General features: G+C 46.5%; 3 protein-coding genes across 13 annotated transcripts; all 3 read left to right on the top strand.

Annotated features, from left to right (window-relative positions):
- Nucleotides 1–18478: 18478 nt before the first annotated feature.
- ATG101 (autophagy related 101) lies at nt 18479–26054 on the top strand. Of its 3 annotated transcripts, none has more exons than XM_081181568.1 (3): nt 18479–18542; nt 23578–23834; nt 24814–26054. In XM_081181568.1, exons 2-3 carry the CDS (start codon nt 23583–23585, stop codon nt 25216–25218), a joined length of 657 nt encoding a protein of 218 aa, XP_081037694.1. In that variant the 5' UTR covers nt 18479–18542; nt 23578–23582; the 3' UTR covers nt 25219–26054. The 3 variants fall into 3 exon arrangements, with proteins under 3 accessions (XP_081037694.1, XP_081037692.1, XP_081037693.1); XM_081181566.1 differs by lacking the exon at nt 18479–18542 and adding an exon at nt 20310–20453; XM_081181567.1 differs by lacking the exon at nt 18479–18542 and adding an exon at nt 20314–20453 and having other exon boundaries at nt 23582–23834.
- Nucleotides 26055–27280: 1226 nt separating this feature from the next.
- Nucleotides 27281–34247, top strand: ATP5F1B (ATP synthase F1 subunit beta). The gene is made up of 10 exons (XM_081181414.1): nt 27281–27443; nt 29040–29222; nt 29863–30037; nt 30781–30902; nt 31187–31371; nt 31751–31909; nt 32578–32700; nt 32902–33114; nt 33299–33500; nt 34012–34247. The coding sequence occupies exons 1-10, from the start codon at nt 27308–27310 to the stop codon at nt 34107–34109; spliced, it is 1596 nt and encodes a 531-aa protein (XP_081037540.1). The 5' UTR covers nt 27281–27307; the 3' UTR covers nt 34110–34247.
- Nucleotides 34248–56146: 21899 nt separating this feature from the next.
- On the top strand, nt 56147–120764 carry BAZ2A (bromodomain adjacent to zinc finger domain 2A). Of its 9 annotated transcripts, XR_014004692.1 has the most exons (30): nt 76550–76746; nt 84364–84501; nt 87453–87998; nt 89632–89796; nt 92251–92472; nt 93692–93889; nt 93993–94053; nt 94177–94285; nt 95774–95875; nt 96354–96564; nt 98042–98103; nt 99431–99511; nt 99603–99836; nt 101421–101675; nt 103048–103262; nt 103954–104028; nt 105098–105260; nt 105936–105995; nt 106191–106335; nt 107979–108559; nt 109361–109589; nt 110420–110575; nt 110671–110834; nt 111505–111788; nt 112679–112811; nt 113183–113329; nt 113651–113889; nt 114434–114577; nt 116470–118300; nt 118371–120764. XR_014004692.1 is itself a non-coding variant. In XM_081181224.1 (29 exons), the coding sequence occupies exons 2-29, from the start codon at nt 84366–84368 to the stop codon at nt 116636–116638; spliced, it is 5286 nt and encodes a 1761-aa protein (XP_081037350.1). In that variant the 5' UTR covers nt 56147–56283; nt 84364–84365; the 3' UTR covers nt 116639–120764. The 9 variants fall into 9 exon arrangements, 8 of the variants coding, with proteins under 8 accessions (XP_081037350.1, XP_081037354.1, XP_081037348.1 ...); XM_081181224.1 differs by lacking the exon at nt 76550–76746 and adding an exon at nt 56147–56283 and having other exon boundaries at nt 116470–120764; XM_081181222.1 differs by having other exon boundaries at nt 116470–120764.
- Nucleotides 120765–123762: the final 2998 nt, after the last annotated feature.

Genomic DNA, 123762 nt, shown 5'->3' on the forward strand with positions numbered 1-123762 from the left:
TTGGGTTACAACCTGTTTTGGTTTACAAACGGACCTCCGGAATGGATTATGGTTGTAAACCAAGGTACCACTTTACAGTGGTACCTCGGGTTAAGTACTTAATTCGTTCCGTAGGTCCGTTCTTAACCTGAAACTGTTCTTAACCTGAGGTACCACTTTAGCTAATGGGGCCTCCCGCTACCGCCGCGCGATTTCTGTTCTCATCCTGAAGCAAAGTACTTAACCCGAGGTACTATTTCTGGGTTAGCGGAGTCTGTAACCTGAAGCGTCTGTAACCTGAGGTACCACTGTACTGGGAAATGATTGACGCAACATCCCTATTTGAAACGTAGAAAAACCACCACCTTTCCAACTGGTTTGTTTCGATCCTCATCGAATTACTGCCTTTCAACCATTCTTCCTGAAGAGATTAAGGAACCACCATTTCCCTCCATGTTTTTAAAACAATAGATGTTGGTCCTTCAGAAAAAGGAGGAGGGTTATTGCTGTCTCCAATTCCTGCTTCTGAGATATGGGGTGAAATCTCTCTATAGATCCCAAGACACACTTGCTCCCCGCCCGGGATTGAAGGTGACCTACTAAAGGTGGCATGAAAAACACCTCATGTTCAGAAGTGATGCAATCAGCAGGTTATTATTTTGGGCCCGACACGCTAATCAATCATGGTGTAGCTTTCCCTGCCAGGCAGGGTGCCGAGCTATGCGCAGAGGTGGTAACAGCTGTAATCCCATGCAAACTATACTGTCAGATGCAAAGCCAATCCCACCTGAGTCAGCAGAAGCCAGAGGGAAGCATCCCTGGAAAGATGCCGTAACAGGATTCCGTCGATGGCGCCCTGTGAAGAGAGCACTTTTGTGCCCCGTGGCGAAAATGGCAAAATGTCTAGCATGCACACGTGAACTGCACACGGCGATTCCTATGCAAGTGCCATAGAACTCTGGAAGTGGCAGTGTTCCCTCTTTCCTCCGCCTTCCCCTGCTCCACTGCCCACTGACTGTACTGTACATGCAGCAAGGGGCACTGCCCATATCATGCCAAAGGGAGAGAAAGTCTGCCCTCAGCTGGTTGGAATAGTGTGCTTTCCCTGTGGCTCTAGGACATGCACCCCCCCCCCCAATGATGCTTATTGGAAGCACTGGATTATTACAAGAGTTCAAGTTTGATGCAAATTTTGAAATGCATTTCCTAGAACGGCTTTTAAAATTATTTAAAACTATTAAAATTATTCAAAATTATTAAAATTATTAAAAAATATTTAAAAATATTTAAAACTATTTAAAACTATTTAAAACTATTTAAAACTATTTAAAACTATTTAAAACTATTTAAAACTATTTAAAAATATTTAAATTATTGGAGAGAAGCAAGAAGACATGGATGTGTTGTGAAGCGGAACACCAGCTTTGCCTCAGACCTGTATCTCCTGTATCACTAAAACCAGCAGCCACCTCTTTCTTGTCAGCCACCATGTGACCAGAGCTGTCACCTTGTTCTCAGAGAACTAGGGCAGTATTAGGAAAGCCTCTGGGTTGGATGGAGAGGCCAATGAATGAAGCTAAAATGTTATTAGTGATTCCTCCATTTAAGAGGTTGAAAATGCTGGCCCCATCCCTCTGATGAGTCCAGGCGCCAGCCCTGGCCACATTTTTCTCACTCATTGATTCTCTGGCAGAGAGCAAGTGAAACCCATCCTCTGGCACATGTCTGAAATCTGGATTCCCAATCTCGCCATGGCTATTTATAATCCGGAATGCCCACAGGGTGTATCAAACTAGCCGCTTCCACATTCATCCTGGCTGTCTTTCTGAACTTTCTGCCCACATATCAAAGAAGGCATATATAATTTTGAGACAAACAACAGCTTCATCTTAGGGCGTGTATTTGGAATGGGCAGTGATACTGGGCAAGTGAGGTTGCACCTTCCTTCTTAAGGTGTACGTGAATCTGAAATACATTGGCCCTAGAGCAGTGCTGCCCTGCCACCCGCTCACTGACCCCTTGAAAATTGCTGAAGATCCTAGTGGCCCACAGGATGATTTTTCTGCCTGTAGTAGCAACAGTAATATGCCATGCTAGATTTTTTTTATTGCTTCTTTTATTTCTTATATTGCATTTTAGTGTGATAGTTTAAGATTCCATAGACTACAGTGCAAAAGACAACAACAATAACATACAATATAAGAAATAAAAGAAGCAATACAATTAAACATCAATACAAATATTTAATGCACTATGCTGCTGCACAGACACACCATGGACCACTTGAATGAAGACTGTGGACCACTAAGGGTCTGTGGAGCAGTTTGGGAGCCCCTGCCATTGAGCACAGGTGAGAAACCTCTATCCTATATGTAAATAGTAATTATATCACAACCATGGGACTATTTAATACATGCAATTATTAAAATGCATACACCGGGGGAAGTCCATTTCGACACCGGGGTGGAATTCAGTGTTGCGCTGAAATCATTGTATTTTCTACCTGAGAACATATGCCAGAACTGCAAAAAACAAGCAGGCATTTTTCCAGGTTTCCAGGGGGAGACGGTGTGAATCTAACATTGTAATGAAAGTGCCTCCACTGTTGACAAAAGAGGAATAATTCTCTGGTCATAAAAACACAAAGGAGCATCCGGTGGTGAAGACTGGATTTGTCTACAGTGATACCTCTGGTTACGTACTTAATTTCTTCCAGAGGTCTGTCCTTAACCTGAAACAGTTCTTAACCTGAAGCACTACTTTAGTTAATGGGGCCTCCTGCTGCTGCCGTGCCGCTGGTGTGCGATTTCTGTTCTCATCCTGGAGCAAAGTTCTTAACCCGAGGCACTACTTCTGGGTTAGCAGAGTCTGTAACCCGAAGTGTTTGTAACCCAAGGTACCACTGTATTATTATACAAATGCTTACTGTTTGATTAGGGACGTGGGTGGCGCTGTGGTCTAAACCACAGAGCCTCTTGGGCTTGCTGGTCAGAAGGTTGGAGGTTCGAATCCCTGCGACGGGGTGAGCTCCCGTTGCTCGGTCCCTGCTCCTGCCAACCTAGCAGTTCAAAAACACATCAAAGTGAAAGTAGATAAATAGGTACTACTCTGGTTCGAAGGTAAACGGCATTTCCGTGCACTGCTCTGGTTTGCCAGAAGCAGCTTAGTCTGTGGACAAAAGCCGGCTCCCTTGGCCAGTAAAGCGAGATGAGCGCCGCAACCCCAGAGTCGTCAGCGACTGGACTTAACTGCCAGGGGTTCCTTTACCTTTACCTTACTGTTTGATTATGTTTTTACATATATTGGCAGCCGCCTAGAGTGGCTGGGCAACTCAGTCAGATTGGTGGGTTACAAATAATAAATAATTATTATTATCTGCACAAGGATTTCTGCTTGCCAGGCGGAACAATCTCCCCTCTCCTCTCGCTGTTCTAGGAGGTTCTCCCAGAGACAATTGGGGGGGGGCACAGAGGGAGAGAAGATGAAAAGCCCAAGTTTCACTAGCGGGATTTGTGGTGCTGGTTCCCGCAAGTGCAACCGTGTGGTTGAATCCAGCCCCAAAGTCTTTTTCGAGTTCGTATAAAAATAAACTTCTGATTTCTCAGGAGAAAAAGTATCGCTGTCGGATTCCAGCTGGAGTTGTGGATACCGACCGCAGGCTCGTAACAAATGATCTGAATCTGACTGGGCAAAGGCCATGTGGGTGGGAGGCCTGGCAGGCAAAGCAGAACACCCCCTTCTGGCATGACAAAACAGGAGAGCCTGGAGAAGCTAATCAGATGCCATCGGCCAACTCAGATGTGTTTTTCTCCCCTTGCTTGCCAACTGCAGAGAAGAGGCTGCCTTTCAAAAGTGCTGGCTCCCCCTGATGGACGAATGCTGGCCACAAACATTCCCTCCCTCTTCGTTGTCAGAACGGAAGCACAGGAAGGTCGAGGCAGAGGAGCATGGGGTGGACAGGAGGTCGGTCTGGATTTGCCGCTAGGTCTCTTGGATGATTTGCAAGGGTGCTGACCCCCACATTGTTCAACAGCAGTCAAGATAACAAAGGAACTTCCCCTCTAAATTGGGCTGGCATGCTCATTAGAGGACACAAATGCTCCCCTTTGTAACACTCTCATTGGTTTCAACTTACACTGCGTAAAATGTGATTCTGGATGAGCCCTTAGATTGCATTTCACCTGAACATGGTGCTTAACGCTTAGCTGCGTATTGTAGCGGTCTGAAGCTGAATAGTGAATTTCATAGATCAACATAGGGATCATATGGGACGCGGGTGGCGCTGTGGGTTAAACCACAGAGCCTAGGACTTGCCGATCAGAAGGTCGGCGGTTCGAATCCCCGCGACGGGGTGAGCTCCCGTTGCTCAGTCCCTGCTCCTGCCAACCTAGCAATTCATAAAGCACGTCAAAGTGCAAGTAGATAAATAGGTACCACTCCGACGGGAAGGTAAACAGCTTTTCCGTGTGCTGCTCTGGTTTACCAGAAGCGGTTTAGTCCTGCTGGCCACATGACCCGGAAGCTGTACGCCGGCTCCCTTGGCCAATAAAGTGAGATGAGCACTGCAACCACAGAGTCGGTCACGACTGGACCTAATGGTTAGGGGTCCCTTTACCTTTACCTTACATAGGGATCATAGAATTGTAGAGTTGGAAGGGATCCTGAGGATCATCTATTCCAACTTCCGCAATGCAATCCCTTACAAGCATCAAACCTGCAACCTTGGTGTTATCAGCACCATGATCTACCCAACTGAGCAATTTAACCGCCTGATCCTAAGCATGTCTGCTTAAGTCCCATTGAACTGAGTTAGACTTCCTTTCTGGGAAACATGCTTAGAATAGAACATGTTTACTTGGAGATAAGCCCCCTTGAATTCAATGGGGTTTACTCCCAAATCAGCAGGGAGATGAACCTTGCAATTTATTATAGGTGCACAAACAAATCCATAAGGATTATCTCAGTATCATATACACAACTATCGTTTCAATTATATCCAGCACCCATGCAGTATATCAATTCATTACAAAGACTACTTGAATACCAGATACTGTACAGTATGTACTCAACAGTATTGTTACATACACAGATAAATTTAAACTCTGTAGACAAAGTTGTCATTTTAGCCACATTAGAACTGAATAGGGCAGGGGTGTGTGAATAGGGGTCTCCTTATTTGTACTGTTGTAAACAAAAATTGGCCTTTTCCCTTATGGGGTATCCAAGAGCCCATATAGAGTCCTTACATAGGTTCCCTATTGGTAGGAGAAAATAACAGAGGCCAACCAGAGAATATTGAGAAGCAAAGCAGCTAGTAAGCCTGATCTTTATTGATCTGTTGCAACAGGGTGCTCCCTCCACACACAGGAGAGAGGAGGAACCCAGAAAAATGGTATGCAAGGCCTTATAAAGACTTTTGAAATTGCCACCCTGTAGATCAAGACCACCCCCAGAAACATCACACCTACATCACAGAAAAAGCGGTCTAAAACAGAAATTTGAATATTGTTTTTCTCCTGTTGTTGTTTATCTCCTGTCTGACAGGTTACTTGATTGGATTTCCTGGGTAGCCTGGCCAGTCTTTTGTAGTGATAAATACTTAGTTCCTGGGCCAGGTCACAGGCTCACACCCTATTCATATCTTAAATGTGTCCTTAAGACAGGATTTGAGGAAAGAGACAATGGGGAGGTTTCCCACTTGACCTTGCAGAGATAACATTTGGTCAGTTTAGGAATCAAAATGGTTCCAGGTTGGTCTTCCTGTGCTGATCTATGTATGTGCTTGGTTGGTACACTTATGAACATTTAACATATATCTAAGACCTCAAAATTCCTATCACAATATCTTATACAGGGGGGTCGGGGTGGGCAGAATAATGGTGTCCTCCATTTCTCCCAGATCAAAAGGGAATAATAATTCCCCATAAGGATTATTATGGTACCCAAATTTAACTGCTGAGCCCAATGTCTGATCCTGGGAGAGCGCAGTGCTCTTTAAAGAGTGATGGACTTTCATCCTGAAAGTTTGGCTAATTATTTATCAGAACAAGAAAAGGAAAAATACAAAAGTTTGGCGATCTGGCTACTCTCCATGTCTTCTTGCCACTCAGCATCTAGATCAGGCATAGGAAAAACTCGTCCCTCCAGCTGTTTTGGGACTACAACTCCCATCATCCCTGACCACTGGTCCTGTTAGCCAGGGATGATGGGAGTTGTAGTGCTAAAACAGCTGGGGGGACGAGTTTGCCTATGCCTGATCTAGATGTCAAAATTTGCTTGGCTTTCAGTACACTTAAATATAATAACAAAGCTTTAGCTAGTCAGTAAGCAGACTTGGTTTTGGAGGCACCTGCCTCCCAGGAATTAAAACCCACTTCTATAGTAGGTTTAAACAAATAGTTTTCCCCTGCACATTACACAGTCATGGAATCCAGCTCCCTTAAGGAAAAAGGGGGGGGGGAGAGAAAAGCCCTCTAGGGCACAGCAGAATGCATCCCAAAGCAGCCCAGGAGGTATCTAAGCAACACAGCCGTCTCCTAGGTGAGAAAAGAAACGAGGCTGTGATTGAGCTAATTTATGTCACAACAGTGGCAGAGCCCTTTTCATAGGGATGAGTAGTAACCAATGAGGATTTCGCAGCTGTCACTAGACTGCCTGCAGAGCAGTCTTGCAGGAACATGGCTGTTGGTTGCTGGCCTTGAAGGATGCTTCTGTGTCTATAGTACTTGCATGGCAGGGTGCTTAGCTGATGTGGCTTTTCTGACTGCACAACTCTGGGGTAACAGAAAGCCCCACCTCTACTTCCATCATTCTGCCCAGACACTGAGGTCCAGCGCCGAGGGCCTTCTGGCGGTTCCCTCGCTGCGAAAGCCAAGTTACAGGGAACCAGGCAGAGGGCCTTCTCAGTAGTGGCACCCGCCCTGTGGAACACCCTCCCACCAGATGTCAAAGAGAAAAACAACTACCAGACTTTTAGAAGACATCTGAAGGCAGCCCTGTTTAGGGAAGATTTTCATGTTTAATAGGTTATTGTATTTTAGTGTTTTGTTGGAAGCCGCCCAGAGTGGCTGGGGAAACCCAGCCAGATGGGTGGGGTATAAATAATAAATGATGATGATGAAAGTGGACAGACATTTTCCTACCTCTCCATATTATTAGAAACAGAGGTCATCCAAGAAGCTGAATGTTGGAAGGTTCAGGACTGGCGGGAGGAGGAACTTTTGTTCTAGGAATTCACTCCCACAAGTTATAGTGATGGGTGTCAACTTGGGCTGCTCCAAAAGGAAATTAGGCAGATACAGGGAGGTGCAAGCTGTCAAGGACTTCTAGACAGCTGGGGTAGCTCAGTCAGTAGAGCATGAGGATCTTAATCACAGGGTTGTGGGTTCGAGCCCCAGATGATTCCTGAATTGCAGGGGGTTGGACTAGATGACCCTCGTGGTCCCTTTCAACTGTACAATTCTATAATACAGTGGTACCTCGGGTTAAGTACTTAATTCATTCCGGAGGTCAGTTCTTAACCTGAAACTGTTCTTAACCTGAAGCACCACTTTAGCTAATGGGGCCTCCTGCTGCCACCGCGCCGGAGGAGCACGATTACTGTTCTCATCCTGAAGCAAAGTTCTTAACCTGAGGTAATATTTCTGGGTTAGCGGAGTCTGTAACCTGAAGCGTATGTAACCTGAAGCGTATGTAACCCGAGGTACCACTGTAGTTGTAATGGCTTTCTACTACCTACAGCAGGCATGTCCCAAGTCTTGTCCGGGGGCCTAATCTGGCCCGATAGGAAGTTTCATCCAGCCCCACAGGCAAGTCTGTTTATGGTTGTTCCGTCCACACACTGCAGATAGCCTAACCGCGTGCCGGCATCCACTGTCCGGCTCTAGGACCCGTCAGCGGTGGACTGTTGCTGCCGTCCGGCTACTGCTCCGCTCACGCAGGCACCCATCTCTGTATCCATCATGCTGATCGGCTCGTGCATTGTGCTCTCCCTTCTGCCTGACATTATACTTACCGTATTTTTCGCTCTATAGGATGCACCAGACCATAGGACGCACTTTGTTTTAGAGGGGGAGAACAAGGGAAAAAATTCTCCCCCTGGGAGAACAGGGGGTGCTGCAAGACCAATAGTACCTGCAACCCCCTACTTGCACCACTGAGTAAGCAAACACCCATTATTTATGACCTGCTAGGGTCAGGTCCTGTTGAGTTCTTGTAATCATGCTCAGCAGCCATCTGCTTCAGCTAGTTTATTTATTCTCTTCCTTTCCGGGCTTCTTTCTGCCATGCGCCAACAATGCTCCTCCATCCCTGTAATCGGGAATCGGGAGCCGCTCCAAAATCCACCGCATGGGTGCCCCCCCTCCAGCTCATCCTTGCCCAACCAGCCTTTCCCTCTTGACCTCCGCCTGACCTTAGGGGAAAGGGATTGTTTTGCAATTTGCCCACAAAACAGGCCGATCTCAGGAGCTCAAACAGCAACCCATCCTGGCTGCCACATGTAGGCCTGGCATTCACATCCTGCTCAAGAGACATTCGCACACCCTATTCCTTGGCAACGCACCGATATTTATCCGTAATTACATGTTACCTGAGCTGGGGAGCCCGAGGCAACTTTGGTGCACGTGAGACAGGGGGACGTTCCTTCGGCACTGTTCTGGCGCACAGCCCAGACGCATGGAAACATCAGAACAGACACGTCTCTGCTGTCACAGCTCACTGGCACGGCATCCTGGTATCAGGACGGGGCAGCAGTTTGAACCAAAGGGGTTTTGAAAAGGGAGTTGCCACCTTTTTTTAACTGCCCTTCGCTACTGCTCCTTCAAGATAAGTCTGGCAAACTAAAGATGTTCAGCATGCAAGAGTGGTGGCTACTCTACGGAAAGACCACGGGCTCCTGCTGTAACCTTTGGAATACAAAAGCAAATAGCTTGGTTGCTGCAGACTGCAAGGGAGGCCATAGTTCAGTACTGGGGGGTTTTTTTTGTTTGTTTCGGTTCTCTTAATTTGTCCTGAACATGTGGTGTTTCTCCCCCACTACCGAATAAACCCAAAGTTACAATGCCGTCAGGTGTATGTTTCTTCAGGACTCTGTCCCACTGTCTTCCTTAGGGCTTATGCCCCAAGTAAGCAGGTGTAAGATTGCAGTCATGGTCACACAGATCTGGAGTTGTATAGTACAGTGGTACCTTGGGTTACAGATGCTTCAGGTTACAGACTCCGCTAACCCAGAAATAGTATCTCAGGTTAAGAACTTTGCTTCAGGATGAGAACAGAAATCGTGTTCCAGCGGCACAGCGGCAAGCCCTATTAGCTAAAGTGGTACCTCAGGTTAAGAACAGTTTCAGGTTAAGAACGGACCTCCAGAACAAATTAAGTTCTTAACCCAAGGTACCACTGTATAAGGAAACCCTCAGCACCTCTCGCTTTTATTTCTCTAAAGTTTGCACCTTCCTAAGCTGCCTACACGCCAACTGTTTAAAGCACGTGACTTCCACCAAACAATCTGGAAACTGTACTTTACCCCCTCACAGAGCTACAATTCCCAGCACCCTCAACAACAAATGGTTCCCAGATTCTTTGGGGGAAATAAGGTGCTTTAAATGTCAGTTGAGTGTGCAGCCAAATGCACTATACATTGAAGGCAGTACAGTGGTGCCCCGCAAGACGAATGCCTCGCAAGACGGAAAACTCGGTAGACAAAAGAGTTTTCCGTTTTGGAGGTGCTTCGCAAAACGAATCTCCTATCGGCTTGCTTCGCAAGACGAAAATGTCTTGCGAGTTCCTGCGGGGTTTTTTTACTCCCCCCCCCCTTTTCTAAGCCACTAAGCCGCTTATCAGCTGATCCGATAAACTGATAAGCCGATAAGCCACTAATAGCGCTAATCCGCTAATCCGTCAATGGGCTTGCTTCGCAAGACGAAAAAACCGCTAGACGAAGAGAATCACAGAACGGATTCTTTCCGTCTTGCGAGGCACCACTGTATTGTGCTACTTTAAATAGCCATGGCTTCCCTCAAATAATATTGGAAACGGTGGTTTGTTAAGAGTGCTGAGAATTCCCTCACAGAGCTGCAATTCCCAGGAAGGACTGATTGTTAAACCACTCTGGGAATTGTAGTTCTGTGAAGCGCTCATTTGGATCCCTGCCTTTCCCGTGCAAAAACTGCATCGGTTTTCTGTTTTAAATCCCCAACCTTAGAAGCCTCCCATGTGCTAAGTCACCTGCTTAGGAGAGGAAAAACAGCTCCATGGAAAAGCCCCATCTAGAAAGAGCCGGGCGTAATGGGAAAGGCATTCAGGGTGAGAAGACACTTCTCCACGCTGTGGGTTTCTTGGGGAAGGACTTGGCAGGCAGGCCAGGCCAATGAAATAGTAACAAGATCCGCATTTAGCAGTGCCCTTGACTGTAAAAAGAACAGGCGAGTAACCCATACCATAAATGTCCAGACACAAAGTCATTTTGGACCACAGACAAGACACATGAGATGCAGTTAGCTCGCTCACACTTAAACGCACCCCTCTCTGAACCCTGGTCAGGTTCAGGCTGTGATCAACAGGGCGCTTGCCTAAACACCTGTGCCTAGGAGGTGGAGGGCACTTGTTAACTTGTGACCCATCATTCCACCTTTGACATCAGCTGAAAAGCAGCTACTCTTCTTCCAAAGGTGACATAATGGATCGTGAGTTAATTAATCCCCCCTCCACCTCTCCACTTCCTAGTTTCTCAGCTGATGTCACTGGGACACCATGAATTATCTCTGAAAATGCGTTGTCTGTGTGTAGGGGAGATCTCCATGGCCGATGGAGTGTGTTCTTGCCTAGCTTATGTAATGAGACAAAAGCAGAGAGCCTCATAGGTTATTTTTAAGAGAGGGGCAGCAGGGAGGGGGACCTCTTTGTTCCCAAACAAGCCAGCCAAGCACATAAAAAACCTTTAAAAAGGGTGGAAGGGCAGAAAAGATGCTTGATGGGCTGGAAGAATAAAACTGCAGGAACAGAAAAAAAAAAGGTTGCACTACAGACCTTTAACGGTGACTCACGTGGCCTTAGGAACCCTGGAAATTGCAGTTCCTAGACTGGGGGTGGGAATATCTGGACGTAGGATTTTCTGCACCCTCACCACATATCCTAGGATTCTTTGGGCAAAGTTGTTTTTTATAAAGAGCAGAACACTTGGGACAGACACTTGGGCCAGATTTGGGTCAGAAAATGTTTACTGCCTCCACTGTTCCTGATTGCTGGGGGTACAAGAGAGACAGTTTGCAGAGACGTGTGTGTTCGGTTTTGTGCACATAAAAGTAAAGTGAAAGGTAAAGGGGCCCCTGACCATTAGATCCAGCCGTGACCGACTCTGGGGTTGCGGCGCTCATCTCGCTTTACTGGCCAAGGGAGCCGGCGTATAGCTTCTGGGTCATGTGGCCAGCATGACTAAGCCGCTTCTGGCGAACCAGAGCAGCACACGGAAACGCCATTTACCTTCCTGCCAGAGTGGTACCTATTTATCTACCGGTACTTGTATTTTGACGTGCTTTCAAACTGCTAAGTTGGCAGGAGCAGGGACCGAGCAACGGGAGCTCACTCCGTTGCGGGGATTCGAACCGGCGACCTTCTGATCAGCAAGTCCTAGGCTCTGTGGTTTAACCCACAGCGCCACACATAAAGAGAGGCAAATATTAGACCAGACAGAAAGCATGCCTTATGATCTCTTAATATGCGGGAACATATTTCCCAGGAGGAGGATCATGTTAAGTGAAGTCATTAGTGAGTAACACAGACTTTGCTCTGTTTTCTAAAAGAAGTAAGTTGTCTATCCATGAGGACCTCTTGCAAGATGTCTAAATGGCCAAACAATTAAAATCTTTGTATATTTGCTCAGAAGCAAGTCCCGAGTTCAATGAGCTTTGTTCTTATGTAAGTTTACACAGCTCTCATGCGAAAACAAGGCAACTCTACTTAAGGGCTGGGGTTTCCTTTCTAAATAATAAAAAGGGTCCCTTGGGTTCTTGGGAATGCTAAATTCAAAGACCAGCACCAGCTCTGCTGCTTGTAATAATGCAACTGAAGAATGCATAAAGGCCTGAGCATCCAAACCTCTGTGTTAAGTAAGTTGTGGGTGAACATATCAGACGACACAGTGCTTCTTCAAACAGCTCTTGTTTATTCACAGGCCAGAACAGAACTGAACTGAAGGGTTCAGCCAGCCTGCTTATATAGAGCTCCACTACAACGCAACAGTAACCACTTTCTGTAACTATCCAATCACTGAACGTCACTTTCAATCCCTTATTTCCATATGTGGACCTGAGTGAAAACTATCTACAGTATCCCCCTGCTGGCCCAGGGTGAGAACTTCAGTACATAACACTCTGGGTGTTTCATGCTTAGGCCGCTCACAGCAGAAAACACTTTTCTGGCTTCAGTTGCTGGGTGCCCCTGTCTACACAAGTGCCTTTGTCTGAGTATGCTTTTTACCTTACCATCACCACCTCTAATTTATGGTCATAACTAGTTCTAAATTGGAAATCCCAGCTTATTTTGCTCTGCTTATCACAGCAGCAGATCACAGTGGTTTAATAAAGAGGGAACATTTTGCACCTTGTGTTTTTCTCTAGCCATTGCTGATCTTTCTGTTCACTCTTGGACCAGAGGCAGATTAACCAGAGAGTGTAGCACTCCATTACGCAAGGGACTATCTTCTAAGCCTGGTGTGGAGCCTAGTCGCTGGGCCTGGCTTTTGGGCAGGTGCAATGGGGAAGTTCTGTTTTAAAGGATTCCTATCACAAGCACACTTTCAAAAAGCTTGCACGGTCCATGTCAGCAACATTGATCCTGCAAGGTAATCAGACAGCTGCTGAAAGCAATTGGGAGACAGTAAGGGCCATACACATCAGGCTAGACACACTAAATTGGTTCTTCACTTTATGCACATGGATGTCTACGAATAAAAGCATCGAGTTGTAAATGGCCTTATTATCACAGAGGCCATTACAAATCAACTTGGGTCAGGCTGAGGTGAACTTGTGTGGCACTGTTGAATTAATGTATGCAATAGTAATTTAAAACCCTCTAATCTCCAAGATTGCTAATAATTTCCCCATTTTCCTAGGATGCTTTGCTAGACCCAAACAATAATACATAGTATTTGGTTCACCCTGTGCTTGGGGATGTCAACAAGTGCAGATCCAGACCAGAAATGAGTTAAAATCCTCAGAATTTATTTCAAACGTTGGGGTAATACCCCATTTTTTTAATGGAAGAAGCATTCAGAGTAACACCATATGGCCTAGGAAAACTTCTCCTGAAGCACAGGGGGACACAAGGCTGGCTGAAGCTGATCCATAATGAGTGAAAGGCTGTCACTCTGCACAAGCTCAGAGTCATTCTTGTTCTATACGCTCCAGAGCGGAGGCCCCAGAGTTAAAATCAAATTCCTTGATTTGTATCAAAGCCTATTTTGGGCTAATTCACATTCCTTTTTGATGCTGGGCTTACAAATTCAAGGTGAGTAGGCTAACTAGCCCTCACCATTAATTATTGTTCTTCTGTCTATAGCCCTGTTTTGAGGAGTTTGTATGTATGCAACAGAGGTCACCTGTCTTGTAATGCCTCCGTACTGAGCACAGCATAGAAGTAGCTGCACTCAAAATGCAAGCCATGATATTTCCCCCCCTGCTGCATAAGTAAAATGTCTCTACTACTTTACAGCAGGCATGTCCAAAGTCCGTTTTGGGGGCCTAATCTGGCCCGCCGGTTGGTTTAATCCGGCCCCTGTGGCAGTTTATTTCCTGGGGTAAAATCCTAAAAAAAACCTCCACAACTTCAATCCTAAAAGGTCAACAACTTTGGTTGGCTCTTTGGTCGGCACTCACAGCCCCTCTGGAAGGACAGATCGTGAAGCTGAAGCTCCAATACTTTGGCCACCTCATGAGAAGAGAAGACTCCCTGGAAAAGACCCTGATGTTGGGAAAGATGGAGGGCACAAGGAGAAGGGGACGACAGAGGACGAGATGGTTGGATACTGTTCTCGAAGCTACCAGCATGAGTTTGACCAAACTGCGGGAGGCAGTGGAAGACAGGAGTGCCTGGCGTGCTCTGGTCCAGGGGGTCACAAAGAGTCGGACACGACTAAACGACTAAACAACAACAACACCACCACGGCCCCTCACTTCATCAAATCTGGCCCTCTTTGAAAAAAGTTTGGACACCACTGCTTTACAGTCATGGTTAACAGTTCACAAGTTTGGCTGTCAGTGACTAGAGACATAGGAGAATTCAAAACGAAACAGGAGAGGAAATTGCCAGTTCAACCCATGTCTGGAACAGAAATTAATCCAGCAAACAGAATCTGTATTCATTGTTGTTTATAGTCTGCAAATGATATGTAACCGATTTCTCTTCCCCCACCCGCCACTTGCATTGGAGTTTCCCTTTGCTTTTAAATGAATGCTGTGTGGCATTATACAATTAATTACATAAAGTGGACAGCTAAACAAATAACGTTGGGGTTTTTCGGTTGGAAACTGAACTGCAGCAGAAAGTAAACAGCCGCTGCATGCAACTAACACAGGTCAGAACAGATGCCTTTTTACATCCTTACCAGTGAACTTCTTTTCACACTAAAAATCATTCCTTCTCTGATCTTCATGCTGCACTTCAGAAGTCCTCAGACCCTCCAAATCAGAAAATGAAGTTAGAGAGAATACTCTACTCCTCCCCAGAAGCTAGAGGTCAGAGGATGCATGGGCGTAGCCAGGATTTATGTTGGCGGGGGAACACCCTCTTGTCATCAACCTCTGTCTGGCTCTGTCTAGCAGATTCGGAATGAAATGTCTCAACAACAGTTGTTCTAAATTACTTGCTTTTGACCCCAAGTGCTCAGAAAAATCTGTCAAAATTGTCAGTCGTTTGAAAACCAGGAAGTTATATAAAAAATTAACATCAGAGAGAACCTTCCGTGTGGTTAATGAGTATATTTTGCAAAATTACAAAGAGCACGCCTTTTTCCATCTTATTTAAAACAAGTGTAAACTGAAATAATTTTTATCAGATTTCCTGAAAACCTTTTCTCTCAAATTCCTTTTTTCCAATGCAGTTTTTTTGTGTACACTCAAAAAGCATAACCCATTAAGATGCTCCCCTGTCATTGTTGACCTTAGCCAGGTCTTTACTCTCTGCAAGGTACTGAACGACAGCAAGAGAGATGAGCAGCGCCTTTTTTTGTTGTAGAGTAAAAGATTTCCGCCTCTTTTCCTAGGTCTGCTATGTTCAGCTCTTTTAATTGCTCTTTGCTGAGTTTCTTCTCCTGTCACACGGAGTACCATAGTTCAGCTTTGGAGTCAAAGTCTTGCAACTTATAAAAACTTGAGAACTGATTGGCTTTCATCTTGAACGCTCATATCCAACATAAGGCGGTGTAGAGCCAAAATTGAAAAGGCAGGTGAATGCTCTTCTGAGAAATGTTGCTCTAACGAAGACACTAAAGAGTTCAAGTAAGGAATTACTAGAAATCTCTTCCAGTACTCTAAAGGGCTGGACGCTGGAGCCATGCTGCTGTCTTCCAACAAATCTTGACACCACCAATTCCACTCCAACTTCCTCAGCAATCTTGTAGACATCCTCTATGAGCTCTGCAGCAACTTGCTCTGCATCACTGCAGCGAGTTGTTATTGGTCTAAGGATCAGTTTGATGTCCTCTGAATAATGGAGCAGGTGCAGGATTTTAGAACTGCAGAGCATTTGCCACAGGTCCCAAGGCAGAATACTTGGCTATCAGAGCAATGATGAATTGAGCTTTGGTGGCAGCACAATGTAGCTGGAAGGCCTGTTTCCTTATGTTGCTATTTCCTTTGAACAATAATCTCTCCAACCCATCAACAGTGCTCACAAAATGCTCTTGGAAAACTACAATACTTTTGTACTTTTGGGACCATCACGTCTCACAGAGGAGTGGAATGTTTAGAGCGTAGTGTCCGGGCTGAACGATGGGGGTGGAGATGCTCCTTCAGGTATACTGGGCCGAGGCTGTTTGGGGCTTTAAGGGTCAGCACCAACACTTTGAATTGTTGGGGTCCCTCCAGGGCTTTTTTTTCCTGGCAGAAATCACCAGAACTCAGTTCTGGCACCACCACTCAGGTGTGTTCAGGGTGAATTCCGGCACCTCGTTTATTGGAAAAAATAGCACTGGTCTCTTCCAACCATGGGTGGACTGCCTCCCATCAAGTAAATTTAACAAAAATCGAAATACTTAACTGAAAGCAGAAATTATCAGAATATTTGAAACTGAAATGCTCCCTGAGGTCACTTGGATGATGTTGTGGTACATTCTAGCAACTGCATGCAACTAACACAGATCAGAACAGAAAATGGTGCTTTTTTATATCCTTACCAGTGACTGTCTCTCCACCCTAAAGTAGGGTTACCAGACGTCCCCGTTTCCCAGGGACAGTCCCCGGATTTGCAAATTTGTCCCCGGACAAATTCCATCCCCAGAATGTCCCTAGATTTCATCTAATGTCCCCAGGAAACATGGCAGTCTCAGCAGCCTGGTAGCGCAGTTGGCTCTGGCTAGCTTCAGGAGCTGCCTGCTACCGTGATGCCCGCCATTTTGCCTCGCTGGAAGTCCCCATATGATGTGTTGCACACAAGACACATCATATAGGGACTCGGAGTAGGGGCTGAAGACATGGTGTTGGACGCTGCTGCTGGGCGAAAGCTGCGCAGGGTCGTTGAGTTTGGTGCACCACTGCAACTTGGGCTCAGCTCACTGTCAGCACCGCTTCCCAAGGCCATCGGCTCAGCCTCTGGGTGGTGCTTGGGCAGCTGCAGCTGCGCCATTGTGCTCCTGAACTTGCAAGCGGCGGCTCAGCTTGTTGGCCAGCTCGTCGTTGGCCATTGTGGACTATCTGGCCCAAGCGTGCCTCCTCCCGCTTGCTCGCCGCCAGCTCTGACCCGGACCCACTGACTGGGCATGCTACAGTGCAGATAGATAGATAAACTTTATTTGTGTTAGCCAACGGCCATAGCAACATAAAACAAGCAATATATACTTGAAGGAGCGTCTCCACCCCCATCATTCAGCCCGGACACTGAGATCCAGTGCCGAGGGCCTTCTGGCGGTTCCCTCATTGTGAGAAGTGAGGTTACAGGGAAACAGACAGAGGGCCTGCTCGGTAGTGGCGCCCGCCCTGTGGAATGCCCTCCCTTCAGATGTGAAGGAAATAAGCAGCTATCTTGTCTTTAAAAGACATCTGAAAGCAGCCCTGTTTAGGCAAGTTTTTAATATTTAATGCTGTATTGTTTTTAACACTTGATTGGAAGCTGCCCAGAGTGGCTGGGGAAACTCAGCCAGATGGGTGGGGTATAAATAATACATTTATTAATTAATTAATATTATTATTATTATTATTATTATTATTATTATTATTATTATTATTATTATAAGACAACAATGGGTAAAAAGGGCAATCAAATGACTAAGATTATCGTTCAGATAAAAGGTAAAGGTAAAGGTACCCCTGCCCGTACGGGCCAGTCTTGACAGACTCTAGGGTTGTGCGCTCATCTCACTCTATAGGCCGGGAGCCAGCGCTGTCCGCAGACACTTCCGGGTCACGTGGCCAGCGTGACAAGCTGTGTCTGGCGAGCCAGCGCAGCACACGGAACGCCGTTTACCTTCCCGCCAGTAAGCGGTCCCTATTTATCTACTTGCACCCGGGGGTGCTTTCGAACTGCTAGGTTGGCAATCGTTCAGATAGTGGCCCTTAATCTCACTGCACCCTCGATAAACCTAGCAACCTTTGCTGTTGTCTGATCATTTTGATCTGACAAAAGAAAGGATAATGTGGCCGCAGATGGGCGGCCTGGGATGGTAAGTACGGTGGGGATGGGCGGCCACGGGACGATCTCTGCGCAGGAGACGCCCAGACAGACGGGCAGGGCAGCAGGAGGAGGGGTGGGCGTTCTGTTAACGCTTACTCCCGAGTAAGACTATAGGGGATCGCAGTGCAAGGGGGGGAGCACGGCTAGCGCTCCAAGAAAGGCCGGGACCCAGAGGAAGGCCACGCAACAGAAGTGACCACAGAAGAGAAGATATTACTTCTTTATTTTTTAATAACATTTTTCCTTTTTAAAAAAAATAAAAATTGATTGATTGATAGTGTCCCGGGATTCATTGAAATAAATCTGGCAACCTTACCCTAAAGACCATTCCTTCCCCGATCCAGACTTCATGCTGCACTTTGAAAGCCCTCAGACCCTCCCAAGTCAGAGAATGAAGTCAGAAATAATACTCCACTTCCGCCCAGAACCTACAGCTCCGAGGAAGCAGTTCAGAATTCCCGCTCAAACTCCTCTCTCTCCCCCTCTCCTCTTTCTTTTCCTCTCTCTGCCCCGCCTCTTCCGGTGACGCCGCGCGCCCTTTTCTGAGCCTGCGCATTCTTCGGAGGGGGAAGCGCGCGCGCGCTTGCGCTTTAAGCTTTCGCCTCCGTTCCAGTGACCGGAAGTGTCCGGCTGAGCAGGCGAGGGACAGGTGGCAACGTACCGCCGCCGCCAAGTTTGAATACGTAAGATGGACTTGTACTGTTCTTGTGGCGCTAGGCCTGCCTTTTTCGCGCCCCCTCCCCACAGGTTCTTAGCAGGGTGGTGGGCTTCCCTCCGCCCTGCCCGATTCCCAGCTGTTTCTGGAGGACCCTGCAGAAAACTTGTACTTGGGAGAGTGAAGACTGTTGTTGCTGTTTAGTCGTGTCCGACTCTTCGTGACCCCCTGGACCAGAGCACGCCAGGCACTCCTGTCTTCCACTGCCTCCCGCAGTTTGATCAAACTCATGCTGGCAGCTTCGAGAACACTGTCCAACCATCTCGTCCTCTGTCGTCCCCTTCTCCTTGTGCCCTCCATCTTTCCCAACATCAGGGTCTTTTCCAGGGAGTCTTCTCTTCTCATGAGGTGGCTGGAGCCTCAGCTTCAGGATCTGTCCTTCCAGCGAGCACTCAGGGCTGATGTCCTTAAAAATTGATAGGTTTGATCTTCTTGCAGTCCATGGGACTCTCAAGAGTCTGCTCCAGCACCATAATTCAAAAGAATTATGAGAGGTCTAGTACTAGAGAGGTCTAGAATTATGAGAGGTCTAGTAGCCACTAACTGGCGACTGAAGGTGGAGAAAGGGAAGGGGATTTATATTGCCAGAAACAACGCGGGTTGTGTGTGTTGTGGCAGGGTGTCACCCTCTCCAGCAAGGATGATAAGATGTGTATAAGAGTCTCTTCCCTCCCCATAGCCATTTCTTCGGATTCAGCCTCTTCCCCCCTTCTCCTGTGCATGTTAGTGGAGAGAGAATTCTGCCTGTTAACTTGCATGACTTGTGTGTGGACGTGGGCACGCAAGTGGTTTCGGTTTTTTGCATGCAAGATTCACTTCTCACACACTGCGTCATAAAGACAGTGCAGCGAACTAAGAACTTCCCATTTTTTATTCCGCTTTACAATTGCACGTGGCACGGAACGGCATTATAAACAAGGTATCATACATCGTGACAATGGCGTTTGAGAAAAGTACCAGCACAGTGATGCCTCATAAGCAAAAGCGGTTTCCAGTGTGGACTGCACCCCAAGGTGTGGTTCATCACTGGAAACCTCCCACCCCCAATGTCCTGATCCTCAAAAGCATAAATCTACTGGAATGTAAGCCTGCGGGCAACGACGGTGGTATGTCTTTGTACTGAACTTTGTACAGAAGCCCGCCCTCCTTTGGATTGTTGCCATCTAGCTTGATGGATTCTGGAAAACTTGAAAGCTTGCACGCTCTTTTGTTTGCATTTTTATTTAATAGTTGGCCTAATGAAGGCATTGCCCTTATATGGATTTTGGGAAGAAAAAAAACCTTTAGGTATTTTTAATGTATACATAAGTGGGTATTTTTTTAAGCTCCAAAGCTTTCAGTTTACAGCACGATCCCATCACCGGAACTATAGGTGGCAGCACAGAACTCGGTCCTTATACGGATTTTTTTTTTTTAAAAAAAAAAAACTTTAGGTATTTTTAATGTATACATAAGTGGGTATTTTTTTAAGCCCCAAAGCTTTCAAATGACAGCACGATCCCATCGCCAGAACTATAGATGGCAGCAGAGAGGTTGGTCCGTTCCGCAGGACCAGGAAGTGGCGCCCTTGTGACGTCCCATTTTCGCTGCGCGTCGTTTTGTTTTGTTGGAACATACCACGAGCGACGGGGGGGGAGGAGGGGGCTTGCATTCCCAAAGCCCTAGAAGAGAGAAAGGAGTGAAGCCACGCCTAAAACGAGCTGCATCGGTTAGGTAACAGCCCCTCTATCGTTACATACATCCCAGAGGATGCGGCAGGAAGAATAGTATCGGCTTGCGTTAAGAGGCTATAGGTCTTCCCCCCCTTCCCATTCACCTTTAGTTGGGCTGGTCCGAGGGTTAAGTTGTTCGGCCTGGGAAGCATCAGCGGTTGAGGCAGGTGAGTCTCCAGTTCATATTCTCAAAGGGGGGGGGTTGGGGGACAGCTCGCCTCCCCTCGGCCTGCTGGTTGCCTTGGTAACCAACCGTCGCCACCCGCTCGCGCCGGTGGCTTCGTGGCCTTTGATGGCGCCTTGATAAGCCACAAAACTGGTAAGGGGCGAGCGGTGCCATATTTACGTATAAGCTAAACAAGCTATAGCTTAGGGCCTCGCTCTCTTAGGGGGAAGAACTGGCTGTACATTGCCAAAATATCACTGTTTTGCTAATTACTATATATAGGGTGCCTACATTCTGCTATTTATTAGCAGTTTGCATCATATATTTACACCTATTATAGCAAGTTTCTAAGAGACTAGACTATGTGTCTTTGTAAATTGCGTTTCTAAAGGAACTTTTGTTATTGCCAAATGCCAATGTGTTTGCATTATTAAGTTTGCTATGAATAAAAAATTATTTTAAGTTAGAGCTTAATAATTGTTTCACTATTAATAAAAAAAGGTAAAGGGACCCCTGACCGTTAGGTCCAATCGTGGCCGACTCTGGGGTTGCGGCACTCATCTCGCTTTACTAGCCGAGGGAGCCGGCGTACAGCTTCCAGGTCATGTGGCCAGCATGACTAAGCCGCTTCTGGCGAACCAGAGCAGCGCACGGAAACGCCGTTTAGCTTCCCACCGCAGCGGTACCTATTTATCTACTTACACTTTGACGTGCTTTCGAACTGCTAGGTTGGCAGGAGCAGGGACCAAGCAATGGGAGCTCACCCCATCGCGGGGATTCGAACGGCCGACCTTCAGATGTCTTCTAAAGATTGTATCTCCTTTGCATCGGGGTCACATAACTCCATACCCTCCAAAATGCCTCTGATGAAAATAGGGACGTCCAAAATTTCTCTGATGAAAATAGGGACATTCTAAGGAAAAGCAAGCTATTCCAAGATCAAATCAGAAACTGGGACTGTCGCTGGAAAATAGGGGAACTAAGTGGGTCTGAATGTCAGGGGGCAGGATCTGCTCTTGCCATATGTGATTCGAAGCAAAAAATATATATTACTAAGCTGTAAAATGAAATGTTGCTTTTCAAAATGACGCAGAACTTCTATGTGTGCTGCAACGTGCATGTGTGTATGGCATGTGCAACACATGAAAGTATCTAATTTTCTCGTATTTATTTAAATATATGTTAGTTAGGACGCCCCCTGTTTTAGATAAGTAATAAAAAGGGAACAGAAAAATGGGGGAAGAGTGTAATGGAGAGTAAGGAGGTCTAACAAAGCTCTGATTTCCCCCATGATGGCAGATTTAAGGGTTTAAAAAAATCATATTCTTTTAAAAATGCCTACGTGGGTTTTTTGGGTGGAGGGCTGTGTTGCTTATGCCCTAAGCACATGCCTATTGAGTAATCTGGCACTGTACTTAAATGGCACCTGTTAAGAACTTACAATTAATTACATTTATATCCCACCTTTCCTCTGAGTTTCTCAGGGTGTACGTGGTTCTCCTCTGCCACTTTATCTGTACAACAACTAGTGAGGTAAGTTAGACTGAGAGGTAGTGATTGTCCTAAAGTCACCCAGTGAGCTTAATGACTGAGCAGAGATTTGAATGCTGGTTTCCCACTTACTCTGGCAACCTTGCTTTAATCATGCACTATGTTATTTGTTTTTACAACAATCTTGCCAAGTAGCTCAGTATAGCTTCTCAAGTTGTCAGATCACAACCTAGAGAGTGTACTTTACTTGACCTGCGAAAGATAAGCACGTTAATTTTTTTCTGGCATGCAGATGAAATGATAGGTAGAGCTTCTGCTTGATTTCTTTGCATGCTTGACTGCTTCTAAAGGGGCTCAGGCAGCGACCTGGCATGAAATATTTTCCATAATGGAACATTTGCTGCCCCTGTATTTTCTATGGAAAAATGGTCATTCCTAAAATGCATTGTTACATAAATTAGTTACATAGGATTGTATACAACGTTGCACAGGCAGTGCTGTGAAGGTAAGAACTGCTGAACCTTCCAAAATTCCCTCTTCTGCACATCTCTAAACAGTACAAAAGTTCTGTTTTCTGTTCATCCTAGGGAGCACCTTCCTACAAGACTCCCTGGGCAACTGTTCACATGACTGTTCAGGCTAGTTCAGGGAGGATGGTATCCACAAGCTAGTTTCACAGGATTAATCTGTGCTTCTTTTAATTCTACTTAGGTTTTTGTATGAACTTAGAAGTGTTGAGCAAAAGTCCAGGGTATTTCTCCCACCCCTTCTGGGGACTCAAGCAATGGTTTCTTATTTAGCCACACTCAATTTTAATATTAAATCAGGAACAGATAGGAAGCCTACAGTCTGGCTATATCTGTGTCTTTCCTGATATTTTAAAATTCAGATTAAAATATATGAAGCAGGGATTAAAGGGATGAAGGAAAATAAGCTATTTTTCAGTGCTGTTTCTCATTATAATAAAACCTCTGAATTGTTAACAAAAATAATCTAAGCTTACTAGCAGAAGTATCGCTAAATGATCACCGAGGAATCTCCACAATGTAATTCAGCATATTCAGGTGCAGTTCCAAACTGAAGCCACACATGAAACCACCAGAGGGCAATCTGGACACTTGCTTGAAGTCAGCTGCTATTTGACATTAAGGTCTACATTTAAGTCACACTTGAAGCACGTTTCCCCCCTCAAAAGAATTCTGGGCATTGTAATTCGGTCAAGGATTTCTGGGGATTGTAACATTGTGAGGGGTAAACTACAGTGTCCATAATTCTCTGAGGGAAAGAGAGTTTGGAGTTGGAATTCCATTGCTAATGTGGAAGAAAGACGACAAAACAAATCTGTGTTGCCATTTTGTTCTTTGTGTTATACTGATAATTTGATTTCCTTGCAGAGGAAGAAAATGAATCAAGTGTTTTTATTCTCCTTCACCACCAAAATCCCCCTCTTCTCCCATTTGCACAATTGTTTTATCCCAGGCTTGTTATTTTCATTTAAAACCATCTCAGTTCACTTTCATAGCTTGACACTTTGCTGTGGGGTATTCCTACCCTCCATAAATATTGCCATTCTCTGTTTTGGTTGCACTGCTTTTTTAATGGGAGGGCAGCTTATCTATTTTCCTTTGCAAAAGCCAGGATGAACTGCCGTTCAGAGGTACTGGAGATATCAGTGGAGGGGCGCCAGATTGAAGAAGCGATGCTCGCCGTTTTGCACACCATATTGCTCCATCGCAGCACAGGAAAGTTCCACTACAAGAAAGAAGGGACCTACTCCATTGGGACAGTCGGCACACAAGATGTTGACTGTGACTTCATTGATTTTACCTATGTTAGAGTTACTTCCGATGAGCTTGACCGGGCATTGAGAAAAGCTGTTGGGGAATTCAAGGTAATGCTTGCTATTACTCACTGTTTATTTTTTTAAGTACATGAGACTGCCCATGAAGACGGTTCAAAAACTTCAATTTTTCCAAAATGCAATTGAGCCACCAAGGTTTGGGCAGTGACCAAGAGAATGGAACATGTGACGCTGGTCTTTTGCCACCTTCACTGGTGACCAAGTTCTTTCCAGGCTCATTTCCCTAAATAGCCTGCTACTGGATAGTTTGCAGAATCACCACATCCCATATAAACCTGCTCAAGAACTCCATTCCTTTTCTGTGTCCAGCAAGTCTTTATTGCAGTTGTCCCCATGTCTGCATGGAATGCTTCTCCACATATCTTAACAAGTGTTTTGTACAGCATGGCTGGGTGATAGTTGTTACCTTTTTAAATAAAGGGATTTAGGACACCAAGGAGTTCTGTCTCCAGTTTTATAAGCACATTGTTTTGCTCAACTGTTCAGTGGAACAGTTGGGTTAGATTTCTATCATACAACTCCCACATACTATCAATTAATGTACATAATTTGGAAGACATATTTTTTAATCTGCATTCTGGTAACTTAGCAGTAGGATGTTTAAATTTGAAATTTGGTAATGTATGAGAAAGTAAAATGGATGCCAGGCACAGTGAATGACAATGCCCATGTAGGGCTGAAGGGAAAGAACTGGAATGAATGTAGAAAGAGAGGGTCTTGTATAGTGTAAAACCATCCAGCCGATTGATGACTGGAACCAGAGTTAACTCCTTTTAGCAAATATTGCCTTGAGCAATCCTCAGTCTTGGGAGTCAAGAAAACGTGCTTGATCTTCAGAGTTCTGAAAAGCTTTTGGATCGTATGAAATTTTGGCCATACAACTGTCTATCCACCTTGAATGTGGATGCACAGCACGATTCTCAATACAGGGAGCAGTGATTTCTATATGTTGTGAAGGTCTTTGGGAATCAGCATTGTAAAATGTCCATTGGTGGTTCTGTATTCCCAGGATGCACTGCGGAACTCGGGCAATGATGGGATGGGCCAGATCTCGCTGGAGTTCTACCAGAAGAAGAAATCACGGTGGCCATTCTCTGACGAGTGTATCCCATGGGAAGTGTGGACGGTCAAAGTGAACGTGGTGAGCCTGGCTAATGAGCAGGAGCGGCAGATCTGTCGTGAGAAGGTTGGTGAGAAGCTCTGTGAGAAGATCATCAACATTGTAGAAGTGATGAACCGACATGAGTACCTGCCCAAGATGCCCACCCAGTCCGAGGTGGACAATGTCTTTGATACGGGGCTGCGGGACGTCCAGCCCTACCTGTACAAGATTGCTTACCAGATCACTGACTCACTTGGAACCTCTGTCACTACAACCATGCGGCGCCTCATCAAGGATACCCTGGCACTCTGATCTCCATGAGACTGTAGACCTGACATTGTTGAGAGGCAACATGAGCAACTGGCTTTCTGTCCAAAAGCACCAAATACATATTTTCTCCCAGAAAATCTGGGAGTCTTGATATCCAGCTGCCCTGTTCTAATTTATTAATTTCCAAGTATCTCCAGGGCAAAGACAGAACCAGCCCTGACTCCTGGGTTCAGTACACCAGTTTACGTGGAACCCAGACTCTCACAGCAGAAAAGGAAACCAGGATTCTTCCCTCAGCCCCCTTTTCTGTTAGACTTAGCTCTACAAGCTTAGAAGGTGTGCCTCTTCATGGGAGAAAATAGTGTGTATTTTTTCGTGAGCATTTCCCTAATATAGGACAGATGATAACTCCAAGCTTGGTTCTCTCCATGACCAGATGCCTTTATTTATTAACTGTAGAGTCTTTCGTTAATGGAAATCTGCCAGAGCTGGGGTTACTTATCTTGGCAAAATGGGTGCCTTTCATCCTGATAAACCACTCCTTCTCCTTGACCCTCCTCTGACTTTAGGATAATTGAATAAGATTATAAGTCTCCCTGTCTTGTTCATGACGGTTAGGGCAGTAGAGGGCCGCAGACTCATTTTTTTCCTTGTGAGTCCTGGTTGCAAAGAAGAGCTAAGTCCAAAAGACCTGTTCAAAGGGCTGTCTTTAACTTGCCAATCTAGTCCTCATCAACCCCACAGTTGCAATTTCTCAGTAGAGTTTGGAAGTCAGGCACTTGCATTTCTAAAAATAAGGATCTTCAATTACTTGTATTTGTTTTTCCAGTGTAACGTAAATGTATAATAGTCTGAGAATTAAAATTAGAAAACCCAAATCTCTGTCTCTGTATATGCTATACAATAATAGTTTTCAGATGCCATACACTGAAAAGGTTGGGAAAGTGTCTACCAGTATGGAGTTGGGCAGAAGAAACCTAGATTAAAAGTCCAACATTCAGCTAGAAAGTTCACCATTGAGTCTTAACCAATCATCATCTCAGCCTAGTTTGCCTTTAGGGGCTTGCTGTGCAAATAAAAAGAAAGAAAGGAAATTGATCTGTGGCAGCCTAACACCCTTGGAGGAAGGATGCAGTACAAATGTAACAGACATTCTTAGGCAAATCAACCTGGAAATACACATGTGCAGCCTTAAAAAGGTAAAGGTACCCCTGACCATTAGGTCCAGTCGTGGACAACTCTGGGGTTGCGGCGCTCATCTTGCTTTACTGAGGGAGCCGGCATTTGTCCACAGACAGCTTCCGGGTCATGTGGCGAAACCAAAGCAGCGCACGGAAACGCCGTTTACCTTCCCGCCAGAGTGGTACCTATTTATCTACTTGCACTTTGACGTGCTTTCGAACTGTTAGGTGGGCAGGAGCTGGGACCGAACAACGGGAGCTCACCCCATTGTGGGAATTTGAACCGCCGACCTTCCCGATCGGCAAGCCCTAGGCTCTCTGGTTTAGACCACAGTGCCACCCGCATCCCTTACATGCATACAAATCAGTGTGCTCAAATAGGATCACAGCCTTTCTTGCAGATACACGTGCATTTATATCAAACTTAATTGGAATCTGAAATTACTGGTTCACTTTTACTGGTGGCCCTTCGACCTAATAAAATGTTGAAAACTTCCAGTTTAAAGCAAGGGCAAATCTGGGACACGTGCTCAATCCAGTCTCTTTGGTATACGCTTAAAAGTTAAACCCGCCTTCCCTTACTTTGACTAATCAATCATATCTGTAAGGGCGGGAACTTCCACAATTCCGAACAATGATCAAGCCGGGTTTCCTTGAAAGGCGTCGGCTCTAGCCTGTAGCAGAGAGCTATAGTGATAAAGAGCAGATCCCTGGCCCAATAGGCTACTTACTAACTGGGCACATCCCCCATGGCACCTCCCCTCTCGCTTAGCCCTTCCCACCCAGCGATTGCTCCAGCGGGTGAGTGACAAGGCAGCTGACCCAATAAGCTTCAGGGAGCCGAACACTCCCCGGCCAATAGCCGACTCGGACGGCGCCATCCCACCCTTCAGCCGGAGCTGACTGAGGCTGTCGGCGGCGGTTGCTCTTTCAGTCAGCCGGTGGCCGCCATGTTGGGCTTTGCGGGTCGCTGCTGCGCCTCTTCGGCCGCCTCCCTGCTGCGGCGGGGCGTGCGGAGCGCGCCGAGCCCGCTCCAGGACCTCCTGAAGCTCCGCGGCGGGGTCGCCTCAGCTGCCACCGAGGCCCGTGAGTGAGCGGAGGGCGAGGGAATGCGCCCGAGGGCGGGGTCACCTTGGGGCCTAGTGGCGGGTGTGAAGCGCTGCGAGGACGGCGTGGGCCTGCGGGGCTCGCACCCAGCAAATCTGCTCCTCTGCGGCGGGAGGAGCTGCCTTTCAGGCTGCAGGGCCTTTTCTGCTGGCTTAAGTCAAATCTCTGCAGTCAGGCTTTTTATTATGTTCTTATCTATCTATCTATCTATCTATATATAATATATGCGCGCTGTAAGCCATCCAAAGTGGCTGGGGAAACCCAGCTAGATGGTCGGGGTCTAAATATAAAATTATTATTATTATTATTATTATTATTATTATTATTATTATTATTATTAGGGAGGGAAAACATAAGAGGCCCCTCTGGATGAGCCCCACTTAGCCCACGGTCGCGTTCCTTTTTTGACGTAAATTTTAATTGATTTTCATACAATTTAACAAATTCCATTTGCAATATTCCCGCAGCATTTTGACTTCCCGGTCTTAACATCCACGGTGCTTCTGTTCAAATCCTTTTTACCTGCTACCTTAAATGTTATACTTCTCTATTACGGGTTTGGGAGGGACGACACGCATCTGTGCCCCCCCCCATGCAGGACACGGGGCCCCCTCCCAGCAACCGTCGTTCGGAGGCATTTCTAACGTAGGAATCCTAGCGCTTCGGTTGGGGAAGTGTGCACGCGAAAGCCCCGTGGACGTGGGAGCGCGAAGCTGCCCTTTCACGCGACGCGTGGCCCCTGGCAAGGATCGGGTTTTTTTGGAACTGGGAAGCGAAGGTGGCCTGTTTTAACAGCGGAGGTTGTTGCAGGGGAGCCGACGAAGAAGATGGCGATGGGAAAAGGCTTTGGCAGTGTGTTGGTGGTAAAGGGCTGGTCATTGGTGTGCAAGCGTTTCAAAAGCACGCGAGACTAGTGCCTCTGTTTTCACCTTCGACAAGGTGGCCAGTATTAAGGGGCCTGGCCTTTAAGGCAGCCTTTCTCAACCTGTGGGTCACCAGAGGATGTTGAACTACAACTCCCATCACCCCTAGCTAGCAAGGCCAGAGCTCAGGGATGATGGGAGTTGTAGTCCAACAACATCTGGGGACCCACGGGTTGAGAACCGCTGCTTTAAGGGAAGGTTATGCCAGAAAGTGGGGGTGGGGGGGTTGCTCCTGGAGTAGTGAGGGAGGTGGGTCTGGGTTGCCAGTGCTGGACTCAACTAAGCCAACATAGAGAGATTCCTTGCAGAGTGTCTGCAGTGTACAGGGAGACAAGTAGAAAAGGCATATATTGCTGGAGTGGAGGATCTCTGTAGCTGGAAACTGGCTTATGGGTGTATAAAGGGATCCATGTTTTGTGCTTGGGAGCAGTTTGTTCTCGACTTAGTCTCACACTGGTAACCTCAAGGATTTGGGAATGAGGGTTACAAGGTCACAGCCTGAAGTTCTCCCTGATTCAGCGGGTTCTCCAGGCCAAAAGGGTGGGAGTCTTGAGCTAACTCCTGTCACATTTGCTTCCTTTGTAGCCTTGGGGGTGGGGAAATACTCTGTGATAACTGCTTAATCGTCATGTCTGCCATGGTTGTCCTTTAGGCAGGAACTATGCTGCACAGGCGGCTCCTGCAGCTAAAGCTGGAGTGGCCACTGGGCGCATTGTGGCAGTCATTGGTGCTGTGGTGGATGTCCAGTTTGATGATGCCCTGCCACCGATCCTCAATGCACTTGAGGTGCAAGGCAGAGATACACGGCTGGTGCTGGAGGTAGCACAGCATTTAGGTAAGCACCATTTGTATTCCTTGGCTTTTCTCTCGTCATGTTTTAACTCTTCCTTCCTTGATGATCAGTAAAATGACTTTCGTTCTTCTGAGCTTGCTGAAGCCATATTTATGATCTGAGAAGGAATTTTAAATCCACTGCTAACCAGAAGGTAACTGGACACAGGGCCGTGTTGACTGGTGGTATTGGTTAGTGTTGTGGCCCAATTTTACTTATCAGTCTCCAACCCAGGAGAATGTAGGAGTTTTTGAGGGCACTGGCATTTTATGGCCCAACACAATAAGGAGCAGATTACCTATTTGATATTCTCAAACACAGATCCCTTGCCTTTCCTTCTTGACCTTGGTATCTGATTGTAATGAGCTTAATGTTTTAATCTTGAAATAAATCTTTACTGAAGTGCTTTTTCAGTCATAAATCTGTTAACACGATGTACTGAATTTTAGCTCTATTCTCTGTGTATGTTAAATGGAAAGTACATTGTTTCCATGCCCAATGTTTATGTCATTCTCAAACAGAAGTAAAGCTTCCTTTAGCAATTTACCACAGGGGATTAACATGGAGTATTTCCCCCCTCTAAATATTGAACTCATTGGGTTTAGTGAGAAATGCAACTTACAAAGTTTGTTCTCCATTGTAGGTGAGAATACGGTTCGTACCATTGCTATGGATGGTACTGAAGGCTTGGTGAGAGGCCAAAAGGTTTTGGACTCTGGTGCACCCATCAGAATTCCTGTAGGACCTGAGACCCTTGGCAGAATCATGAATGTGATTGGAGAGCCAATTGATGAAAGAGGCCCAATAACAACCAAACAGTAAGTGTGAATCTGAGGGTTAAATGATAGGCAACCATTCATAGGCTGGTAGCAAAAGCATGTTAATTAGCGTATTTTCAGTTTTATAGAACTCTTGCTGTCTTCATGTTCAACTGTTGTTGAGCTTAGATAGCAGAGCACCCCTACAGTTTATGAGGGTCTGGAGAATTTTAAGGCAGAAGCCATGCCAGCAGTTATTTATTTCATGATCATTCTTTAATCTCGCTGTTCTTAGAAGTTCTGGACAAGCATTTTCTGGCCATTAAGAGCTAGCCTAAGCAATGCAGTGCTAAATTATAAACCAAATTAATAGCAGCATGCTAGCTGTGGAGCAGTTCCTGTATAACGTATCACTATTGCTGAACATTAGTTTTAGCACCCCATGCTAGAAAATGAAAATAAACATAATCTAAAATAAAAAAGGTTTTGTTCAAAATACATATTTTAGATATTGCATTTTTCTTATGCAACCTTGTATATAGATTTCAAATCCTGCTTTTTCTGCTCCAACTCTTACTGAACTAAAACTAGACAGTTTTTCTATGATTAAAACACAAATGAAACTATGGTGTTTCAGACTTCTTGGCCTAAAGCAGGCACAGTGTGTAAATACCAAACTGGAGCCTGGGTATAAGAATTATTGGTGAACACTTTGTGAATACCCAATATAAGAGCACAATTCTTCATAATGTGTGGCCAACTCTCTCTCTCTCTTTTTTTTTCTTCCTTCCTTCCTTTTTCAGACTTGCTGCTATTCATGCTGAAGCACCAGAGTTTGTTGAGATGAGTGTTGAGCAAGAAATCCTTGTGACTGGCATTAAAGTTGTAGATCTCCTTGCACCATATGCCAAAGGTGGTAAAATTGGTAAGTTACCCGAGGACCCATGTGGGATAGCTTCTATCTGGGGTAGGGTGGTCAGTGTCTTGAATGCCCGAGTTTCCTGCCCCAACAATTTGTGTTCCTCTTCCATTAGGCAGTGAGAACCTAAAATCCTGACAACAGCTTTGTTTCCTTCACTGATGAGTAAATTTATGACTTTCGTTCTTCTGAGATTGCTGAAGCCACTCTTATTTCTGAGAAGGAAAAGGAGGAGAATGATAGAGGGTGGATAATCAAAGGCTGAATACTAAACTGGCTTTCTTTCCCAGGGCTGTTCGGTGGTGCTGGTGTAGGAAAGACAGTACTGATCATGGAGCTTATCAACAATGTTGCCAAAGCCCATGGTGGCTACTCAGTGTTTGCTGGTGTTGGGGAAAGAACTCGTGAAGGAAATGACTTGTACCATGAAATGATTGAATCTGGAGTCATCAATTTGAAGGATACCACATCCAAGGTGAGCAAGCTATTCAGGCTACGCAGGTGGGAAGGGACCAATCTAGGCCCCAAGAATTCAGTATTGGTTGACTTTATCTGCCATCTCAAAAGGGAATTTTGTAGCTTTCACCAGAAATTGGTTGCTGTGTTTGAGACTAGCCTATAGAATTCTGAATATCTAGTCTGGACCTTGCACCAAATGCTCATAGGAAGCTAACAGAATTACTGAAGTACACAGGCTGAAGAGGCTTTCTTGTTAACATTTGTAGTAGCAAGAGCCTGCCTGTGGAGGAAATACGTTTATATGTCATTTGAAGCTACCTTGGTGTGACCTGGGAGGGGCTGATGAGGGGCATAGAGACTTTCTAGCCCATAATGAATTTCCTCTAATCCTTCAGGTCGCACTTGTTTACGGACAGATGAATGAGCCACCTGGTGCTCGTGCCAGGGTTGCTCTAACTGGATTGACCGTGGCTGAATATTTCAGGGACCAGGAAGGTCAAGATGTACTGCTCTTCATTGACAACATTTTCCGTTTCACACAAGCTGGATCTGAGGTAAGGCTGGATGTCCTAGGTCACCCTCCATCAGAAGCTTCAATTAAGCTTGCTAGTGAGAAGGCCTCAGTCTTTAAAAAAATGTGAGTTTCTGTCCTGAGTGTTGGATGTCTCCAGGTGTATTTAGGACCCCCTATCCCTTGAAGGCAGAAATTTCTAGTTCTCGGTGCCTTCTTCCTGTTAGGACCTCTGTTTTTTGCCATACTCGTTTCCTGCCTGCTTGAAAAACTAATTACAGCTCTTGCCAGTCGTGTGTAACTATCAGGTGTGTAAATAGTCCACAGAGCCTAGGACTTGCCGATCAGAAGGTCAGCAGTTCGAATCCCCGCGACGGGGTGAGCTCCTGTTGCTCTGTCCGTGCTCCTGCCAACCTAGCAGTTCAAGAGCACCTCAAAGTGCAAGTAGATAAATAAGTACCGCTCCGGCGGGAAGGTAAACGGTGTTTCCGTGCGCTGCTCTGGTTCGCCAGAAGCTGCTTAGTCATGCTGGCCACATGACCCAGAAGCTGTACACCGGCTCCCTCGGCCAATAAAGCGAGATGAGCGCCGCAACCCCAGAGTCGGTCACAGCTGGACCTAATGGTCAGGGGTCCCTTTACCTTTACCTAGAAGATCTTATATTTGTCAGCCACACTGCTGTTCAATTACTGCACATTTCTTCTCTTCCAGGTGTCTGCCTTGCTGGGCAGAATTCCCTCAGCTGTGGGGTACCAGCCTACTCTAGCAACTGATATGGGTACCATGCAAGAGAGAATCACAACAACTCGCAAGGGATCTATCACATCTGTGCAGGTAACAACTGTTAAAACAAGTCCCTCTCTAAGGATGGCAAAACTGCCCACAAAGTTCACTCTCTGCTTTGGTTAATAACAAACTTCATCCAATTACTCTCCCCCTTGATCCAACACAGCTGTTTTTCTTCCTTCAGATGGTTAACATTTAAAGTGCTTGCATAAGCAGTATGGCACTATAGTAAGTCTTCTCTCTTCACAGGCGATTTACGTACCAGCTGATGACTTAACTGATCCAGCCCCTGCGACTACATTTGCCCACTTGGATGCCACCACCGTGTTGTCTCGCGCCATTGCTGAATTGGGCATTTACCCAGCTGTGGACCCTCTTGATTCCACCTCTCGTATCATGGATCCCAATATCGTGGGGCAGGAGCATTATGATGTGGCCCGTGGGGTGCAAAAGATTTTGCAGGTGAGGAGGATGGATTAGGCACACAATTACTTAATATCTCGTGCAAAAAACTATCTCTGCGCAAGTTTATGCCAGTAAACTTTATCCTCGCTGGTAATACCACTGGAATGTAGATTGGGTGCATGGCCTGTTCTCCTTCAGGGTTCTTTTGCTGCTTTTGGTCACATGCATATGTTCTTTCTAGGACTACAAGTCCCTCCAGGACATCATTGCTATTTTGGGTATGGATGAGTTGTCTGAAGAGGATAAGCTTACCGTGGCTCGTGCCCGTAAAATTCAGAGGTTTCTGTCCCAGCCCTTCCAGGTGGCTGAAGTTTTCACTGGCCATGCCGGCAAGCTGGTACCCCTAAAGGAAACCATCAAGGGCTTCCAAGCGATCCTGGCAGGTAAGAAGCTGTCCTGGTATTTTATTTATTAGTTTTTATACCGCTCTTTGTCTGAAGATCTCAGGGCAGCTTACAGAATAAACACAAAAGTACATCATAAAAGCAAGAACGAAACAATCCTTCCCTTTCTCACAAACACTTTTAAAAGGGTATAGGAGATCAATCAGCCTGGTTGAAGAGGAACATTTTTACCTGGTTCCTAAGGGTGTATAATGAAGGTATAATCCCTGGGGAGAGCATTCCACACCTTCAGCTATACAATGTCAGCAGTTTGCACTCGCACCCAATTTATGGTAATTGGGGTAATCATAAATGGCCCTCTACAATGGGCATGCAGGTGGCTCCGGCCAGTTCATAATGATTTACCACTTCTATCCTCCGTAGCATGGAAGGAAATCCTAAAAAGGGAACTGGGCAGATTTGCATGGCAGCACTTTAAACAAGTTTGCCAATCTGCTGCTTTTCCTGAACAGTTTGTTGTCTGACTTGCTGCATATCTTTTCCTTTGCAGGAGAGTATGACCACCTCCCTGAGCAGGCTTTCTACTTGGTGGGGCCCATTGAGGAAGCTGTGGCAAAGGCTGAGAAGCTGGCTGAAGAGCACCAATGAGTCTGTGGCTGAGGGGGAAATTGTTCTGCATCAAACTCTCCATTGGTTCATATTGTCCAGGTTCCCACCTGGGAAGTCGTGTAACATGTCTGCAAAGTATTTAAAGTTTTCAATAAAACTTCTGGTGAGATCGTAGAAGTGGCATGTCATGTTGCCAGTGGTGACGTGGGAGGTAATAGCACTTCTGTTGTAGCTTGCTGACTCTCTCTCCCCCTTAACTGCTGCTTGTCATTTCCCCAACAGTAGACCTGCTCATTCCTAAGATTAATGTGCTGGCATGCAGCCAGTTACTCATCTGCAAGCTCAAATTCCCTGGAGACTAGGCCTAAAATGCCTCTTCAATCTCAGCTGTTTTTTGAATGTCTTTATTACCAGATAAACATGATGGATATTTCTATCCCATTTATCCTGAGTGGTACAACTTTTATTGGATGTGCACTTGGGATCTTGGGATCAGTAGCAGCAGAAAAATCCAGATACCCTTAGTAGGCTTCTGCTTGCCTTGACATCTAGTAGGTGGTAGATGATCTGGCCAGGTGAAAGAGAAAGTGTAACTCCTCACAAACTTGATTAGATAGTTAGTAAGCCTAGTTGGTCAAAAAAGAATTACAGTACTGGCCTCACTACAAATAGAAGAGCTAGCATATTTTGCCTGTTGCAAGCAGCAGCAAGTCCAAGTATATATAAGAAATCTCAACGGGCTGAGAGTAGGTTGGGTGTGCGTTTAAGTGCTCCCTAAGGGTGGCGCTGTGGGTTAAACCACAGAGCCTAGGACTTGCCGATCTGAAGGTTGGTGGTTCGAATCCACGCGACACGGTGAGTTCCCGTTGCTCGGTCCCTGCTCCTGCCAACCTAGCAGTTCGAAAGCACGTCAAAGTGCAAGTAGAGAAATAGGTACCGCTCCAGCGGGAAGGTAAACGGTGTTTCCGTGCGCTGCTTGGTTTGCCAGAAGCAGCTTAGTCATGCTGGCCACATGACCCAGAAGCTGTATGCCGGCTCCCTCGGCCAATAAAGCGAGATGAGCACCGCAACCCCAGAGTCGGTCACGACTGGGGTCCCCTTTACCTTTTTTAACGTCCCTTGCAAGTTACAAACTTGTAGGACACATGGTGGTTTTGAGACACTTCTTTCAGACCTAAGATCAGTGGTAACTGAAGGAAACAAGCCGCCTACATTCTTAAGACAGAGTAAGTTGGACATAATTTTAGTAGGATCTCATGTTATCCTTAATGTTAATGGAAGGCTGTTCCTCTAAAAAACATGGTGCACTACAGCCCTGTACATAAGCTTGCAGTTTCTATGCTACAGTAGTATATGTGCACTGAGACTTTTCCATCTGGTCTTGCCCTCCTCCCCACTATAATATTTTTCATTCTTAAACCACAGCTAATGATACCGTATCGGAAAGGATCTGTATTTTGCAGAGCAGCTAGTACTCACTGTGTTCCAGAAAAATCAAGTGTTCAAGCATCAAAAGGTTCTTGCAACACTTCAGTAGCAAGAATGAAGAACCACATTGCCTAGCAATCTCCATATATATCTTCCAGCCCTTGCTCCACCCTTTTCCCTGGCTGCCTCTTTTAATAAAAACCTAAAACACTCAAGTTACATCAATGATCCAGCCAGTAAGTGGTTTACACAGCTTTTTAAAAGAGAAGGAAGGAGGCTAAAAAGATTTTTTTTATTATTCTAAAATATCAAACTATGGGGTTAGTGCTTGTTTCAAAGCAGCTTTTTAACCTCCTGTTGATGCCTTCATCTTGCCCCAACTGCAACAAATCATGTCTCTCCTGTATCAGCCCCTACAGTTACAGCAGGTGCTGCAGCCTTCCTGCAGCTTGGCTTCACACCCAAAGGTGCACTCTATTGTCTACTGAGACAAGGCAGATTCCAATTACAAAAGTGAGTGGTATTCATCTTGTCTTGAAGGCTGGTAACCCTACATCTTGGTAGTGCAGCTGTTGCCAGGAGCTCACTTTAAAGATGTTGAAATGTATTAATAAGCTTTGTTGCACTGGAAAGAATACAAGTCATGATTGCTGTGGTGTGTAAGTAATGTGTTATTAATTCAGATGAAGCCCTTGGGATATGTAATCGCTCTATTGGCAATTTCACCATCTTACTGCTCCATTTCAATCTGCTGGCAGGAGTGAGAGCGCAGGTTGCTGATTGCCTCTGGTCACCATTTTAAAAACAAAAAACCATTGCTTGTGTGGTTGAGGTTATCTTTATCATAACTTGCTCATGGGACGTGGGTGGCGCTGTGGGTTAAACCACAGAGCCTAGGACTTGCCGATCAGAAGGTCAGCGGTTCAAATCCCCGCGACGGGGTGAGCTCGGTCCCTGCTCCTGCCAACCTAGCAGTTCAAAAGCACATCATCGTGCAAGTAGATAAATAGGTACCACTCTGGCGGGAAGGTAAATGGCATTTCCGTGCGCTGCTCTGGTTCGCCAGAAGCGGCTTAGTCATGCTGGCCACATGACCCGGAAGCTGTACGCCAGCTCCTTCTGCCAATAAAGCAAGATGAGCGCCGCAACCCCAGTCGGCCATGACTGGACCTAATGGTCAGGGGTCCCTTTACCCTTTAACTTGCTCCTGAGCAGGTAGGGCCTACGGTACATTTGCAATGGGCCTGTTTCAGAGTGCCCCTTGTGGCTGCAATGAGACATCACTGCAATAACTGGGTCTTTGCTTAGGCCGGCATAGGGGCATGCATAGCTGGATTCTATCGGGGCTATTTCTAGACAGAATTATGAACACCCCTGGGCAGGTTTTCTCATTTGCAATTTACAGTCTGCTTTAAAGCATCAGCACTGAAACAAAAGTACTCTTGCTTCAAAGTAAATATGCGTAGGATTGGAGCTGCCTTCTAAGTATATTTTACACGGCGACTCTAAAGCCCTTAAGCCTGAAAAGACAGACCTGAACCCATGTGGCTAATATTTGTGGAAATCTCAAAGGAGAGGTTTAAGAGTATTTCCAGTACTCTGAGCTTCAGGGCCATGCTTTTCCTCTTTATTCCTCCCCATGAGCAGTAGAAGCAGAATACATTAAGCAAAACTAGCTAACGTAAGCACGTTGGGACCATTTATGCAAAGTGGTTTTGTTCATTTAAAGCAGCCTTCCCCAGTGTGGTGTCCTCCAGATGTTTCGTTTCTGTATATCTAAACTTTCCAAGCTGCACAGCACTGGCTGAGGCAGACAGGAGTAATGGTTTAAAACAGATGGAAAGCACCAGGTTGGGGAAGCCTGATTTAAAACATCTGTATCTCGTGTTTCCTCTAAAGTTCAATGCTACTAACAAGGAATATGCAAAGGCAATGTTGCAACTACCCAGTCAAACACTAAAAGCACCACTCTAAAAGAAGGAAGCACAAACAAACACCCCCGTAATAGGCTTGTGCAGAACTTAAGGATTTACTTCCTGGATCAGACCAGAAACCTCTGGAAAGACCAGGGGTTGGGGGCAACAGTCCTCTCCCATTGGATTGTTCTCAGGATTTGGTTCCAATATGGAAGTGAGAGCTGGACCATAAAGAAGGCTGGTCGCCGAAAAATTTATGCTTTTGAATTCTGGTGCTGGAGGAGACTCTTGAGAGTCCCATGGACTGCAAGAAGATCAAGCCTATCCATTCTGAAGGAAATCAGCCCTGAGCGCTCACTGGAAGGACAGATCATGAAGCTGAGGCTCCAATACTTTGGCCACTTCATGAGAAGAGAAGACTCCCTGGAAAAGACCCTGATGTTGGGAAAGATGAAGGGCACAAGGAGAAGGGGACGACAGAGGACGAGATGGCTGGACCGTGTTCTCGAAGCTACCAGCATGAGTTTGACCAAAGTGCGGGAGCTTTGCTTCAGGATGAGAACAGAAATCGTGCTCCGGTGGCGCAGCGGCAGCAGGAGGCCCCATTAGCTAAAGTGGTGCTTCAGGTTAAGAACAGTTTCAGGTTAAGAACGGACCTCCGGAACGAATTAAGTACCGTATTTTTCGCTCCATAAGACACACTTTCCCCCTCTTAAAACCTAAGGGGAAATGTCTGTGCATCTTATGGAGCGAATGTGTGATCCCTGGGGCTGGCGGGGGGAGGGGGACCCGGGCTTCCCTCGCTAGCCCCGATAAGCTCTGGGAGCAGCTGCTCCCCGACCTGCTCTTTGGGGCTGGCGGTGGCTTTCCCCAAAGAGCAGGTCGGGGAGCAGCAGAAAGGCTCTTTGGGTGAAGCAGCTCTGGGGTAGCCCGGGAAGCCTCAGCAGGGCACGGGGAGCCTTCATCCTGCTGCCCTGGGGAGGCTTCGCGCGGCTATCCCTGGCTTTTGCGGGAGGTGGGGGAAGGGACAGAGCAAGGCTCTCTCACTTCCCCCACCTCCCGCAAAAGCCCCCAAGAGCCGCTTTTTTTTTTCTTTAATCCCCCCCCCCCAAAAAAAAGTAGGTACGCCTTATGGAGCGAAAAATACGGTACTTAACCCGAGGTACCACTGTAGTATGCCATGGCAAGAGGCAGCTTCCTATGCATGCAATCAGACTTCCTAGCATGTTATTTACAGGACTGACACCACCCTTTAGCCAAAAAAGCTCACGAAAATCAGTGCTGAGACCGACCCTGTCCTCAGGCTTTATAATCTAAAAAGCCATGACGCAGGAGGAAAAGGGGAATAGGAGGGAGGGAAAGGCAAGCTCAGGCACAAGTTCCTAAAGTCATGGCTCATGCCAGTAGCAGTTCCAGCTGCCTCATCCTTTAGTTGCTCCCCCCGGAACCACTGCCACTATTGTCTGGTTGATGCAGATTTGGTTCTTGTTGTTGCAGAATGTTGAATTTGCCTTTTCCTTCACCCTATGTAGAACCTGCATGCAGCCAAACGCCCTGCTGCTGCTGTTCTTTGCCTCTGGCGTCATTGGTGTATATGCCTCCCCTGCCTCCCAAGAGCCAGCCACGGAGATGCAGAAGCTTGCATTGGTTCAAAGAGAGGTCTTATTTCTTCTCCCTGCTAAAAGGATTGGAAGCTTTGCGCAGATCTTAAAAAAGAAAAAACGACCTCTTCCTGCGTGGGAAGCCGCTCGCTTGGGAAGCTGCTAACCACCAGGGCAGGCAGCAAAAAAAAGAAGAAAAGCAACCTCCAGCCTTGGCTGCTTTGTCACTGGGAAATGCCTGGTCTATTACTGCAGGAGAGCCTTGCCACGTGGTGCTATCCTGCCTCCACTCCCCTTTAATTAGCCAGATGATGAGGCCTGTGTGAGGCCGATCAATGGGAAGAGGTCAGAGTGCTCCGTCTCCAGTGCAGCTGAACAGAAAAGAGGAAAAGCAACGTCTGGGCTTTTCCTTTTGAGCGCCGGCTTCCGAAGTCCTCATCTAGAGGGGGGGAGGTGGAATAGAAAGCTGTCCTCTGCTAATTACTCCTTTTCTTGTCATGCAGGAGATGGCATGGAAAATTGCATTTGGCTGCGAGCAACATGTTTCTGGCTGCTGGGGCTTGCACAAGCTACTTAATTGTTTGCGCTTTTCCCCCCACCCATTGACACCCGTATTTTTTGCTCTATAAGACTCGCTTTTTCCCTCCTAAAAAGTAAAGGGAAATGTGTGTGCATCTTATGGAGCGAATGCAGGCTGCACAGCTATCCCAGAAGCCAGAACAGCAAGAGGGATTGCTGCTTTCACTGCGCAGCGATCCCTCTTGCTCTTCTGGCTTCTGAGATTCAGAATATTTTTTTTCTTGTTTTCCTCCTCCAAAAACTAGGTGCGTCTTGTGGTCTGGTGCGTCTTATAGAGCGAAAAATACGGTATATGCACAGTGCACACCCTTGTGGGGAGAACAGGGGACATTTGTTCAGCAGGGTCTTTACTCTTTCCCGTTGGGGGCTTTTTAGTTGTGCATGGAAAGGGAATGCGAGAGAAGTGTCTAAGACAGCCTTTCTCAACCTTGGGGTCCCAGATATTGCTGGACTACCAATCCCATCATCCACGACTGTTGCCCCTGCCGCCTATGGATGATGGGAGTTGTAGTCCAGCAACAATCTAGGAACTCAAGGTTGAGAAAGGCTGGTCTAAGACTATGCGCTGGGTGTATAGAGCAGTGGATACAGAGAAACTTTGCTTTTTCATCATTCTAGGGCTCGGAGACATGTTCTGAAGGTGAATGTTGGGAGATTCAGGACAGGCAAAAGGAGGTGTTTTTTCACAAGCCAAGCACATAGTTAAATGACAGAATTTGGCCCCCAATACGGATGACTTTAACCATGGGTAGGCAAACTAAGACCCGGGGGCCGGATCCGTCCCAATCGCCTTCTAAATCCGGCCTGTGGACAGTCCGGGAATCAGTGTGTTTTTACATGAGTAGAATGTGCCCTTTTATTTAAAATGCATCTCTGGGTTATTTGTGGGGCATAGGAATTCATACTTTTTTTCCAAAGTATACCCGGGCCCTTCACTGTCTGAAAACGTTTGCTGACCCCTGACTTCAACTATACCTGGAGCTCTCAGGGCGGTTCACAGAAAAGATCACAATATATAAAATCAAAGTAAGAACAATAACCCAATAACACCCCCCCCAAAAAAAAAGAACCACATTTTAAAAGGGTATAGGATGTCAATCGGGTCAACCAAAGGCCTGGTTAAAAAGGAGCATTTTGCTTGGTGCCTAAAGGTGTATAATGAAGGCGCCAGGCGAACTTCCCTGGGGAGAGCATTCCACAGACAGGGAGCCACTGCAGAGAAGGCCTTGTTCTCGTGTTGCCCCCCCTCCGGCCCTCTCAAGGAGGAGGCACACAAAGAAGGGCCTCAGAAGATGAACTCAGGGTCTGGGGAGGTTATAGACCCCTGCCTGATGCCCTTGGTAGTTGTGGACAATACGGAACTGAATGGGACATTGGTCTAACTCGGCATAATGCAGGTCCCTCTGCTTTAAGTTAGTGTCAACAATATCGAAATTGGCGGTCCGACTTTATATAATGCCTCTTCCTATGTTCCTTTTGGGGAGTTTCCTGATTAAGCCAGAGGCCATGGTATGCTGCTATTGCAAGCAAAAGCTTTTGCCACCTTAGTTTAAGAGGGGAAAGCCCTAATTCCTTTCACCCCAAAGATGGCCAGCTTTCATCAGTTGCGAACTGGCCAGAGTTTTGCATATAATAATAATTATTATTATAATAATAGACTGGTACCTAGGATTAAGTACTTACCGGTAATTTGTTCCGGAGGTCCGTCCTTAACCTGAAACTGTTCTTAACCCGAAGCACCACTTTAGCTAATGGGGCCTCCTGCTGCTGTCACGCCGCTGGAGCACGATTTCAGTTCTCATCCTGAAGCAAAGTTCTTAACCCGAGGTACTATTTCTGGGTTAGCAGAGTCTGTAACCTGAAGCGTATGTAACCTGAAGCGTATGTAACCCAAGGTACCACTGTAATAATAATAATAATAATAATAATAATAATAATAATAATAATAATAATAATAATAATAATAATAATTTGCAGCTTCAAAATCTGAAGACTGATTTTGATTCTAGGACCTGGGATGGCTGGCTTCCTTCTGGTTGCTTTTGGGTTGCTTGTGTGGTAATCTCCCCATGCTAAATGTGGGATCCAGTCCCCGTCAAAACAATGCAAAAGGACAGTGTAACAGCGGCAGAGGTACTCACAGATGCACACAGTTCTTTCCTGTTTTCCTTTTAACTCCCAATGTATTTTGTGAAGAAGGCCAGTACTCAAGGCCACAACCAAATCTACAGCAGCTGGAAGAGAGGAAAATGTGGGGGGAGGCAGATGGATGGAGAGAGAGAGGGAAAAGCGGAGGTGTACCCATGCAGATGACACAACCTTGATGGCAGAAAGTGAGGAGGAATTAAAGAACCTTTTAGTGAGAGTGAAAGAGAAGAGCGCAAAATATGGTTTGAAGCTCAACATCAAAAAAACCAAGATAATGGCCACTGGTCCCATCACCTCCTGGCAAATAGAAGAAGAAGAAATGGAGGTAGTGAAAAAATTTACTTTCTTGGGCTCCATGATCACTGCAGATGGTGACAGCAGCCACGAAATTAAAAGACGCCTGCTTCTTGGGAGGAAAAGCAATGACAAACCTAGACAGCATCTTAAAAAGCAGAGACATCACCTTCCCAATAAAGGTCCGTATAGTAAAAGCCATGGTTTTCCCAGTAGTGATGTATGGAAGTGAGAGCTGGACCATAAAAAAGGCTGATCGTCGAAGAATTTATGCTTTTGAATTCTGGTGCTGGAGGAGACTCTTGAGAGTCCCATGGACTGCAAGAAGATCAAACCTCTCCATTCTGAAGGAAATCAGCCCTGAGTGTTCACTGGAAGGACAGATCCTGAAGCTGAGGCTCCAATACTTTGGCCTCTTCATGAGAAGAGAAGACTCCCTGGAAAAGACCCTGATGTTGGGAAAGATGAAGGGCACAAGGAGAAGGGGACGACAGAGGACAAGATGGCTGGACAGTGTTCGCGAAGCTACTAGCATGAGTTTGACCAAACTGTGGGAGGCAGTGGAAGACAGGAGTGCCTGGTGTGCTCTGGTCCATGGGGTCACGAAGAGTCGGACACGACTAAACGACTGAACAACAACAACAAAACCCAGAAGTTGGTGAAACCAGCCCCTCCCCAGGGCGCAGGCCTAAGGTGCTGGTGCAAAAATCACCTATCAGACTATGGAGTGTATGACTGCACGGAAGCCACTGTTGCAGCAAGATCAAACTCAGGAGAAGCTTCCTGTCCTCCTCACTCAACCTCCCAAAAGTGTGCAGTAAAGTGCTTTTTGTCTGGAGGGGAGCGGGCGCCGATGCAGCTCCTTGCACAAGGAACCCTAGGTTTCGCCTCTGTGGAAAAGATATAAAAGTGGGTGGGTCTCCAGAAGAATAAAAGGCGAGACTAATTAATATAACAAAGGAAAATGCATTGCGTAACTACCAGGATCTCATGATCCAACACAAAGTCCAAAGGTATCCAAACATACTGTACTCTTCCACAACAAGCCCTCTGAAAATAAGGCACTGCTGATTTGCAGTCTTATATCTGCTCAAAAATTAAAATAAATAAATCGATTGTTAACCCTTGCTTGACCATCTTTTCATGTCTTTTCCCTACCCCCACCCCACCCAGTTCAATGTCTTTGCCATCTTCCCCATACTAGAAAGACACTCCTTCCCCCCCCAAAAAAAAACATTTCACAAAGCACACTTTCAGAAGTGTAACCGAGGAGAACCAGTGTGGTGTAGTGGTTAAGAGCGGTAGTCACGTAATCTGGTGAACCGGGTTCGCTTCCCCGCTCCTCCACATGCAGCTGCTGGGTGACCTTGGGCCAGTCACACTTCTCTGAAGTCTCTCAGCCCCACTCACCTCACAGAGTGTTTGTTGTGGGGGAGGAAGGGAAAGGAGAATGTTAGCCGCTTTGACACTCCTGAAGGGGAGTGATAAAGCGGGATATCAAATCCAAACTCTTCTTCTTCTTTGTGATTGTTGTTTGGTGATCAGGTTAGGGCAGAAGGAGAAGAGGCAGACTTCAGCACTATTGGAAAATTAAGCAGCGGAAGCCAGTTTGGTTTGCAATCAGACTATAACCTGGATGGGTTACACCAGTGGTTTTCAACCAGTGTGGCATGGCACCCTGGGGCACCTTGAATGATGGTCAGGGGTGCCGCGGGCAACACTGGCCTCTGCCCCTCTTTCCTTCCCTCCCTCCTCTCATGCCCTCTCACATCTCTGCCTCTTGCACAGCTGTGTGTTGCGGCAGCCCTGGCTACAATCTTCCCAGTCGAATGGTGCCTCTGGGGCTGGCCAGGGGGTGCTTCCCAGGCCCCTGTGGGGCAGTGGGAGGGGCATCTCTTTGGGGGGGGCAGCTCAGAGACCAGGGGCGGCAGCTGCAGCTACCCAGAGGAGTCCCAAGGAGAGGGGAGAATAGAGGAGGCTGAAGGAACACTCCACAATGGAGGATGTTTGAAAAAGGGGTGAGGGGCTGCCGGCTCTGCAGGCAAGGGGCAGTGGCGTAGCGTGGGTTGTCAGCACCCGGGGCAAGGCAAGTAATTTGCGCCTCCTAACCCGTGGATTTGCGCCCCCTAACCTGTGGATTTGCGGCCCCTAACCCTAACCCCCAGATGTTGCGCCTGGTGCGGCCAGCCCCCCCTGCACCCCCACGCTACGCCACTGGCAAGGGGTGACATAACTGAGCTACTGAGCCCCACAGGGGTGCCGCAGAAAGAATGTAGTTGGTCAAGGGAGCCGTGGACCCCAAAAGGTTGAAAACCTCTGGGTTATGCGTTCAGAGATCAAGAAAATCCGACACCCAACCAGCACGATGGTGGCACCAGAGCGTACAACACCCACATCCCCACCCCAACACACCAACGATGTTGCTAATAACACTGGCAACATTGCTTATGAACCCTATACCCCACATTGGTGTCACAAAGATGCATTACACTGTCTCACTGACCACCCCCTATCGCAAACGACATGTTCCTGAACGTGGCCCTTCACACCAGCTGAGACCTAGGACCAACCGGCTAAATGCCAGATGGCCCCAAATACCCCAAACAAACACCTATATGACTACATATAGGAAACTCTCTACAAGCTACCTCCTACTCTTTAACCCAAATCTAAACATCGCCACCCGACCCCAATCCCACTCACCTTTCCCCCCTCCACCTCTTTCCCCACTTTTCTTCCCAGTGTCTCAACAAATGAAACTGATTTGAAAAAATGCTACTTGAAGGGGAAAGAGAGAGAGAGAGAGAGAGAGATTGTACATACAGTGTTTTGAAAATGTGCATCCAGTTGTTTTTCTTCCCTTTATTTTTTTGGGGGGCCCCCAAGCGAGTGGGGCCCTAAGCTATAGCTTGTTTAGCTTATAGCTTATATGTAAATCTGGCACTGGTTGGTGCCCGTCAAGACTGGTAGGGCAGGAGGCAGGCAGACGCACAGGTGTTTTAGCCAGAGCCAATGGCAGGCAGAGTTACACCACCCCGTGATTGGTTACAAGGAAAAAGGCAGGCAGGTGCAGACTGGCTTGAGGGCAGAGGCTGGTGGGGCAGCGCCCCTGCTTGTCCTAAGGGAGTCGCTTCCCTGGCAGCGACCCATTAAACATTAAATAGGGCTCCTGCCAGTTGACAATCCAAACTGGTTTATAATCCTGTCAAACAGCCATTCCAGGTCAATGGCATTTTATGCCCTGAGCTGCCAGTCCTGGTTGGGATTGTTACAGTGGCGTAGCGTGGGTTGTCAGCACCCGGGGCAAGGCAAGTAATTTGCGCCCCCTAACCCGTGGATTTGCGCCCCCTAACCCGTGGATTTGCGCCCCCTAACCCTAACCCCCAGATGTTGCGCCCGGTGCAGCCGGCCCCCCCTGCACCCCCCACACTACGCCACTGGATTGTTATACTGTAGGCCAATCATGTCGGAGGATGTTGGTAGGTGTGCTGCTCGCAGAATGATAGGCGGTCCTGGTTATCCATAGTTTGCATTGCAAATCTTTTCCTCTTTTTTTAAACCCATCTTAATTAAAGTTCAAAAAGTACATAATTATATGTGCACTAAACATGGTGAGACGTAAATAAAAAAGAGAAAGAGAAACAGAACCTGTGTAGAAGGGAAAATAAAGGGGGGAGGGGAAGAAACCCCAAAACTGCTTATTTTACAAGGTTGTTAGTGTACTTCACCAGATCTTAACCTATTACAGTATTTGCAAGAATGGATTCCAAATATCATTGAATTTGTCCATGGCAAGTCTGCGTTTATATGCAAGTTGTTCATACGTTGTGAGTTTATATAAATCTTCAATCCAATCATAGAAGGGAACTGCGTTTTTATTTTTCCAGTTCATCAGTATCAGTCTTGTTGCTGTGGTAGATATAAATGGAGAGTCCATTTATATTGTCCTTTCGTAAGGTTCCATGTGCTGGGTATATAATTCAAGAGGATATTTTGCTCTGTAACTGTAAGGTTGTTCCGTACAGTTCTGTCCAGGCCTGTCTTACCCATAGAGGCTAGTGGTGCGGGGTGCCAGGGCACCAGGTTCTGGAGGGCACCAGGTGAGAGACCAGGGAACACCGAACGAGCGCACTGAGTGCGCCGCTCCTGCCGAGCGTTGGCTTGGTTTTTTCCCTTTTAGCCTGCAGAGGCCGAATTCTGCGGGGCGTCAGAAGGCTAAAAGGGAAAAAACTGAGCCGATGCTCAGCGGGAGCAGCGTACATGCCCTTGCTCGCTCACAGCGCAGGCCCGCTCACTCAGTGTGCTGCCTGCCATGGCCACCGCAGCACGAAGTGGCCAGCTGAGCCGGGAGGGGCGCGTCCAGCCTCCGCCTCTTCCTTGACGGAGAAGTTGCCCTCCAGCCGCTGCCTGCCTCCTCCATCCCTAAAAAAAGGTTGACAACTCTGGGAAATGGGGGTGGCGCTGGAGGGATCTTTGCACCACGACACCAGAAGATATGCTTAAGATGGCCCTGGCTGTGTTGATAGTTTCAAAAAAAATCTCAATATAGGACAATGAAGAAACATATGTTTTAGAGAAGCATTATCCCTATTGCATCTCCAACAGTTAAATACCATAGATAGCCCTTTTTTAAACAAACGCAATAGGGTCCCGTATATTCTAAATATTATTTTTGGTTGTATGAGCCTCGGTTTAAGATCCAGGGACACCCTTGTTATAGCAGTTAAAACAGTTTCTGACTGTGTGGTATAAACTGAGATCTCTAATTCAGAATTACGGAATTAGAGAGTTGCAAAACTTTATGTAAGAAAACCCTGGTTGGAGACCTCCGCTCTTTGATACTGCCTCACTGCTTATAACAAAAGCATAACTTATGCAGAGTTGATATCCATCAGTGGGCGGCTTTCCTTGCAGCTTAGTAGGAGAGGCTGTGAATGAGTCGAACCAGTGCCTGGTCAATAGACTTGAAGCTGAATCCTGCAGAGACTCTCTGGGTAAGTGGATCCCAGGTTTGAGAACAAGGGTATTTGCACTGTCTCTAGACAGGGGTTACACTCTCTTTGAGGGAGGAGATATCCAGCTTAGAGGGGCTCTAAAGAGCACTGGATAGCTCAGTTGGTTGCAGCATGGTGACACCAAGGTCGCAGGTTCGATCCCCAAGATTGGACAGCTGCATATTCCTGCACTGCAGGGAGTCCGACTAGATGATTCTCAGGGTCCCTTCCAACTCTATGATCCTTGGTGGCAATCGTATTGCTAAGTAATGTACATGAAACCGATTCAAAATGAATTGGGTACATGCCAGAAAAGTAATATTTTTGCATTTTTGCATTTAAGTGAATTTAAATCAACAGATTTGGCACACCATGACGGAACTCAGCACTGGATTATGGGCTTGGTGTTTACAGTCCTAGAGGCAGATTTAGGGGCGCGTGACCAGTTCGGTTGCACTGGGCACAGAGCCTTAAGGGTGCTGCAGGTGATACCACAACTATTACTTAGAATGGAGTGAGAGAGCTGGGGTGTGTGTGTGTGTGTGTGTGTGTGTGTGTGTGTGTGTGTGTGCGCGCACCAAATTTTGGGATTGCATGGGGCGCTGCTGAAATTTGAGACTCCGAGGTCCGCCACTCACCGTCCCTTCCTACCATTTGAATGCAGGGGAGAAACTAAAGCGGCCTTCTGTAATTTTATGCCCTCCAGTTGTTGTGAACTACAACTCACATCCCAACCATGCTGGCTGGGGCTTGTGGGAGGCATAGTCCGAAACATGTGGTGGGTACCAGGCTGGAGAAGAGAGAGAGAGAGAGAGAGAGAGAGAGAGAGAGAGAGAGAGAGTGTCACTTTCTCTCAGCCTCAGCACTCCACATCTGTAGAACATAGCTGTCAACTTACAGATTTGAAAATAAGGGACCAGCAGCCAAAATAAGGGACCTGCAGCCTCACCTGTTCCAGGCACTCCAGTCTTCCTGTCCTCCTGCAGTCTGGTCAAACTCATGCTGGTAGCTTCGAGAACACTGTCCAACCAACTTTGTAACCAGAGGTTCAACTGAATAGAATCTGAATCACATGCACCACAAGGCCTATGCAGCCTCAACTTAAGATGGCTCCCCGGCCTGGCTTTGCACTGAAAAGTTTGCAGCAGCACGTGCAACAAAATGGCGTCCAGCATTCAAAAAACCCCTCAGCTTGCATTAACTAGCCACACACAGGGCATGCAAGCTCCACCCCTCAGTTGTTCTTAGACTCCTTACTGGGTGAGCAACACAGCGAAGCAACACAGTTGGAGCCTCCCTCCTCCCTGGCCGGCAGGGAGGGAGAGGAGCTGCTTCCTTTGAAATTTAAGGGACATCATTTAAGGGACATTTAAGGGACATCCATCAATAAGGGACAGCAGCGGGACATGGCGCTGAAATAAGGGACTATCCCTTCAAATAAGGGACACTTGACAGCTATGCTGTAGAATGGGTCAGATGCCGATGAGCAAGAAGTGGCTGAAGTTATGCTTATTAATTCTCTGCTGAAGCTTATGTCACAGCTTCAGCTGAAAGGCAGAATTTAGATAACTAAATAAATAAATGGATTCAAACAAATTTGAAGCTTGTGTTTTCCTTTTGAATTATACCGAAATCAAAAGCAATTGAATTTTGGTGCTTAATAGTGCGCTCTCATCTCCTGCGTCTCACTGGAAAGGAGGCTGCATATTATGCTGGACAACTGCTGTTGGCAACAGTGTCTGTCTTCCTTATAAAGGCTGAGTCAGTTCAGGCCAGTGATTTAATCCCGTTAAAGAGAGGTGCTGAACCTCAAACCTGTACTATCAAGCCCCGCGTCTCAGTTCCTGCTGTGTGGAGACAGGCTCTGAAGGCTCATTATGAAAGAAAAGGTTCGGTGACACCTGATCCATTTCCCTGAATTATTATTTCATAAATTCTGGTGCTCAGCTCTGGCACAGCAAACAATTATGGGACTAGAGTTAGGTTGACATGAAGTCTAAACCAGGCTGTCTAAAGTGCTTGGGGGTTAAAAACATCCCATTCCCTACATTTCCCTCCTATTTCCAAGGGAATCCAGACACTGTGCCAAAGGCTGCTCCTGGGGTGATATACAGCTCTCCAGGGCAGGACAATTAGTCGCTTGGTGAGCATGTAAAATTATATGCTAAGAATGATTGAAACTGCCGGTTTTTTAGCAGGAATGGCGAGTCCCAGAGGAAGCAAAAGAGGACAGCAGGGGCAATTGTTAAAATGCCAGGCAGATTTCTATAGGGCAGGCTCTAAACTGCAGGCTCTTGGGTGTGCTAGCTTGCAAAGCCATTTGGCAATCCATGGCAATTACCGTATTTTTTGCTCTATAAGACTCACTTTTTCCTTCCTAAAAAGTATGTGCGTCTCATGGAGCGAATGCAGGCTGCGCAGCTATCCCAGAAGCCAGAACAGCAAGAGGGCTCGCTGCTTTCGCTGCGCAGCAATCCCTCTTGCTGTTCTGGCTTCTGAGATTCAGAATTTTTTTTTTATTGTTTTCCTCCTCCAAAAACTAGGTGCATCTTGTGGTCTGGTGCATCTTATAGAGCGAAAAATACGGTATGTCGTATACTCAGGGGAAGCTGCATAGGGTCTGCCAAACTGCAAAAATAACAGATCCCTCCCTGAAGAATGTGAGAAGAGTCCTGCACAGATCAGGCCAAAAGCTCATCATCTAGGTCTGTATCCTGTTTCACCAGCGACCAACCAGATGCCTACAGGAAACTCACCATCAGGACCTGAATACAATGGCACCCTCTCTGTTTGTGCTCTGCAGCAACTGGGGGAAGGCTTTAGCTCATTGGTAGTGCATCTTGCTTGGAAAGAAGACGTTCAGACCCAGAACTGGGAGAGACTCCTGTCTGAAACCTGGCCAGTCAGTGAAGAAGAAGAAGAGTTTGGATTTTATATCCCGCTTTATCACTACCCTAAGGAGTCTCAAAGCGGCTAACATTCTCCTTTCCCTTCCTCCCCCACAACAAACACTCTGTGAGGTGAGTGGGGCTGAGAGATTTCAGATAAGTGTGACTGGCCCAAGGTCACCCAGCAGCTGCATGTGGAGGAGCGGAGACGCGAACCCAGTTCCCCAGATTACAAGTCTATCGCTCTGAACCACTACACCACGCTGGCTCTGTTTAGGGAAGTTTTTAATGTTTGATGTTTTGTCACTTTATTATTATTAACATTCTGTTGGGAGCCGGCCAGAGCGACTGGGGGAAACCCAGCTAGATGGGTGGGGTATAAATAATAAATTGTTATTGTTATTGTTATACTCAGATGAACCAATTGTCTGACAGCAGCTTCCTATGTTCCTAACTGGTATTGAAAGGCATATCACCTCTGACATTGGGAGTTAGGCACAACCTTAGGTAAAGGGACCCCTGACCATTAGGTCCAGTCGTGGCCGACTCTGGGGTTGCGGTGCTCATCTCGCTTTATTGGCCGAGGGAGCCGGCGTACAGCTTCCGGGTCCTGTGGCCAGCATGACTAAGCCACGTCTGGTGAACCAGAGCAGCACACGGAAACCCCGTTTACCTTTCTGCCGGAGCAGTACCTATTTATCTTCTTGCACTTTGACGTGCTTTCGAACTGCTAGGTTGGCAGGAGCAGGGACCGAGCAACAGGAACTCACCCCGTCACGGGGATTCGAACCGCCGACCTTCTGATCGGCAAGCCCTAGGCTCTGTGGTTTAACCCACAGTGCCACCCGCATCCCAGGCACAACCTTAAGTGCCACCTTATCGACCATGAATCTCAACCACTCTCTCTCTCTTTTTTTAAAATGTATTTTTATTAAAGATTTTATTGGTTTACAAAAGTACAGTGGTACCTCGGGTTACAGATGCTTCAGGTTACCGACTCTGCTAGCCCAGAAATAGTACCTCGGGTTAAGAACTTTGCTTCAGGATAAAAACTGAAATCGTGCTCCGGCGGCGCGGCGGCAGCAGGAGGCCCTAAGTGGTGCTTCAGGTTAAGAACAGTTTCAGGTTAAGAACGGACCTCCGGAACGAATTAAGTACTTAACCCGAGGTACCACTGTAAGCAGGTTGGCTGAACCCTTCTGTTCAGTTCTGTTCAGGCCTGTGAATGAGCAAGAACTGTCTGAAGAATCGCTGTGTCATCTGATACGTTCACCCACAACTTAACACTTAACCTGAGGTACCACTGTATAAGATAAAAAACAATTAAACCTGCATACAGCAACAGTGTTTTGTGTTGTGTAGGCTTCTATGATGTAAGTAATGGGCCCCGCCTGCTAGCCTGCTCCCTAAAATATCACTGGTTTGCTCCTTTCTATATATAGGGTGCCTACATTCTGCATGGCAACATGTGCAAATGGCTTTAGATACCTGTTAGGTCCATAAATTACCATATAGCATGTATTCAACACAAAAAACGGTGACAATTTGTTGCTGACAAAGGACAGCTGGACATATAAAGGACCCCATTACCTTTAGTTGCTTAGGGACTCATCGAACCTAAATCTGGCCCTGCTCAGGCTCCTACCTATCTTGTCTGTGATTGGTATCTTCTGTTGTTTTTTAAATCTGCTGTTTGTCAGCCTTCGTCTTGACCTCCATCGTGCCTGACCTCCATCTTTGACATCTTGATTCTCCTGCTTTGAGACTGTCAGGCCCAGCTGGCTTTAACCTCATTCTGCCTTTGGCTCCCTTCTTTGGCCTTGATGCAGCTGTATCGATCAGCTCTCTTGACTCTTTGCTTGGCAGCCTGACTTGCTGATGGTATTGATCCAGCGCAGATTGATCTCCTGGGCTCTGATCCTGCGAAGGCTGCTCACGATCCACCCTGGGTTTGATACCAAGATAGGACTCTCCTGATGGCAGTGGAACTAAGAAAGTCCGAAATAGTTGCTCAGGCAGGTGTTTAAAATTACCGTATTTTTGCTCTATAAGGCTCACTTTTTCCCTCCTAAAAAGTAAGGGGAAGTGTGTGCGCGTCTTACGGAGCGAATGCAGGCTGCGCAGCTATCCCAGAAGCCAGAACAGCAAGAGGGATTGCTGCTTTCACTGCGCAGCAATCCCTCTTGCTCTTCTGGCTTCTGAGATTCAGAATATTTTTTTCCTTGTTTTCCTCCACCAAAAACTAGGTGCGTCTTGCGGTCTGGTGCGTCTTATAGAGCGAAAAATACGGTAACTCATAGCTGAGGGGTGATAGCTGAGAACGGACTACTTTTCCTTAAATGCAAATAAAACATCTACCAAAGAACATGGTCCAAATGAGAATTTCCACAAATTATACAGTATTCCTGCAGGGTGCTTCATGAGCTTGCTTTCCTGTGATCAGTTACAGAACAATCCTTTACGTGTCCTGGAGGGTGCAGCGCCAAACACTAATAGCCTGATCCTCTATTCCCTTTTCCCTTTCCTTTTCTATGGGACCCTACATTTAAATTCTTCCCTGGTCTGCTTGCTGGCCCTAGTAGGACCAACTTGGCCAGTTAACCCTGGTGATCATTTGATGTCTACTGATTGAGTCCACCCCTTTTTTTCTCCCCCCCCCCAAATGACCCCTGAATTTTCAAATTTTATTGATATTGATGCAGCATTTTTATGTTGTATTTTATGCTGTTTTTAAGTTTTTTTTAATCAATGTTTTATATTTGCTGTTAGCAGCCCTGAGCCCGGTTTTTAAACTGGGAAGGGCGGGCTTAAATAAAAATTTATTATTATTTTATTTTATTTTTTATACATACATACATACATACATACATACATACATACATACATACCCTGCCGATCTTGCTTGGTTTTCCCAGCCATTCTGGGAAGCTCCCAACAGAATACTAAAAACACGATTGGTTCATTTCCAACCAGTGCATACTCCACAACTTCCTGCTGAGACCCAGTCTGAAACTTTTTATACCACAAACGTTCTGGGATTGTTGGGTTTTAGGGTTGTTTTTTTGTCCCTCTTTCATTATGCTATGGCACAAGAGTGCCCCTCCATTCAGCAAAAACGCAGTAACACTGGGGAAGTATCACAGAAGAACTAATGAAGCAGACTGATGTGCGGACAGCCTGGTATAAATCCAGCACAAATGCATTGTGAGTCAATGACATATTGCAGACAGAATGTATCTATATATCTGTACATACAGACACAGAGAGAGAGAGACAGTCTGGATTCAGTCTGGATTCATTGAATTCAGTGGGGCTTTCTCCCAGTTATGTGTGTACAGGGCAAGTATTTGAGGGCTCTTCCCGTTACTCCTCTGGAGGTTGGGGGGCGCACTGCCCGCGCAGATTTACGGCCCCACATTGCCACATGGGGCAGACCCTCCAAGTGTCTCTGTTTCCCAGGAAGAGCATTTACAGAAGCCATCCCGGTTTCTGACTTGATCCCAGAAAGTTCCGCTTTTCCTTAGGACGTCCCTATTTTTTCATTGGAGAAATGTTGGGAAGGTAGCGATCCCTAAGCCAGGGAGCTGAGTAACTATATAACTTTTAGAAAGCATCTGACAGCAGCCCTGTAGGGAACTTTCCTAATGCTTAATTATATTTTAATTTATGTTGGAAGCCGCCCCGAGTGGCTGGGGCCACACAGTCAGATAGGTGGGGTATAAATGGTAAAATAATAATACAGTGGTACCTCGGGTTAAGAACTTAATTCGTTCCGGAGGTCCGTTCTTAACCTGAAACTGTTCTTAACCTGAGGTACCACTTTAGCTAATGGGGCCTCCCGCTGCGACTGCACGATTTCTGTTCTCATCCTGAAGCAAAGTTCTTAACCCGAGGTACTATTTCTGGGTTAGCGGAGTCTGTAATCTGAAGCATAAGTAACCTGAAGCATCTGTAACCCAAGGTACCACTGTAATAATAATAATAATAATAATAATAATAATAATAATAATAGAATAGGACACCCCTGTTTTCATCAGAGAGGTGTTGGAGGGTATGATGGGGTGGTCTGCCTAGGTTACAACGTCTGAGAGGTTTCAAGGCTAGGTTTTCGCCTCACACTCCAGGTTGGTACAAAAACTATGCCACCCCTGAGGCCTGTTGACTTGTGAGCAGGCCCGGTTGTGTTTGGCAGGATTTACTTCCAGCCAAGAATGTGTGCAGTGAGGATTCTTGCCTTCGTTTCCCAGATGGTTTTTGTGTGTGAGAGAGAGTGAGAGTGTGTGTTGTTGTTGTTGTTTAGTTGTTTAGTCGTGTCCGACTTTTCGTGACCCCATGGACCAGAGCACGCCAGGCACTCCTGTCTTCCACTGCCTCCCGCAGTTTGGTCAAACTCATGCTGGTAGCTTCGAGAACACTGTCCAACCATCTCGTCCTCTGTCGTCCCCTTCTCCTTGTGCCCTCAATCTTTCCCAACATCAGGGTCTTTTCCAGGGAGTCTTCTCTTCTCATGAGGTGGCCAAAGTATTGGAGCCTCAGCTTCAGGATTTGTCCTTCCAGGGAGCACTCAGGGCTGATTTCCTTCAGAATGGAGAGGTTTGATCTTCTTGCAGTCCATGGGACTCTCAAGAGTCTCTCAAGAGAGTATGTGGGAAACCCTTATTTTGGCTAGGGGCCTAATAACAGGACCTGGTTGGACCCTCGCCCTCCATGCCTTGCCTTGAGGTGCCATGGCTGCCGCATGCCAGCTTGCAACAGACCATTAGATGAGGCATAGGAAGCTATTCCTAGGGACCGAGGACCCTTCCTCCCCCGCCCCCATAAAAGGGGGGCGCCCCCCAAATTGATGGGCATTTCCAATCAATAAAATGGCAGTGCACCATGTCATGTGATTGATTTCTGCAGCGTATGAGGTAAAACTGTTTGCAGGAGGACTGGACTAACACTTGTAGTTTGATGGTGAATTTTGGACATAACAGAGATGTAAAAGATTCGGATTATTATAAAAGGTGCAGGAGGAAATTATTAACAATAGGACTTACAGCAGGGCCGGATTTAGCTTTGATGAGGCCCTAAGCTGCTGAAAGTAATGGGGCCCTTTATAGGTCCAGCTGTCCTTTGTCAACAACAAATCGTCGGGGTTTTTTGTGTTGAATATATGCCATATGGTAATTTATGGACCCAATAGGTATCTAAAGCCATTTGCACCTAACAAAATATGTATTTTATCGAAGTAATTGTTGAACTGAAAGACAATTAAGAAGTATATTAATAGTGAATTTTGGGGGGTTACCCGAGAGAATGGGGCCCTAAGCTATAGCTTGTTTAGCTTATACAGTGGTACCTTGGGTTAAGTACTTAATTCGTTCCGGAGGTCCGTTCTTAACCTGAAACTGTTCTTAACCTGAAGCACCACTTAGGGCCTCCTGTTGCCGCCGCGCCGCCGGAGCACGATTTCAGTTCTCATCCTGAAGCAAAGTTCTTAACCCGAGGTACTATTTCTGGGTTAGCGGAGTCTGTAACTTGAAGCGTATGTAACCCGAGGTACCACTGTACGTAAATCCGGCACTGGCAAGGAGGGAAGCCCAGAAGATTCTTTGGAATCTTGTTTTTATGTTATATATTTGATATGTGATTGTAAAACTCTGGTTTGAAAAACCAAATAAACATATATAAATAATATATATAATTAATTTGTTTATTTGGTTTTCAAGTTGGGATGCCAACTTGAATATAATATAATATAAGGGGGTCCAAATAAGCTCCACCCTGCAGAATCTGTATAGAGAGAGAGAGAGAGAGAGAAGGAGAGATTCTGCAGGGTAGAGCTTATTTGCCCCCCCCCCTTTATATTATATTCAAGTTGGCACCCCTGAAAGGAGTGCTGGGGCGGGGGTGTCCCTTCTTGGTGGGTATCTCCCCCCTCCGTTCACTTGCAAGGATTCTCCTCGATGTACGTGTCCCGCATTTCGGAAGTAAGAGGCGGCGGCGCGGATTGCGCGGGCGCGCGCCTGTGCCTATTTCTTTATTTTTATTTTTATTTTGCAATCCCCCTCGCCGCTTTCCCTTTCGCCTGCAAATGGCTTCTGCACCTTTAAATAATTCATCGCCCTGTCTTTTGCCTCTGCCTCCTTGCATGGGGCTGGCTGGGGAGGAGACAGCAGAGGAGGCAGCAGCAGCAGCAGCAACAGCAGCCGCCCGAGCCTGGTGACATCAGCGCCAGGGCTTCAGCAGCCACCTGCTCCCAGCCAGAGAGAGGAAGAGAGAGGAAACTGCTGGGAACCCCCGAGGATCCTCCTCCTGCTGCTGCTGATCTCCCGGATCTCCCCTCCACCCATCCCCTCCCTTGGAGACCCCTCGCCCTCCAGGTAAGGGGCGCCGATTGCATGGGCCACCCGGGTTGGGAGGGCTGGCTTTCTGCGTGCAGGGAACCCCAGATGATCCCACCGAGCTCGATCCGAGCCAGGCGGAGCCTGGGAGATCTCTCTTCACCATCAGAAGGCTCTTTTTTATTTTTTGCCTCCTCCTCTTCTGCCTGCAGCAGCTGCCGATTGGAGCCTCCCGGGTCCCAAAGGCAGATGCGTTCTGTCTTCCTTGACTCTTTAAAAAAAGTCAGGAGAGAGTAAGCCGGGAGATCGGGCGGTGGGGTAAACCCTGCGCCGCCACCCCCACCCCCCGTGCAAGTTGCAGAAGGGAAATAAAAGTTGGCTGGCGCTGCTGCGTAAAGTCTTGGTTTGCTGGGAGCGGAACTTGCACTCTGCAACCCCAGCTGCAAGCATGCTGGCCTCCTGGAAATAAGTAAAATTAATCTTGGATCCCGAAAAGGGCTTTGGAAACAGAGTCGTACGTAGTAATAGGTTGGAGGAAGTTGTCTGGGAATTCGGGGTTCTGGGGTTTCTCAAGAGTTGGGGGAATACCTCTGCAGAGGACATGTGGCCTTGTGGGTAGAGCAAGGGCACCTTATCGTCCGTTGTTCAGGAAGTAGCAGTGGGGTGAGAAGGGGACAGCCCTGCAGAGCTGGAGCAGAACCCTGAATTTCAGGAGGGCATCATGGGTAAGAATGGGCGCAGCAATATAACCGCTGGCATGTTTGCGAAGCTAAGCAGGGTCCGGTATGGTTTCAGTTTGGATGGGCAACCTTGTATTGAGATTCCTGCATTGCAGGGGGTTGGACTAGATGACCATTGGGGGTCCCTTCCAACTCTAGAATTCTGTAATTCTTCCGTCACAAACTGAGTGTGATTGGATGCCTATTCCCCTTCAGCTGTGGGGGGGGAATGTATGTGTATTTATTTTGCATGCTGAGCATTGTCGCTATTCTCTCCCCCTACCCCTGAAAACTGGGGTGCCATTTCTGCACCCCATGCAGGAAATGAATGAGCTTGCAGAGCTTTTGACTGAATGAACATTCTGGCTTGGGTGGCCTTAGTTGCAAGATAAGTTCAGGTGACAACGCCCTCCCCCCCTCCATTTCTGGCCTGGAATATGTGGGGAATTCCAACTGAGAATTATCTCACATCTCCTTGTGGGTGCTCTGTTTATAGTGAAAATAGGGGGAGTGTTGTTGGGCAGCAAGCGGTTTGCATTTGGGCACCAGTAAACGCCTGACTTTGCCGTCCTCTGACGCTGGCAGTGCTGCAAAGCATACTCTTCTTTGAATGGCTTCCTGGCTCTGGCATCACGCCTGGCTTTCCTGAATTCGTGCAGTTGGCTTGTAGTTCACGATCAGGGGGCTATTCATTCAGTGTGGCTTGACTAAGGCAGGAAATCCCATAAGTGACTCATCCTCTGCCCCGGCAGCAAAAAATAAAAAATAAAAATCATGCTAATAAATTAAATAACGAAACCATCTGTGCCCTTTCAGGACACACCAAATCAATACCTGCCATCACGGGCATATAATAACCTTGCAATCTTGACCATAGCATTCTCTGAATTAAACTGGATTGTGGGTGCACACCCACCCACCGGGGCGCCACTTCTTGTCGTGACTAAGAGAGACAGGTTGGCAGTGATGGGGTCCCTGAATTTCCTATCTGCCCAAGGCTGTTGGCTCAGCAGTCAAATGATTGGTTAATAAAGGACCCTCGGGCAGGGTAGCCCTAGTCATTTTGCCACCTGAGGCGGAAAGACAAGAAGGCAAAGTCTTGTTCTGAAGCTGACCTGATTGACAGCTGTCTCTCACTTCAATACGAGCAAAAGGAGGGACAGCGTGTCCTTAGGGGGTGTAGGGCAGGGCAGGTGGCACAAGCAGCTCTGCTTCCCTACACCTCATTGTCACCCAGTAGCAACTGCTGCCTGAAGCAGCTGACTCACTCTGTCTAATGGTAGGGCCAGCCCTGACCTTGGGAACTTCATGAAGCCAGTTCCTTTGAATCTTGGATTTGTTTGCGTGCTTCTGGACTTGTATATATATTCTACTCAGCCTTGGTGTTAGGAAGAGTGAAATTACTTCAACTATAAACAAGGCTGTATATGATTTGGGCTTACCCCTCCCGCAAAGAAAACTGCAGCAGGAGAAGCCAGGTTCTGTATGCCTCTGTATTAAAAAAAACCCCAACACACATAATAAGAGAAATGTGCATATTTTTCATTTTAAAAAACCAACAATTCTGCATTTTTGTATTTTGCATGACTGCTTTTGGTTTTGCTAATCATCAGTAGGGGTAATGAACCAGCTGGGCATTAAAAGCCTCTCCTCTAACCCACTGGAAATCTTATTTAGCCACCTCTTTTGGCAAGCATTGCCTACACATTTTCCAACACATCTTTGCGTCATGCAGAGAGAAGGGGGGGGGGGTGAAATTAGCAAGAGGCTGTATTCTCTTCCGAATACCACAGTCTTGTGTTCTGGCAGAATCACAGCCCTTCTTATAAATGAGGGTCAGACCCCCATTTGAGCGAGACCTCTTTATTAAAATGGTAAAGGAAGTATTATTTGTATGGCATATTGTTAGTCTGTGTGCAAAACAGGGCTGTCTTTTGCAAGAGCGTGGATTTCACAATAGCTGATAACTGTTCATGGAGGTTTAAGGAACTAGGGAGATCCCAAGGTATGGAACAACATTTACCTGAATAATGTCGTTCAGGCATGATGATGATAATGATAATGATAATAATTTATTTCTTTGTACCCTGCCCATCTGGCTGGGTTTCCTCAGCCACTCTGGGTGGCTCCCAACAGAATATTAAAAACACAATCAAACATTAAGAACTTCCCTAAACAGGGCTGCCTTCCAATGTCTTCTTAAAGTCAGATAGTTGCTTATTTCCCTGACATCTGATGGGAGGGCATTCCACAGGGTGGGTGCCACTACCGAGAAGGCCCTCTGCCTGTTTCCCTGTAGCCTCACTTCTCGCAAGGAGGGAATCGCCAGAAGGCCCTCGGAGCTGGACCTCAGTGTCCAGGCTGAGTGATGGGGGTGGAGACAAATTGATTATTGGCAAATTGATAAGTAGTAGCTGTTGTTTTCCTTTCAGCTATGCACTGTGGATGCGGGTGGCGCTGTGGGTTAAACCACAGAGCCTAGGACTTGCCGATCAGAAGGTCGGTGGTTCGAATCCCCGCGACGGGGTGATATCCCGTTGCTCGGTCCCTGCTCCTGCCAACCTAGCAGTTCGAAAGCACGTCAGAGTGCAAGTAGATAAATAGGTACCGCTCCAGCGGGAAGGCAAACGGCGTTTCTGTGCGCTGCTCTGGTTTGCCAGAAGCGGCTTAGTCATGCTGGCCACATGACCCGGAAGCTGTACGCCGGCTCCCTCGGCCAGTAAAGTGAGATGAGCGCCACAACCCCAGAGTCAGCCACGACTGGACCTAATGGTCAGAGGTCCCTTTACCTTTACCTATGCACTGTGGAAGTGCAGTGGTGCCTCACAAGACGAAATTAATCCGTTCCGCGAGTCTCTTCGTCTAGCGGTTTTTTCGTCTTGCGAAGCAACCCTATTAGCGGCTTAGCGGATTAGCGCTATTAGCGGTTTAGCGGCTATTAAAGGCTTAGCGGCTATTAAAGGCTTAGCGGATTAGCGGCTAAAAGGCTATTAGCGGCTTAGCGGCTTAGAAAAAGGGGGGGGGAGCGGAAAAAAATCTGAACACTTGCAAAACGTTTTCGTCTTGCAAAGCAAGCCCATAGGGAAAATCGTCTTGCAAAGCAGCTCAAAAACGGAAAACCCTTTCATCTAGCGGGTTTTCCGTCTTGCAAGGCATTCGTCTTGCGGGGCACCACTGTGGTTTGGAAACCTGGTGCCCTGTGATGCTGTTGGACTACAACACCTGCTGGTCTCAGCTAGCATGGTCAGTGGTTGGGGTGATGGGAATTGAAATCCAGCAAATATCTGGAGGACCAGAGGATATGTACCACTGCCCTGTGCAACTGGACGTTCAGTCTTTGAGTACCTCAGCATATTCCTCGCCACATCCTTTGGTTCATTTTAGACATCCTGCCAAACAATAGTTAAGGAAGTAAAGTGTGGCTTAGCATGAAGTCTGAATTGACAAATCATGGTTTGCCATCAGCCAACAAATCAGAACTGGAAGCCATAGTTTTAAGTGGGTTTGGCATGATTGGTTTGCAATGGCCTGTCTTCACCTCCAGATTACTGCACTTAGATATGAGAGTGCTGAGCAGATGGGAAATAAAAATAGACAAGCAGGCCTATACAGTAGTACCTCGGGTTACATACGCTTCAGGTTACAGACGCTTCAGGTTACAGACTCCGCTAACCCAGAAATAGTGCTTCAGGTTAAGAACTTTGCTTCAGGATGAGAACAGAAATCGTGCAGTGGCGGTGCAGTGGCAGCAGGAGGCCCCATTAGCTAAAGTGGTGCTTCAGGTTAAGAAGAGTTTCAGGTTAAGAACAGACCTCCGGAACGAATTAAGTTCTTAACTCGAGGTACCACTGTACCATGATTTGCCTGTACATTGGGGTGCTCAAACCATAATTTGAGTTATGAACAGTGGAGTGGTTCAGCTATAGCAGGGGTTAGCAACCTTTTTCAGCCATGGGCCGGTCCACTGTCCCTCAGACCATGTGGTGGGCCGGACTATATTCTTTGGGGGGAAATGAACGAATTCCTATGGCCCACAAATAACCCAGAGATGCATTTTAAATAGAAGCACACATTCTACTCATGTAAAAACACCAGGCAGGCCACACAAATAACCCAGAGATGTATTTTAAAGAAAAGGACACATTCTACTCATGTAAAAACACGCTTATTCCCAGATTGAGAAGGTGATTGGGCCGCATCTGGCCCCTGGGCCTTAGGTTGCCTACCCCTGAGCTGTAGCTTAACATTTTAATTTGCCAATTCTTGGGTTTGGAAAACACGGGCATATGCAAGCCTGAAGCTTGGACTTGACAGCCAAACCTCAGTTAAAAGATGAAGTCCAAACCAGCAAAAAACATAATTTAGAATGATATCTGAATGGTAGATGGCATCAGGTCTTCAAAATGACCGTGAATGATGGGATGTTTCACATACCTACAGAGCAGCCATAGTCTGAAATATTTTTTGGTCTAAGAGTCTTATGACCTGATCCTATGCATGGATATTAGAAGTAAGTCCTGGTCAATGGAAAATACTCTGAAGTAAGCATGCAAAGTTTTGCAGTGGGGTTAATTGTACAGAACTGTGTTTGATCTTGGTGAACTCGTACCAGTATGCCTGAGTCAGGGGAGTGAGTGTTACAGAATCATGGAATTGTAGAGCTGGAAGGGTCCATGAGGGTCATCTAGTCCATCTAGCTCCTTAAAGAACAAATTTATGATGGCATAGTATTTTGCGGACACTGATGAAGTGTTATCCGAAGTTGACATTGGTTATGATGGATGTTTTAAGCTGCCTTAAAGGTGGAAAGGTGGGATATAAATGTTTTAAATTGTAATCAAGGGTGAGACCTCTGAGGCTTATATTTCTGGTCCCAGCAAAGGCACATCTATGTACACATGTTCCAGTCATGCCGGGTCCATAAACATTCAGTGTTTTCCAAAATGTAGGGTGATTCGCTGAAAGAATCCTCTAGGACCACTTAGCCACAGCCTGGAGGCAAAGTGATAAGGAGAGAAAAGGTGTGCAAGATTCTGGACTATAGTCGGGGGGGGGGGATAGGTGTATGTTTATCTGGGATGGAGAGCCTTTGGCCCTCTGGATATTGCTGGTAGTCCAACTCCCATCAGCCCCAGCCTGCATGGTCATTGGCAAATGATGATGGGAGCTGTTATCCATCAATATCTGGAAGGACACTGGTTCCCCAGCTCTGGCAGGTTTGGGAGGCGACGTGTTGATAGTTGCATGAGTGAAGTGCAGAAATACTTGATTGCATTTTTCTCTGTTGGGAGGCAGATAATAAACTTGGGCAATCTTGTTTCGGAGGACAGAGAGGGCGAGGAGAGATAATGCTTTCATGTATTTTGTTTGGGGGACGCTGCCTCCGGGCAGATCCCTGCTCCAAGGCCACTTTCCCACTGGAAAGTAGCTCAGTACAGCAAAACATCTGTGTGTGGGCAGCAGCCTGTGCCCACGTGGGAGATATGCCTTTCTGTGTCTCTGGTAGTGTAGGGAAGAGAATATCCCACAAAACCCTCTCCTCGCACACTTGAGATCACAAGCTGGGAGTGCTCCTTAGCCTGCTTTCCACTGCGACCCTGTGCATTTTTATGCAGAAGCAAATCTTCCGCAGGCAGCAGGGCTTACTCCCAGGGAAGCTTTTCTAGAATCGCAGCTTCTCAAACCAGCGCACGGTGCTGCTGACAACCAAGTCAGGGCCAGGGTGACCGCCACCCTTGTGCAAGCATCCTTGTGCATTGATAGCTCAGTCGGTTAGAGCACGGTGCTGATTATGCCAAGGTTGGAGGTTCGATCCCTGTATGGGACAGCTGCATATTGCTGCATTGCAGAGGGCTGGACTACATGATCCTCATTCAACTTTATAATTGTATGTGAGTAGGGGTGCTATATGAGCGCCGCAACCCCAGAGTCGGCCACGACTGGACCTAATGGTCAGGGGTCCCTTAACCTTTACCTAGGGGAGGTAGATGACACAACTTTGATGGCTAGATGGCACAACCTTGATGGCAGAAAGTGAGGAGGAATTAAAGAACCTTTTAATGAGGGTGAAAGAGGAGAGCGCAAAATATGGTCTGAAGCTCAACATCAAAAAAACCAATATCATGGCCACTGGGCCCATCACCTCCTGGCAAATAGAAGGGGAAGAAATGGAGGCAGTGAGAGATTTTACTTTCTTGGGCTCCATGATCACTGCAGATGGTGACAGCAGTCACGAAATTAAAAGACGCCTGCTTCTTGGGAGGAAAGCAGTGATAAACCTAGACAGCATCTTAAAAAGCAGACATCACCTTGCCAACAAAGGTCCGTATAGTTAAAGCCATGGTTTTCCCAGTAGTGATGTATGGAAGTGAGAGCTGGACCATCAAGAAGGCTGATCGCCGAAGAATGGATGCTTTTGAATTATGGTGCTGGAGGAGACTCTTGAGAGTCCCATGGACTGCAAGAAGAACAAACCGATCCATTCTGGAGGAAATCAGCCCTGAGTGCTCACTGGAAGGACAGATCGTGAAGCTGAGGCTCCAATACTTTGGCCACCTCATGAGAAGAGAAGACTTCCTGGGAAAGACCCTGATGTTGGGAAAGATGGAGGGCACAAGGAGAAGGGGACGACAGAGGACGAGATGGTTGGACAGTGTTCTCGAAACTACCATCATGAGTTTGATCAAACTTTGGGAGGCAGTGGAAGACAGGAGTGCCTGGCGTGCTCTGGTCCAGGGGGTCACCAAGAGTCGGACACGACTAAACAACAACAGGGGTGCTAACCCGATCCACTTATTTCGGATGCATTGCTGGTTTCTCTCTCTCTTTTTTTTAAGTGCCCTTGTGCGTAGGGCAACCTCTTTCTCAATCAGACGGTGTCGCTCGGGGCGGGGATGCTTGTCACGCTTGTCTCTCTCTCTCTCTCCCTGCGTGTGACTCACAAGCAGGCAAGAGGAGAGACGACTGCTCTGGCTGAAGGCCTGGAGGAGAAAAGTGTGTGTGCGCGCTCGCCCGCCCGCCCTCCTGCTTGCTTGCTGCTGCTGCTGCTGCTACTTCTTGGCTGCATGGAAAAGGAAGTGTTTGGCTCCAGCAGCTGGGGAAGAGGAGGGGCTCCCTTTACAAAAGCCCCAACCATCTGTCTCTCCTCGCCTGCACCTTGCAGCAGTGCCGCACCGTGCAGGGCGCGCAGCCTCCAATGGCCTCCGGGGGTTGTTTGTTTGTATGCGCGGGTGTGGGCGGCTGCTTTTTCACCAGATCCTGTGACACACAAAAGCGGAGAGGGAGAGAGGGAGAGGGAGGGATGGAGGAGTTTCCAAGCCGCCAGGGGGAGAACCAATCTAGATCTGTCCAGCCCACCTTCCTCCTTAGCCACCATCACCACCGACCACCCACCCAGGAGCAGCGCTGCGCGCATTTCGCAGGACATGGGAAGCGCAGGCCGGCGAAGCTCTTGATTCCCGCTGATCCCCAGCCATCTTCCCAAGCCTACCCCCCCCCCCCCTTATGCTTTGCTTTCTCTCCTCGGCCCCGCCTGTATCTCCCACTCTCTCGATCCTCCTAGGGAGCGAGGAAATAGATGGCAAGGCAGCGGCGTGCCCCGAGGAGGAGGGCGGTCGGCTTGTCTGCAGAGGCTGCGAAGCGGGTGGCTGAATGATGCGGCGTGGGCGGCTGGCGAAGAGAGCTCTCTCTCTCTCTGGGAGAGGAAGGGGGGGACACCCCAAGGGATCTCGCCAGGAAAGAGCCTCTATGAAAGATCCCCCCACTTGCAGGAGGAGTGCACCTCGAAACTGCTCGTCTGTGCTTCAGATTGCCTCATTCCTTTAATCCAGAGGTTCACTTCTCAACTTGGGTTCTGTTCTGCACTACATGCAGGGTCTTCCACACAGGCCCTCCAAGTGCCCCTATTTTCCAGGGACAGTCCCGGATTTTCAGAAGCCGCCCTGGTTTCTGATTGGATCCCGGAATGTCCCGCTTTTCCTTGGGGAAAGCCCCCATTTTTATTGGAGAAATGTTGGAGGGTATGATGTCACACTCCGGCTGACTTCCCCATCTGCTAAATGGGCATAATACTCTGCCCTAGGTTCCTAGAATTAGTGACACAAGAAACCTCCCTCTGCCCTCATCCCTAAACTTTTGGAGTTAGCCTGGTTATAAGCCTCTCTCGAAAGCTTTAACTTTTCGGGTGCATGGAGGTGATATACACACAATCCCAGTAATCCTTAGCAACAGCCCAGGAGGCTAGGTCATTATTATCACCCTTGCATTTCAAATGGAGGAAAGCTGAGGCTTTGGAGTACAGTGACTCCCATAAAGCCATCTGGCAAGGTCATAGCTGAGTTTGAACCAAGGACAAAGGATGCCTTTGGTCTCTGGAAGGACCAAGACGGAGCTCTAGCAGTTTTCTTCCACTTGGTGCCCTTGCGTACATTTTGGACTACAACTCCCACCAGTGCTGTTTGGGAGTGATGGGAGTTGTAGTCTAAAACGACTGGTGGGCACCTCGTGGGGAAAGGCTCAACAAGAGGGTCTCAGAACTGAATCCAGGTTTCTGCTTTAGATCAGCCTGACCCTAGAAGGGCGAGGAACCTCAGCTTGGGAGCCAAATACAGGCCTCTCTATATCTGACCTTTGGAAATCTTCCCAAGGACACAACCCTCACTGGCCCCAGTTTGCAAAACACACACACAAAACACAAAACCAGTGTTTTTGTGAGACTGTATTGTGTCCTTGAACTGTGACAATGCCTTCTGCTTGTAGAAGCAAGCCAACTGTCCAAAGTTTAAAATTTACATTTGTTTCTCCACCCCACTGGTCTTGCCCGCCACTAGCATGTGGGGAAGGTTGCCCAGAAGGGAGTACTGTCCGCAGGCTGGGGCGAAAAACTGATTCCCCTTCCATAGAAGATGCCTCCTTCTCACTGGGCAACCTGCAGTCAACAAGGTCACAGGTCAGAAGGGGACAGGCAAGGGTGGTCCTTGCAAAGAGTATAAAAATGCAGCAGTTCCCTCTGCTCTCTCAGCAGCCAGAGGAGGCCTGCTGTGTCTTGTCTAGGGTTGCCATATTTCAAGCAGTGAAAATTCAGACAGAAAAATTGTTGAGCTTTTTGCAAAATCGTTTTTAAAAAAAATGCAATTTTGAGCTATTTTTATGGGGAAACGGAACTGCCGACTTGGGCTGCCATACACCTGGATTTTCCCAATTTTTTTGTGTCACAGAGAGGAGGGGAGGAGATCTGAGCAGCTGTCAGATCCAATGTTCTGCGTGCATTTTGTAGCACGTTACTCTGAAGAGTGACCCCCTTTCTCCACCGTTACAAGAGATTGCGGTCTGCCCCAGCATATTATTGTGGGGAGGGAGGCTGGTTCACACATGCATGTAACGTTGCTTGATTTCTCATCGCTTGATGACTTAACATACTGACCTCCTTCAAGCATGGAAGCTGCAAAGCCATCCTGCCCTGCAAGGGCCTGCAGCCCCCACTCAGCCCCCACATATCAGCTACAGATGCCACGAAAAAGCACAGAAAGCAAAGCCTACACACATAGACACTTAGGTTTTCATGTGTTCTGGATTTCATGCTGGGTTCCAGAATGCATGGTAAGTCTGTATGTTTTACAGGTTTCTGCAAGTGGACTTTCCTTTGCAGGTGTCCACACTTAAAAGTGTGGACATTAGGGTCAGGAGTAACAACACCATGCAACATTGGGGGCAGGGCCTGTAGTGCAGCCCTGCAGCTCAGTCCTACATAGAATCATAGAACTGTAGAGTTGGAAGGGACCTTGAGGGTCATCTACTCCAAGCCCCTGCAGTGCAGGAATCTTTTGCCCAACGTGAGGTTTGAACACACAACTCTGAGATTAAGAGTCCCATGCTCTACCGACTGAGCTATGTGATGCCCCATCTTCTGACGTATGCCCAACAGAGGGCTTTGATGTCTCAAAGCTGAACGGAGCTCCCTTCAGAAGTATTTTGTTAGAGGCGCAGTGAGTTCCGCGATGGCTCGTTCAGTTTCACCCTCTCAACTCACTCCTTGAGGAACATGTGTACCAGTAGGGATTGTTTATGCCCGGAAGGTGGTTGATCTCCAGATGATCTTGGATTCCAGCTTCCATCAGCCCCAGTTGGAATGGCCAGTGGTTTGAGAAGATGGAAGTTGTTGTCCCACAGCAGCCGTAGGTTAGCCATCCTTGATCCATGCGATCCGAGTGTCTTTTTCAGCCAGGATGGCACTGAACACATAGGACCAACCACATGAGGACCAACCACAATTTGCCCTGTGGAAGAAGCTTTCCCAGTTTTTATCAAGCGGCATGCAAAATCTGCCTCCACAAGGACACAGACCAGAGCTCAGGCTTGCTTAGCTTCAGTGAAGTTGCTGCTTCCTTTGCCTTTTGAGTACCACGTCATGGCATAATGGGGATTATGAATTATTCAGGGGCCCGGTTTACAACGTACGCTGCGGACAGGAAAAGAAATGGCTGGCCCTGGTGAAAAGGGCTCTTGTCTTTCAATGCTTGGAAACAGGTGTGTAGCTCTGAAGGTGATAGAAAAGATGGAGTCACAAAAAGACCTGTTATGTTACCCATGTTAGAAACACTGAGCCTCTTGATGTCCAAAATCTGGAGCTTCCAGGAAGGACTCAGCAGTTAGGGGCTGGTTTGCACAAGTTTAATCCTTTCTTCTGGCATTAATTCCCTGCTTGGATTTTGATTCATTGTCTCAAAACCCCATGTTTTTCCTTATTCCTCCTCCATGCTTCTTCACGTCACCTTTGTTTCACTTCCTCTGTAGGTTGTGTCCACACCAGTGTTCATATAGAAGGATGGGTTGGTTTAATCTCGTCTGTGTATAATGTATAAGTTGACCCTTAGGAGGATCCGCACTGCAGCCCATCATAATCACTGGTACAGTGGCTGCTTTGGGGTCTGCACTTGCAATATTTGGCTATCCTACACTGTCTCTGCATTTCCAGGTAGAAAAAAACCCCCGAGCCCTTCCTTCCACGTCCTGCTCTTGAGCAAAGTAGACACGCAGCTTTTCGCTTGTGACCTTCTCTGTGCAAGGACCATGTCTCTGCCATATTCTGTACCACATGGAAAGGTATGTGGTGAACCAGTTGTTTTTCTTGTGATCAGGTATTCCAGAGAGAGATTGCAAATAAGTTTAGGATTCCTGGATACAGATCTGATGGAATCTAGAGTGGCAACTAAATAAAGCAAAGCGAGGAGATTAAGTCCTGTCTGCTTTACAACTCCAAGTATCCTTTCTGGAGAAGAAACGATGCGTCCTCTGTGTTATATATCAGCTTAAATTTATCTTATTTGCCTCCTGCCTTCCCTCTAAAATGCTGTGGTATTGTGCATGCCGGTAACCAATTTTATCGTCACAACAACCATGTAAAGTCAGTTTGATAGAAACTTAGCCCAAGTTTAGCCAATGAACTTGATGGCTAAGGACTTGAACCCAGGGTTCAGTATTCTTAAAGGTAAAGGGACCCCTGACCATTAGGTCCAGTCGTGGCCAACTCTGGGGTTGCGGCGCTCATCTCGCTTTATTGCCCGAGGGAGCCAGCGTACAGCTTCCGGGCCATGTGGCCAGCATGACTAAGCCGCTTCTGGCGAACCAGAGCAGTGCACGGAAACGCCGTTTACCTTCCCGCCGGAGTGGTACCTATTTATCTACTTGCACTTTGATGTGCTTTCGAACTGATAGTTGGCAGGAGCAAGGACCGAACAACGGTATCTCACCCCGTCACGGGGATTCGAACCGCCGACCTTCTGATCGGCAAGTCCTAGGCTCTGTGGTTTAACCCACAGTGCCACCCGCATCCCTTTCAGTGTTCTTACCTACTGCATATATTGCCTGGTTCTCGGCAATCCTTACAACAGTCCTGCATGGTAGGCCAGTGTTATTATCGCCATGGGGGCACTGGGAAAGATTGGCTTGCGAGTTCTGAAGCAATTATTCACTTGCTTAATTCTTTCTGGAACTGGCAACCTGCAGGGCGATCTCTTGAATCTAGCAGGAAAAGATAAGATAAACACCATTCTTGTGCAGATCTAAATATGTTATCACAGACAAGTGTTGGCAAACAGGCATCATGTCTCCATCCAAACATGTCACACTTTTGAGTCACAGCATGGACAGGCATATATTTGTGTATGGGGGGGGGGAGAAGTGATGGGGTTTTCTCCTGCATCTGTTTTGTGTTTCCCTCTGCCAGCCAGCCAGCCTCTCAGAGCTGTTCCATCCCCCACCCTAAGCTAGAGAACACAGGAAGATTTCTGCAACTCACTCAATAACCTACTTTTGCCTCCAGCAAAGGAGACAGGCAAATTTCTCTTGCTTCACTCATTGGGTTAAAAGGGATCTGAGTGCTGGCTGCTTTTGCTTTAATGGGCCTGTCTGGTTCATCCCAGCACCCCCTGCAGGGAGTCTGGTTCTGGAGGTGCTGGGCAGACTGGGATTATTAGTGGCAAGTGGTGAATGGCCCCAGGCTGGAAGATGAGCCACTGTGTTTTCATGGCTAGAACTACATTATCTGCATGGGAGAGGAAGTATTTGGATGGTGACATCATGTAGGCGTGTATTCCTAAAATGGCTGGATATCCCTTGTTTTCCCACCCACAAGGTCACTGGAACCCTGTGCAGCTAGGAACTCGGCGCTGGCTCGGTGTTCCTCCTACAAGGACAGTGCCCTTGTATTTGTGTGATGTCTGAATGACTGAGGGTACGTTGTGTTGTTTGCCGTTAGCACCAAGACTCCAGAATGTGCTACATCTCCAGAGAACATTGCTGTTAAAACAAAATAATGGCATGTCTGTCCAAAAGACTTGGGCTGTAAATTATCGTATTTTAAGCCTAAGAGCTGGGATTTTTGTGCTATTGACCTTTATTTTTCAACAGCACGGTTGTCCCAAAATATGAGATGAAATAAAGAGAGGCACGTTTGTGTGTGCATAGAGTGTCTGCTCCTCATAACTGAAGCCACAGTCTGCCACCACTTAGTCAGCATTAAGGGTGGGGGCTTGTAAGAACATTAGAAAAGCCTGATGGATCAAGCCAATGCATCCTGGTCCAGCATCCTGGTCTTACAGATCCCTTTGCAGAAACCCGGAAGCAGGATCCAGCAACTGGTATTCAAAAGCATTGCTTCCTCTTTGTGAGGCAGATGACCTGGCTTCCTGGCAAGTTAGGCCCCCCCCCATATTCTCTTTTAATGAAATTGCAACTGCAATCCTATACTTACTTACCTGGGAGGAAGAAGCATTGAACTCAATGGGGTTTACCTTTAATAGCTGAATGAGATTGCATTGCATTGTGTGTTTGGGGGCGGGAATGTTGGGTATCAAGTCAAAGTTTATTTGTTGTTGTGACCATCCTGGTCATTGCAACCAAAAAGGGGGGGGGGAGTATTATATGCATGCTGTGCATAGAATATGTATAGATACCCTTTAAAATACAGTGATAACCGAGTTATACATATTTGTGTAGGTCTGAATTTTAATGTATATAAGTTTCTATGTTACATTACCTATCAGTCTTTACAGTCCACCATATTGATGAACGTTCTCAGTTTTGGGGCTGCAACCGCGAATCTTGCAACTCATGAACTTACTGGATCCAGACAGCAAATATGTGATCTTCACTTGATCATCCACATCAGGCATCTTACACAATAGTTCACAAATGTATTTAGTTCACTTGCAACTCATGAACTTACTGGATCCAGACAGCAAATATGTGATCTTCACTTGATCATCCACATCAGGCATCTTACACAATAGTTCACAAATGTATTTAGTTCAGAATACATAGGGCAGTACATAATGGTACAGATGCAGGTATAATCCAGATTAATAAAAAGAAGTCAGTGTTGATTCCAATGGGACATTGACTGTTCTCCATTACGGTGCAATCCTATGCAAGTCCCACTGAGTTAAAAATGGGACTCCCAGGTAAATTGTATTTAGGGTTACATCCTAAACCACAAGCTTCTTTTTCTTTGTGGTAGCCTGATTCATAGTGGTGATGCTGTGGGCCTTATTGGCAGCTTTAATTTACTGCTAGAGGATTACGATTTCAAGAGCATGGATTCCTTATTGGAATATTGGAGTGGCAAATACGCTTTTAACACCTTCATGTTTTGTGGAAGCGGGGAACAGAATGATGGTGTGTTGTGGGTTTTTTAAAAATAAAATAAAATGAAGGGGCTCTTTTAATTCTCCAGCCCCAAGAAATATGATGTTTTGTGTTCTTCAGCAAATGTTTCATTTGACTATCCATTAGCACCAGGACCTATGTGGTAGGATTCCATTAAGCTATGATGGCTGGATTGATGTGAGTTGTCTTCCAAAACACCTGGAAGGCACAAGTTGGCAAAGGCTGTCTTAAAAGCCTCGTGGGATAGAAGTTGCTTGGTGGGTGGAGGAGGGGGCAGCACATTTGCAGGTAAAGGATCTCTCCATAAAGGCTTGTACCCAGCCTTGAGTGGACTGCAAATACTGACACTTTCAGCAAAGCCTGCAGAGCTACGGTGAGCATGTGATAAGAGGGAGCAGGCAGCGCTGTGACCCTGGAGTCTCCCTCCTTCTGCTGACTGCGTGAGACCTTGATGAGAGTGCTGGGCCGCACCGCAGCAATCTGTGCCTCAGTTTCTCCTTCGGCAGAGCACAGCCAAACCCCTAAACAATGATTAATTAATGACTGGCTTCCAACGCTTTGAGGTGGGAGGCTGAGCTGAGGCTAGATAACAATGATGAGTTGTTTTGCTGCGTCTGGCTGACTCAGCTGCCTGGATTCAGCACAGAATGGAGCTAATTGGGAACTGAGGAAGGTTTGTTCTGTCTCATTCCTCCCCCCCCCCTCCCCAAATATCTGTGCTCCCTGTAAATTCTGGATTTCCCTATTGCCCTTTCTGGGCAGGGCGAGAGCACAGGGATGTATATATTTTTCTACCAATCTCTTCTGTTGTTTGTGGGATTGTGTGTGTGTGTGTGTTCTTCCTGTGTCCTCCATCTGCCCTCTGGTGTCTTTTCCCCCTTGTCCTCTAGCTCAGCTTGTCCTGCAGCCACAAGAGATGTAATTTTTGGGCTCTGTTGCTGCTGGCCTCTGCATCTCAGGGAAGGAGGAGCTGGCAGGGCTCTGGCAGCTCCAGTCTCCTAATAACCACAAGTGCTGCAACGCCAGAGCTGGCAGGGAGTGGAGCGTATCTGCACAGGGAAGAGCACCGCAGCTTTGAAGGCCCAACATACGCGTCTTCCGTTGTGCGGGCTTGTCAGAAGCTGTTCAGAGTATACCAGCCCTGAAAGATTTGCTAGCACTTCAGCCTGTGAATTGTGTTAATCCTAGAACTATACAGATCAGAGTGCCATGAAGTGAAGCAACCGCCCACAAAATTGCGATTGGGGCTATCAAGTCTTCAGTAACTTGGAACTCAGTAGGGGAAGTTTAGCTCCATCATTTGCTTTAAAGCAGCACACACACACACACACACACACACACACACACACACACTTCAAAAGGTTGAAGCACTAAGGGGATATAAGCAGCCAAAAAATAAAAGAAAGGAAAACCAAAAACATATTGGAGGAAATTGCACATGGTTGAGAGACTTGACCTTTCGTAGCACGAAATTTAGACACTTTCCCCCATATGTCTTTCCCACAGCTAGTTTGATACATGTCACTTTTCACCAGTATAAAATGTTCGTCTAAAATAAAGTCACTTGCCTTTATTAGGACTAACTAAAATGTCACAGTGGGCACACAAAGCAGCAAAGGGACGTTAAAAAAAAAGAAAGCATGAGGAACATCATATACACCAGGGTAGTGAGAGGAGTGGAACAAATAATACCTCATTCACTTTTAGAAAAGTGTGCTGAGACAAATATATGCTGATGGAACTCCCAAGCCCATGGTGAGTGTACATTTTAGGGGAGATAGGCCCATAAACTTTATTTTTCTTGGTCACATCCAGAGATGGCACTTATAGGGCAGCAGAAGATAATGTTATAACTCCTGAGCTGAAGAGTCAGCCCAAAGAACTAATAATCTGTAGCGTGCTCCATCACCAGCCTACAGAAATTCTTCCTCATTGTATTGTTTTTTTTGGACTCAGGGTGCTGACCCCTGTAACTTGGTAACTACGCCTTCATCCTCCTGGTATCAAAAGGCCTATCTTGTGGAATTTCTTTCCTCCATCAGTTTTTTTATAGGAACATCTCTTACGTGCCTCTGCTGAACGACCTGTCACTACACTTCCATCTTGCAGATTGTCTGGCAAGTTTCTATATTTCCACAATGACCCCAGAAATAAGGTTCTCATCCTGCTTGGCAGGGGGTTGGACTCGATGGCCCTTGTGGTCTATTCCAACTCTATGATTCTATCCTGGCTTTCCTTCTACCCTCCCACACGAGAGCCTCCCATTTATTTGAGTGCAATGACATTGAAAAGCATGCCTTCCCTTGTGACACCCCCCCTTTGCTTTAAGGAGGCTCTTTCCCATGTGCCTTAAGAGGTGGAACCTTCTCCATGGTCTGTGGAATGCCCTCCTCACAAGTACAACAGGTGCTGACATTGCTATTGTGTCAATTCACAGCATTTGTTTGCTCAGGTATCTTAATTATCTTAACTCTTTAGTGGGTGATCATTTTAGCCTTCGCTGGGTTGTTGGTTTTTTAGCTGCACCTGTTTTGTATTTTGATGAATTTGCTTTTTAATTGACTTGGTTGTTGTAATTTATTTTGGAGTGTGACCTGCCCTGGTATTGGTATCAAGGAAGGGTGGGCTGTAAATTTAATTAATTAATCTATCTCGCTTTGTTGCCATCTGTGGGCAAAACAAGGAGCTGGGCCATTCCTCTAATTTTATAAGTATCAACCATCTTCCTTTTAGTCTTGTTGCTCCTTTGAATTAAGGAATCTTTCTTTAGTGTTGGTCGGCATTTGTTGTTGTTTAGTCGTGTCTGACTCTTCCTGACCCCATGGACCACAGCACGCCAGGCCCTCCTGTCTTCCACTGCCTCCCGCAGTTTGGTCAAACTCAGGCTGGTAGCTTCGAGAAGACTATCCAACCATCTTGTCCTCTGTCGTCCCCTTCTCCTTGTGCCCGCCATCTTTCCCAACATCAGGATCTTTTCCAGGGAGTCTTCTCTTCTCATGAGGTGGCCAAAGTATTGGAGCCTCAGCTTTCAGGATCTTCCCTTCCAGTGAGCACTCAGGGCTGATTTCCTTAAGAATGGAGAGGTTTGATCTTCTTGCAGTCCATGGGACTCTCAAGAGTCTTGCCACTAGGTGACCACAATTCTAGTAAATGCCATTCCAGCAGCAACAACACAGCAGCAATATGAGCCTTCTACACTGCAGCATCCTTACTCCCATCTTCCTAGCCACTGTCCATGCTGACACAAATCCCGCAGTCATACATCTAAAAAATGAGAAGCTACTATTGTCATGTAATCAGGCTCTCCCTCCCTCATTGCTTTAGCATTGTCCCCCTCCATCAACCATGCCTCACTCAAAAAAATTAAAAATCACTGCTCCTCCCTCTCAACTAGACCAGAAATGAGGAACCTGTGGGCTACAATTCTCACTAAACCTGACCATTGCGCATGCGTGCTAGGAGCTGGAGACCACCAATGTGGACTATGTGTTCCCCACCCCTGCTGTAGACTCTCCACATCAAACTAGGGTTTTGCCCTGAAACTTGTTTACAGAATGCCAGGATGCGGCCGTTGAACAGGTGAAGTTAACAACAGAGAGAAACAGAGAGCTGGAGCACATCATTTGCTTTCCCATCATTTGACAGTTTGATTTGCAACAGTATCTTTAGTGTTTACACGGCTTCTCCCTGTTTTTATCCCCATAAAGCACATTTGCATTAGGTTAATCCCAAGCTAGAGTTCAAGGCCAGGTTTGGGTTCTGAAAAAGCCAACCCTCTAGTCTAGCCTCTGCACCAAGATTGCTGTGTTTGAAGTATATATATGAGTAGCGTTTAACCAGTGATGGTTCACTCACACATGCAAATCATTGCAACAGCTGCTGTGTTGTTCACCAAGTAATGTGAATGCAGACGGCAAACCTGTGTAGGTAGACACTCAGAGCAGGTACAGTGTGCCTATCCTTAACCGCTCCCGTCCCACCCTAGCATGGAATGAGTGGACGCTAGCCCAGAAAGGTGGCATACAAATACTTCAATCAAGCTTGTGTACATATCATACATTTAAAGGACACTCACCCCAAGAATCCTGGGAACTGTGGTTTGTTAAGGGTGCTGGGAATTGTAGCTCTATGAGGGGTGAGCAACAGTACCTAGGATTCTTTAAACATATGGTGTGCATTCAGCTCAAGGGTGGCTCACTTGTTGCTCTCGAGATGTTGCTGGACTACAACTCCCATCACCCCATCCCATTTACTCCCTTGCCCTGGGGGGTCTAGTATTGCAGCTCAGCAACAGGGGTTAGCCACCCCTGACTTGAAGGATAAGACATTTTCAAAGGGCAGGAGGAAGCAACCATATACAGTAGTACCTTGGGTTAAGTACTTAATTCGTTCTGGAGGTCCATTCTTAACCTGAAACTGTTCTTAACCTGAAGCACCACTTTAGCTAATGGGGCCTCCTGCTGCCGCTGTGCTGCCGGAGCACAATTTCTGTTCTTATCCTGAAGCAAAGTTCTTCCTGAAGCACTATTTCTGGGTTAGCGGAGTCTGTAACCTGAAGCGTATGTAACCTGAAGCATATGTTACCCGAGGTACCACTGTACTGAGCCAGGCCTGGTTGGTTGGTTTTGCCTGCTCCTCCGAGTGGCAATGGCTCTCCGCAGGGTTTCATAGAACTGTAGATTTTGCAGACCCCGGAGGGTCATCTAGTCCAACCCACTGCAAAGCAGGAATCTCAGCTAAAGCATCCATGACTGCTGGCCACCCAACCTCTTGCTTAATAACCTCCAAGGAAGGAGAGCCCACAACCTCCCGTGGCAGACCATTCCGCTGTCCAACAGATCTTCCTGCCAGAAAGTTCTTCCTGGTATCTCTCCTTCCTTGCAACTTGGAGCCGCGGGTTCGAGTCCTCCTACCCTCGAGAAGAGCAGGAGACAGCAAGCTTGTTACCTTTCCCCACGTGGCCAGCCCTTGAGCTAGTCGAAGGCAGGAGGCTCTTCCTCTTTCCCAACCCTACTGGAGAGGCCGGGAATCGAACCCTGATCCTCCTCTTCCATACGAAACGTGGGCATCCCTTTCGCCCGGAGCTGAGTTGCACGGTGTCAGAAGAGGAAGAGGTCTTTTTCTCCAATTCCACCCACTCCTTTTGCAGGGCTTTCCCTCCGCTTCCGCAGCCAACTTTACCCGCTACGCCTTTGTGCATCTGGTTACGGGTTTGTTTATTTGGAGGGTCTCCCGCCGAGGAACCCCGCTCGCTCCCCCTCCCCTTCCTCTCCTCAGCGGCGGTGTTTGCCGGGTCAAGCCTTGGCGCGGTCACGGCGGCGCAGGCGGTGGGGCGCTAGGACCCGGCGGCGAGGCGCCTCAGCCGACGACGCTCGCCCCGGCGCTCGCTCCTTCGCTCGTTCGTTGGCTGAGCTCGGCTTCCTGGCCAGAGACGACGACGACGACGGCCTCGCCTGGTGCGGCTTCGGCCTGCGCCACCCTCCTCCCCTCGCACCAGCCTCAGCCGGTGGCCGCCGCCGCCGCCGCCCACCCTTTCCCGCAGGCCATGCTGCGGCGCGGGGTCCGACCTTTCCCTCAGCGCGGCGGGGCCATGTGAAGAGCCGGCTGACACCTCCCTCAGGTGAGGCGTCCGGAGTGTGAGGTGCGCGCGCGAGGGGTGGGGGTGGGGAGAGGAAAGAGAGAGTAATGCGTGGGGCTGAACCAAAATGCGGACGGCGGCGGGGGGGGGGGAGAAAGACGTATGAGAAAGACGTGGCCCCTGAGGGGGAGCCGAGAGAAGTTTGGCCCGAGTCGTTGTGAGTTGGGGGGGGGGGAGAGGGAGCGAAGCAAGTTTCATCGTAGGTGGGGGAGGGCGGCCGGCGGCGGTTGGTTTCCCTCATTCCGCTCTCCCGAAGTGAGGGGCGAAGGCCTAGTCAGGAGAGGAAGGCGAGGGAGTGTGAGGGAGGACACGACGCCCTCCCGCTTTGGGGTGAGACAGGGGGCCTCCTCCTCCTCTTCCCCTCCCCCCCACCCCAAAAGCCCTGAGGAGAAAAGAGGCTCCTTCGGTGGGGGAGGAGAAGCCCGTTGCCGAAGACATAACGCCTCCCGGGGGCTGCGCGTGTTCGAAGCGCCGCGCCAACTTCTCTCGGGAGTCGTGTGGGGACGACGACGACGACGACGGGCTGAAGTTGGGAGCAGGCCCCGCGGGGCACCGGCTCTCGCCCTCACGGCGATGCGGCGGTGCTCCCGTCTTCCCCAGCCCGGCATGGCGCGGTAGTCGAGGGGGAGGAGGAGGAGGAGGCTGGCGAGTCCCGGTAGCGGCAGCGTCGAGCGAGGGGAGCGTGGCCGCCGCTTCGCTCACCTCCGCAGGCGAACTGAAGAAGGGCAAGGCCTGGCCTTTGGGCTGGAAACGTTTGGGGTTTTGCTCCCGGAGAAGAATGGCGGCGGCGGCGTTGTGGCTTAGTGTATAGGAGGTGGGAATTGGATGTGTTTTAACTCCACTTGGAAGTTGGGGGAAAGGCGCCCTGAGTGTTTTGTCGGGTGCCCTTAGTTGGCCTGGAGAGAGTGGCGGTCGGTTTTGCGCGGCCGCTCCCTGGGCTCCAGCTCTTCTTCCATGGCGGCGAGGAGGGCTGCAGGTCCTTGAGTCTGGGGAGATAAGGCTGTGGGAAGATGGGATCTGTGGGCTTCGCTAAGGATCCCACTAGATCGACGAGAAAAGGTCGCTCCCTTCCTGGGAGTAGGGACGTGACCCGGGAATCCTGGCTTCCCTTTAGGGATCTCTAAATTTGGTGATGCCGCTTATGGAGAGAATGGTTTGTAAACAAGGATGCAGGTACCTGGGAATCTTATTAGCACATACACAAGTCATTAATATCCTGAACAGGGCTGGTGTTTGGAGACAGAAATGCCTTTTTGATAAGTCTGTGGAAGAAAACCCAGGAATTCTGCTTTGTGGATGGAGATTATAATCTGGGATTATGGCTCCGAAATTTGGGTTTGCCCTAGTTTTCATATTGGACACCGGAAGGATTTTCTAGTTACTGTGGGTCCCCTTCAAAGATTGTTTCTGATACTGGTGGTTTAGCATGTGTACAGGAAGTGTTATTTGTATGTAGGTGGTATGGGGCAATTTCTGATGGCAGTCTTCCATGTATTTCGGAAGTTGAGAGGCCAAGATCTTAGTACCATGAGGGAGGCTGCAAATGTGGTTTGGCTGGATGATGGTTAGGGCTGAGAGAGCCCTTTGTGTATGTGTGGAGGTGGGGTGTGGGCATAGGGAATCCCCGGTGACTGGCAGCTAGGTGAGTGGGAGACCAGAACTGTCTCTTCCCCTGCTTACAACATCTTGATGCAAACAGCCCTCTTTCCTCTGCTCCCTCCCCCAACCTTGCCGGAACTGGCCGGGAAATGGCAGCTGTGTTTGTTGCTTTCTGAAATGTCCTTTTTAATCAGATTTGGTTTCTGTTTCTGGCTTTCCCTAAACTCCTTGGCTAGATTAGCCCTATTCCCCAGCAGCCAGTTGGCACAAGATCCTGTAGTTTAGGGTTATCACCACCTTCTTTTTAAAGTTACATGGAATTTAAAGAGGCAGTCATATATATTCTAACTTAGCAAAACGGGAAGCTACAAAGCAGGGGTCAGCAAACTTTTTCAGCAGGGGGCCAGTCCACTGTCCCTCAGACCTTTTGGGGGGGTAGGACTATATTTTTCTTGGGGGGGGGGAGAAATGAACAAATTCTTATGCCCCACAAATAATCTTCATACGTGTCACACTTACATATAGTTCTCAAGTATACACTTATTTTATGATTTGCCTAGAGTACGCCATTTATCCTGAGGTATTTGTTAGTGGGTCATTCGTGGTTGCATTCACAGAGCATTCTCCCTTTCCTTTTTGTTGGATTTCAAGTGAAGCAACATAACCATGGAAAACCAAACAGTGTAAGGTTACTAACAGATATATTGTCATTTAGAGGTAAATTATGGCAGCCTTCCTAAAAGAAGGCTATCCATGATCCCTTTTCATCTTTGATTTCCTGCAAATTGAATCACGTGGCCCATATTTTAAAGCACAGATGGTGGGGCATGGCTTGTGACCTTCCTAAAGTTGTTGATCTACAACTCTCTTCATCCTTAAATGTTGTCCATGCTGCCCGGGGTTGATAGGAGCCAGAGTTGAACAACATCAAGAGAGCCACAGGCTCCCCATACCTTTTAAGACATTTTTGTGTTTACAGGGGCTTGGTTGCATTGCACAGATATAGAACTTGGCAGTCCTCAACAACTGAAAAACAGTTACTGGTTAAAAGGTTCTAGATTCTTCTTGGCCTCAGCCAATGGCAATCTTTCACAAATGTCATAACATACCCAGGACCTCCCTCTTTCATAAAAAGAAAACTTTAATAAGATGGTGCATCTAATTTAACTCCTGTTCCCAATTTGTAGTCTTACAAATATGTTACTGTAAAAAGAAAAAGAAATTCTACATGAGAAGTACTTATGTGAGTAAAAAAATATATATCAAGGTTTTTGTTGTTAATTTCTGCAAGGGCAAAAAGAGCATTTTATGGTGAAGTATGGAGGTAGGACTTTCAAAGCAGGACTGACCACATTGTCTGAAGCACATTTTGACAGCTTAGGACAGGAGGTCTTGTTTTATGATTAGGACAGGAGTGTTTCATTTCTGTGGCTGGAGAGCATGAGCATGCATCAAACTCCACACCCATTCACTAAGAATAGTTAAAAACAGAAGAGGCCCTGACTCGACAAGGCTGTAACCCATCTGTACATACTATTAACTACTTGCCCTGCCCACGGGGAGAAATGAACGACTATGGTTTCATCCTTTGCCACTTTCTCAGGCTATAGGATTCCCTGCTCCCATCCTTTTCATACATTTGAAACATCTGCTTCTGCTGGGATCACATGAGAGACATAGGTCTGAGATATTTACAAATAGGACCTCTGTCTATATCAGCTGTTCCGTGTTATTCTGGCATGTGCCGCTCCTGTCAAACCACACCCCTTCCCTTTAAACTGTTTCTGTCGTTCTTGTTGGCTGCAATTAATTCATCCATTTTGCTTGGCTTCTTTCCTAACAAACCATTCCGCCTTCCCCTTTAATTACAAGGCCTTCCCAGCACTTCATTTCACCTCAGCTCCAGCTCTGCTTGTCCCTGTGCTGGAGCAGCAGCTGCCTTTTCTGCTACTACCCTGGCCCTTAAAGGGATATTCACAGTAATTTTATGGTTCAACTCAGCTGCTGTGCACTGTCAGGGTAGCATCCATTGCTTTTTGAAAGGGGAACAGCAAGTGGAATAGTGGCTTTAGTGCGTTGCAGAGATGATTCCTGACAGTGCATATTGAGTTGAGGGAAAGGCATTTTCCCTGCTTCTATTAGTAGAAGCCTTTCCCCACCCCCATCTCTGCAGCTACAGAAGCCTTGCAGTTTAGGTGGTGGAGCTTGGCATGACATTGCAGTAATAGAGGTGTGTGTGGGAGAGAGAAGCTTCGTGATGTGAGGGAGATTGAAGCAGTGAAGCAGAAGCTATGGATGAAATGCGTATTTCATTAACATTTAGTTTATTTATTTTTACACCTGGTTTGGGTACATAAATTTGATTTTGACAATGATTACTTCCTGGGGAGAAAAGGGCAGGGTGATTGATTTTGACCTGGTCAATTATCTAAGTATGTTAGCTTGGCAGAAATAAAGATTCTGAAAAAGAAGCAGCTCTGCATTCTGTTTTTTTCTCTCTAAATGACTTTTTGACTTTACATTTTGGTCACTAGCACTTTTCTTCCTGGCAGTGAAGCATTTCTAAGCTCTGTCCCTGTGCAAGGGCATTTGGAAAGGTGCTGTTCTTCATGTTTTCTGTCCAAGCATACAGATGGGGGGTACGGTGTATGTTTTAAGCAATATTGAGACGCTTCTAGAGTTAAGGCTACAACTTTTATGGCTGTGGAGCCCACCCCTCAGAAGGAATGCACATGCCTAGAGAGGAGGAGCCCACACCCTACTACTTAGCTCTCTTTCAACCACTACTACAGTAAGGTAAAGGTACCCCTGCCTGTACGGGCCAGTCGTGACCGACTCTGGGGTTGCGCACCCATCTCGCTTCAGAGGCCGGGGGCCAGCGCTGTCCGGAGACACTTCCGGGTCACGTGGCCAGCGTGACGAAGCTGCTCTGGCGAGCCGGCACCAGCGCAGCACACGGAAACGCCGTTTACCTTCCCGCTATAAAGCGGTACCTATTTATCTACTTGCACTTAAGAGTGCTTTCGAACTGCTAGGTGGGCAGGAGCTGGGACCGAACGACGGGAGCTCACCACGCCGCGGGGATTCGAACCGCCGACCATACGATCGGCAAGTCCTAGGCGCTGAGGTTTTACCCACAGCGCCACCCGCGTCCCTACTACTACAGTAGCAGGGGGAAATTTCTCTGTGGAATGTGCTAGGTGGTTTTTGTCCTCTTCTCTGTAGCTTTCTTCTTAAAAGTCTTTCAATTATTTTCCCTTTTGTCCCGTCCCCCCATATAGCTTTTATCTGTCATTGTTAATGTTCACTGTATGCTTATGGCACAGCAGCCTTCATATAAGCAGTGTGAGGGGTTTGACAGTTCATTGACCATGACAGGTAGCCATTCCTGGTACAGTGGTACCTCGGTTTAAGAACAGTCCTGTTTACAAATGATTCGGTTTACGAACTCCATAAACTGGAAGTAGTGTCCTGGCTTGTGAACTTTACCTCGGTCTAAGAATGGAATCCAAACAGTGGAAGGGCACCGGCGACGGGAGGCCTCATTAGGAAAAGCACACTTCTGTTTAAGAACAGTTTTGGTTTAAGAATGGACTTCCAGAACGGATTAAGTTCGTAAACCGAGGTACCACTGTATTGGTTCTGTCTTGAGGAGGCACACAGTATGGGCACCTGTTTTTAGTGCCATAATTTATGAAGTAAGTACTAGGTTCAGTAAAACTTTTGAAACAAATAGCAAATACAGGAGGGGGAGGAAAGATACCCATGACTTTCCTTTTAATGTGTTTGTTCTCAGACTGTGAACTGTTTGAGAGGGTTGGTGTCATCTCTCCTGTTAAGTAAATGGACCTGTGCCATCATTATTTTTGAGGGGTATCCTAATATTAGGTTATTCCATAGGAGTTGCCCAAGTGCAAGTGTCATCTCTTTCTACTGTTCATACTCTTATATATATAGGATGCCACACCATATTAAAGGTTTGTTGAAGTTTGTTCTGAGCTTTGAGTGGAAGAAGTATTATTTAATAGTGAGGCTTCATGGCAAAGCTTCTGGATTCAAGATGTAATATAAACTGTGGCTGCCGTAATTATTTTAGTAAGGAAGTTTCCTTGGTGACTTATTGTGATGTACGTGCTTACTTATGCAGAAGATGTATATTGTCAGACTGGTCTTAATCTGTAGCTTGAACTCCATCCTCATTCATCCATCCATGTGTTGCCTTCCTTGGCAGCTGTCCAGACCTGCCTTGAGCATTTTCTCTTTAGTCTTCTATTTCAAAGGGGTGGGGAGGGAAAGGTCCTGCTTGAAGCTGGTAGGAATGCCATGTTTGGGAGCCACAGATGTCCCACTGGACACACAGGGAATGGACTAGGCCCCATGCCAAGAGATTATGCCCTCTGCTTTATTTTCATCCAGTTTCTTTGAACAGTGCATCTATTTAGTGCATTAATTTCTGTAACAGGAAATGGTGGCTTTTTCCCAGAGCTGCAGAGAGGCGAAAGTTCATCTGCATCCCTGTGGAATGAGAAAATGACTAGCTAGGCGGGGGCGGTGATGCTTTGGTAAAGCTTGCATCATCTGATGAGGAATTTTCACATACTACTTTGCAGTGCATGAGGCCTAGAAAGCCATGGAAGGAGCACGGACTTTGCAGTCAGCCTGCTCAGTAAAATGTTTTTAAAACAGGAACGGCTCTGCATTAATACACTGAATCCCTCTTTCTCAGTAGTAATGGAGCCTTTTAATCACTTTTCCAGAACTGTTTGGTCCTTAGGTTTCCTCTTCAAGGAAAGCATTTTAGGGGCCTATTTGTGTGGCAAGTGGACTTTATAACTACATATTAAGAACCATCCTGTGGACATATTGCTATTTGATAGCTGAGTGAGAGTAACCCTGAAGCTTGCAAAAGAAATGTGTTTAAATAGATTCTGCTATTAGAATGGAGTGCCTGAGTGGATTTCAGAACCCCTGGCTGAACTTTCCCCATTCAAGATAAGTTGAAATAATTGCTGCTGGTCACCTCATGACATACCGTATTTTTCTATGTATAAGACTAGGTTTCCCCCCTAAAAAATAATGTCAAAAATTAGGGGGTGTCTTATACTCTGGGCCATCTCCCCCCATTTTCTTAAATCTGAGTCCCCCAAAATAGGGGGCTTATACATGGGGGTGTCTTATAGACGGAAAAATACGGTATATTTTTCTTATAAGGATTTCAATGTGAGGACTTACATTGTGTGTTTGGGGACATTTCCCTTTCTCCTAAGAGGCAGAGATCAATCAGTCAATGGTGAACTTAGTTGCACAGTTTCTGATGAAAGCCTGGGTTTTATCAAAAGGGACACAATGGCTTTAAATATATGGACATTAAACTATCTGTCCTATTGGTATAGCATCTGCCCTGCTTGCTAATTTTGAGAGCTAGTGTAGCATAGTAGCTGCAAGACTGAGGTGTTAGCCAGGAAATCACTAGTGCACCACCTGTCTGGCCATAGGTAAGCCATTCTCTCTCAGCCTGCCCCCCCCCATTTGCAATATGGGGATTATAGTATTGTTTTACCTTACAATACAGTGGTACCTTGGTTTGCAAACAGTCTGGTTTGCATACGTTTTAGATTACAAACACATCAAGCCTGGAAGTGCATGTCCCAGTTTGCAAACTTTTTTTGGATTACAACCCCCCCTTTTTTTTTTTGGGATTACGAACAAAAAAAATTTGGAGGCCCCATTGGCGAACGCGGGCCTTGGGTTACAACCTGTTTTGGTTTACAAATGGACCTCTGGAATGGATTATGGTTGTAAACCAAAGTACCACTGTATCTTGTTCTAAGGATTATTGGGATAAGATGTGATAAAACACTAAATGTCTTGGTATCTTTTGTTCAGTCACTGGCTAACATGTTATGTTGGAGGATTTTTTCACTGCTGCCTGTGAAAAGCAGCATCTATGTAATGACTTTAACTTTCTGTTGCATCTTTTGCATTTTCTTTTCTCCTTAGAAATGGAGGCGAACAACCATTTTAATTTCACTGGCCTTCCCTCTTCACCTGCTGCCTCAGGACAGAAACCTGCGCCTTCCTCAGGGGACAATGTCTACACAAATGGATCTCCCATGAACTTCCCTCAGCAAGGGAAAAGTAAGTGTGGGGCAATGGACCTGGGTCTTTTGACCTTAGTGACAGGCATCAGCATTGATCATACATGGTCTTATAGCAAACACTGCTAGCCCTTGCCTTTATAGATTGAGGTTCCACTTCTTTTCTGAGTATCTCTTTGCAGAATGGTAAGGAGAACTGTGTGGATGATGGTTGTGCCTCAGGAGGAGTGTAAGGAACTTGAATACCACAGCAACAGGCAAAGTTGTGTGTATTCTCACAGGCCACTGTGAAAACACAACTGGATATGATGTGAAAATCCAATATTTTCTTTCTTCCTGTTAAAGGTGGGAGAAAGAATTAAGGCTAGTCATGGAATAAAAACTCAGATGAGTGCTGTTTGCCTGCTGGGAATGGAACTTAGGGGAGGAATTCAACTTTGCACTCTTCTGAACATTGTCAGTTCATGCATTTCTTCTTGCTAGGTGGAATATTCTCCTCTCCCCCCACCGTGTTCTGTTCTGGGGATTCTCCTGACCCTCTTGAGTATGGGTAGGCAAACTAAGGCCCAGGGGCCGGATCTGGCCCAATCGCCTTCTGGGAATCAGCATGTTTTTACATGAGTAGAATGTGTCCTTTTATTTAAAATGCATCTCTGAGTTACTTGTGGGGCATAGGAATTTGTTCATCCCCCCCCCAAAAAAATATAGTCCAGCCCCCCACAAGGTCTGATGGACAGTGGACCGGCCCCCTGCTGAAAAAGGTTGCTGACCCCTGCTCTTGAGCATATGGGAGGAAGCGGGGGGAAGCCCTGTTGCGCTTGTGGAAGCCCTTGCGCTGGTTTCTGCTAGCATGCTGAGATGCATGTATCTGGGCTCAAGAGTTGTTGCTGATTCAAATATGTTATAATTCAGTTAAAGCAAGCTTGGAAGGGCTTGTGAAGATTTAGGGTAATCCGTGTAAGGCATTTCCCAGTGGGCAGTTTTTATCTGACCTTGCATAATTTCTTCAGTAGTGGTGTTGCTTCCCAAAGGTTTATTAATTTTAATTAATTAATTTGGCAGAATATTAAAGTGAGGCTGTTGCTTGTAAACTAACAAAGAGTGCACAGAGGAGCTGGGAATTGGAGAACATATTTTAAAAACAGCAACAACCTAAGGCAAAGCTCAAAAGCTGCTGAAGTAAAAGTGTGTATTCCTGAAAACATTCCCAATTTACGGATGTTGGAATATGACCACTCTTTAAGAAGGCACTTTAAGAAATAAAGAAGGTAACTGTAAATTGAAGAGTTTTCAGGAAAAAACACCTTTTTAGGTTCACTTCCTTGTTTGGAGGAGAGGGTTGGAAATGTTGTCCTTTCCTCTCCCCCTTTATAGATGTTGAATATATTTCTAGCTACATTGGAAGGAGAGAGTCTGCTTGGGTTATGACACCACTTAACTCAAAAGAGGAGCCTTACCTGGCTGCCTTTTTCTCCTTAAGATGCCTACTGAATACTAAAATGAAAAAATTCCTTCCAGTAGCACCTTAAAGACCAACTAAGTTAGTTCTTGGTATGAGCTTTCGTGTGCATGCACACTTCTTCAGATACACTCTGAAGAATGCACACGAATGCATGCACACGAAAGCTCATACCAAGAACTAACTTAGTTGGTCTTTAAGGTGCTACTGGAAGGAATTTTTTCATTTTGACTATGGCAGACCAACACGGCTACCTATCTGCTACTGAATACTAGTATGGGAGGATGAAACACTTTTCAGTTTCCTTCTAGAGCATGGAAATGCTGCTTTGTCTTTGATTGATAGTAGTTCTAATCTTTACATCAATGACCAAGACATCATCCTCCATATCCCCTCTTTTCCACCTAGGCTCAAAAAATAAAACAGGGTTACCCCATTTTCTTTATCGAGAAATGTTCTCCCCACTGGCTTGCAAGGAGCTGGTAGCCTTTCTAGAATTCTGTCTATCTGGTCATATAGGGTAAAGGTCTTCAAAACAGACCAACACTCCACTTCTGTTGCTGCTTCTGTTGTTCAGTGGGCCTCTGCCATTTTGGCTGTTAGGACCCTGTCTAGTTTGCAGTCCCTAGCTGCTACCACCTATTTTACCTTTTCCACTCAGATTCCGATAAAATTTCCTCCAAAAACCTTTAGAATAAGTACAGATACAGCCACCCCAGAAATAGTAGCGCTATAAAGGTCAGCCCAGCCATTGCAGTCCTCATTGATTAAGGATGGAAACGGATCAAAATTAGCATCATCTTTTTCCAGAAGACAAGAAAGAAAATACATCCCGATTACAGCTCTTCCCATACTGAAGACATACTAGGTGGAAAAGACTACATACATTGGGAGGTGAGGGGAGAAAGGGGGGCATGTCAACATTTGTTAAAGGCTAATGCATCTTTTATCATTTGTAGTTACAAAGAAAAACTTAGAAACATGACTTGAGAATGTGGCAAAAACATAGAAATCAGTAGGCAAGGGGAGGAAATAATTTGGGGGGGAAATTTGGCAAAAAGGGGAATGGGTTCAAATACTGCATATGAGAGAAGTAGATGCACTGAGATATGCGTGTGTCTTTTTGCCTTGCCCACCCTTCAAGGAGCTCAGGGCAAAGTTCATGAAGTTATTTCATTCAGTCCCTTCAACCATCTTGAGGTATGCTAGAGTGTTGGCTTGGGCTGATCTTAAACCCAGACCGAGTGATGAATTAATCTCAGAGCCCCCTCTGTAAAATGAGAATAGTGACCTACCTCATAGGCCTGTTAAGACAGAGACTGTAAAATTCTTTTTTCAAAGTACATGTTAATACACATTTCTTATCCAGTTTACTCAACTTCATTGTGTCTTGTTTTATCTCCCCACCCCACCCCCACCCCTATTTTGTAAAAAGAGACAGGCCCAAAGGTGGATAGAACTTTCTCCTCAGTCAGTGTTCCTTGCACTTGTTGTGAATTTTTAATAGCTGCTTTCCTTCCTTTTGTTTACAGGTTTGAATGGAGATATGAATGTTAATGGCTTATCTACTGTATCTCATGCTAGTACTTCAGGGACCCGCTCCTCAACCAACTCACACCTCCAACACCCTTATGACTATCTCTGGAACTATTCTCAGTACCCATCTGGCAATGGCAACAACCTCAAGGACAGCCCACTGTTCTCCCAGTATCCACTGAACGGTATTGCTGGAGGCAATCGGCAAGGCTCCCCTGGGCACACCACCAATCTGAGGGGAAGTGGCAGTGGGCAAGAGTTCTGGGCAAACGGCACTCCAGGGACCATGGGACTTAACTTTGATTCAACAGAGCTCTATGACTCTTTCCCTGATGATCAGAATTTTGAAATCCTGCAAAATGGCCCATCCAGCTTCTACACATCATCTCAGCCTTCCCCTATGCTTGGCTCTGGCAGCCAGGACTTCTCACCACAGCAGGATGAACCAGGCAATGAGGAGCCAGTGAAGGAAACCTCCTCGGCAGTCTCAGAAAATGGCACCAGATTGATTGGCAGCATGGAGCTGGAGAACACACAGCCAGGTATGACTGCCAATGGTACCCAAACTTTTTATTCAGGAAGCTTACCTTTGCAATATGATACCCCTGCCTGTCTGCCCCAGAACACACTCATGTCTGGATTAATCATTAGGCTATGGTAAAAGGCAGGGCCTTTGCTAGACTGAGAGTCTTATTACAATGTAATTATCTAAGAGCATCTTAGGATGGAGATTTGCTGATCCTGCTCATTGTGTCAAGTGCCGTTAAAATTCTTCACAGTTCAGAATTTTATGGTTGTTCTCCTGTTGCATGTTCTAGCTAAGGGAGCAGTGATGGAGAGAATGAATCATTACGCCTGCTTCACTTGGATTTTTAAAAGTATATTTACAATATTTATAACCTGTCCTTGCCCGAGGGTGGAAATATATACATCATTAAAATACTAGATAACTACTCGAAAATCAAATGCACCTAGAATATTTAAAACTAATACTTAGAATATTCAACATCCCTGTTTCATTAAAGCTATCAAATAAATTTCAAATTGGTGACTCGCAATATTAATCCTCCCCAACCCTCCCAAAGCCTAGGCGGACAGGTCTGTCTTCACCTGCTGGCAAAAAGCAAATAATGGTGCATGACGTAACTCATAAGGGAGGACATTCCAGACATGTGGTCCCACCAAAGAGAAGACACTGTTGCATCACTGCCCCTGAACTTGGCCTAGCAGGGAAATCACACGTAGAGCCTCCCCTGCTGATCTTGGTCCATGGGCAGGCTAATATGAGGTGAAGCTTCTCCTGGACTATTTGTATCCATGGAGTCTACTTCAGTGTGATTCCAGACAACCTTCTACTTATAGTTCCTATCAGACTTGGCTTTAGGAGGCCTTTTGCTGTCTTGCTGCCTTCCTGCTCTGGCCAGATTTCAAAGGCCTGTTTGCCACCTGAAAAAAAAATCTGCTGGACAGCTACTTGAAAATGCAGAGGTGGCAGAGAAGCAATCTTTCTTTGCCACTACCACCACCTAAGTTTATACCTGGGAGTTTCAGTCATATAGGCCCTGTGCTGATCATGAATTGCCCTTTAAGTCACCAGAAGGCACCTGCAGTTAAGGGGGACGAGACTGACAAGTCCATGCTGCTGGTGTTCATTGATTTTTGGAAAATCCTGTGGAAGCAAAATGAGGGTGTGAACTCAGGCAAATACAAGTCACATATCAGCCTTGAAAGAGGAATTAGGCTGAGGTGTGTTTGAGCAGCAGAATAACTTACTTTGTTTCAGTGTCAAAAGACCATGACTACAGATAAGCTGTACGTGTGGACCTTAACTCAAAAAGCTTTGCAATCCCAGAAGTACCTCATGGAATTGGAGCTTGCTGTGTCATGTCAAAGGCTATTCTTAGAGTGGGTGCTTTTGTCAAGCAACAAGGCATTATCTGATGCAGCTTTGAAGGTACACTGGAGTGATAAGTTATTGATTTGCTTTGGCGACATCATCAGACACTTTGTTCCACAAAAGGCAAAAGTTCCTGACTTTACGTTGCCATCTATGCTGATTAGTTGTTTTGTGATGTTCTGTTCATTTCCATAACTTCTCTGGTTCCAATTGATGGCTGACTTTTTAATGATGTGGAAAGTATAATATTAGCTTTTAAAAACAAAAATCTCTTGCAGAGTTGAAAATATGTGGCTACAGTGGTCCTTCTCCCGTTGGTGAGCCTCTTAGCCAGGAAGCTTCTGTCTTGGAACCTGATGCTGGAGGTGGTTGTCTGGAAGATGCTTCTCGGATTCCTCCCCCACTGGAGGACCCCTTGGAACCATTCGAATCACTGGACAGAGGTAAAGGGGTGGGGTTTTGCTTTTGCATCATTTCCATGTAGTCATCAGTTATGGCGACAGCTATATGGAGTTTGCTGGATAAGGGGCTTCTCTAGATAGTTTGTCCGGAGGCCTGTATAAATGCAGTCAGTAGCAACTTCTCTGCTGATCACAAAGTGTTCTGTGCGCTGTCTGCAACTAGCTCCCATGTGTGAGCATGTGCTGCTGCTGTTACAGATGTGCAGGCTCTGCAGTAACATTGTCCTTGTGCCTTTTGATACTTGCCCTCTAAGCCTAGGCAGCTATGGGCAAAAGTTCTAAGCCTGTTTGCCCTTTCTCCATCTTACTGATGATTGTGGCTAGCTGCTAAAGCAAAAACATTCAGATAGGATTAAATAGGAGACTCGTCAGTGTAGGGACCCCGGTCTAGCATTAATGGTACTAAAGGCACATGCTCACTTTTGAATTTCCTCTTGAGCTATATTTCTACATAATGCCAAATGGACACTTTGAGAGTCCCAAAATAGTGATTTGGGATCAGTTTGTGCTGTGTAAAACAATAGACAGGTGGCAAATAGGCTGCCCTGAAGAGAACAGCTGGCTCGTAAGTTTGGCACAGGAAGAGTCATTGACTCCAATTTTGGCCCACTACTTAAAGTTCATACCTGACCTTTGATCCCAATACAGTGGTACCTCTGGTTACGTACTTAATTCGTTCTGGAGGCCCGTTATTAACCTGAAACTGTTCTTAACCTGAAGCACCACTCTAGCTAATGGGGCCTCCTGCTGCTGCCGCGCCGCCGGAGCGCAATTTCTGTTCTCATCCTGAAGCAAAGTTCTTAACCCGAGGTAATATTTCTGGGTTAGCGGAGTCTGTAACCTGAAGGGTATGTAACCTGAGGTACCACTGTACTAGTGTTTGGAAGCAAGTTGCCTTAAGGGTAGATAAACACCTCCTTGCAGGATCCTTATTTTCCAGCAGTACTTTAAGCCAGAGATTCAAACTGAATGCTTGTAGCTGTCTATATATAACTCCATTAGATTTTTAATACTATCAATTTTATTAAACTTTATCCAGAATAACCCAAGAAAAATAAATATTGCAAGTTTCACAAAAGCAAGAAGAGCATGCACGCTGCTATATGTATAAATTGAGGTCCACAATGCATATTCCAATAACTTCAAAATAGCTTCTGTCTTCATTGGCCTAAATAGCTCTATCCTTACCATTATTTATCCATAGATAATAGGTGTTTATCAGTCGTTACAACTTCATTATTTATTGTTTTACCATGAATTTACAATTCTTGTTGCTCCTAATAGATTTTGGATCAGATATATTTACTGGAAATATATTACTTACAATATCCCAATAATTAATCAATATATAGGTTAATTGACCATGCTCTTAACACCGTCCCTCAACATGCTTTAATACCCATATGCTTCAATTATCATGCATTGCCTTGTGTTTATAAGCCACTATCCTGACCACATCTTTTCCAGTATTTGCTACTAAACTTTTTATCCACTGTAAAGTCAATTAACACTCAAATTAATTATTTTAACTCCCTTAAGATGAGGAAAGTGGCTGACACTGATAAAGGCATATATATTCCTTCATCTTGAGCATCTTTCCCAATTTACAACCTCACTTGAGGATAATTGAATTCAAAATGATATATTATTCCTTTATCCACCTTCCTGAGTAATAGGTTTGCAACATTGGAAGAGGTATGAAAACATCATTGTTTTCCTAAACAAAAACATCAGATTTTATGAAAGTTGATGAGGAAGTTGTTTCTCATCAGTTTTTCTAATACCTTTTCATATATAGATGATCCAATTTATAATCTTGTTTTTCCACATTTCTGAGAATTCTCCCAGGAACTGGGGAAATCTAATTACTGTGTTGGTTTTCACTTTCATGAAACCGCAGGCAGTTCCCTTCTCCGTGTGTGAAAAATCACGTGAACTGGGAAGTCCCTGGTTAAAATCCCCTTCTGCCATGAAGGTGTTGTTGGCCTTAGGTGTGCCTGTATTCCCTCTGCTTCAGTTTTCTCCCTGTGATATGGCCATAATACTGCTCCATCTGTAGTAGAGATTACAGAGCAGGATATAAAGTATGCTCTAAAAATGCTATTATTAACAAGCAGACACTCATGGTTTTCTATCTTGTCTTAAAAAGGTGGTTTTCTAAAACGAATTGCATAGCCAGTGTGACCAAGTGATTAGAAAGTTGAACTTGGACTGGATTTCAAATCCTTAGTAAATCATGGTTGGCCTTGTCCAAGTTGCAATCTGTTTTCTCCCTCTCTTTAGAAGGGTAGTATTAAAGACGAGTCTCATTTTGCAAATTAATAGTGCTCTAGAGCATGTAAGTGATCCTGCGATCCTAGCTGAGAGTATTGTGGGGGTGAGGCTGCTGAGTTGGATGCTAAGCAACAGATGTTTCTCCCGATTCATAAATTGCAGACCCAGGGACAGGAGATCTTTATGAAATGGATACATCCGAGCTGGTGAGTGGCAAATCTCCTCTGGAAGACCCTCCTGACATCTCTGCCCTGGATTGTCCTGGCAGCCCCTCTCTCAACCCTTCCGACTCATTCAGTCTATTGGCGGATGACAGCCAGCCTGACACTTCAATTTTTGGAAATGCCAGTTTGGCGCCTGTTCTTGAAGAGTCTGTTCTGCAAGGTGAGAAAGGACTACAGGTTCTAAGAGATATAGCTGCCCCTTTGTTTAGAGGAATATTGAACTATAAATTTTATGGTTTGACTCTTCTGGGTTGTAACGAAAGAAATCTAGAGTCCTGGTGGGCTGTGTTCTAGTAATAAATTATCTTGTAATTATTGGCAACATTGTAGCATATGTTCACTTGAAGACGTATAAATGAAGGGTTATACAGCGATTATGTTTTTGTTTTGGTATAGATGGGGATTAAATTTCTTCCATTGTCTGAGGATAATCATAATCTTAACTTCATAATGTCCTGGAGGGGGGTGCTGTGATAATGCCCAGTAGATTGTTATTAAACTGTACTGAGATATATTAGCCATTATTGAAGAGGCTGTATATCTACTTTTTGAGGTGCATGTAGACTTTGCATCTCATAGCAACCACAGTATAGAATGGAAAATGTGTGCTAACCCTTGAGTAACTTCAGTATAGATGATAAGGAATTGGTTAAATTTGGAATGCATAGATGACTTGTCTCTTTTATATACAGTGGTACCTCGCAAGACGAATGCCTCGCAAGACGAAATACGCGCAAGACAAAAGAGTTTTCCGTTTTTTGAGTCGTTCCGCAAGACAAATTTCCCTATGGGCTTGCTTCGCAAGATGAAACGTCTTGCGAGTTCTTGCGAGTTTGTTTCCTTTTTCTTAAAGCCGCTAAACCGTTAATAGCCGCTAAGCCGTTAATAGCCGTGCTTCACAAGATGAAAAAACCGCAAGACAAAGAGACTCGCGGAACGGATTAATTTCGTCTTGCGAGGCACCACTGTACTGTGAGGCCTTCAGTTTTCTCCCCTCCTTTCCTTGAAGTCTGCTTGGAAGTGTCTTAAACAATGCACAGTAGGGAAAACTATGCTGGGAAAAGAACACATAGCCAAGGCAGGATTAAACCCTGACCTCCTGCCCATCGGCTGATGTCACCAGTGTCATCAGTTGATGGATGGGTTGGCACAAGTCAAATTGGACCCCCTAATGGGCCAAGATTGACCCACAGGCCAGGGGTTCCAAACCCTGACTTAGCGCAAAGTGAGTAAATTATGTGAGTACTCTTTAAGTGTGTAGGTAGATGTATAACTAAGTACTGTTAACCCCTACTCTTCTTCATCTGTTCGCTTTTCTAGATTATAATTATTTTCCTCTCTGCATCCCCATTTACCTGTTTTTGCCTTCTTTGCTGCAGACAGCAGCCTGGAGTTAACAGCTGTGAGTGAAGTAGGACAAGAGGGCACAGAATTTCTGGATTCACAAGCAGCACTTGAACCAGAAGCTCTAGATACCCCCTTGGAAGAGGTAACCAAGAGCAGTTGCCCAGAAGACTCCACATCCATGATAGAGGGGGACAGTAAAGAGGCCTCAACATTCAGTGTATCAGCAAAAAGTAAGTAGACCCATTTCCTGAAGACCTCTCAGCTGCCTAGACTGCATTTTAAAACATTAGCCGGTGCTTGTTAGTGTTGGTAACAGTAGTTCTTTCTGCTCAGGTGATGTTCCAAGAAGGCGGATAGCTACAGCAGAAGAGGTGCGGTACCCCTTAAAGCATGGGTAGGTAGCATCATCTGCTTGGTGGGGTGGGTTTCTGTCTTGTAAAAGGTGCTGATCAAGGCATGATGCCTTGCATTGGACAGTGCATGTATCTAGTCTTTAACAGGCCATCTTTATGTTTAGGTGGCGAAGGGAGGTGTATATCAAGAAGGGAAGCAGCCGTTGGCAGGGAGAAACCTGGTACTATGGGCCCTGTGGCAAGAGGATGAAGCAGTTTCCAGAGGTGATAAAGGTAAAGTGTAGTTCTCAGGGGGGAATTGGTGGTGATTTGAGCTCTTCTGGGAGCCACTTTTCCCTAGACACAGTTCCTGTTTCTTCATTCAAGGGCAAAGAGACCTTCTACAGGAGTGGATTCACTTGCCTTTGAAATCCTATAATTGTTTTTATAGTTAATCTCTCCGGTACGTTTCATGGGAAGTGAGTCATAAATAAAGCAAAATAATCATTTGATGTAACTACCCGGACTCTGGTTTTTACTGTGCCACAGTGGTAGAGGAAGACAGGATGCTGAGTTGCTATGGGATTCTTCTTGCCTTGGATCTGATGGAGGCAGTCAGCCCTGCGGAGCAGCAGTTTGATATTGAGATGATATTTGTAGTGACAGTTGATAAACTTTTGTCATTTATACCGTATGGAGCAGAGGTTTCCAACCTTTTTGAGGCCATGGCTCCCTTGACCAACTATATTCTTTTTGTGGCACTCCCGTGTGGCTCAGAAGCCCAGTTATGTGACTCCTTGCCTGCAGAGCTGACAGCCTTTTTTGTACACATTCCCTTGTGGAGTGTTCCCTCAGGCTCTTCTCCTCACCCCTTTCCTTGGGAGTCCTCCAGGCAGCCCCTGCCCCTGGTCTCTGAGCTGCCCCACCCCACCCCAAAGAGAGGTGCCTCCTCACATTGCCCCACAGGGGCCTGGGACTTGTCTGCCCATTCCCAACAGCAAGGGCTGGCTGGCTGGCTGGGCTCCCCTGCCAACTTGCTTGCTTACTCCGAGGCCGCCTCAGCTCCAGGCAACCAGCACCCCCTGGCCAGACCCAGAGGCACCATTCGCCTTCTGAACTTGTAGCCAGGGCTGATGCAGCAAACAGCCATACAAGCCTTTGGGAGGCAGAGATGTGAGAAAGCATCAGAGGAGGGAGGGAAGGAAAGAGGGACAGAGGCCAGTGTTGCCCGCGGCATCCCTGACCATCATTCAAGGCACACCAGGGTGCCACGGCGTACTGGTTGAAAACCACTGGTATAGAGAACTGTTTGGAAAGCAAAGTAGTATGGGGATCAGCACTACTTGACTATCTCTCTTTGTTATTGTTCAGTGGTCCTGCATCTCAGATAGCCTATGACTCTTCAATCTCTTCCCCTGCCCCCTGCTTCAAGCCTTGTTACTTCCTCTCAGACATGACTCACGGTAGTCACTCCCATTTCCTTCACTTGGAGCTTGGGAACTATTAATTGTGATGAATGTGATTTCTGCTTTAGAGCATCAATCCAGAAATCAGCTTCACCCTCTTCAGATTCTTTCTACCAGACAACAAGTGGCCTTATTTGTTAATGCATTAGCCCTTTCATTAGGCAACACCCAGCATGAATTTCTTGGGTGTGTTTTCGTTCTCAAGATGGATTCACCAAGTGTTGGTGTCCACCTCAGAGAGCCCCTCCCTAGTAAGAGACTAGATGCTACACAGTATCTGATCAGCTCATATTTTGGTCATTTACTTCCCTTCCAGTATCTGAGCAGAAACATTGTGCAGAATGTCTGTCGTGAACACTTCAGCTTCAGTCCTCGAATGCCAGTAGGAGACTTCTTTGAAGAGCGAGATACACCCCAGGTTAGTAATGATGTTAGTCCAGGAGTTTGCTAGGGATCACTGGCACCAATCTTGTTTACAGCTGTCTGTAGGTGATCATGTGCTTCAGGGGAAGCAATACAAATGAAGTTTTATAAGGCGCAAGATGTTTCTGTGCCTATTATCAGTTTCATAACTGTGACACAAGGACTGCATAGCTCCATTCTCCAATTCCTGTGACATCATTTCAAAACCAGGTCCTGTGCCATCATAGGGCCTTGGCACTATGGGTTGGTAAACTGTGAAGAGTTTGCCAACCTCTTCCCTACCTCATAATCCCTTTCTTGACATCAGTTAGAATCTGTGTTCAGGAATGACTGAACTTACTGGGGTGTACAGGAAGCACCACTGGGAAGCATCACTTTTCCTTGCAGGAGGAAAATCTGAAAACCTCTGCACCAGTTGAAGTTGCTAGAGATTGGGAGGGTTCTATTTCTGTATCACTTTCTTTCTTTCACAGGGCCTGCAGTGGGTGCAGCTGACGCCTGAGGAAATTCCTTCCCGGATCCAGGCCATCACAGGCAAACGTGGCCGACCCCGCAATACTGAGAAAGCCAAGGCCAAGGAAATGCCCAAGGTGAAACGTGGCCGTGGCCGTCCTCCCAAAGTGAAAGTGCCTGACCTGCTGAGCAAGATGGATGCCAGGGTTCTGAAAAGACTGGAAGCCCAAGGTACCAGCTGGACAAGCCCTTTCTGCATGCCGGGAGCTTTCACAAGAAAGAGCTTTAGTTTGTGGCAGGAGTTGTTTGTCAGTCTCTGGAGGCAGGGCTGTTCATTCTGTGTGCCAAGAAAATTCAATTTTTGCTCTCAAAACTAAAGCATATATCAACAAGATGCATGCAAATCTGCTTATTTTACATCAATCTCCATTTGCATGCCTTTTCTGGAAACTAATGTTTGAGTTTTTGCAAAATTTGGAATTTCTTGTCAAGGAGCGGTGTGGCAGCAGGAAGAGAGAAACGGATAAGCAAGGGGCAGTAAAAGTATATAGGTAAGAGAACATGACTGGAGACTGAGGGGAGGGGCAGGTAGCTAAACATGGCATAAAAGCTCTGCCCTAGAGGATTGGAAGCACTTGCAGACATTGTCTTCCTAGCTTTCTTTGTGTCTCCACAGCAATGAGGGATAAAAACTTGTGCTTTATATATATATATATTTTAAAGACTAGCTGAGAGTTTCAGGAGTAGAAATATGACTAGAATTCTATGTGGGTTGCACGCAAGCAATCTTTAAACAGATTGGTCAATCCTGGTGCATCATGAGTAGCTTCCAGTCAGCATTGGCTAACCTTTTCCTAACCCTTTGAGAGCTGCATGCCAGCAGTGGATGTGATCAGAAGTGTGCGTGGCCAAGTTACACATGTGCGTTCACACAAACGTACACACACTCAGCATGCATACACATTCAGACCTACTCCTCGCCCCAACACACATTCAGGCAGACAGATAGATAAACAGACAGGTTCTCTGAGTGGCAGTACGGCTGCGGGGGGTGGCAGGGAGAGGAAAATGCTCTCTCTACTTACCTTTCAAAGACATGGGTTATGGCTAGCAAGAAACGGGAAGGAGCACTGCTGCTTTCCTGAACACACACCTCCCATCTATAGCAGTGTGCCTGAGAGAGAAGTGGTGACTTTCAGGGGTGAGAAATGATTTGGTGATTCCTGTCAACTGTATCTGTACAGTTGAAAAAACTCTAAAGAGAACATGTTGGTTTATGTCTTATCTTGGGATCTTATGTAGACTGATAGCACAGCAGGTAGTAATGAGAGATTTTGTGGTTATGGATGCTCATTCAGGGTTGCAGTCATTAATAGGCATTTTTGGAGAAGGATATAAAACTTTAACAATTGAGATAGAGACACACTCCCCTTTTGTGTATCTTAGGAACATCACCCTAAGTCTACATCTTTTGGAGAAGTGGTACCTTATGTAAAGCAGCCTTACCCCACCTAGTGCCCTTCAGATGTTGTTTGACAACAGCTCTTCTAATTCCTGATCATGGATGGAGTTTTGCTCCCAAAATCTGGAGGGCACCAACTTTGGGAAGCCTGCTATAAAGCACAAGGATACTATTAGGTATGGAATGGCGGGCTGTTCTAGTCTCACATTTTTTTTAAATTCCCTCATTCTCCGTTTGTATTTGCAGAGGTACTCAGTGATGAAGATAAGCTGAAGATGAGCAAGATCAAAAAGAAAATGAGGCAAAAGGTACATACAGTAGAATAGGACAGTGTATTCTTGGTGGGAAGGGGTCACAGTATTCTCTCCCTATGCAAGAGGGGGATGCTTTTGGGATTAAAGGAGCATTTCCCAAGCTGAAGGGGTGAGGTGGGGGGGTGATGAGAGCTTCCTTCTTTGGTTGCCAATAAGGATATGTGTGTACCCCAAGACAAACATTCCACATTGTGCACCCAAGTCTGGAATATGTCCAAGTCAGTTGGCATAAGACTGCTTTCACATTTTAAAAGGATGGATTTATTTATTTTTTGGCAAAGGATTTGAATTGCATAGTGGAATGCAGAAAAAAATTTACATGGGTTTGTATTTTAGGGACAGGAAAGCAAGGAATAAGTTTCCCACTGCTTGTGTGCTAATTCGGTGCGATTCTAGGCATTTCTCTACAGCCATGAGGGATAGAAGCATTTACTCACAGCTGAGTTGCTCAGAATGCCAAATCCCACCATTGATTGTGTGGTGAATCTAAGCAGTATGTGAATGTATGCTACCCTAGTTAGCTGTGGAGCGGGGCATTAAGGGTCTGTCCCTTGGGCTTGGCTGGAAGCTCCAGCTGGTGCAAAATGTTGTGGCTAATCTCTTGGTGGGGACACACTACCAGTTCATAATTGCAGCCCTTAAAAGTTTGCACTGACTGCTTGTATATTTCTGGGCAAGTTTAAGGTTCTTTTATTAATTTCCAAGGCCCTTAACAATTTGAGTCCTGGATACTTGAAGGACAGCCTGATTCCTTATATCCCTGCCTGATCACAAGATAAGCAGGGGAGTCTCTGTTATTGATCCCTCCTGGCTCAGCTGGTATCCACTAGGAGCCATGTTTATTGTGGGCCCAATTCTATGGAGTCCCATCCTAGCTGAGATCAGACAAGCCCCCTCTCTGTTGAACTTACAGGTTCTTGACAAAGAGCTTTCTATTCAATTAGATATTTTAAGTAAGTTGTGTGAGACTTCTTTTAGGTTTGTACCTGTGGATTTTACTGTTTAAAACACCTGTTTTATTATTTGACTGATGTGTTGTCAATGCAGTGGTGCATTTCTTTATTGCTTTGTAAAGCACTTGGAAACCACATATATAGTGAAAAACAGTCTATAAATATTGAAAATAAATTAATGAAAGATAGGAAAAGAATCTCCTAGTTAAGCCGAAAAGCAGTCAAACTTTAATTGATAGATGTTCCTAGTAAATGTTTTGGGAGCTACTACTGTAAAGACAGAGCAGTGGCTTTCCCCTTCCCCTTAGGTTTCTTTTTGAGTGGATTCTCTCCTTGACATAATTCCTCATGCTTATTTTTTCCCATAGGTGCAAAATAAGCAGAGGCAAGAGGCCAAGGCACTCAAGCCCAAAGAGGTCAAGGCCAAGGAAGTAAAAAAGAAGCCGAAGGTGGGTCAGGAATGGCCCTTTGAAAAGTTGGAAGGTTGGCAGGTCCTGAATAATTGCATGTAAACCTTGCCATGTCTCTCCTCCTCTCCAGATAAAGAAGGAAAAGAACAAGCCAGAAAAGAGTAAGCCAGAGAAGCCGAAGGAGAAGGCAAAGCTGAAAGAAAAAGTGAAGCCCAAGGAAAAAAAGCTGCCAGTACCAGCCAAGGTTCCCCGAAAGGTGGATAAGAATCTTCTAGCTCGGCGTCAGGAAGAACGACAGCGGCAGCAAATGATTCTGGAGGAAATGAAGAAGCCCACTGAAGATATGTGTCTAGGGGACCACCAGGTGCATAGAATTGCTTGGCTTTTTAGAGGTTGGGAGACAGCCCCCTATTCCATTCGTTTGTTTATTTATTTATTTAAATCCGTTTTTATTTTTTTAAAAAAATGTATTGTAAAACAAACAAATAAGCATGGAAAAGAACATATAGCGTCTCCACTTTCAATTCACCGTGTCTTTTTCACAGTTTGTTTATTTTCGGTATGAGATACTATTGTCATAGGCATTGGGAGGAAAGAGGGGAGAGAGATGGGGACATAATGATCTGATTGAATCTTATTGGATAATGATCTATTGCATAATGCTTGTGCAGGGATTTTTGTGTCAGCCTCACGTGGGTAGGTCCTTTATAAAATTATTTATTTTTGTTGGCATTGCGAGAGATTGGGGGGTCCGGAGGGAGGTTGGTTGGTTGCAGTATGGTTTGGACAATCTTACGAAAGTTGGGGTGGATTGGCATTAAGGGTAGAGATGGGGGAAGAAGAGTCATGGGCAAAGGTGGGTAGAGAAAGCTGTGTAGGTAGTTGAAGCCCTGCCAACTGATGAAGGAAGCCCTAAGCATCTCCTTATCTTCTAAACGTCTGCCAGACTATTAACTATCCTGTACAGCTTTGGATAGAATTACATTATACGTAAAAGCAGAGCCACTATTAAAGATAGCAGTTGAATGTTTAATTCCTACCTTCACCTCTTAATATCTAGAGGAGCTTGCCAGTGTTACAAAGTCACAGTATGGTATGTTTCTCTGCCGCATGCTAACAGTAGCAAATAATGCAGCATAGAACAGTGCACTATGCCTATACCATGCTGTTCCAAATATTATGAAGGGGAAATTTTCAAGCCTGTAGCAGCTATGTGTTTATTGTAACATGAAAGTCCTCATCTCTTACCAAGACACTCCCGTCCAAGCAACACTATTTTGTTGTGTAGCATCAGCTTAGCGGGTCTTCTGGGTTTACCACAAAATGATATCTGGCACTGAAACTGAGGCGGCGACTCTGGCTCAGACATTAACATCTCAGGATGCCAGTTTTCTGCACCAGATTCCTTAATTGTACCAATACTAAACAAACAATGCATTTTTGTTTAAATATGTGAACCTTTCAGTACTTTCCTATATTTGCTCAACTGAGACACTTGATTGTCTCACAACATTGTTCTGTCACCTATGGCCAATTATAAGATTTTAGCGTCTGATTTGGTGTTCTGTCATATATTTACTGGGTTGCTCATTTAGTTCTTCCACCAAAAGGCTAAGATTGTCTGAGCTATTTAGTTGTATCTCACTAAGACAGTAAAATATTTTTCTGTGGCATTTTAGTTCTCCTCTGTATCTATTCATGTTGCTGAATGGACTTGATCTGTCCTGGTGGAATTTAATATAGTTTGAGACAGGGAAATCTGGGCATCTGGCTTTCGAGGGCTGGCAGGCTTTCCACACTGGGAAAATGTTATGTGATTTTCTACCTTGTTAGACACTGTATATTATCAGCCTTTCGTGTGGCTGAGTTGCAGTATGAGCAGGGCTAGCTATTCTGCTAGATCACAAGTCTGTACTGATGCTCTCTACTGATATTTTGTCTTTCCCAGCCTCTTCCAGAATTTTCTCGCATCCCTGGATTGGTTTTGCCCAGCCATGCTTTCTCAGACTGCTTAGCCATTGTGGAATTCCTACACAACTATGGCAAGGTGCTGGGCTTTGATGTAGCCAGGGAGGTTCCCAGTCTGAGTACCCTGCAAGAGGGCCTCTTCAATGTAGGCGATAGTTTGGGTGAAGTGTTAGACCTCCTGGTGAAGCTGGTGAAGGCTGCACTGTATGATCCTGGCCTCCCTCCCTTCTGCCAGGTAAGCCCATGTATGTATGTTCTGGGTCACATCAATCTGCATGTTTGAATATAAGAAATCATATGGACTGAAGTACTGGTGCGAAAAGGGAATGGGTTTGTATCCTGGTGCTTGCCGAATATTCTAAATGCTATAATCAGAGCTGTGTGTTAACTGTGTGTGTGTGTGTGTGTGTGTGTGTGTGTGTGTGAGAGAGAGAGAGAGAGAGAGAGAGAGAGAGAGGTTAGACAACCCCAATTTTGCACCAAGGAAAATTGAATACATTTGCACAATTTCTCTTATTTTTGCATATTCCGAGTTCACTATGAGGAAGGGCAGCAAACTGTGCAAAGCACTGAAACTCTGCCCCAAACACTGAGAATCTGTTTCAACAAGCCCTCTTTCTTCTGAGATGTTAGTAGGCATTGCCTACACACTTTTATGCAAACGAAAAGCTCAGAAAGCTAGAAAAATGTTGTATATTTTTAATTGAAATGAAAGCTGAGCGTTTCAGGAAGCTGCACCCAATACCACATTATGCAAGTTTCCTGTTCTCCCGTGGAATTGTGGTATACATGCAGGCCTGACTATTGTGGTTTTTTTCCTGTATCTACTTTGTGAGTAGGATGTAGACTAGATTGCTGTCTGTGGAGGACAGGAAGAAGCATCATTGCCAGGGATCCTGGCTTGCTATAGCGGCAAGCCTGCTGCTAGTGGCAGACTATGGCTTGCAGTGCAGGTTCCTGAGAATAGAATTTTTCATTTTATTTTATTTTTAAAAAAGAATGCTTCTAGCACTCAAGGTTTCAGGGAGAACTTAAAAGTTGCATGGAATTATCTGCTAAATACTTTTATGAGAGGGAGCTTGGAGGGAGGCTTCATTGACCATGGTGTGAGATTTTGTTGCTCTTCATAGCTCTTTTCCTCCCCAGTGATCTATTTGCATCTGTTCTACTTATGGCCATCAGTTCTGTCTAGCCCTATGTAAACTTGTACTTTAAAGGGTCGAGGGAGGCAGCTTAATCAAAATTCTGCGCCAAGAAAAGATAAATTGTGTGCAGTCTAAAACCTGCAAATTGGACGTATTAGCACATTTGCCTGTTTCGCTTAGAACCATTGTTCTAACCGTGGGGCAGTCTCAATACATTATGGACCCAACACATATTGCCAGCCATACTCTTGTTCTATTATTTTAAAAAACAGGACAGTTTAGAGTTGACATTAAGGTGGTGGAGGAGGCTAATTATCACCCCATTGTCATGAACAGATCACTCCCTAGTGAGGTTTGGCTTGGTGGTAGTAGTTTTCTGAAAGAGTCTTGAATGCTGTGCAGGATGCTCCTGTTGGCATGGCAGACACATCTTGATTATTGTCCTCTCCTTTCTCCTGCCAGTCGCTGAAGATCCTTGGCGAGAAACTCTCTGAGATAAGCCTGAACCGTGACACTGTGTCTGAGATCCTTCGCTGCTTCCTCATAGCCTATGGGGCAGATGAGAACCTATGTGACTGCTTGCGCACTAAACCCTTCCAGGCACTAGCCCCTGACAAAAAGGCTGCTGTGCTGGCCTTCCTCGTCAATGAACTTAACAGCAGTGCCCTTATCATCAAGTAAGTGGTGATAGCTCAGGCAAGTTGCTTAGTTGTGTCTCTCATGGCCATATGTATGTGACAGTCTGAGCTCATAATATGTAGATATGGATGGGGAGGCATCCTCCCCCATGGTGCTATCTTACTGTATTGAGCTGAGAGAGGAAAGCAAGCAGAGGAGCTGGATGGTTCAGCATATCTTAGATGTTTAGTGACCACAGTAAGATTCCAAGGCTGTAGGCAGGGACTACCTTGCTCATTGTTGATTTTATGCAAGCTGCACTGGGAGCATTTTTTGACCGAACATTGGTGTAAAAATGCTGTTAAATAAATAGATAAATGGTTTTGTGCACTCTAGCATGTGGCCACCCAGATTGCACCTGGACTTTGTGTAGAAAACGTGCTGAACAGAGAACAAATTGTTTTCTGGGAAGATACCACTGGGAACAACAGATTTCAATAGTCTTGGACGTCCAAATGTCCCTACATAAGCGTTACATGTCTGACTTAAAGAAATGAGTGGCTACCTTACTTTTCCGCTGGCAGATTATCTTGTAGACTGGACTGTGTATGTGTAATGGGGTGGGTAATGGATCTTGAATGAGCATTGTGCATATATTGATATTCCAATTCTCTGCAGTTGAACTCTTCCTGTCATATACACTCTACCCCACCCCACTTCTCTTTCTTATTTTTTGTTTAACTCTTGCAGTGAAATTGACAAGACCCTAGAGAACATGTCTAACCACAGGAGAAATAAATGGATCATTGAAGGAAAGCTGCGCAGGTACATATCCCTGGATTTAGTTTTGACCCAGTGTAACCAGAAAGCTCAGTGGGCGTGGGAGGGGCACTTCGATGAAGAAGGCTGAGATCATTTCACTCTTATATTTATTTAAGTCAAGTAGCCTCTGGTGGTGTGGAATCTTACTGTGACTATAGGAGCCAAAGTGATTATTGATTGCTTTATTTTCCACCTTCTTGGATTTACCAGAGGATTTCCCCTCTGGTTCTCCTCCCTTTGCTATGTGGGTCACCCAAGGAAATACCGTATTTTTCGCACCATAGGACGCACTGGACAATAGGACGCACTTTGTTTTAGAGGGGGGAGAACAAGAAAAAAAATTCTCCCCCTCTCTGCCCAGCGCCCCTTCAGTGAAGCGGCAGGAGGCGCTGCACAGAGAGGGGGAGAACTTTCCCCCTCTTGTTTTCCCGCTCTAAAACAAGGTGCCGTTTAAGGTGCGTTCAGGCGGCCACCTTGGAAGCCTGGAGAGCGAGAGGGGTCGGTGTTCACTGACCCCTCTCGCTCTCCAGGCTTCAGGTTCCTTTCGACCTGCTCTTTAGCCCCGTGCACGCTCTCCCGGCTGGAGAGGTGACGTGCGGCTATGGCAGGAGCCTCTCCAGCCGAGAGAGGGTCGTGGGGCTATGGCTTCTTTAGTCCCGCGCGCGCTCTCCCGGCTGCAGAGGTGACGCGCGGCTATAGAAGCTCCTGCCATAGCCGCGCGTCACCTCTCCAGCCGGGAGAGGGTCGCGGGGTGCTTCTTTAGCCCCGCGCGCGCTCTCCCAGCTAGAGAGGTGATGCGGGGCTGTAGAGGCTCCTGCCATAGCCGCGCGTCACTTCTCCAGCCGGGAGAGGGTTGCGGGGCTATGGCATCTTCGCTCCATAGGATGCACACACAAGTGCGTCCTATAGAGCGAAAAATACGGTAATTCCAGATGGCTAGTAGTTGTGCATCAGCTCATGCAGGTGCAGTAGCTGGATAACACTTGCCCTGAGTCTCAATCCCAGAGTCCCTTGCTGTAATGTATCGTGTCCCTCTTCTCTCCCTTACTGGTGCCTTCTTGTTGCACTGTAGGTTAAAGATTGCTCTAGCCAAGAAGACAGGACGCCCCGAGTCAGAAATCACAGGCTTGGAGGAAGGGCGGTGGCGGCGGAGCTCACGCATCAATGAAGAGAATGAGGACATGGAAATGGAGGAGGAGAGAAGCAGAGCATGCAGGACACGGAAAGACAATGAGGTAGGTGAAGGAGTGAGCGAGTAAACTGAGAAGGGCGTATGCAGTGTCCCTGAATATCTGTTCTAATAGCAAAGTGCAGGTCTGGAGGGAGCAGTGTTGGTCATATGGCATGAGATGCAGGACAGTTTGAGCAATAACCTCTATAGGACCAACTAATTTTATTTTATTTCATAAAATTTATATACCGCTTGATTGTAAAAAAACCCCTCAAAGCGGTTCGCAAAAAGATAAAACAATAAAATCAAGAGAAATTCACAACCATCCTTGAAAACATATAAAAGTTAATATTTTAGAACAGATTTAAATTACCTCTGCTTTCTAATAACTTCAAAGTAGTGTGACCCTTGGTAAAAATCATGTTTGGCCATGGACGTTGAGGCAGATCTAAGCTTGTCAAAACGACCAGCTTTTTTAGCAAGATGCAAGAGTCTTAGGAAGTGAGTCTACATTCTCTGTGTTGCCTCCTGTAGAATAAGAGGGGCACCCCCCCCCCCCCGGTCTCTTAGTGGATTTTGCAACTTCATAAGTTGCAGCAGCTGGATCCTCCCCTCCGCTCATCACTTCCCACTTTCTTCTTTCTAGATCTTTATTAATGTATCCAAAGCATAGCAATTCAGTCTAGATTTGCTGGGAAACATGAGGGTTTGGCTCTAAGTTATCTTCTTTCTTTCCCAGCATGACACTCCGGTTTCCAGTGTGCCTGAGCTGGAGAGACAAATTGAAAAGCTTTCCAAGGTAAATGCTTGTATTTGAAAAGATAAGCAAGTACGGAATGGAAGGAGCTGTAGTAGCAGCTAGACTTAAAAGGGTATATTGGGGATTGTCAATAGAATAATCAGGGAGGTGTGTTACTCTTTGCTATGGTAACCAGAGCTTTGCACAGACACTTTATAACACGCGGTGCTCTTACTGGTCTCCTCCTTGCTCCAGCGCCAGATGTTCTTCCGCAAGAAGTTGCTCCATGCTTCACAGCTGCTACGGGCTTCATCCCTGGGACAGGATCGATATCGACGTCGGTATTGGGTGCTGCCTCACCTAGGTGGGGTCTTCGTAGAAGGCTGTGAGGTTTCAGCAGGTATGTGGAGCCTAGGGTGTACAAAACCTAAACCACTTGGGACCGTGATAGTTGAGGAACTCCTATTCCTATATTGTCCTGACTGAACATTTAAGTTCTCCTGCAGGGAGGGGCTCCTTGGGAGCTATACATTATGTGGGGATGTTGGAGAGAGCCTTGGAATTCTCTCCCTTCCCCCAGAGGCCCAGGAGGCACCAATGGCGGCTTCTTTTCAGCGCTCAATAACAACCTGACTCTTCATGCAGGCATTTGGAATGTACTGGTGGCATTACTGAGTTGGGGGTCTGCCTATTAGTTTATTTTACAGTTTATTGATTTGCGATTTTATAGTTCCTGTTTTATCGTACAAATTGTGGTTTTTGTTAATATGTGCCTCGTCCTAATATTTAATTTATTTTTATTTATCGGTTTGCTTCCTCTGACGAGGAAGAACACATGTTTCTTGTGGTGTTCCTTGTTTTTGTGGGGTGGCTCCCTCCTCAGAACTTGGGGCCACGAGGATTGTTGCAGCTGGCAAAATAGATCAGAATTAATGGGCTAATTAGAAAGAGCCGTGGGACAGCTCAGAATTTGGGGCAAGAAGTGGGAAGTGGAGCCAGGAGGGTTGTGTGTCTGTTTTTAAATCTGTGGGCCACATTTCACTTTTTAAAATTGAAATGCCAATTTGACTGAAGTTTGCTGAGGGTGCAGAGGCAGCATGTGAGATATATGGATGGGTGGAGTAATTTAATAGGGCATTATATCTGCGAACCAAATCGCACTTTAGACTTCAGCTGTATATAACATTTGGCCAATGACTCCTTTGTTGAAAAGCTGGTGCTTGATCTTTCGTGCGCTGGCGGCTTTTTCTCTTACTGTTCTACCCGCTCAAGAAAGCTGCACCCACATCCACAAATGGGAATTGGGGTTGCTTGTGCGTAAACCGCAAACTGCTCCAAGCTGGTTATATAGCTAAACCTTTCCCTGGCTGGACAGCCCTTACAACGCGACTGTCTCAGTCCCTGGCAGAATCCGTCAGTGGGCGTTTCCTAAATTTCTTCCAACATAAAAGTTCCTTGACTCCAAGTCTCCTAGATTCTCTGCGCGGAAGCCTTCTGCGCAGCGTAGGCGTACCAAGCGGAGGTCCTGTGCTCTCTCCGCTGATCTCACTGGAAGAGTCTCGGAGCCTTCCCTCCGCAGTGCTCTCAGCCTCCCCTTTCTTCCTGGTGTTACCTTGATTTCCTTCCCCAGCGGAAGCTCTCTCTCTCTCCTTGCTTGTTCCCTCCCCTCCATCATTAGGGAACCTTACCTCTCCTCTTGGCTCTGATGGCAGTTCCCTGACAGATTTGAATCAGTGTTTATCTTGCAGTCAGGGGGTGGAGGCAGGGAAGATACTTTCCAAAAGAAAAAAGATCTGCTGTACCTGTGCTTGCCTCCTTCACTCCATACAGAGATGAGGAAGCGGTGGCCCTTTAGGTGACGTTGGACCCTCCCAACTCCCATCATCTCTAACCATCAGCCCTGCTGCTTGGAGCTGATGGAAGAGCATCTGGAGGGCCACAGGTCCTCCCCGCACCCACCCCTGACATTGTATTTTTGAGATAAGTTTTTAGCACCATCTTGTGGCGAAACCTAGGGAGATATCATTTTTGTTGCCTCCCAAGCAGCTTCCCCTGAGACACCCAAGAACGTGCCAGAGAAGGAAGAGGCCCTGAAGGAGGAAGAACCGGAGGCATTGCCCATCAAACAAGAGACCACTGAGACCCCACCGGTTACTGATTACGTAAACGGCACAACTTCTTGGTCATGGAGCCGGCCGTGGAGGGACAATATGCTGCTGCCTGAGTCGTCGGAGCCCAAGTTGCCAGAGCCCGCCCCCATGTCTGTCAATGGATTTTTGGAGGATTGTGTGCCCATGGGCCAATCCCAGCATGACCTCAGCCAGTCGGCCTTCCTGTCCTGGCTCAGCCAGACACAGCAGGCATCCTCGCTGCTCAACAGTTCTGTGCTTACCCCAGACAGCAGCCCTGGCAAAGGGGACCCCTTACCCCCAGATGAGCTGCCAGACTCTGCCGCAGAGGATGAAAGTGCCACAGAAACACAGGTTGCCTGGTTCAATCTGCTGCCCCGGGCACCCTGTAATGACTCTCCAATTACTACCTCCGTTGAACAACCCTCTATAAAAGCTGCCCCCCATACCTGCAAGCCCCCGACCAGGGACCAGTCAAAGGCCTCGACCCGGCAGGTGAGTGTTATCTAGAGACCTTTCATTACCAGGAAATGCAAGCTCCAATTCTGATCTTGCCTGGGTCAGTGGAGGAGCAAGGGACATGGTGCCTGCATTAATACAAGGAATTGAATGCAGGGCCTTTACCTGAATCCTGGGGACAGTTCCCTGTGAGTGGTCTGTTTCCATGTAACAACTAGAGCATGGGGTTGGTGGTGGTAATGCTATTTCTGAATTGCTCTGCATTTCTTATCTGTTCAAGGTAGGAACTATCAGACAGGAAGCGGTCTGGAAACTACTGTTCATAGAGAATCGGACAAAAAGTAATAGATTAGAATTCAAGAGGTAGATTTAGAGTTGTCATCAAGAAGGATTTCCTAACCGTGAAAAGTCATTTAGAATGAGCTTTCTCGTTGAGTGGGTAGATGTCTTCCTGCGAAGCTTTCAAGGCAAAAGTGGAAGTGGCTTTAGGTTATAAGATTGTCCTGCCTCGGGACACAACTTGGTATAGATAAAGTATAACATCCTTTGTTGATCTCATTGTCCTCTATCTAGTTATCCTCTTACCCTGCTAATATACACCATTCCCTGGTGCCTTCCACTCATATATAATAGCTAGCAATAAGACAACAAATGACTTCAGATAAGGTAGTAGCTGATTTATTTCAAGCCCACATAGTAACCTGTAAGTGTTGGCATGATTGAAAAAACAGCCAGGCAGCTCCTTGAGCAGATGGCAACTCCACTAGAAGCGTGACTTTAAAGCCCTCTTAGAGCTCATGCCTTGTCTGATGCATCCTGATCTTTCCCTCTCCGCAGCTGAATGGCCTTTCCACCGCCAGCCCAGCATTGCCACAGCTGGCCTCCACCCCTCTCCATTCCAGCTCCAGGATTCACAGTACTTGCTCCTCAAGAGCCAAGGACGTCCCCGTTAAAGGCCAGGAACCTCTAGGGCAGCCGAGACGACGGGGGCGCCCCCCTACAAAACTCTTCAAGCAAATTGAGCAGAAATATTTGACACAGTTGACAGCACAGCCTATACCTCCAGGTGAGGGAAACCTGCATCTCCTTTTCTTCTGTATACAGTGGTGCCTCGCAGGACGAAAAGAATCCGTTCTGTGATTCTCTTCGTGTAGCGGTTTTTTCGTCTTGCGAAGCAAGCCCATTGGCGGATTAGCGCTATTAGCGGCTTTTAGCGGCTTATCTGCTGATCGGATCAGCTGATAAGCGGCTTAGCGGCTTAGAAAAAGGGGGGAGGGGAAAAAACTAGCAGGAACTCGCAAGGCATTGTCGTCTTGCGAAGCAAGCCCATAGGAAATTCGTTTTGCGAAGCACCTTCAAAACGGAAAACTCTTGTCTAGCGAGTTTTCCGTCTTGCGAGGCATTCGTCTTGCGGGGCACCACTGTAATTTGTACTATGTGCGTACTCTGAAGTTATTGATACCGTGGGTTGGAAAAGGATTGTGAGGGAAGATGAAATGGTTTACCATTTGTAAGAAGACGCGACTGAGAATCCGCCATGAGTGACCATAGGTATCTCCTAACCCCTGGAAGCATCACCCCACAGTGTCTGGAAGACCTTGTAGAAACTGCCAATGCAGTTTCACGTTTTCCCCACGAGGACTAAAAATTCTGTTCTTAAGGACAAGCCCCTCAAGTACTGCACTAGATATGCTTGTCTTCCACATTACTTAAAGGCTTCCTGAACCTTGAAAGCTGCTGATGTGCAGTTCCCCGTGTGCACGCTGACCTGACACAAGACCCAGAGTGCAGACTTTGGGAGCTAACAGGCATGCTGTGCGGAAACGGTGGCTTATTCAGTGGGCCCAGACTCTCAGCTGGTTCACCTCCCCCTCCCCATTCTCCTCTTCCTTGCAGAGATGCAGAGTGGCTGGTGGTGGCTGCAGGATCCAGAAGAGCTGGAAGCCGTGGTGCAGGTACTGCACCCACGAGGGATCCGCGAGAAAGCCCTGCACAAGCACCTTATCAAGCACAAGGAGTACCTACGGGAGGTGTGTGCCCGAGCTGCCAATGGTAAGAGCTTCTCATCGTATGGCTGGAGTGAGGCAGGGAGCCACGTTACCACATCCCTAACTTCTCTAATGGACTCTTCTGGTCTTCCCACCTAGATCCCATCTTCCAGACCCATCCTGAGGATTCTGCCCACCCTGTCTCTCAGGAAACCTTGGCCCAGTGGTCGATGGCTGAGCGGGCCTTTGAGGCAGACCTGTCTGTTCTGCAGTGGGTGGAGGAGCTGGAGCAGCGGGTACTCATGGCTGATCTACAGATCCGAGTAGGTACCATGATCCAGGGTAGGCTGAGTCCCTCCTGATAACTCTTCTTATTTTTGTGGGTGGGGTGGGGGATGACCTCACGTTGTACAGATCACCCTGGGGGGTGCCTGCTAATCTCTAGATCTGCCGTAACAATTTAAAACATACATTCAGATCTTTCCTTGTTTCTGGAGTTGGAAAACTGAGGAGAGAAATGACCCAGGTCAACTTAAAATCCTACCTTGGCATTTCCATTCTTGCATGTGGGCATTACTCCCCAGCTGGCACCTTTGCAGCTACACTGCCCTGCAGAAAGCTAATCAATTTGAGAGCAAAGACTTCTCTTTTTTTGTTGTGGCACCTATAGAGGTCCATGTACATTGGCAGCACCATAAGATGATTCAAGCTTCTTCGTTTTGATGGGCTATCTTAAGACTGTGAGTGTTCTGGTACATGGGGGCTCCTTTGCACATTTGTGCCAGAGGCACCATCATTATTTGGTGCAAATATTTTTCATTGGCAACAGGAGTAGCACAACCTTGAAAACTGTACCTGCAGGAACTGGTTTCGGTTGGTACATGGAAAGAAGATTCACAAATGCATCTGGGGTTCCCAGAGTGTGTCACAACCCCCTCTTCTTCCTGCCAGGCCCTGATCTCACGTTTTTGCTTTCCACCTCCCCCCCCCCAGGGCTGGACAAGTCCAGAACCTGATTCTGTTCGGAACGACTTGCAGTACTGTGAGCATCAGCTGGAGCTTCTGGAAGACATCACCATAAAAAACCGGCGTGAAGGACCAGCTATGAAGCGTGAAACCACCAACCCTTTAGACCTAGCTGTGCTTCGCCTGACAGAGCTAGAGCAAAACTTGGAGCGGAGATACCTCAGAGAGCCCCTCTGGCCTCCTCACGAGGTGGTGGTAGAAAAAGCTTTGCTGAGTAACCCCAGTAACCTTGAGCTGGGTACCACAGAAATGTAGGTGTATTCTTTTACTGTTGACTGAATTGCCAGGGCCTTACTCCTAACTCTGAAAATCAGGGTCGTCTCACTATTTATAAAAAGCTTTTTTTATACCTTTCCTTTTAACCCAGGGACTCCTAAATCAGTTTACATTAAAGTAAAATTGTAAAACCCACAGGAACTAACATTTTAAAAACCTCTTGTGGAAATGGGAGAATATGGACTTTGTTGGGGCAGGAGTCTTGATAAATTCCAGGTCTGATTGCATTGAGAAGATACTAAGATGAAAGGGAAAAAGCTGCTGCTGTTGCTTGTTTTGACATGAGGCTTTTTAGGCAATAGAAAGTGGTAAATGTATGCATTGCAGCAAAAGTGAGAAATCTGGTGAATGTTGACATTTACCAGTAAGTCTTACGGCTTTACAAGGCCCAGCAGGAAATGTCAGAAATCTTATTGGCAAGAATCTGTTTCTCTCAGGCCTGAGGTATGATAAATATCCTTTTTGCTGCATATGATGGAAATGAGAATGATTTGAACTTAAGGCTACTGTTAGATTTCCTTTTGGGCCTACTTAAGTCTTTGAGGCTTAACAATAAATGTCAAAGTTCACCAGATTTCTAATGTTTACGCAGCATGCTTATGAGCTAGGCGACGATGGACGTTAATGAGAGCTAAATATAACAGGGATGTAGATGGTTTAGAGCAGTAAGACTCTGAGCCAGAAGTTATAGATTCCCCTGACGATTCCATCCTGGAGCTTCAGATGACGCGCCAAAGGCCTGCCATCTCTCACAGTATGTTTCCATTTGGAATGGCCCCAAGAGACTCCCAAGTGAAGAATTTCCTTTGCTGGGCAGGATTGACTTCCCCCCATCTTAATGGATTGCTCTTTTTTTCTTCTGCAGTTCATACGAGATCACGCCGCGGATGCGAACGTGGCGCCAGACCTTGGAGAGATGCCATAGTGCAGCCCAAGTTTCTCTGTGCATCTACCAGCTGGAACGTTCTGTTGCCTGGGAGAAGTCCGTTGTCAGAGCGGTGAGGAAGGAGCACTGGGTTGGGGGTAGGAAATAGAAGGAAGCGTAAATGAAGAAATCAAAGTGAACATAGGTAACTGGTGAAATCCCTGGTGCAGAGAAGAGAGTTGATCCTCCTTGCGTGGCCTTTAGAGGCCCATGTGTGCTGAAGCCTGTACTAGGAGGAGATGAAGCAGCTGTGGGATCTGCAGAAAGATCTCTCTGTTCCAAAGGGGTTGGCTAGAGCAGAGCCGTGGCTTGGATGAATCTAGCTGGGAAGGAGCTCAATTTGGGGAACAAGGGAAAAGGGAGAGCTCTCGGAGCTCAACTTTGGCCTTGGACCTCTGAATGTGGTGCTGGTCCTCACCCCTCCTTGTTCTCCCTGCCCTTCAGACTTGCCTAGTGTGCCGGAAAGGGGATGATGATGAGAACCTGCTGCTATGCGATAGCTGCGATCGTGGCTGCCACCTCTACTGCCACCGGCCCAAGATGACCGAGGTGCCGGCCGGTGACTGGTTCTGCTCCCTCTGCATCGCTCAGGTGCTGGCTCCATGTGGGCTAGAATCTGTCCCATCCCAAACTCTTTGATACTTCCTCCTTGACTGGCAGGGCTTCCTTTGCTCCACAATTTGTACTGAGATGCATTCCAAGGGAGGGAGTGTTGAATGTTGGAGCGTGTGGGGAGTGTGCAACAGTGTGGGACCGTGCCGTATCCCTAGCAGATAGCTCTAGGCTTTTTGTGCTGCCTTTGGAAAACCCTTCCCTGAAGTGGGATTCCTAAATTCACCAGTTTATGGTTCTTTACTTACCTCTCTCACACACACACATCCCTGTCGCCCCTCCAATTTCTCTATGGTACAGATGCAAAGAGAATACCAGGATGACTATGGCTCTCCGCGACGCGGCAAGAAAAGAAAAGGTGGAAGTTCCGGGGCTTTTTTTGGAAAGGAGGAGCTCAGGCCCCGATCTCGGTCAGCAGCAAACCAGCAGCGCAGTAACCTGGCCAACGTACCGCCCCGATACTCGGGTGAAGGCCTGTCTCCTTCCAAGCGAAGAAGAGTGTCTACACGAGGCCAGAGTGCCGACCTCACCTTCTGCGAGTAGGTGCCACCTTGGAGTTGGTGTCTAGGGGAGATGGGAGTGGAGCAGAATATGCCATAGGGATAAGCTTTCAGTTAGGTTCGAATGGAGAAGAGAAAGGACCATTTGCATTTGAGGGCTGTGGAAGGCTTGTAAATTTGCTTTCCCTGGGCTTTTTGCATCTGCCACGCAGAGAGACATCCACAGTGGACATGGGCTGAAGCAGCCCCACTCTGTGAGGGACTTACATTGGGCTTCTGCAGCAGCTGTTTCCTCTCAGATGTGCTGTGGCCCAGAGATTCAGAAGCAGAGAGGCAGCGGAGGGGGAAACTTGTGTATATATTTGCCCACTATAGCAACCCTTGCCTATTTAGTTGCATTAGTAAGCTGCCGCAAGAACCTCTTCGGTTAGTAGGCGGTGCATGAATGATCCAAATAATTTGGTTAGAGTGTCAGTAAATCCCCTCTAGGGCTCCTCTTGCTCCTTGGGAGGCCTTCTCAGCTTGACCAATAAGCTCTCCAGTTTCTTTAGCCCTGACTCTTACATTGGCCCCTTTTTGTCAGGATCATCCTGATGGAGATGGAATCGCATGAAGCTGCCTGGCCTTTCTTGGAACCAGTTAACCCCCGGCTAGTGCCTGGCTATCGGAAAATCATCAAAAACCCTATGGACTTCGCCACCATGAGGGCACGGCTGCTGCGCGGCGGGTGAGTCCAGGGAGGGAGCATGCTGGTGGCAGGGCCAGCTCAAGGCGTTTGCAAATCCAAATGGCACTCACACAACCCCTTTCTAATTGTGGGGGTTGGTCCTGGTTGGAGGGTGTTGTGTGCTACAAATGGGGTAGTTTTGTGCAGGTGGAGATAGCACACGCCTTATGTTAGTCCCATGCAGTATTCCACAGCCCTTGGGCCTGGCTTCTTTTGCAGAGTTACTAAACTTGAGGTCTCCAGAGGGCTTACTGAGGGAAAGGTGATGCTGCGCAGGGAAAGGAGAGTGTGATGAGGCCTGCCTTGGGGAGGCCAAGCGTTGTGATGTAGGAATGGCAGAGGTAGTGATCGCAAAGCTGGGGTCCTTTGCGGTCATGCAAAATTTGAGTTAAAACTTTTTAGAAAAAAGGCGCAGTGTCTTATCCACCACCTGGGCATGATATTGAAAGAGATTTTTTTAAAAAAATAAATCTTGAGGGGTGGTAGCTGTATCAGTCTGTTTCAGAAAAACCATCCAAAAGTGCTGTAGCATTTTGAAAACTAACCCCTTTATTAATGCATGAGATTTTGTGGACCAGAGTCTGGGTGTATGGAGCATTGCCCCACATTAGTAGGAATAGACAGTGGCACCTTGGGTTACAGACACTTCAGGTTACAGACTCCGCTAACCCAGAAATAGTACCTTGGTTTAAGAACTTTGCTTCAGGATGAGAACAGAAATTGCACGGCAACGGCACGGCGGCAGTGGGAGGCCCGCAGGTTAAGAACGGACCTCCAGAACGAATTAAGTTCTTAACCCGAGGTACCACTGTATATGCAAGATCGGACTATATTTAAGTTTCATCAGAATTGTCACAGTCTGTACTTTTAGAAATTTATTTCCCTCTGATTTCATGGCTTTATTTCCCCCTCTTCCACACCCATGTGTATATACTTGCCAACTTGGAAAGCACCTACATCTGATGAGCTGGACTCTTGCTCATGAAAGCTTACACCACAAATAAATTTGTGTTAGTTCTTAAGATGCCACAAGATCTTTCCTTTCTATTTCTTACAGTGTAAATTAACGTCTCAGACTTGAGAAACCTTCCTGTAAATCAGCCTGCCGCTAGCCGCTCAAGCTCAGCAGCCTCCTCCCTTTCCTAATGACACCTGCAGATGGTGGTAGCCCAAGCAAGGGAAAGACTGGTGGAATTGTCCCAAGTGTATACATGCCATACTGCAGTCCTGTAGGGAGTCATTCCTACAGCTGACAGGTCCCAAATCCAAATTACGCCATAGCTTACTGCTGTTGAAAAAGAAGCTGGTGCAATGTAGCGTTGGACTGGAGCCTGGGAGACCAGGTGTCGAATCATAGAATTGTACAGTTGGAAAGGACCCTTAAGGATCATCTAGTCCCAACCCCCTGCAGTGCATGCAGGAATATGCAGCTGTCCCATACAAGGATTGAACCTGCAACCTTGGCGTTATCAGCACTACGTTCTAATCAACTGAACTATTGAGTGCTTATTCAAAAAGCACGATCCCCACTAAGTTATGAAGCTCACTAGGTGACTTAAGACTAGACCCTACCTCACAGGGGTTGTTGTGGAGGTAGAACAGGGAAAAGGTGCACTACTTGGAGGAAAGTTGTAGTATAAATGTAATAACATTATGATAATCTGCCCCTGCATTCTAGCCATTGGGAAGAAATGAAGGAAGGGGAGGGGAGAGCTTGAGAGGAGGGTTGATTCACAGTAATTAAGAGTTGGCTAAAGCAGTGTGCATTGAGACTGCCCTCACCACCAAGGGATGGGATTGTGGTGTTGCAGGGCGCCTGCAGTTTCTGTCTGAGTGCTGGACTTCTTAGCTGCTTCCAGGAAGCTGACTGCTGCTCTCTTTGTCATCCGCAGGTACACAAGTTGTGAGGAGTTTGCTGCTGATGCTGCCCTGGTGTTTGACAACTGCCGGACCTTTAATGAGGATGAGTCCGAGGTGGGCAAGGCAGGGCTGACCATGCGCCAGTTTTTTGAGAGTCGGTGGGAGGAGTTTTATCAGGGAAAACAGGAGACAAACCCATGAAGCCGGCAGAATGGGGAGAGATGAGAGGAGCCAAAGGCGAAGCCCTCCCATTTCAAAACCCTGTGCTGCACACTGTCTCTTCTGGAGCTCCATCTTGCTACCTGCTGATTAATGTTTCCCCCTCTCACAATGATTGGACTTGGATTGGCATTTAACGATGGGGCGGCTTCACTCACCGCCTGGATCCTCAGAAGCCCCCCCCCCTCACTTCTTCGCTCTAAACAACACAAACTCTCTGAACTGTGTAAGCCAAAAAAAAAAAAGTTTCCTTTTTTTCAAATGGAGAAACAACCACCCACAACCCCAGCTTAGCTGGGGCTATTTAATAATAGCAATAGTTCTTAGTGAATGTGTAAGAACACTTTTTTCTGTGCAGTGTCAGTACCATGCATTAATGGCCAGTAACGTGAACGTTAAGTTTTTCTCCTTTTTAGAGTCGCGTTGAAAATGTATAAAGCAGATCACTCCTGCCTCTGGGAATGACAACCTTGATGACACTGAAACATGCTGCTTCTACCCCCCACCCCACCCCTTTGCCCTTTCCAACTCTGTCTCAACCGGCCTCTTCTCCCCACCACTGCTGAACAACCACTGTAGCTGTGGACGGTTCCTTCCCCCAGTTTCCAATGATCTTTCTGAAACCAAGGGTATATGGCTTAGAGCTGGTGTTCATCTGGAGGAGTTAGGATGTCGAGGTACTTCTGCCCATGTGAATGCAAGATGTACTCCCTTCTCAAGGGTCTCACCCCTGTGAGCCACATTCTCTTGGTTCAACTAAGATGGGCTGCTTCCAGAGGGGTGGTCATAGCTTGAGCTCTTTGTATGAAAATGGGGTCTTGCACTCCTATATTTGGTTAATCTACATCACCCCCCCTTGCTCAATATTGGTTTATTCCAGATTTAGTTTCTAAGGGAGTTGAACAAAATGGGAATAATCCAGAACGAGTGTGTACCAAGAAGACAGTATCAACCAGATAATCCCCCCTCATGCAAACCAGTTTAGCTGGATGAACCTTCCTGCTAGCCTCTTCCCCACCCCTGATTCCACAGGGAACACTTCAGCAGGGGCAGCTCATGAGTCCATTGCGGTGCCCAAGTCCCAGCTGCAAGAATACAGCTCTTTCCCCCTCTTAGTTGTGGGTAACATTGCTGGATTGTATCACTAGGCTTCAAGGGACCAAAGTAAAGGAGCTTGCAGGAGTGGGGTTGATGCAACCTGCGTTTTGGGAGGAAGGATTTTCTGATGCCCCCTTCCAGCTCTTCAGAAGATCATGTCATGGGATTCTGGCCTTATTGAGTGTTGTCCCCACCCTGTCCCCCGTCCCCCAACTCTGCCCCAGCGTTATTCCTCAGGGATGGCTACTGTCTACAAAGTTTGATCTGCAATCTATCTGTACGTTTGGTAGGATTGTTGTTTCCTGCCTTGGAACACCATTCCCAATCTATCGTAGGTATTTCCTCCTTGAGTCAAGATGTGCGATTAAGCCCATTAGAAGGGAGGGAAAACTGCCACCATTTCATCTTCCTCCATGTTAGGTTCCTGTCTCCTGACCATATTTTTAACCTGTGGGGTCTAAATTGTGCTGCCTCCTTTGGTTACCTTGACTGAGATTCAATCTAGAAGGGCAGCTTTGGACATTACATGCAAGTGAAGGGAGAGTAGTCACTTGTGTGTCTTCTTGAGGTGCATGCCGCTGTGGAGGGCACATGCTAGAAGCATGAAAGGATGAAGCTCATCCTTCCACCAACTATGGCCTTGCAGGATGTCCACAGCAGCCCTCAATCTAAAGATCTGGAATTCATAGGTATTTCCTTTCAGCTTTTGTCTACATTTTCTATATAGTATTTTACCTTAGATCACCACTCATACATACCCCATGTGAACATTCTTAACATTTTAGCCTTTTTTCTAAACCCTTTTCCAACTGGATTTTGATGGTTTTCAGAGGAGAAATAATTGCGGTTCCATTCATTGTTGTTTTTGCCACGTGGGCAAGAGCAGCCTGTTTCAATGAACTACCATTAACTCCAGTGCCAGAACCACCAAAACCAGAATTTGTTTTGAAGCTGCCTGAGCAGGTATAGAGCGGTTTGTAGAGGGTCCCACCCCCAGGCCCTGTTCCATTGACGCAATGGATTGCTCCAGCTTCGGGGAAATGATTTAACAACCCGCACAGTCCACCAAGAACAGCTCTTGCACAAGCTTCCATGGAGATGAATGTGCAGGTATGGGATTCTTTGCTATCCAACCTATGCAAGAGACATTCTGGTGGATTGTTGCATGAGAAGGAGCCTGATGCGAAAAAGCAGTTGTGATATTTTCTGTATTTGGGTTTCTGGTGCTAAGCGCTTGGCAGATTCAAATATTTGTGGCTGGAGCCAGGTGATCTCATGTTCAATCCTTCCCGCTCCCACTTGGTGCAAGAGGGAATGCGGTTTTAACAAAGTCTTTAAAAATACATGTTTAGGTCTCTAGCCTTTTTAAAAAGAAAAATACCCCAAACAGTCCACAAGGCAGTTGTTAAACAAGCATAATTGGTCATCTCGTTTCTTGCAATTCAGCAACTCTCCATCAGTCACCCCCCTCACGGTGCATGGATGCCTACTAGCAGTCTGTATTCGAAGTAATAACCTGGTCCCAGAGCAGCAGCCTCACACTGTTGCTGAGCAATGGTTTCTAAGGAGACTGCTGCCTGGGAAACAGATTCACCCGACCCTTCTTGTATTCAGGAGTCATAGGCTTACATCCTAGTCCACCCCAGCTGCCTCTGTCCTGGAACAGGGGCGTTGCTGCGGTTGGTTTTTCTCGTTTCAGGATGCTGGTCCAGTATTCTTGGCCGTGGTGCAGATGCATAGGAGGCATATAGGAGAGATAAAAGAGGAAACGACTTGTTTCTTTCACTTTTCTTCCACCACCCAGGTGGATCGGAGTGGTAGGAAGGACATCTCCTGTAACCTTAACTCCCTAGCTGCTTTTCGTACCCAGCCTAGCTCCTCAAACCATTGTAAATTACGGGTATCACTTAGGGGCAGATAAACGGCTGGCAGGGTCCCATCAGGAGATGGCTTTCCTCCCGCATTTCCACCTGTGCTACAATTGAATGAGGGGTGTGTGTGTGTTTGTTTTCCCCCTACCCGCGTCGACCAATCCAGTTGCAAGAGCACTGATGTAAGTAAAATGCAGCCACAGGTGATGTAGCCTGGAGACTGAAACCTCCCTTACTGTGCTTCCTCTACCCCAACCTCACTCCCCACCCCCAGTTGTTTTCAACAAAACGTAGCCTTTTTCTATCAAATAACCTCAAACTTTATTTTATTTTAAATTTTGGGATTTTTGTTTTGCTTTGTTTTTGCTTTTAAAATAAAGAGGTAGATTTGAAGTCTATTTGAAACTGACTTTATATTATGCATAAATATTTATATTTTATCTAAACTTGTGCTGTAACAGCTTCTTTTTGGTGGGTTTTTTTTTTTTAAAGCAATGTTTTCCCCCCTGATCTGTTGGGATTTTTTTCTCAGCTATGAGAAAGCTCTAGAGTTTGGAAGTGTTAATTGTTGGGCTTTTGTTTTGTTTTGTTATGGAAATGTTAAAATTTTTAGATTCAAACCCTCACACCTTAAAAGAATGAATCCAGGTTTGTCCTAATCTTGATCTTCATTAGGGGAGTCAGTGTATAAAATACCTTGTTGTTTTTTGAAAGTTACATGCATTTTCCCCCCCAACTGGATTTTGAGAATTGCAACTAGAATAATTGGCCTTATCATCCAACTACTGGCTTTTTCTTCCCCCTTCATCTTGATTTGATATCAGAAAGGAACCAACCAACCCAACATCCTGTGAGATGCTCTGAACAGCAGGAAGAGGGGCATCACACTTTTTATATGAATAACCAAATGTGTTTGTTTTAGTGAATTTTTGATAATGTACAGTTTTTTGTGAATTTAAATTGATTTCTTTCTATATTTTTAGGACCAACCTCATTTTTAATAAGGTTTAAAAGGAAGAAAAAAAAATCTAGAATTCCTGTTTGTTTCCTTGTGATGTTTCCACAAGTACAGATGTTAGAGTGCTTGTCAAGTTTCAAAGAATAAACAAAAAAAACAACCCACGTTTGATAGAGAAGAATGTGCTTGAGAATGTTGTCTTTTTCTCTGGGCGGGAGGGGAGGGGCGTTGCTCTGCTACAAGCTGAACATTAACCACTCTAGACATGGACTAACCCTCCTGCTCTTTGGCAACCTGCCTCAGTACCCTGTTAAGATGTGGGCCTATGCAATGGGTGCCAGAAAGCTTGAAGATGCATCATTTTTTAAAAACAACAACACCACACTCTCTTAATGTTGAAGTAGAGACTGGGCAGGTGCATCTGTAGTCTATGATTTCATTGTGATACAGCAGAATTCAGGCAGGATGGCAAGTGGGGGTTCCTGGTGGACCAGTTCCTTCCAAATTGCATGATCCGTACAGGTGAGGTCACGGAATGTTTCATGGCATTGGTATCCCTGGTCTACAAGTTGGGTGTTGTTTATGTTTATACAGGCCAGCTGTGTTTTGTGCGCCTGGGTAGCTCAGTTGGTTAGAGCATGATGCTGACAATGCCAAGGTTGCAGGTTCGATCCCCATATAGGACAGCTGCATATTCCTGCATGCATTGCAGGGGGTTGGACTGGATGATTATCAGCGTCTCTTCCAACTCTAGAATTCTGTGATTTCTAAAGAGGACGCCATCTTCACCTTGGGTGTAAAAGGTAAAGGGACCCTGTACGTATAGCTTAAATTAGAGCTGTGTGGATCCTACATGGAGGAAGGCCCAGTCTCTACAACGGGAATCCAGCCCAGCCTTATCTACTTTTAATTTGTCATCTGAGGTGTAAAAACCCAAAAGATCAGCCAGGCTTCTCCAGCTGTGGTGGAGAGAAATGTTTCCATCATGATAGCAGGCAACATTTCATGGAGGCTTTTGAAATTTGGTGCTTTAGGGCAGTGACATTTTGATGAGGCTTGGATGCAGTGAACTATCCCAGCAACATCTTGCAGAGATCTTGTAGTTTTCAGAAATCTTAAATTCTGCGGGTTTGAATGGCACCCAAAGTCCCATAGCCTGAGCCTCTCTCTACCTCCATGGTAAGGCAGTTGCTACTCCCATTAGTGTGTATAGAAAATGGTAAAATGAACATACAGAAAAAGTTCAGTAACCACCACAGTATGGAAAGTCAATTGCAATTTTGTTTGTAGCTTGCAGAAAGAGTTCTCAAGTAGCTCCACCGCCCCGCCCCACCCCTTTTTTTGCAATCTTAAGAAGCTGAGATGAAGACCTTTAACAGCTGGCTGGGCTACAGAATATTGTGCTGGATGCAGACATCAGCTTCTAGGTAAACCAAAACTTCACACACAACCATTTCTTAGATTGTGGATTAGTCCTCAGTTCCAAGTTGGGGGGAAACAGCCTTCGCAGCAAGCATACATTTCAAGGGGCGGGGCAGCCCTTTTACTGTTCTTTAACATGAACCTCTTGTGCATAATAGGATAGTTCAATTGTGTTGAAACTCTTGACTTTCCAGTGCTCCACCACTTCAGGGAATCTTGCTATCTACATTGCCAAGGTGTTCTAGAGCAGATTGCAAGTTCACAGGAGACCTGGCCCTCCAATATGCCCCACACATTTCAGAGTATATCTAGAATACATCTGATGATTGCAAATATTGTCCCAGGGACAAGACTGATTGAATTTATTGGGTACTCTTCATTGGTAGCAATCCCACTACTAGTGAAAGGGTCAGTAGAGCTGGTGAAGTTGTCTGCCAGCAACACTGGTCCACCAATCCTTAACCTTGTCCCCAAGAAATTTCCACAGAACCTCAAGAGTTTCCTGGAACACAGTTTGAAAATCATTATGACAACATATTTTGTCTTAAATCGCTTTAATAGGGAGAGAATGACCAGCATCTCCTTGAAACCGCTTAATGATGACGACGAGCTAAAAGTAACTTATCCAAGAAGCAGTCAAGCCACGGTTTTTTTTCACCTTTTATTTAAAAACAAAAATTTGTTCAAAATGAGACCAGTCAGAGCTCCACAGAGGGAAAGGTGTACAGGGGTTGAGAGAGAGAAACAGGCCTGGCTGTAGCATGGAAGATACAAAACTATAGAAACTTCTCAATTAAAAAAAACTTGTACAAATAGTCCTAAGTATATAAATAAAACTAGCCGGTAAAATGAACTGAGACTGTGGGTTGCGGGCGGGCCAAGAACTCTCGCTGTGTCTGTGGCAAATGGAAGCACAGAAGAGTTGCCTTTCGAGAGTTCCCGGGAGCTTTGAATGACTTGAGTCAGAAACAGGGCAGAGGCATCGCTCAGAGTGCCAAATGCATGTTTACAGGAGACTCGTTTGCATCCATGGCAAGCATGTGGTGGTGGTGTTTTTAAAGCAACAATTTAGCTGTTATGTTCCAATGTTATGATGACGAACTTGGGTGTTAAAAAACACACGAGCCTGTAGCCTGCTGTAGACATGAACCAGCATGAGATGGGTATTTCTTAAGAGTGGGTGCCTATTGCTATCTGCTTTAAAGGCCATTTGCTACAGGGCAAGGCATCAGTGCAACCATCTGAACCACCAAGGGCGTATTGCTCCAGAGGAAAGTGCCGACAAGCTATGAACTTTGTCCCAAGGTATGGGGTGGATTGGGCCTTGCGTTAGCACAAAGCAGAGCTGGAATCCCCGCCAGAGCTTCCTCCTAGAGACGGGAAGGCGAAGCTGAAGAACACCAAGTGCTCTGCAATCAAGAAAACCCTTTCTTTAAAAAACAAAATGTTATTCTGGTGCGATCCTAGCGAGTAAATTATTTCGAGGAAACACTTGTAACTGACCCTCACTTCTTTTTTTGCCACTCAGAATGTTAGTAGCGTAAACTGTTTTAGCTCCTAGACAGACAAAAAGTGAGATTTCTGGAAGACGAAACGTTGACTTTTCTCCTTTTGCCCAACTCACAATCGCCAACAACTCTAGGGGTACTGCCTCTGACAGAGGAAATACATGGCAAAAACGGAAGCAGGAGGCCACAGTGCAACCTTGGGCCCTGCTGGAATAGAATTGGCTTGGAATACTATCTGCTTTATTTGCT

Source organism: Podarcis bocagei, assembly GCF_964188305.1.
Source record: "Podarcis bocagei genome assembly, chromosome: 2".
NCBI classification, from domain to species: Eukaryota; Metazoa; Chordata; class Lepidosauria; order Squamata; family Lacertidae; genus Podarcis; species Podarcis bocagei.

Excerpts from the sequence above, each read along its gene's own strand:
- ATG101 (XM_081181568.1), top strand. The coding sequence starts at position 23,583 with ATGAACTGCCGTTCAGAGGTACTGGAGATATCAGTGGAGGGGCGCCAG. Across the intron at positions 23,835-24,813 it reads AAGCTGTTGGGGAATTCAAG|GATGCACTGCGGAACTCGGG; the intron begins GTAATGCTTGCT and ends CTGTATTCCCAG.
- ATP5F1B (XM_081181414.1), top strand. The coding sequence starts at position 27,308 with ATGTTGGGCTTTGCGGGTCGCTGCTGCGCCTCTTCGGCCGCCTCCCTG. Across the intron at positions 30,038-30,780 it reads GGCCCAATAACAACCAAACA|ACTTGCTGCTATTCATGCTG; the intron begins GTAAGTGTGAAT and ends TTCCTTTTTCAG. Across the intron at positions 33,501-34,011 it reads CTTCCAAGCGATCCTGGCAG|GAGAGTATGACCACCTCCCT; the intron begins GTAAGAAGCTGT and ends TTTCCTTTGCAG.
- BAZ2A (XM_081181224.1), top strand. The coding sequence starts at position 84,366 with ATGGAGGCGAACAACCATTTTAATTTCACTGGCCTTCCCTCTTCACCT. Across the intron at positions 103,263-103,953 it reads AGCAGTGCCCTTATCATCAA|TGAAATTGACAAGACCCTAG; the intron begins GTAAGTGGTGAT and ends TAACTCTTGCAG. Across the intron at positions 105,261-105,935 it reads GGACACGGAAAGACAATGAG|CATGACACTCCGGTTTCCAG; the intron begins GTAGGTGAAGGA and ends TTTCTTTCCCAG.